The sequence below is a fragment of the Mytilus galloprovincialis genome, chromosome 7 (assembly GCF_965363235.1).
Source record: "Mytilus galloprovincialis chromosome 7, xbMytGall1.hap1.1, whole genome shotgun sequence".
Taxonomy (NCBI): Eukaryota; Metazoa; Mollusca; class Bivalvia; order Mytilida; family Mytilidae; genus Mytilus; species Mytilus galloprovincialis.
Genome location: NC_134844.1, coordinates 8,614,383 through 8,758,561, shown reverse-complemented (window position 1 = coordinate 8,758,561; position 144,179 = coordinate 8,614,383). Strand labels below are relative to the sequence as shown.

General features: G+C 33.3%; 2 protein-coding genes and 1 long non-coding RNA gene across 3 annotated transcripts; 2 read left to right on the top strand and 1 right to left on the bottom strand.

The window, feature by feature from the left end:
- Positions 1 to 62: 62 nt before the first annotated feature.
- On the top strand, positions 63 to 914 carry LOC143084109 (uncharacterized). Its single transcript, XM_076260516.1, has 3 exons — positions 63 to 85; positions 279 to 400; positions 736 to 914. The coding sequence occupies exons 1-3, from the start codon at positions 72 to 74 to the stop codon at positions 912 to 914; spliced, it is 315 nt and encodes a 104-aa protein (XP_076116631.1). The 5' UTR covers positions 63 to 71.
- Positions 915 to 48,417: 47,503 nt separating this feature from the next.
- On the bottom strand, positions 48,418 to 52,619 carry LOC143082258 (uncharacterized). The gene is made up of 3 exons (XR_012980330.1): positions 51,895 to 52,619; positions 49,350 to 49,562; positions 48,418 to 48,478 (listed from the first exon to the last, which is right to left on the bottom strand). It is a non-coding gene; the product is annotated as an uncharacterized LOC143082258 (long non-coding RNA).
- A 2,573-nt stretch (positions 52,620 to 55,192) lies between these two features.
- On the top strand, positions 55,193 to 121,359 carry LOC143084108 (uncharacterized). The gene is made up of 45 exons (XM_076260515.1): positions 55,193 to 55,270; positions 62,626 to 62,823; positions 64,483 to 64,489; positions 65,741 to 66,041; positions 66,584 to 66,707; positions 67,255 to 67,479; positions 68,365 to 68,574; positions 68,883 to 69,160; positions 73,613 to 73,766; positions 79,863 to 80,081; positions 80,860 to 81,013; positions 81,690 to 81,946; positions 83,651 to 83,848; positions 85,196 to 85,331; positions 86,028 to 86,053; positions 86,246 to 86,387; positions 87,640 to 87,875; positions 89,005 to 89,169; positions 89,790 to 89,979; positions 90,603 to 90,848; positions 91,060 to 91,277; positions 92,595 to 92,700; positions 93,096 to 93,212; positions 93,684 to 93,819; positions 96,892 to 97,075; positions 97,514 to 97,790; positions 98,231 to 98,417; positions 105,197 to 105,408; positions 106,048 to 106,277; positions 106,912 to 107,065; positions 107,360 to 107,544; positions 108,264 to 108,401; positions 108,626 to 108,800; positions 109,691 to 109,823; positions 110,682 to 110,803; positions 111,513 to 111,652; positions 112,325 to 112,457; positions 113,269 to 113,472; positions 113,880 to 114,104; positions 115,239 to 116,024; positions 116,400 to 116,612; positions 117,306 to 117,401; positions 118,320 to 118,645; positions 119,480 to 119,675; positions 120,125 to 121,359. The coding sequence occupies exons 1-45, from the start codon at positions 55,193 to 55,195 to the stop codon at positions 120,403 to 120,405; spliced, it is 8,718 nt and encodes a 2,905-aa protein (XP_076116630.1). The 3' UTR covers positions 120,406 to 121,359.
- The last annotated feature ends 22,820 nt before the right edge of the window (positions 121,360 to 144,179 follow it).

Below are 144,179 nucleotides of genomic sequence, written 5' to 3'. Positions count from 1 at the left end.
GGCATGAAACCCTTATGGAGAGTCAAGAGAGATAACTCCCTTGATTGTGGTGTGGATCCCAAGTACAAGGCATGAAACCTTTATGGTAGGTCAAGAGAGGTCACTCCAGAATAAGGTGTAATGGCATTGAATAATATTTTATGTGGAAGGAAAGTGGCTTGTTTAATTAGAACTAGACCTGAAACTTTTATGGTAGGTCAAGGTAGAGCTCCCCATGATTAATATTTAAAGGCATCTGATAATATGGCTCAAATCATGTTTTCTTTTGTTTGTTACAGGTATGAATGGAGTATTGGTTACACTCAGTTTGATTTTCCATCTGGTATTTATGATCCTGTGGAAGAAAAGGTTTGGCAGGATGGTGGTCAACTTAAAGACTGTGTTTTTTCTACAAAACCTGGTTAGTTTTGAAAATTATACATTTTTACAATTATTAAATAGTTGTTTAGGAATGTTGAAAAAACTAGAAGACATTTTAATGATTTAAGTTTACTAACTCAATATTGTATCATTATTTAGAAGCGAGAACCACCGTTGTTTACATCTTTTAAAATAATGATCCTTGATTTGTCTTTTAGAGGGATAAAGTTTCTATTATAAAAAAGGTTATCCTTTGACAAACTAAAACAAACCCAACAGCTTATGAAGGAAATGATACATGAAATTAAATGAATACCATTCTCTTAAACAAGTATTGAGATATCCAATATTTGACAATATATTTTTTTGTTTTAGGTGCCAAATTGGGGAATACTTTGACTTACTCTGTGTTTGTGAGAATATGGTATTCAGCAGACCAGTATGCTGTATTTAAATCCAACGGAATTGTTGTCATGGGACAAGCACCTGTGTTAGCTACTGTCAGAGGAAAAACTGTAAGTCTAATAGATACACAGAATATACATTTAGAATAAGAGGGTGGGGCACTTTGCTTGGAAGTGCAGATAATTAATGGTGTATAGTGGTGTTAAAACAGAAAACAGTGTTGACCACTGTCAGATTAACTTTTGTTTGTCATAAATTGTATATATTTTTGTTTGCCATACCATGTATATACTTAGAGATTTCCACCCTTTTTTGGAACATGATGGAAATTTTTTATTCATTCATTGGACAAATCAGAGATCCTGAACAATCATTTTGCTAATATAGCTAATATTGATACAGAACCAGAAATTCCTGATAATAATGAGCCTCCTCCATGTCATTTAAATAAATTTGTCATCACTGAGAAAGAAATTTTAGATCGGCTAAAAATCTTGAATGTTAACAAACCAGCTGGACCTGACGGTATCAGTCCTAGAATTTTAAAAGAGGTTGCTAGCTTTATTTCTAAACCATTAACTAAGTTATTTAATATGTCTCTATCAGTTAAACAGGTTCCACTGTTATGGAAAATTGCACATGTTAATCCTATTTTTAAAGGAAAAGGTAGTCCACATTCAGCTCTAAACTATCGTCCAATATCTGTTACTAGTATTGTTTGTAAGATTATGGAAAAAGTTCTATTTAAACATTTGTATAATTATATGAGAAGTAATAACCTTTTGTCAAAGTTTCAATCTGGTTTCCAGCCAGGTGACTCTACTGTTAATCAGTTAATTGAAATATATCATAAAATTATTAGTAATATGGATAATGGAAGGGATGTAAGGTTTGTATTTTGTGATGTATCTAGAGCTTTTGATAAAGTTTGGCTTAAAGGACTTTTATTTAAACTTAAGCAATCTGGCATAAATGATCAGCTCTTATCTTGGATAGAGAGTTATCTTTCAAATCGTCAACAAAAGGTCATTTCAGAAGGTTTTTCGTCAACTCTAAGAAGTATACATGCAGGTGTCCCTCAGGGATCAGTTTTAGGACCCTTTCTGTTTCTTATTTATATAAATGATATGGTAAATGACATTTCTAATGATATTAGACTTTTTGCAGATGACACCTCTTTATTTGTTATAGTAGATGACTTGGATGTTATCTCAAATAGGTCAAAATCATGGGCTGTTCAATTTAACTCTTAGAAAACTAAAAATATTGTATTTACTAGAAGGGAAAGGGAGCATCCACCTGTATTTTTTGGGATAAATGGGGAAGAGGTTGAAAAAATAAATATTCACTGTCATCTTGGGATAACATTTCAGTCATCAGCTTCATGGTACTTACATATTGATATTATTTATAAAAAAGCATGCTCTCGTCTATCTGTGCTTCGTCAAGTTAAACATTTATTAGATAGGAGTTCAATTATACATATTTATTAAGCTTTTATTAGACCTATATTAGAGTATGGTGATGTTGTATGGGGCAATTGCTCCCAGCACGAGTCTGAGCTTCATGAAAATATTTAGATAGAAGCCACTAGAATTATTACAGGTTTACAACGTAATTCCTCCAGACAAAAACTTTATATTGAATTAGGTTTAGAAACTCTGGAGAATAGACGTAATAAAAATAAGCTTATACTATTCTATAAAATATTGGGATGACACCTGCATTCTTATATGAGTTAGTCCAGCCATATCTTCCCAGACAAACCCCTTATAGTACTGCAACCAGAGTTCATTTTTTAAAACTTTAATGGTCCGGAAGAACACACACCTAAATTATATATCGATGGAAAGAGGACAACGTGTACAATAAGAAAAGTTGGGTCGTAAAAATCCAGAGTGGTCACAATTTTGTGAAATTGAGGTCAAAGGTCAGACCTAAAAATATCAATATTTCAAACACAAGAACAAAAAGGAGAAATATTCTGATATTTATTCAATAGAATGCTACAAAAACGATTCAACCATAAGCATACGCTATAAACGATGTTAAAACGGCAAGTTTGACTAATTATATGAAGAGCTGCCATTACAAAATGGCGTTGATTTGGAACCTTCTGATTTTTTTCCATTTAAGACATAGCAAAAGAAGAAGTGGCCTTGACCTTTTCACATCCATAAACTTTCATATTGTGTATAGTATTTCACTATAGTATATTACAGAATTATTTTCTAAAGTATAAAACACCAGTTTATCAAATTATTTCAATATTTTTTCTATCTTTGAAAAAAAAAAAAAATTCAAGCGCTGAAACAGTGTTTTTAATTTTGCATCTTAAAGGTTGTGTATTTTGTGAAAATTAGTATCTAGTTATAGATAAATACATATTGTGTATTTGTAAAGTCTGGACAGAGCAGTAATAACACAAAATATACTATAGTCACCTGAGGCGAATGCGAGGTTTAAAAAAAAATGAGTGTAAAACAAAGTCAGTTTGGTGCATGAACATTTTTTTAGTAGGATAATCCTGGTAAAAAAGTTAACTCATTGATTTTTTAAGGGAAGGATGAAAAATTATACAATGCAATGCCAATTTTCTAATGTTGTAATTCAAATTCAGTCATGATCCTTATATAACTTTTAAAAGCGACACACAATAGCTCAAGTATTCATAAAATAGGGACATGAATCAATCTCTTAGTCATCATATGCGGATTCAGTACGCGTATAAGCATTACAAGACACTTCCCTTTTTTATAAGAACAACTTCGGCACAGGACAGAGTTTGTTCAAAGCAAACACAGTTTTTTTAGTACAAATGCTATCTGGAGCGTAAATACCGTCATGATTTGGTCAAACTCGTCAGATATAGTCTTCCCTTTGTATAGGAAACACAAAAGAAATGTGAGTACAAAGTTTCGATCAATGTTCGTGACCCATATTCCAATATGCATATGCATGATGTATCTGCACTGCCAGTCCCAAATGTAAAGGGGCGAAATTGCTACAGAAACGATTTATTTTGTAATAGCCATACATTTACAAATTTTTGTTATCTTTAGGGACAATATACGGTTCAGAAGCGCCTTTGTGTTATTTTTCATCGATTAACTATCAAAGGAACTTTTGAGCCTAGGCTCTGTGTTGAAGACCGGACCGTGACCTATAATGGTTTACTTTTATAAATTGTGACTTTGATGGTGTGTTGTATCATTGGCACTCATACCACATCTTCCTATATCTATTAACAAGCTATGCGGGCATCATTTCCATAGAAATACCAAAACGAGGACATAGCTCATAAGACCACTGGTGGCAGGATGAAGTAATTGTTCTTCTTTTAATGTATCCTTGATATTTTCAGACACACCTTGGTGTAATTCTGAAAATCTTAATTTAGACTTCAATTTTCCTGCAGCAGATATGGCATCCCCTAAATTGAGTTCAGAGCTAAACTCTATAATTCATATCCCTTGGCCCCACTGTGTCTGAATTGTAAGGTGTCACAATATCTAGTTAGTTCTGAAGTTTGGCAGTTTGGTAAGCATCAGAGACAATCTTGGGTAAAATTGATCGGTATATATAGAGGATGTGCTACATGCATGAGAAAGGCTTTTTCTTATTGAAAAACAAATCACATCACTAACAATCGTTATTAATGAACTGACAGCAAGTTCAAATTCTATTTTTTCAGTGACTGTTTTACTTAATTGCACAGGTGTTGACTTCAATAAGTAAAGGTTTTTCTTTTACACAAAAACCCTGTTTTCATATCCAAACTACAAGAAAGAAACTGAGCGCGAGATCGTATAAAAGTGTCAGGTTGTGAGGTTACATGTCGATCAGTTTGATCACATATATGGATTTCTGTTGTTTCTAATTTAAAGTTCCCCAAGGGTGACTGGGGAAACGAAATATGGTCACTTGGTCTTCCCCCGACCTGCAGTAAAACGAAGTTTGGCGTCCGTTTGGCTGTGCGGGATGTATCAAGTTCGCAGTCACGTCCGGTCAGAATGGGGACGTTAAATCCACTGCCTCGTGTAAAGGGAGTGTCACGTTCTTTGCACATTAAAAACCTTTGAACCAACTCTTTAAGGTGGCATGTTGCAATGAAAAATTTCTGTCCCAATCCAATACCCCATTATTTTCCAGTGGCAGTCTAAATTTTTCCGATCATCATCCCGAATGGCCTCTATTATGACAAAACCTACATATTGTTTTTATTGTTAGCTTGTTCTCGTCCTGAACATGCATGAAATATTTGCCACTGGACTTTAAGCAACCAACAATCAATCAATCAATATAATTTAAAGACGCACCAATTTTGCCTTCTGGTGCAAGTCTCATAACATCACTGATGATTCGCCCACGGAAAGCAGAATATCAAGAGAAGTTGGTTTTAGCATTACCTTGTCACACACCAAATCTCTGCGAAACTTCAATAGTACTTTTCCCCCGACCACTTGCATGCATATTAATTGCTCTGAGGTTAAACATTGACATACAATGTATTTTCACACAATGTCAACTATAGTCATTATCCGGAAAAACCTCTTATCCGAAGGATTTGGTTAACTTTTATATAAAGTCAAAATTTTATTAACAAAAATATAACTTATTTACAGAAAATACACGAAAGAACTACTATATATATTCAAATCACTCAAAAATAAATTAACTTCTCCTACAAAATCTACATAATCACATCGAAACTATCAAATTGATTGTGAATGAAAAAATAAATGGTGGAGCTGATTGACGGATAGGATATTTCCGTAATTAAAAAAGGTACAAATGATGTTTTTATTTTTTGAGTTTTTGACAAAATTGTTTGGAATTTGCCCAACAAAATTTGCATGCAGTATCGCAATAATATGTTGTGTCCTCTCAAATGTCAAATACTGTTTTTGAATCATATGTTTTCTCGTTTTCAAAGAAAAACGCGTTAAATTTCTATCTAAAAAACAGCCAACTTTAAGTTTGAAAGTTTTACTTGGAGATGGTATAATATTTATGTCTTCATCATTCCGATGATCCTTGATGATATGTGCATAGAAAATATTTACGAAAAAAGCGGGAAATTTAACCAAAAAATATATTTTTGGATTTTAAGGTAACTACCCAAAACCGTAAATTGAGGGGTACTCCCATTAAAGGGATAAAATACAAAAATGTGACCATAGAAACTTTTTACGACCCGACGGAAATTAAAATATAGATATTATTCTATCATTTAAAACAATTTGCAGCCGTGTGTTATTTCGGACCATTAAACTCGTTAACTAAGCGTCTTTTTCGATGTCAGTTGCAGTACTATTATACTTTGAGGAATGAAAATAACACTTTTCATCCACCTCTTGCTAGAACTAGCTCTTATTTTAATAGTTTCATTCCTTCCACTATAAGACTTTGGAATAGTCTTCCTTTGAGTTTACAAAAATCACCAAGTTTGGGTATATTTAGAAGTGGACTGGAAAAGTTTTTTAGGACTGATGATATATTTAAACCTTTCAACTATGGGATAATGAAACTTAATATAAGTCATTGTCAACTCAGAAATAATGCTAGCAACCTAAAATCTCATCTGTTTAATCAGTTCTGATCCGAGAACACTTTTTGTGCAAACTGTAATCACCCTGTTGAGGACAACAAACATTTCTTTTTCATTTGCCCTTAGTTCAATGATGTAAGACAGATCCTTCTTGATTCCATTAACTCCATTGCTGATAATGTTGATATAAATATTGAATTATTACTTTTTGGAAACAGATTATTTTCATATGATATGAATATTGCTATTTTTAAATCTGTTCATAAATATATCAGTGACACTCAACGTTTTGATTGAAACTTACTTATTTTTTGTTTCATTTAGTTTTATTTTTTCTCCTCCACTTAAACATTAATTCATTTTATCCACTAAGCAAGCTTAGTGTCTCTTTCAAGCCATATATATACATTTCTAATGACTAATAAAGGATATTTGGATGTTTCAAGGTTCTTGAATACATGATGAGTAATTGCCTATATACTTAGATATACTTTGCATTTAGTGAGTAGCACTGTAAACATATGTTTGCCCGTGTGTGCTCATAAGTAGCATGCATGTTCTTTTATATTGCATTATTTTAAATACAGTTGTTATAATTGAATTATACCTTGAACATGTAATATGGAGAGAGCTTTTATAGGCTGTGCCTGTTGCTCAATCCTTTTCATATCTTCATGAATAAAATATGTTTGAAATCAAATTTATATACTTCTTGCAAATAAAGTACTCATTCATTCATTCATTCATACTTGACAAAAAATGAGGAACATAATTATGGTGCTTATATTTTGAATATTATTCCAAAAATAAATATCCTCTTTTGAAAGTTTAAATCATAATTAGATAAACTCAGCGTAAAAACTCAGACTTAAAAAAAGGTAGAACACCCAAAAATACAAGTATCAAGCATGGATTTGCTCAAATTTATGGAGTGACCTTTGCACTATTGTCATTTTGCTTAAATCAGAAATAGGCATGTGATTGATAATGTATATAAGGAAATTACATATTGATGTAACAGAAAAGCTTCTTTATCATTAGCATTTTTGTCACATCTTATTTTCATTGTAACAGGACAGTATCTCAAAAAGGCAATATGTTTAATATATAAGTTTATATCATAGACAAGTAATTATATATATAATGTTATAAATAATCTTGTTTTCTTTTGTTTTAGGTTATAGAAAAAATAAGAGGAACTACAGAAAAAGACACAGACTTCATGCAGATAGGCAGACCTATAACCTTTGACTGGAGCAGTAAATTCCTAGAGTATGAAACAACCATTGAGAAATACAGCATTTATCTCAGTACTTTCCCGGGAGGTAAGTTAAGACTCAAACAATCATTCTTGGAAAATTATTAAACTACAAAGAAATATAGAATTTATCTTTATAGTACTTTCCAAGGAGGAGAGCTGTAAATTGCTACAGTATGACAAATCTTAAATGTTTAATATGAAGAAATTCAGTTTCTTTTGTATGCTTATTATCAGAAACAACAGTAAGGCAGTTCCAGAAATTGTCTTGATGACCCTAAACATTAAACATGTCTTACATGAGAAAAAATATTAAATTGGCTAAAATTTTCTTTCAATAAAAAACAGAAAATGACAAGTTTTGGTGATTGTATCAATATTCTGAATCTAAATCAAATTTATTAAAGATTTTATATATAATCATTTTATAAAAATATCTTTGTTAGTCTCACTTTTGTCAAACATCTTTCAAGTATGTTTTAAAAGTCTATTTTTAACATTTCAGGACATGACATCCTTAGAGTAGCACATGACATCCCAGGAACAGACCAACAGTATAACATGACAGGTCTAAAACTGACCCCTGGTGTAATCCATTATACAAACGTTATAGCCTATAATTATGCTGGAGCCCACACAACAGCAACATCAGATGGTTTTGTTGTTGACTATACACTACCTAAGTCAGGAATTGTGTATGATGGATTAGGTAAAATAGAACAATTATTTTCATAACAGCTTGGTCTAATATATTGTAATTGATTAAACCTAACTGAAAGACAAATTTGGCTGGGTTGGAAAAACTCCAAAATTGGCTTATATTATGTTGATGTCAGGCCAATGGGCATACAGGGAAAAGTGCTTACTTTACAAGTTATATTTAATCAACATACTTTTTTCAACCCAAGTTCCTGATATTTCCCAGGCAGATTGCACTTTTATTATAGTTGTGCATCCGCTTTTAAGGATTTTTTTTTCAAATTTCTTCTCATTTTCCAGTCTTTGGAACTAAATTATTTTCAAGTAAAAGCTACAACCTCCATGTAATTTCAGCTACATTGTAAACATTCTATATTGATTAGTCATGAATAGTGCAACTCGGGCATTTGAGACTTTTATCCAATTTTTATTATGAAGGAGGCGTTATGTAAATATTGTTGCATTCAAATAATGAAATTACCTCCTTAGTCTGCAGGTTAATACTTAGATTATCATGTACCAATCCATCTCATTTATTTGAAAAATGCAAAATTGTCCATGCATTGATTGTATCTGATTTAAGCAATCATATTTTAATGTATTTATAATGATTACATACCTGTCAACAGTCACTATTTGTGGGGGATTTTCCCCATGGAGGCTCCCAAATTAAAATTAAAATTTTGAAAGAGCAATTTTGTCCACAATTTTAAACAAAGCAATTAATTTTACAATGACTGTATGCTTATAAAAGTATGGAGAAGCCAAAAAACAACATGAAAATGATTTTAAATGCCCCCCTTGAAGGGTTTTTATGACTATGACAGCCATCTTGCACGCTAAACCCCAATGGGCATTTTGAAAAGTTGGCAGGCATGTGATTATATCTGACTAATGTATGTATTGGTACTTTGCATTGATTAATTAAGTTTGTATTTGTACTTTCAGGAAGTACAGATTTAGAGTTTACAAACTCATCTGAATCTGTTTCTGCACACTGGCATGGCTTTACAGATACAGAATCTGGTATAGAGAAATACTATTGGTGTTTTGGGACAACCACTTTTGTAGACAACAGGAAACAAGACAAGACAGAATGTAGTGTACTGGGGTGGACAGATGCCGGTTTACATGTATCTGCTTCTAGTAATATATCTACCGAATTATCCCAAGGTAACACTTTATTGTTTGTATTATTTAAATTTTTGAACAGTGCCACACTCTCAGCATTAAGAAAAAACAGATCTTTGGTATAAATTTATAAGAAGCTTGCTGCTTCACAATTTTTTTATGATTTTTGATTAGACAATGACAGTATGTCTTGTAGTTTTAAGGAAAAACAGAATTTATCACTTAAATAGGGACTCCAACGTCACGACGTTATGCATTGGAACAGCCGTTTTTACGAGCTGACACTTGACTTTCATGTCTTAATTTCTATCTGATTGTGTGCTTAAATAAAATAAAAATTACAGTCTTAAATTTGTTATTCCCTACTGTTCTATTTTGTGTCCATTTGCTGATTTATTCTGTTTAATTATTGTGAACGTCGTCGCTAAACTCTAGCGTTCGTGATGCTGCACTTCCTGTGGAAGTGCAACGGTACCGAAATAATTTAGTACACGCGTGATCGCAATGAAAAGAAACGGTGAGCCAATCAAATTACGACTTTAAAATAACAACCAATGAACGGCGGATCTTCCCCTGGTTCTAAAAATATAATTTTCTTTCCAACCAGGGTTCAAGAACGAACCGGAAAAATAATTTTACTGATAACATCTTTGAAAAAAATATGTAAACAGTAAGTTAAAAATTTGAAAATCCAATCTGCATAAACTTTCAATGTTTTTTGTTGTTCCGGTAAAGTTTAAAGAAGAAATACCGCCTGGCTCACTGTTTTTTTGTCCAACAAGTTGATTGACCTCGTTGTCTATTTTTATCAAACAGCGTAATGGCGGCCCAAATCAACAACGTCATTCAGTGAATGTGATAGCGATTCTTTACGTTGATACATCTCGGTTTTACGTTATATTTCCAGTACACTGATTTCCAGACTTCTGATTCTTATTCAAAACTTGTTCATAGGTAATTTAATTTTTAGTAATATGTAAGTATAACATATTCTTTTGGAAGTAACGTGACCTTTGACTTTGTTTATCTCAACTTCACAGGTAATTACGGAAAATCTGAGATATTTATAGAAACGCAATGCAATGTAACGTAAAGTGATTGTGAAATCAATTCGGGATTACATTTTCTCATATTACCAAATAATTTAAAGGATTCATGAGATAAAAATAAAGAGCATCACCTTTAGTTGTAACAGTTGAGTGCCAGAATGATTTCATCTTCTTTACTTCGTTATTCAATATTGATTGTCCATTTTTTATGTAGGTCAAAATAAAAAATATATATGTGTCCTTTGGGGTTTACTTGTTTATTTTTTTTTCTTTTCTATTTTATATGACCACCCTAAATATTAATTGAAGTGGCTACTATAATGGGAGGGGGTAGCATAGGGTACCTAATATTACTTGCTTCAACATTTGAAACACTTGACACATATATTTATTTTATTAAGCCTTATATTTATTGATCTTTATTTATGCATTTATAAGTTGACATATATGTATTTTATCTAATTTAATATTTCAGTGGCTGGTTATTTGAAGTTATGTTTGTTGTTTGAAGTTTGTTCAGTTGTTATATCAGGGAAGTATATTTTTATATCTAATTTTTATATGATTTTTTTAAATTTTTTATGTGATTACAGAGATATGTAGAAGATATAAATTACACTAAAAATAAAGTTTTAACATGAGAATAACAATACTACATGTATGTGAATAAAGTAAAGGTTTTCAGTTTCATTAATATATGTAAAAATGTAAAAGCATACTCTGAACTACTACAGTACACAATGTTATTTAGGGGCCAGATACAGCCCCCTCTGGATTCAGGGTTTTCTCACTGCGTTGAAGATTTATTGGCGGCCTTCTTTTATTGTCTGTTATTTAGCTGAGTTGTCCATTTTGGCACATGCTCAATTTCCATTCTAAATGTTATAACTTAATTTGCTCCAACAAATTTTAATTTCAAGTTAATTTAGTTTAATGTACATGTATGTGTGAGGAAAAAAAAGATAAACAATTTGGGGTATTATTTTTTTTTTATATTCCGACTTCCAAGCCAATTTATCCTTTAAATGAGTTGACCGAAATTCAGATCAACACAACTATCCCAAATTAAAGTTTGACAATGTAGTACTTTGTGTGTTTTTTTTTTTTTTAGTGGACGATAGGGAGTCAGCAGTTCTCCATATACTTGACAACTTACACTGTGATTCGCCTTTACCAGCTCTTGATGTAACATACCATACATACAGTTTACTCGTTGATGGACTTGTAGCTAAGGGGGAAAATGTCCAACAAAATTTGCCGTTTATACTAAACAAAATTGATGATACTTTAATTATCCCAAAAAAAATTAGCAACCTAACTAGGAAAGTGAAAAAATATTTAGAAAGTGGTGGTGATAAATTAGCAACCCTCAAAGATTTGCAGAAGGATCCTGGTCTGGAATTGCCCTTGATATTCCCAAAATATGGCATTACTACTGAATGTCTTGTGGATAAAAATATATTGCCGATTGATCATCCACTTTCATTGTCTGTGCAAGATGTCCTCTTCTTGAGGAGATTATTGCATTACAAGAACCTGCCATGGACACATGCAGAATACTGGGTGAATACCCTTTTACACACATCTGTTTCCGTCAAATCTGTTCGTCTCCAATGGAACAACATTCACCAGAAGATCCATCATTATAGAACAAGTGGTTCTCCAGGTGCTGGTGATGATCTGTCCACTTTTATGAGTGACCAGTACCATCACCCAACTACTCATGGTAAATCAACAAAACCAAATTTGGAAACAGTGGTAATTTCTCAACAGCAGAAAATGAGAAAAATGAGAGTAGAGCTTGTTCAAACTTATGCCTCCCTAATAAACCCTACTGATGAAGTGGAGCAGCTGACATTGAACAATGCAACCTTAGAGGGCCAGATGGGAGACTATCAGAAACTGAAAAATGAAATTAGATATAAGTGTAATGCTATTAATGATTTAAAGAGAGAAATTGCCTCTTTAAACCCAAGAAATGTCAACAAAAGGTTTAAAAGGTGTAAAAAGCAAATTCAAAATTTACAAAATCAGGTTAAAACTCAAGGTGAAATTTTGAATGACAGAATTACAATGATGTTAAATGAAAATAATGAGTTGGAAAAGGAGTTGGGAGATTTAAGGGGTAAAATTTGTCATTCAAAAACAAAATACACACAAGCATTGAAAATGAAAAGCTATTTTAAAGGTAAGTATAAGTCAGTGAATAAAAAAGCAGAGGAGTCAAAAACTGACAGTAAAAAACATGAAAAAGAAATTAATATTTTACAGGCAATTTGCAGAGAAATCTGTCCAATGCTGAAACGTCAGTTGAAAGACCAGTTACCTGGTGGTGTATATTACATTCCTAAACAACATCTAATTGATGAATGTCAATCTGTTCCAAAAACAAACAGAATATCTGAAGCTGACTTCTCAGCATTGGACAGATTAGACAAGCAGGCACCTCAAAAAAGCACAGTAGCAAAATCTGGTATAATTAATTACTCAAATAACAAAACAAGCAACTTTTTAAAACAGTTGTCAAAAGAAAAAAGAGAGAAATATTTTGAAATTTCAAGAAAAGTTGCAGTCAGAAGAAGTAAAAACGAAAAAAGAAAAAAAAACAGAACTTAGACAAAAAAGATTGGCTTTACAACACAAAAGGATAGAACAAAAACAAAGAAAAAAAGAACGCAAACAATTGTATAGCACCAAACTTGAGACACAAGCAAAAAAAGAAGGAATATGGGTAAGCGTTGAAGAAGCAGCTGCAAAAACCTCAGGTTTAACTAATACCAAGAAAAGACAACTGATCAGAAATCAAATCTTGTTTCACTCCAAAGTTATTAACTCTAAAATTACATCTAAAGGATTGATTAAGTTTCAAGACAAAAAAAAACAGTTGTGCACAGACCAACTATTTGACAACTTGAAAAAAATTATTCAAAGCAATTTCACTGAAAAATATACCACCACAAGTAGTCACTTTGAATAATGCTACAGAAAATACAGTACATGTTAAGAAGGCAAATATAGCAAAAAAGAACAAAAAATCAAAGCGCACAAATGCTGACAAACAAAGTTATGTAATAAACAATGAACTGGCATTTCAAGTAAATAAATATTATGCTGTGGCCTTCACTGATCGTTGGTACCCAGGCAGGTGTTCTGAATTGGTAGATAAAGATACTGCTTTTTTTGAATTTTTACACCCATCAGGCAAAAATTACAAGTGGCCTGCAAAGGTAGATAATGAGAGAGTACATGTAGCAGGTGTTCTTTGTGAAATAAACATTGAACCTATATCAAATGGAAGGCTATGGGTAGTACCAGAACAACAACTGGTTGATAAAATGTTTAATGAATAAAACCTGTATTTTGTTTATTATCTTTAATGATCCCTGAAATTGAATGTACATGTGTTGTTATCGTTTAAGATTTTAAATATAATGACATATAATTGCAATCAAATATTTATTTATTTATTAAATTGTTTATAGACTTTGTTTTTTGTGTTCATTTTGTTTAAAAAATATGTTGGATTTCCATGGATTTTGATTTACTCTATGCATATGCTTATCACAATGCAAGAAAGAAATTTGGACGTCATAATTTCAAAGAATAAGTTCAATATTTTTTTTTCATTTGGATTATTGAAAACTGCCACCAGCATCCATCTTGGATGACCATATTGCATTTTGTATCAGGGTATACATCAATACTGTTCTGAACTTTCCCAATAATTACATGGATATAAACTTTTCATAAAGAGTTGTGGAAAATGTATCTATTATTTTGGTAAAAAACCATTTTGTAGTAAAAAAAAAATCATTTTGAGTGAAAACTGCCACCAGCAGCCATCTTGAACGGCCATATTGGATCTTGTATCATGATTTATATCAATGCTGTCCTCTAATTTCCTTATAATCACACATTTGTGCTGTTCCTGATGTTTTCTGGTAAATAAATCTTCAATTTTGGGAGAAAAAAAAAATTTTCAGTACACATGATCATTTTGAGGAATAAAAATTGCCCTCGTCGGCCATTTTGGATGGCCATTTTGGATTTTTTTAGCCAGAGAATGATTCCAAGATTTTTTAATTTTGTTTAATTCTATACATATATGTACTTCAACAAATTTCATGGATATTGGTTTTGTGGTTTGTTTTTATATTAGGTTTGAAAAGTGGGTTTTGTTCAATTTTTGACAAATTTCTTCGGTGCCACTGCAAAAATGACTAAGTCCACACTCTGTCACGCCCACTTTGCCACTTATGTTCAACTAAGTTGTACATGCAAAAGTATGATTTTTACACAAGTCTTCATAAAGTCAGTGAGTTGATGCAAGAAAACAACTATATATAGTCATATTTGAATACTAAAGTGGTAAGTAGCCATACATAATTACATTTCCTGACCAATGGGACGCAAAATTTTGTAAAATTTTCACATTTTCCAAAATAATAGCCAAAATCTGCAACTTAAAACTTGCGTAACTTTTTTATTTATTCTTTCCACGATGCAAGAGGACAAACACATGTTGGCAGAATAATTTTAACAAACATTTTCACAACAAAAACATTTATTTTTAATTTCTTTTTATAGTTTATTTACATACTTCCAATGAACTTTCACTTTCACTTTCAGTACGTTGCTATTAATAACGTTACTTACCATTGTAACATTGTGACGTTTAAATTTTAACAACCCGATTTTTTACTTCAACATGATTTTATGTATTGTTTTTATCCTGATGACGGTGCCCGAGGCACCAAAACATGTCGATCAATAAATTTTCTGCAGCAGTCCCTAAAGTGTTGTTGTTATAAGACTCTCTACATTTTATGTTTTTATCATAACGACCCTGCATACCCTCGGGTATCCACTTTATGGACTCTACCGTACTACAGACTCACCAGGCGTTGGTTCACTTTCGTTTGTAATTGATTTTTTATTTTTTGATCAATTTTCAAACTGTTTTTTTTGTTTTGTTCATGATTACAAGAGCTATCTAATTCAGTTATCATATGTGGTATGGCACACATACATAAATTTCTCCTGGAGTCCCTAACTTAAATAAAAAAAAAACATACTATCATATCATTGAATATCACTACATGTCATTCTCCATACCCAGAAACAAACAGATAATTCAGTTCAGTGTTGGGATATCACAGTATTGAATGAAAGGAACGCAGGAACATAAAAACTCTTAGCTGTAGTTGACATCATGGCATGACCTACATATTAAAATAAAGTTTTGTCACACTGTGGTAAATTTACATTTAGTTTGGATGAAAATACTTATTTGTCTTAAACTTCACATTTATGTTGAATCATCAAACTGAGTTTAATAAGTCTCAGTTTGTGTCTCAAGATTGGAGTGGATAATGACTCTACTATGTATATTATTGGTATTGTATACTGTACCACATTTTGTATATTTTTACTCTAATATCTAATACTGAACATGTCAATGTCAGGAAGATTTCACATGAACAGAATTTAAAATGTTTTTTGTTTTTTTGTTGCAGGAACAAGATTATATGCCAAAGTGTATTCTGTTGATAGCGCTGGGCTGAAGTCAGACATTGTTGTATCAGATAGTGCTGTTGTTGACAAAACTCCTCCTGTTTCTGAAAAATTCATTCATTCTATTGATAAGCTTGGCAACAATACATCATTTGAAAACACTGGTGGAGATGAAATTAATTTTGACAATGTTACTTCTGTTGATATTTGTATGGTTTCTACTAGTTACCACCCGTTGTCATGGACACCATCACCTTTTACTTGTATGGCTGTGGTATCTTCTGATGTAAATTTAGCCAGAGAAGGACGATCATTTTTGTTCATTAGAGGAAGTGTTCACCAAGAATTACCACAAGTTTTTGCTGGACGCCTTTACAGAGTTTCCTTTTTCAGTAGCCATTTGTCAATAACAGACTCTGTCGCTGCCAATAAAGAAGGATTTATACAATTTGGTGATGGAGAAAGACTGGTGTTCTTGATTTACACTAAAAGTTATCGTAAAGATGGACATGGAACCAGTCCAGACCGAGAAGAAGTTTCTTGGCATACACACCAATTCTATTTCAGACCGACAGAGGATGCTGTGAATATCACAATTGGAAGTATGGACATGACTACTGGGATATTCTTAGATGATATTTCTGTACAGGAAGTGAACTTAACAACAGGTGCCTCAAGTGACCATGTGCATGGTCATGTTGTTTATTTACATGAATGGAGTTCCATCCATGGATCCTGGAGTTTCTCTGATCCAGATAGTCCCATTATTGATTACACTTGGGCTATAGGTAAGTACTTGGTGTATAATGATCAGATACCATTATTGATTACACTTGGGATATAGGTAAGTACTTGGTGTATAATGATCAGATACCATTATTGATTACACTTGGGCTATAGGTAAGTATTTGGTGTATAATGATCAGATAGTCCCATTATTGATCACACTTGGACTATAGGTAAGTACTTGGTGTATAATGATCAGATAGTCCCATTATTGATTACACTTGGGCTATAGGTAAGTACTTGGTTTATAATGATCAGATAGTCCCATTATTGATTACACTTGGGCTATAGGTAAGTACTTGGTGTATAATGATCAGATACCATTATTGATTACACTTGGGCTATAGGTAAGTACTTGGTGTATAATGATCAGATACCATTATTGATTACACTTGGGCTATAGGTAAGTACTTGGTGTATAATGATCAGATACCATTATTGATTACACTTGGGCTATAGGTAAGTACTTGGTGTATAATGATCAGATACCATTATTGATTACACTTGGGCTATAGGTAAGTACTTGGTGTATAATGATCATAGTCCCATTATTGATTACACTTGGGCTAAAGTTAAGTACTTGGTGTATAATGATCATAGTCCCATTATTGATTACACTTGGGATATAGGTAAGTACTTGGTGTATAATGAACAGATAGTCCCATTATTGATTACACTTGGGCTATAGGTAAGTACTTGGGGTATAATGATCATAGTCCCATTATTGATTACACTTGGGCTAAAGGTAAGTACTTGGTGTATAATGATCATAGTCCCATTATTGATTACACTTGGGATATAGGTAAGTACTTGGTGTATAATGAACAGATAGTCCCATTATTGTTTACACTTGGGATATAGGAAAGTACTTGGTGTATAATGACCACAGTCCCATTATTGATTACACTTGGGCTATAGGTAAGTACTTGGTGTATAATAATCAGATAAATCTGTAGATACTCACAAATTGATGGCTGCTACTTTAAAAGTTGACAAAGGTAGTCAGAGGGTTTTGGTTTATTACAACATAATTATGCAGTTTTTGAGACTTAAATGTTAATGTTTGTTTTTTCTACATTGGCTAGAGGTATAGTGGAGGGTTGAGATTTCAAAAAACATGTTTAACTCTGCTGCATTCTTGCGCCTGTCCCAAGTCAGGAGCCTCTGGCCTTGGTTAGTCTTGTATGATTTTTAATTTTAGTTTCTTGTGTATATTTTGGAGTTTAGTATGATGTCCATTATCACTGAACTGGTATACATTTTTGTAAAGGGCCAACTGAAGCACAGCTCCAGGTGCAGGAGAATTTTGTTGCATTGAACACCCATTGGTAGCCTTTGGGCTGTTGTCTGCTCTTTGGTCGAGTTGTTGTCTCTGACACATTCCCAATATACATTCTCAATTTTATCATTTGAATAAACTATAATGTTCAATTTCATTTTTTAGAACCTGAGTTATAGAGAAGTACTGGTTACAGTACATTAATGTATAGTATAGGGATTAAACCATTTAGAACTGTTTAACTGATTTTAAACTATGTTTATGTTGTAGGTTATGCAGAGGGAGGCACACAGATCCAACCATTTAGAAGTGCTGGTTTAATGAACTTTGCCTTTAACAACAATGTAACACTGGTCCATAACACCTATATTTATGTGACGGCTATAGCTACTAATGCTGCAGGACTGAGGGGCGTGTCTTATTCTGATCCCATACTGGTAGATCTGACACCACCTGATATTAAATATATTTATGATGGTAGAGGTATGTATATATAAAAGATACAAAATATACATGGATCCTGGTCATACATGGTCGGGTTATTATTGTTGACTCATTCCCTATTTCCATTTTCAATTTTATACATTGGATGTCTGGTTTTATTAGACTATCACCAATAGTTATCTGCATCATTTTATAATATAAGTATGCGATTTTATCTGAATTTTTATGCCCCACCTAAGATAGTAGAGGGGCATTATGTTTTCTGGTCTGTGCATCCGTTCGTTCTTTCGTTTGTTCATTCTTCTTTCCAACTTCAGGTTAAAGCTTTTGGTTGAGGTAGTTTTTAAAACAATTGCTTTTATGCCATCACGTATGGCTATCTTTGTGACCAAAATCAGAGACTCCACCCAGATCAAGCCACAGTATTTTGTTAAACAGGCTCCTGGTCTGTCATTCTTAAACAACTTTGTATGTTTTCTAATGCAATACATAGCATCAATGCTCTTCAATTTTGTATTTGTTTGGCTTTTTAACTATTTTGATCTGAGCTTCACTGATGAGTCTTATGTAGACGAAACGCACGTCTGGCGTATAAAATTATAATCCTGGTACTTTTGATAACTATTGAAACTTTTAAAAATTGTTAGTGGATTTAAGAAGTTTCAGCATATGTTCTTGTGGATGTATTTTTGTGTTTAGGCAAAGTTTTAACACAGTTATTGAGATTTATAATTGTATATAATTTAGATCAGTAAACAAGACTATGTCACAAATTTTAAACAGAAAAAAGGGATTGCATTTTATAATGTCATTCATACATTATGTGCTTGCTGGAGTTCTTCTTTTGCCCATGAAATGATGAATATAAATTCATTAGTAAATAATGTATTTAATTCATGAGTTTGTCAATTTTACTTAATAAAAATGGAATTGCTGTGATTTAATTCATTTTAAAAGAAATAACTTGTTTTACACTCATCTTTTGAACATAAATGGCTGAACAGGAGACGTGAAATTTAATCCTATGCCATGTTACTCATTTTCTTTTCAAGAAATGGTTTAACATGAAGCATGAAACTCATTTCTATTCCACTAATCATATTTTGACATCTCCCTCAACAGTTTCCGACAGACAAATAATTGATATATATATATTTAACTGTACTAAACTTATGTTTTTCTTGTGACAGGTGCTGACGAGGATTCGTGGACGTTTAATGAAGTTGTTGCTAACTGGGCAGTGGAGGACTTGGAATCTGGTATCAAGTTCTGTAAATGGGCAATCGGTAAGATTTAGTCATCTCAAGTATGTAGAATCTGGCATCAAGTTCTGTAAATGGGCAATTGGTAAGATTTAGTCATCTCAAGTATGTAAAAAGGTTGAGTTAGTGCGTGGTTTTCACTAGAATTTACTTATGGAATTCAAAATGACACATTATAATGATGAAGTAGAAAGAAAAAAAACAGGAGTGTCCTCTTCTTGACAATCTGGTAGTGTTATGCTTCATCAGACTAATGCTGTGTATAATTGTATAATTTTAGGCTACAAACTAGGAAGCATCTGTACTGGCTAGTTTACATAGTAGTGTGAACTCCGACAGCCTGATGATGTGTTGTATAAGTTAAGGCATCACATCTAGGTACATATGTACTCACTAGTTTACACAGTACTGTGAACTCCATCACAGTAATGCTGTGTATAAAAACTCTGTCACAGTAATGCTGTGTATAAAAAACTCTGTCACAGTAATGCTGTGTATAAATGTATAATTTAAGTCTACACACCAGTAAACATATATGTACTTGCTAGTTTACACAGTAGTTCTGTAAACTCCATCAAGGTAATGTTGTATAAATATATAGTTTCAGTATACACACTAGAAAACATATGTTCTCACTATGTTACACTGTTTGTAAACATCAGGCTAATACCATGTGTGTTTATTTACAGGTTACGCCCCTGGTAAAACAGACTTGCTTGTTTACACTGATAGATCAGCTTCACCAGCGGCCATGGAATTTGATTACAGTGTTTTAGAAGGGTATACCATCTACACCACCCTCAGCTGTGAGAACAATGCTGGTCTGACGTACTCCTTGTCTACTGATGGAGTTAAAATATCCAACACACCACCATCGATATCCACAGTACAAATGGAAGTTCTGTCCCTGTCCTCTACAGAGTACAATCCTCGAGACTGGTACCTAGGTCTGACAGACACCATGAGAATAAAATGGTCAGGTTTTACAGATAGCATTGGTATAGAAACATACAAGGTAACTTCAGTGTGATCATCAGGGTTCATACAAAATCTTAGCTTTAACAAATACAATGAGAATAGCTGTTATTATGAGTTGATATATTCAATTTAATTCTTACTTTTTTTTAACAATACTTTAGTATGCACCAATATATATGATTTACAAGTTTTATAGTGTTATAAACAAACACAGAAATATCCGTCACATATTATACAGTTTTTAGTTCATCTGGTCCAAAGGGCTGAGTGGGATTTTCTCAACACTTGGCCTCCGTCGTTTTTGTCTGTTGTCCTTAGCTTTTACAAAATCTTCGCCTCTGAAACCACAAGGCCAAATTTAACTAAACTTGGCCTGGATAATCATCATTGGGGTATCATGTTTTAAAAATGTGTCTGATTACCAGGCCAACCAACCCAGATGGCCACCATGGCTAAAAATAGAACATGGGGGTAAAATGTAGATTTTGGTCTTCAGTGACTTTTTTTAACAATCTTTTGCATTTTTGTCTATTATGAAAAAATCCAATAATGTGAGATATCAACTTTGGAAAGAATTTTTTTTAGTGGGACAACCAAAAAATGTTATTATATAAAATATAACAATTTCCAACTGATGTATTTAGAAACTTATAATATTCACAATATTTCATGACTCCGAAAGTGGCATAAATGAATCACTTATAAAAATAAGCTTATAGTATTTCATTTTAATGCCTTTTAGAAGAGCACTGTAAAAACTTATCATTACATCATTATTACATTTCAGGTGAAATATCCCGGACAGCAGTCAGAGTCCATGTTTTTCCCAGCAAACCAGGAAGTTTTATACACACACTTCACAAAAATGTCACTAACCGATGATAATCATGATGTGTCTACACAAGCTATGAATAAACTTTTCCTAAGATCATTGTACTTTACCACTAATGTTACTGTCCAGACTGCAGCTCCCCTAGTGGATAGTAAGTTTAAACATATATTATCTGAGAAAGTTTTTTTATGCCCCATTAATGGGCATTATATTTTCTGATGTTATAGTTACTGTTTACAGCTGTTTACTATGTAGTTGTAACATCAATTTATACCTTGGTTTACATTATGTGAACATTATAATGTCTATACCAAACCAAGTTTAAGACCCTGATTTCAGGGTTCATTGAAAATAAAATTGCAATGGTATGCTAGGTTAGTGTCATTTTGTATCGTAAATAATATCTCTTAAACTTCTTTTTTAGATTCAAGCCTTGGATTGTCCTACCTAAACGATGAAGTAGTTGTGTCGTGGGGAGACATTTTCACCTCTGACTATAAACTCTACTATGAGGTATCGGCTGGATCATTCCAGTGTGGTGCTAACATTATACAGTGGCAGTATACTAACCAGACGAGTATCACATTTGGTATACCAGCATCAGTTAAGACAGAGACTGGTACAGATATATATGTTAATGTTAGGGCCCTTTCTGTAGGAGGCTACTATGCACAGAAAGATGGAAGTTTTAAACTGCCATAAATTGATCATGAGTAGAAGTACGCTGATAAAGTCTAACCTTTTAAGAGTCTCTATTTTGGATACATTTAAATTTCCAATTTTCAATCTACTTTTGTTTGAGTATCTATGTTTGATACTACCTAAATGTTGGGAATTATTTTCATAAATAATTAGCAAAAGACATATATGATACTATATTTTGTCTTTTCTCATATGTTTTGTTTCAACAGATTTTTTGATAACAGGTCAGTAGTGATAATAAAAACACTTCAAAAAGGATTTTTTTTGTGTGCATGAAACAACCAATTAAAAATACTACCTACCCAGGAAAAAAGGGACCCATTATAGATAGTAGAAAACATCCCTTTTACATAAAAATTTAAAGCTGGCCATGCCTTAGAGAGATTTTACTGTTTGTTCCTGGGATGCCTTATGATTATATATGATAGCCCTTACATTTTTTCATTTTTTTTTCATTTTCCTATTACATGTACCTTCTGTATGTGTTTTTTTGCGTTTTTTTTTTTTTTTTTTTGCATCTCTCTACATGTATATATTTCTTAGTAACTCAGTCAACCATGTTAATTAAGGACTGAAAGTATATATACATAATATTTATGTTATATGAATTACATAAGTATCCTGCCTACCAAAACCAATAACAACAACAACAACAATAACATTTTTATATGTTTCCATTGTATTTTTAAGATATTGGTTAAAAACTACAATTTATTACTTGGAGAAGATTAATATTTTATGAGGATTTTGAAGAATCTTTGTTATAAATAGATATACTTTCTTTTATTTTGTTATAGGAAGAGAGCTGTTATAAATCACATAATTACAATATATTTTTCTATAATGATGTGTGCCTCATATTGATAACAAAAGTGCCTAAGTAATATTATACTGGTAATTTGACAATCACTAAAAATTGTGTGAAGTAATCGGACAATCTGTATAAACAAGTCTTGTAATCATTTGATAAAAGTCCTTCTGAACGGTCCCTTTATTTGTATTATAAACCCAATTGTCCTGTACATTTATTGTTGGTATTATACTATATTTCTGATTTATATTACCCAATCTTTACCATATTGAAATGAGATTATAAATGTCTGTGATGTAAAGTGCTATGTTCAGTATTGTTTGTAAATAGCTCTGTTTTTGTTGAGCCTTCGACTTTAGTCAAAAAAGCGAGACTAAGAGATCCTACATTCCGTTGGCAGCTGTGGCGGTAGCGTCCACAAATATTCACTCTGTGGTTAAAGTTTTTTAAATTTTAATAACTTTCTTAAACTATACTGGATTTCTACCAAACTTGAACAGAATCTTGTTTATGATCATAAGAAAGTATCAAGAAGTAAATTTTGTAAAAACAAAATTCCATTTTTTCCGGACTTAGTTTTTTTTGCCAGAAACAAAACATTCCTTCTGTGGTTTAAGTTTTTAAAATTTTTATAATGTTCTTAAACTATCCTGGATTTCTACCAAACTTGGACAAAAGCTTGTTTGTGATCATAAGATATTATTCAGAAGAAATTTTTGTTGAAAAAAATTCCACTTTTTCCGTATTTTACTTATAAATGGACTTAGTTTTTCTTCAAGTTAACATTACATATACAGTCTGCAGTTAAAGTTTATAAAACATTTATTAGATTCATAAACTATCCTGAATTTGTACCAAACTTGGAAGCTTCTTTCAATCAAGACAGTATCGAGAGGGACATTTTTATTGATGTTTTTCCTCATTTTTGTTGAGTCTGCGATTAACAGCAAAAGTAGGCGAGACACTGGGTTCCGCAGAACCTTACGAATTTTTTTATATTAGTACATTGCCTTCGAAATATTATATATGTCTCTGTATTGTGATTGTGCAATTTAAATTATTGAAAATAAATATTGATATAAATATATCTATAGACATAATGGGAAAAAATTGAATATATCTTTTTGCTGTCCAAATACTCATATGTGTCTGTAGCCTTGACTGTGCAATTTGTATTCAAATTATTGAAAATAAATTTTAATATTACTGTATCGATGTAATGGTGAAAATTGAATATATCTTTTTTGAAGGTTTAGTGTATATTATTGAGAGCAGATATTGGGGTATACAGCTATAAAGAGTATGTCGACTGCATATTTTACTGTAAAGTACAGACTAACAGTGTCCTTTACAATCTGTTGTTCCATCAATACTTACAAATGTATTTTTATAGATTTAAACATAAATTATTTGTAATAAGAATCAACATTTGGTGACACATATTTTGTAACAAAAATCAAATTTGGCAATCAGTTTGATTAACCTGCAAAATCTTGTTGAAAAAGATTTCTTATGGTTTATTGCGTCATTTGGTTTCTGTATTATTGAATTAAACTCACCATCTGCTTTTAGTCGTACCTAATTTGACTTATTGTAGACCAAACCTACAAAATCATTATTACTTTCAAAATAGTAAAGTAATTACTAACGTGTATAACCTTATTTGATGAATTGGTATATGAACTTTAGCTGACCTAACTATTTTTTATACATTTTGACCTCTTTATAAGTATAATTTCAAAAGCTTTTCAATTATTTATTTCTATTAAGTGTTTTCCTATGTTTTAATTCATTTAGGGAATGACATAAAATCACCCTAACACAATATTTTTCACATTTGGAGATACCCCAAATTTTATTATTTTTTATTTTGATTATGAAACTATTATTATATGAATATAATGAGATATATACCCCGTATGCAGGTGCTGCTGGAATGTTGCTACTTAGAAATGGAAAGTTCACAATTGGAAAGCTGAAATCATCTCTTTTGTCGTAAAGTTTTGTTTTCAATCGACCCTCATTGTCAATTTCTAGATGTAAGTCAAGATATGAAGCCGACTTAACTGTATCTGTAGTATCCTTTATCTCTAGTTCGATGGGATAGATGCGTTCCACATAGTCACCAAATTTTGAATTGTTTAGTGAAAGAACATCATCTATATAGCGGAAAGTAGAGTTAAAGGATATTGCTAACTTCTTATCTTTCTTCCTAAGAAGTTCCTGCATGAAGTCAGCCTCATAATAATAAAGAAACAAGTCGGCAAGTAGAGGGGCACAGTTTGTTCCCATTGGAATGCCGACAGTCTGTTGAAAAACACGTCCTCCGAAAGTAACAAATATGTTGTCAATCAAGAAATCAAGCATCTTGATAATATCAGTTTCAGAGAATTTTTTGTTTGAATCAGAGTGATTCATTAAGTCATGCTAAATTACTGAAATCTTCACAATTTTAGCATTTTAGTAAACTTTTAGACGGTTTCCGTCTTAAAGGAAAGTGGCCGCATTCGTGTTCATTCATAACTTTGAAATGTAAGTTGTATTTGATGATAATACATAACATATATAAAGGTTGAGGATGAACACGGATGCGGCCACTTTCATTTTTGACAAAAACTACCTGAAAAGTGACGACTTTTTGCATATTTGATAGATTTTTCATATTCATTTCATATTGAATCGGAACGTTTTAAAATGACTTAATCAGTTCAAATCTTTCACATAAACTGATTGAATCAATTGAAATAGACACTTAAGTGTTTAAAAAGTGTCCAAAATATTTCGTTAGATGAACCTGAAATTTGAGGCCAAAATCGACCCTTACCGGACCTACTCCTTTTTGGCTCCTCAGAGGTGTACATCCTTAGAATTAATTAAATGATTTTTATGACACAAACATGGTATTCATCAAGACTCTGATTAATGATTGATATGATCGTGTTTCTTTTTATTATGAAGTGTCTGTAAATCATTGTATTTTATATTGTATACAGTTAAAACTGTTTTGATATAAATATACTCATCATAGATACTAGGATTATTTTTGTATTTACGCCAGACTCGCGTTTCGTCTACAAAACACTCACCAGCTACGCTCAAATCTAACAATGAGTTAAAAAGGCAAAATTAAGTTCGACGTTGAAAACCATCATGTGAATAGAAATAATTTGAAGAGAAATTGCTTAAGTTTATATATCTGTTAGTTAACTGTATGACCCTGCATTCTAGTTTACATATATCAATTATTATTTACTAATTGAAACCGATAAATTGGGTCCTTAAAAAGATTTTAAATTTTAACAATATAATGTAATTCATATATTGAACCTCATATTGTTGTTGAACTTTTTATAAGTATTGACATACATTATCCTTATCACATTAAATATGATTTTAAATATTGGACACTTTTAATAAAATAAACCAATTAAAATTTTATTCATTTTGAAATATAATGTTTTCAGCGTATGTCTGCTATATACAGTGTATATTTCGAAGTTTTTACCTTTTGACTCTATTTAACCCTATTATATAGTTAACATATCTTTATCTATTATTTGTTTTAAAAAGCATCACATTTTAATATAAATCAGTGATTTCCAACTTACAAATGACATGATTTATAAAGCATAAAAATCACTCTGCTACATATATTATATAAATCTTTGTTCAAAGGAAAAATCCTGAAAAAGGACTATATACTTTACTCTGATCTGATCTGACGGTAAATTTGAATGTTGTCTTAAAAATAATCTATTTGATTATTATTGGTCTATTTCGGCACATAATTAGGGTTGCAGACAGGATCTGTATGACTTTGTATAAAGTATGGAAGGTATTAAAATGGTTATGCGATTGGAAAAAGTAAAATCACATAAATACTGAACTCCGACGAAAATTCAAAACGGAAAGTCCCTAATCAATGGCTTTTTAATGTTATAGACCAAGTGGCCATGATTTCTATAAGCTAAGATTCCCTCAAATATGTAAAGTAAATACATTTTACACTTTTGACTTTTTAAAAATCTTTATATACAAAATATATCTAATATGGGATTTCCATACACTCACAACGCAATTTGTTTGTGATTGACAAAAAAGTTTTCAATATTTTTAAAACTAGTGACACTGTTGTTGTGGTTCTGACTTATCTAGTACATTTACCCGGGAAGCTTTCCAGAATCATTTTAACACGTTTTTTATTTCTTTGATGACAGGAAGAGAATTTTCTCGTGGAAATATTTTGAACATTACTGTCAGGATATCTGTACTCGGGTCTTCTTTGAGCAATATTTGTTCTGGTCACCACTGATAAAAACCCAGAGCTTCAGAGGAAGCTAAAGGAACTGACGGAACCAATTTAATAACCCTAAAGTATATCATTTTGAACAACAGTAGACAACTTGAAGTTCACCAAATTTGTTAAACATTTACCCTAAAATTCTGCTAATTATTTAAGAATTGAATATGTAAACTACTTGAGAAGTAAAAGCATTGACGAGGTATATTATGTATGAAGTCCTTCATTCTAAAACAATTTCGCACATTAAACGCTTTTACAACCCTATCGAATTACTAGAAAAAGCATTCAATACTTATGTATTTACATTTGTTGCTAGGACCACGAACAAATGATTTCTATCAAGTTTTTTCTTTTAATTACCTGTGCACTTTTTTGTGGGAGCTAGTGTCCTCATGTATGTTATATTTCATTATGAAATGGAGCTAGTGTCATCATGAATGTAACATTTCATTTTGAAATGGAGCTAGTGTCATCATGAATGTAACATTTCATTTTGAAATGATGTTTAAATTGATAATGACGTGAGATTGCTGTGAGCTAATCAAAATTTTGTATTATAATGCAAGTTACTTGCCAACCTACATGTTAAGAAATTAAATAAAAATATTCTGATCCCAAATTTGATGAAACATGTTATTTTGTTCAAGCAGATGAACAAAGAGATTCTGAATCCAGATTTGCCCTATACCTTAGCTTCTAGGGGTAAATTATGAACAAAAAATTGATTGATTGCTATGAAAAACTAAATTTAAAAAATATGACTTTATCAAAAAATCATAACCCCTCCCCTTTAAATGGCTTCTCCCTAATTGGTAATTGTTTTAACTGTGATAATTGGTATGATATTATTTCGTGACTTGTGATAACGAAACTGTGCTAGTTAAAAAAATAAGGGACACTTTTATGCATGTATATTTCTAAGTATACTATAAATGTTATTTTTCCAGCGCTATCGTACTTTGATTCACTTTCTTACTGGTTAGGTTATATGTATTGATATCCATGCATTAGAATACTTATTTTTTCAGTGAAATGAAATAAAAAAAATCCAGAGCATGCAATTGTTACCTATTCCCGCTGTGTGTCTAAAATACATGTTTTTAGATGGTAATTAACTTGAGCTTCGGTATACCGCGGTTAATTTACGCTTGCTAATTGGAACACATTTTCAGCAGATGGTCAGATTTAAAAGATTTTAACATGACAAAATATTAAGATTCAAACAGTTCAAAAGAGGAAAACAGCAGGATGATTGGTGATGAAAACAATAAACGAGAACAATTTGGCAGAACACATATTATAAAGAAGACGATAATGAGACAACCCTCCATCGAAGTCACAATGTGTGAAAAGTAAACAATTATAGGTCAAAGTATTCCTTCATATAATAACCAATTATAACTGATTGCAACAATTAAGTTCAACAGCTCAATTGTATATATAAAAAAAATCAATCTGGATAAAATACACCTTCGTTGAAATATATCATATAATAAACTTTCATATATTTGCTGAGGTAAAGAATTCCTAATTATACAGTTTGTATTTACGTACACCTTTTAAAAAGAAACGATGGTTTACTTCGTCTTCAGAATTAATGGAATAAGGTACTTTATTTGATTAGTACAGTCCGTGTTGACATTTCATTGTTTTGAAACAGCATGTTATTAAACAAAATCATCGACTACTCTATGTGTTTTATTTATTCACTGGCACTTTTAATATTTTTATAACATTATTAAATACTAGGTTGCCTCGATTTTTACCAAAACCTTACTCGAAGGTGAGAAAAAGGACATAGATCTGTGACTTCTATGACGTATAGAAAACAGCTCTGAGCATATGACAGAGATTTGTTACTTCTTTGACGCATAGGAAACAGCTCTGAGCAAAGCGCACATATTTGATACTGGACATAGATTTGGTGATCACAGATATTTTTTTGATTACACGTATATTTGTATGACAGAAGATGGTCACATACCAATGGCTTATGCTGACAATATTTGTTTCTCTGGGGGAAGCTTCTAATGGTAAGTTAACAAATGGTTAATTTTCATTTCATATTAGAAATACTTACTTAGGAAATAAACCATACATTTGCATACTGTCGATTAGATAATATATTTGTCTAAAGCCTTTTTGCATTCATTTTGATCATAAACTTTGATATCAAGCAAAACTTCGTTAAAATATAGAAAAACAAATACTGAATTTATAGAAAACTTAAAAAGGTTGAAAAGCCTGTCTGTTCATTTATCTAAAGATATAGAAAAAAGAACTTTTTTTATTTTCAATATACTCATACATATAAATTATGGTACTGATTTCATAGATACATATTTATTTTCTGGAGGAGGTTCTGTGGCCGAATTGTGTAAGTAGTCGAATAAAGGTATGAGGAAGGTGCAGTCGACTCTAATCTTAAAATACTAGAATTATTCGTTTTCCTATCGAAGATCGGTGGTTCTGTTCGGGCGGCTTCCTCCACCATAAGATCTAAATGTGGTGATAAACACCAATTAATCAATCTATCAATTATTTTCTGGAATAGAAAGTTCAGGGATATTTTTTTTGTACACACATTGATATCATGATCCGTCCTGATACAAAAGTATTCATGTTTGAGAAAATACATGATATTACCTTTTTAAAGAGTCCGAAATTGGAGGAGAATTTATATTTTTTAAGTTCTGAAATCATTGGACTTTAATCATTCACAAGTTTTAAGACCGAAGAAATGACTCCTTCCATAATCCAAATGGAAAAGTGCTCTTTTATTACCAACAATTAAGTAGGAGTAGAAAAGTATTCAATAGGCATTGCTTCAAGGCAAGGAAGATCAATAGCAGGGCGACAATCTCAAAACAAGACAGCATAAAAACACTTTAAAAACTATTGTTGTGTCAAACTTCTGTTACAACACTCTTTACTATGTTTTGTAAATAACCAAATTGTATTGAAAATAATAATTTCTCATTGTAGGTATTTAATTTAATAGGCAAATGCATAAAAGTAGAATTCAATTGAAAAGAAAAGTTATGAGACACTTACTGACTTAGGATATATACTTAAAATATTTTTATATATTTTTCTTTCGGTTTTTTTTGCTATTGAAAATACTCTTAATTTTAAAAATAGTATTTTAAAGTATCATTTGATTTTTAAGAACATATATATATATATATATATTGTACAATGTCCTTCATAAGCCAACATAATATGGCTAAGTATTGATTGTTCTATGTATGTTACAATCAATATTTGACTTACATAAAGTATATACAATATCATACTTCTTCTATGACCTATCTTAAACATTAAACCATATTTCAAATACACTAAATAAGATATTTTTGTAAACTGTTTAATAAAGTATCTTATCTAATAATGTATTAGATACATTTGTAACTTGGATACAATATTGACTATTATATTTTTTATAAAATATCTTATTAATTTCATTAGATATCTAAATGACTTACTTAACTTTATGAAAAATCTTAAAAAAGAAGAATGTATATATTAAAACATCTTGCCATAACTATTCATAAAACATAAAAGTAGAGTCGAGTTGCTTTCAATGAAGTGTAATCCTTGTAATTAAGTATGCTGATACATATGCTGATGTTCACAAGTTTTCGTTTGTTGATGTGGTTCTTACGTGTTCTCGTTTCTCTTTTTTTAATATAGATTAGACCGTTGGTTTTCCCGTTTGAATGGTTTTACACTAGTTGTTTTTATGGGCCCTTTATAGCTTTTGTTCCAAGGCCCTTTATAACTTTTGTGCTAAAGCTCAGCGTTGAAGACCATACCTTGACCTATAACGGTTTATTTTTATAACTTGTGACTTGGATGAAGAGTTGTCTCTTTGGCACTCATACCAAATCTTCCTATATCTATTATACGTCTGAATATTCGCATTGTGGAAACTGCCTTCCTGTCTGGCCTTCAGATACTATTGTAAGAAAGTCCGTACGACGATTTCATTCTGTAGTACAATACTGTAAACATACAGTTTGACGTTGAATCATTTATATAACCTTCACATGCAAATAAACTTATCATAGATACCAGGATCAAAATTTTATAAAACCATTTTAGATGATAATGAAACCTTGAAGCAGAGCTTTAAAAGACCACATGATTCTGGAATAATAGTGAAGAAAAAAGAAGCGTTAGGTTTCCTTCATCACAGGGTAAAGAGAGGACTGGGTGAAGAGTGTCGTGAGGGATGTTCCTGGGAGGAAATAGCGGAAATCTATGAACCAAACGCAGCCAGTTCCGTACGTATAATGGAAGGGCTTGATTAGTCTATTATTTTGTAAAAGATTTGTCATTTTTTCGATTATTTCTAGTTTTGTTTGGGCTCATTTTTATCAAGTCTTCATATTTTAGAACCCCACCCCTATTTTTCGTTCTTTATAGGTTTGACTCATATGCATTTTTTTCTGTTTTTTTTTCACCCTTTATTTTCTTTATTTCTTGCTAATTTTAAACAGAATACTGGCATTTATGTTCTTGATACTGACTTTATCGCCCAAATACCAAGCAGGCTCGTAGTAGGGCGGGCCGATATTCGAGCTTATGAAGTCGATTTAAAAAACAAAATGCCATTATTCTTTTTATCGGCAATTTGTCATAGCTGTTTGTTATTTTGTTGCGAATATTCAGTAAAATAAACTAGTAAGTAAAACTACTTTTAAATCGTTGTATAGCTGTTCAGATTGATGAATGAAGTCGCGTGTATTTCATTGTTAAATTGAAGGCGGATAGACCTGAGCACGTTACGTTGCTGCACTAATTCATGAAGTCATGGTTTTATGTATTTGAGTATCCAGTCCTGGCCATGATCTTAAAAATATTAAGCAGTACGATCAGAGGGGATTTGTACAAATGCCGATAGTCTCTTATTTTTTTAGATGTCTTTTAACTCATATATATTCTCAAAGTTTGTAGCATCTTTATAGTTTTGTGAAGGTACATATTTGTAGATAACAACAATATTAAGTATTTCTTTAATTAACTGCACAAATATTCAAACAAATACAAACAATGTTTAAATATTTAATTACCATATTGAATCTGTAACCTTTTATAATAACTTTGGGAAAAAGTAAAATCACAAAAATACTGAACTCAGAGGAAAATCAAATCAGAAAGTCATGGCCAAATCAAACGACAAAACACATCAAAAACGAATGGACAACAACTGTCATATTCCTGACTTGGTACAGGCCTTTTCAAATGTAGAAAATGGTGGATTAAACCTGGGTTTATAGCGCTATACCTCTCACTTTGTACGACAGTGTCATCAAATTCCGTTATATTTACAATGATGCGTGAACTAAACTGACACAATAAATTAAATAGTCAAAATATGGGTACAGCAGTCATCATCGAGTTACAATTTTAAAAGAAACAATTTAACAGAACACAAAAGCATCTATCAAATTAAAAACACATTTATTGCTGTGTCTGACATATGGGTACAGCAGTCATCATCGTGTTTCAATTTTAAAAGGAACAATTTAATAGAACACAAAAGCATCTATCAAAAATTAAAAAAAAACACATTCATTGCTGTGTCTGACGTCAGAAAATTTATACGTCACATATTTTTGTCGTTCAATGTTAATACAAACAATTTTAAATTTTCACATGGGGAATGTTAGCATACAGGGTTAAAACATCAAAAGTATGTAAGAATTAATTTAAGAAATAGTCCTAGATTTAAAATAGTCCAAAAGTTCTATAGAATTTATAAGAATCCACTAATGGTTCATTCCACTGCGTGATTGAATAATTTTGACCTTAGTGGTTCAACGTTTTTTCCCCTAATTTATAATAGAAATATAATAATAACATTTTATAGAGCAATAACATACTGACGGGATCTTTTAAAGTACAGAGTCACGTTATAAGAACCAAAGAAACACAAAAAGTCGCATTTACAAAAATGAGTGCTTAGTTTATCTTGATTTGAAATTCCAGTTCGATTAACATCATCACCGTTTAAAATTTAAGATGTGAGGAACATCCACACTTTCAACCGGTAACCTAAGAAATTCAAAACCATATTGTATCAACATTTAGGTAAACACAACCATACTATTAAATTTATAAGATTTCAACAGCGCGAAACGATCCAGAAACAACAATTAGGGGCAATCGCATAAACAATTATCGAACTGTTTTGCATTAAACGACTTCAAACAGCTTATCCCCTGGGTCTAAATGACAATATACGTGGACAAGGGAACATGTCTACTACTTCTTTTATTGATATCATGAATATTTTGGATAACAGACACCGAAATAAAGGTCTCATGGCAAACATATATAGCAATCGAAATCAACGAATTCAAAATCATTTAAATTATATAGTATTACTTGGTAATCTCCTATTTATATTTTAAAACAATGGTAGTCATCAATTATTATGTAAACCGGGTAAAATATCAATGAGTAAATTACATGATATTTTCAAAGAGTGTGACACAATCTCTTTCTTCGACAAACTTGAAGATCAAACTCAGTAAATACCCGTCTAAATTGCATTTAATTGATAAATTCAACAACACTAACCGTTATCTTGATGATATTTTTGTTATAGAATCAAGAATTTTCTGAATATACTGTCGAAATATACTCTAAATAATGCAAATTTAAACGATAGTAACGGTCCTTTCTAGATTAAAAATTTCGGTTTTACACGGGAAACTCCACACTAAAATTCACGACAAAAGGGAAGATCCTCAAATGTTGTTTACCTTGCCCAGAAATCAAGAAGCGATCCTGGTAAACTTATCGACCCTTGAGATAAACGTATTCTAAAGGTTACCAATTGATCACTATAATTAAATCATTGAATATGTTTTTATTTGTCTTAATATTGATTTTATTATCATTAAATTAAAAGCAAACTAAACATTACTGTCATATACATATTCAATTTCACGGACCTACAATCTGTCGTTACCTGTATCTTGGCATTGCACAAGGTCATATTTATCACTGACTATTTATGACGTCTAATGGATGTTGGATGTTGGATGTGTAATAAATGATAATTTAGTCTTAGATGCATGATTTTTTTTATAAGTTGTTAGGGGCTTTAAATTAGCTGTCAGTAACTGCGAGTACTCTCAGTACTTATCGTTTTCTTGTAGTGGGGATATACAAGTAACCGGCAATGTTCACTCTGTGTTTTTGTTAGATGTATTTCTATGTGAGTCCATCTGATGAGTTAAGACTTTTTCTACTGATTTTTTAGTTTGTTCTTATGTTGTAAAGTTAAACCACTATCTCAGGAAAGGGGACAGGTTGGGATCCCACTAACATGTTTAAATTCGCCACATTCTGTATATACGTGCCTGTCACAAGTAAGAAGCTCGTAATTCAGTGGTTTGTACATAAACTATGCCGTTAGTTTTCTCGTTTGAATTGTTTAACTTTGTCATTTCTGGGCCTTTTATAGCTGACTATGCGGTATAGCTTTGCTTATTTTTGAAGGCCGTACTGTGACCTATAGCTGTTAATTTCTGTGTGATTTGGTCTGTTGTGGAGAGTTGTCTCATTGGTAATCATAACACATCTTTTTTTTTATTATATAATTGGTAAAACTGTCATAATAGGGGTACAACAGTCATTATTGTATTATTATATTAATCACTATTTAAAAACAAAATATGTCAACAAAGAAAAAAAAATTGCATATAGACAAAGAACAATAGCAAAAACGAAAGAAAAAAATACAACAAACAAAAAATGACAACATCACAATAACACAATGACAGGATGTGTAAGTACCGAACCACAACGATTAATTTTCACTTCTTTTTTCGTACTTTGAACAACAAATGTATTTATTTTGAAAAAAAAACCAATAAAAATAATACAGTTCTCCTTAACAGAATTATTTTTAATTTCCTGTGTACTTTATTTCCTTTTTACGGCATTGTGTGAAGGTTATAGTTGTCTTTTCTGATATTGTTTACATCTCACCACTTTTTGTGAACTTATTTTAGATTTACATTGTGGCATATATCAAATTTACTCGTTCAGTGAGTATTAACTTGTCTTTGTTAATATGTATTTTGAGTGGGATAAGTCATTTCAATTGATATTGTATAGTGTATACATCTATGTTGTGATGTAACACTATTATTTCAGGTTGGTGTAGGTTGGCGCCTGTTAAAACGTTTGAACTCGCTACATATGTTTGCACCTCACCTCAGGAACATGTTGTTTTGTGGTTGTTCTTTGTTGATGTGGTACATAAGTATTTCTTGTTTGTTTCTTTTTTTTGTCTGCTGTAGATTATACCGTTGGTTTTCTCTTTTTCAATATTTTTCCACTAGTCATTTCGGACCCTTTATAGGTTGCTGTTCGGTGTGAACCAAGGCTCCGTGTTGAGGGCCGAATTATGACCTATGATGGTTTATTTTTACAGATTGTGAGTTGAATGGAGAGTTGTCTCTTTGGCACTTAAACCACTTTTTATATCCAATTACCTACGATAGACTAAACAGTAAAAGTAATAATTTACAAGCAAAAAAACAAAGTAGTTAATGTTAATATTTGAACAATCTAGAGAATGAAATAGTTAAATGACAAATAAATTCAAACCAACAATCATATACCAAGTATGTGAACTAATGAGTCAAGCTAATTTATATATTTCTTAGATGGACCTTTCAATGTATTTACAGAAATCGTATTTATTGAACTGGAAATGTGGTCCTTTAAGTTGTCCTGCTGGATGCTATTCGACAAATAACGACTACTCCCACAGCAATAATCTGGCTGTCGCATGTTATGGTAAGTACCAAATTATAAAATACATCACGACTTCTCTCACAATGATACTCTGACTGTGGTGGAATGAAATCGTAAGTATCAAATTGTAGAATACAACAAGTACCAGGTATAAAATTCTGAGGCTAACTTCGGATATCACTATCGAATATTGTAGAAAACTAAACTTTTACACTTACCAAAACGTCTTGTTTCCACAATATATTACTATATAAAGAATAAGCTTTAAGCTTTGAGATTCCAAGATAATTTTTCAAAAATTGGAAGTAAATATAAATTTTGAATAAACAACACTATGTGCTCTGCTCCGTTATTTTAAATTGACAGTATTTTATCAAAAAAATATGTATGTAAAACTGTTTACGGAGACACTTCTAAACAATTAAACCCTAATTCTCTTTTATACTGTCCAAGGAGACACTTCTAAACTAACGAACCCTAATTCTCTTTTATACTGTCTAAGGAGACAGATCTAAACAAACGAACCCTAATTCTCCTTTATACTATTTAAGGAGACAGATCTAAACAAACGAACCCTAATTCTCCTTTATACTTTCTAAGGAGACACTTCTAAACTAACGAACCCTAATTCTCTTTTATACTGTCTAAGGAGACAGTTCTAAACAATGAAACCCCAATTCTCTTTTATACTGTCTAAGGAGACACTTCTAAACAAACAAACCCTAATTCTCTTTTATTGTGTCTAAGGAGACACTTTTAAACAATTAAACCCTAATTCTCCTTTATACTGTCTAAGGAGACAGTTCTAAACAAACGAACCCTAATTCTCCTTTATACTGTCTAATGAGACACTTTTAAACAATTAAACCCTAATTCTCTTTTATACTGTCTAAGGAGACACTTTTAAACAATTAAACCCTAATTCTCTTTTATACTGTCTAAGGAGACAGATCTAAACAAACGAACCCTAACTCTCCTTTATACTGTCTAATGAGACACTTTTAAACAATTAAACCCTAATTCTCTTTTATACTGTCTAAGGAGACACTTTTAAACAATTAAACCCTAATTCTCTTTTATACTGTCTAAGGAGACAGATCTAAAATAACGAACCCTAATTCTCCTTTATACTGTCTAAGGAGACACTTCTAAAATAACGAACCCTTATTATCTTTTATACTGTCTAAGGAGACAGTTCTAAACAATTAAACCCTAATTCTCTTTTATACTGTCTAAGAAGACACTTCTAAACAAACAAACCCTAATTCTCCTTTATACTGTCTAAGGATACACTTTTAAACAATTAAACCCTAATTCTCTTTTATACTGTCTAAGGAGACACTTCTAAAGAAACGAACCCCAGTTATTTAAACTGTCTAAGGAGACACTTCTAAACAAACAAACCCTAATTCTCTTTTATACTGTCAAAGGAGACACTTCTAAACAAACAAACCCTAATTCTCTTTTATACTGTCTAAGGAGACACTTCTAAACAAACGAACCCTAATTATCTTTTATACTGTCTAAGGAGACAGTTCTAAACAAACGAACCCTAATTCTCTTTTATACTGTCTAAGGAGACACTTCTGAAATAACGAACCCTTATTATCTTTTATACTGTCTAAGGAGACACTTTTAAACAATTAAACCCTAATTCTCCTTTTTACTGTCTGAGGAGACACTTTTAAACAAACACACCCTAATTCTCTTTTATTGTGTCTAAGGAGACACTTTTAAACAATTAAACCCTAATTCTCTTTTATACTGTCTAAGGAGACACTTTTAAACAATTAAACCCTAATTCTCTTTTATATTGTCTAAGGAGACACTTCTAAACAATTAAACCCTAATTATCTTTTATACTGTCTAAGGAGACAGTTCTAAACAAACGAACCCTAATTCTCTTTTATACTGTTTAAGGAGACACTTCTAAAATAACGAACCCTAATTATCTTTTATACTGTCTAAGGAGACAGTTCTAAACAAAGGAACCCTAATTCTCTTTTATACTGTCTAAGAAGACAGTTCTAAACAATTAAACCCTAATTATCTTTTATACTGTCTAAGGAGACACTTCTAAACAAACGAACCCCAGTTATTTAAACTGTCTAAGGAGACACTTCTAAACAAACAAACCCTAATTCTCTTTTATTGTGTCTAAGGAGACACTTCTAAACAAACAAACCCTAATTCTCTTTTATACTGTCTAAGGAGACAGTTCTAAACAATTAAACCCTAATTATCTTTTATACTGTCTAAGGAGACACTTCTAAACTAACGAACCCTAATTCTTGTTAATACTGTCTAAAAAGACACTTCTAAACAATTGAACCCTAATTCTCTTTTATACTGTCTAAGGAGACACTTCTAAACTAACGAACCCTAATTCTTGTTAATACTGTCTAAAAAGACACTTCTAAACAGACGAACCCCAATTCTCATTTATACTGTCGAAGGAGACACTTCTAAACACACATACCCTAATTCTCTTTTATACTGTCTAAGGAGACACTTTTAAACAAACGAACCCTAATTCTCTTTTATACTGTCTAAGGAGACACTTCTAAACAAACGAACCTCATTTTGTTATACTGTCTAAGGAGACACTTTTAAACTAACGAACCCTAATTCTCGTTTATACTGTTTAAGTAGACACTTCTTAACAAACAAACCCTAATTCTCTTTTATACTGTTTAAGGAGACACTTCTAAACAAAGGAACCCATATTTATACTGTCTAAGGAGATACTTCTAAACTAACGAACCCTAATTCTTGTTTATACTGTCTAAGGAGACAGTTATAAACAAATGAACCCTAATTCTCTTTTATATGGCTTAAGAAGACACTTCTAAACAAACGAACCCCGGTTATTTATACTGTTTAAGGAGACACTTCTAAACAAACAAACCCTAATTCTCGTTTATACTGTCTAAGGGGACACTTCTAAACAAACAAACCCTTATTTTCGTTCATACAGTCAAAGGAGACACTTCTAAATAAACGAATCCCATTTTGTATACTGTCTAAGAAGACACTTAATTCAGGTGGATAGTGCAACAGTTTGAAACTATAAGACAAGTAAGGTCTATCTTGACCGGAGGCTTACATTTTAAGCAGATCCTGCTCTACATATGACACCGTTCGTGTTGCTCATGTGAGCACAAATCCGGTAATAAGTCTAAAATGATATGTCACATTCGTGAAAAGTGGACGGATTGTAGTTAAATAAAGAAGATAAATGAATAAATATATATTTTATTTTAGTGTCACATATTGATTGATACAGTACATATATACAAACAAATTAAAGTAATATCTTTAAAATTCAATCAATGCCCAGTTGACTTATGAGACACTTTAAAACCATACATATATACAATAAAATGCATGTTAATTTGTAAAATATTTCTAGAGTTAAAAATCTAATAAATTAATTTTCCAAATCGCTTTCAAAAATACAATTATATATAATTTTTAATAATAATTACATGAAATACACAATAAGGGTTCTTTTGAAAAAGAAGTTATCAGTTGTCTTCTAAAATAGAAATAAATATAAAAAAAATGTAAATCTCAATAAATAAAAATATGCTTAGTGTTTAAAACTTAGACAAAAACTAGGCTATCAAAATAAAACATTGTATGTCTTCAATCAAATGTGAATAATTTCCTTCTCATAAAACATTTCTGTAAAATTTTACAAAGACATTTCTGAATGTGTTCGGATCGCATTATACATTTAAACATATCCGCTTTCATTTTCGTAACGGTTATCAAAACTACTAGCAATGGCGTCCATAAAATTTAAGAAGGGATGATTTCAACTTCATCATTTGGAACTTTTGATAAAATATCTTCCTTGTGATTGACAGCCTTATCTATGCTAAAGTTATAAAGTTTTGATGATTGTTACATAAACAGTGTTTATAGATAAGCAGTATTTATGAATAAATTTGCATAGATGATATGATTGAATTGGAGTATAAGGTAATTTTTTAGTACAATGTACTTGATATCATAATCAATTGCTACATTTTAATTACAGTTATAAGTTAAAATGTTATCCATATATACATGTATAAATAGATAGATACATTTTATTTCCAATAGTGGACCCATTATAGGCATAATCAGTACATTGATTTTTTATCACACAATTTGTAATACAATACACAATACATTTGACAAAAACATGAAATATAAATTGAGTTAATAATACATGTAGTCACATACACATGTTTGTTTAGTGTTTATTGACCATGACCAGAAGCAGCACCACATCCATTATAGTAAAGGTTTTGAGTTAAATAGTATTGTTGTTCATATGCAGGATTCACCAAGGGCAGGTGCTTAAAAGACATTCTAGCCAATACACAGAAGTGTGAAAAGTTAAACACTTTACATTACAAGCATAAACTAATACTTAAAAAGAATTACTATATTATAGTCCCCCTTGTGGCTACTGCACATACAATAGAAATTAGTCATTCGTGTATTTTTATATTTATATATTTCACTTTTAGTTCACTGTGATCTGAAAGGAAACCCAGAGGCATGCGATAAATCATACGATTTTGATAAACAGACCATACGAAATCTCGACGACCCACCAATTCCAAAAACCAAAGATGTACAAAAGAGTACTGGTACATGTACTTCTATTGACGTTTGTAGTGACTGTACCGATGGTTTCTATGGTGGAGGCAAATACTGTTATAGTAAGTACAAAAGAAATATAAAGTTATTATGACATTGTTGGTCGTCTATGAACACTCTAGAAACAAGGAAGCATTGTGCAAACTTGTGCAATTGACAAAGACAAGGACGGCCATGAGATAGCATATAGAAATAATAAAATATGGTATGAATACCAATGAGACAACTATCCACCAGAGACCAAATGAATAGACTATAAGCGATGATAGAGCACTGTGTAGTCCTTCAACTATGTTTGTAGTGTCTGTACCGATGACTTCTATGGTGGAGGCAAATACTATTAAAGTAAGTACAAAAGACATGGTAAGAACAAAAGAAAAAAACAACACCACTCTCAGAATTTTCCTTATTGAGATAAAAACACAAAAACACATTAAGCTCATATATTCAGAATAGAAGCATTTTCGAAATCCTTTTCTATGACGATGTCACTAAAATATGTATTAAATATATTGTCAATGAGACAAATAGAATATTGTAAATATATACATAACCCTGTTCTATTGTTTCGCTAACAATTAATTTAAACAAAATAAAAAAAAACATATTGTTTTAATAATATGATTATATATTTTTTTCTATTTTTCTACTTTTATCTCTTATATATTACTTGTATACATAGTTGAATATGCGACTTCAGTGATTTTCCATTCAATGTGAGGGACGGAGCAGTCACGAAATATCAGTATGTCTTTGGAATGTTATTCGGAATGAAATACAGAAACGTTATGGAAAAGGAAGGGCAAAAAACTCCCAAATCTTGAATAAAATCGATATTGTCACGATTCTTTAAAAGTTGAATAGATTGTTAAACATGTTAAATGAAACGACCAACTCCTTGACGATTTGTAAAGACTAAATACGATCGATACGATCGTGACCCTTGAAAACATGAATAGACAATTGAATGCATTGATCAACTCTTAAACGATTGAAACGATTGCAAACGATACATTCGATGGTGACCCTTGAAAACCAGATAGTTGATTTAATTTGATAACATCTTAAATGATCTTTAGTTCAATCAATTTTGAGAATAAATGTATTGAATTGATTACATATACTAGTAAAAATCCTACAATAATTGATTTTTCTTAACAATATGTAGTAATATATCTAAATGAAGGCAACATCAGTATTCCGGTGTTCAAAAGTCATAAATCGAATAAAACTAAGGGAATCACATCATCTATTAGAGGAAAACAAAGTAACAGAATGAACACCGAAGTTAACAAAAGCTAACGCCAACACAGATAGAAACGAACTTTTTGAAACAGACTGCCATATTTCTGACTTTATACAGGACATTTTAAGACAAAAAGGTGGATTGAACATGGTTTAATGATTTGTGACAATATTCCACAATATCATTAAACCACTACGAAATATAGCACAAACACACACAAGATCATCTATTAAATCGATTGTTGAATATTGTACCTCCGTTCCATGCATTCTACTTTTAGTATGTGGAAAGATTGATAACTGTTTGCATAGAGATTGTGGTGATAACAACGCAGATCTAATTTGTGTTTGGTGTGAAGGAGAGATAGCTGAAATGCCATACTGGAAAGCATATAATGGAGCGTTAGATGGCAGAAAATCTTGTAAAAGTAAGAGATGAAATATATCTTAAATTTATATGACATGTATACCATTTATGTACATGGCATTATTTATTCGAGCGTCACTGGAGTGTCTATAATATTGAAGATTGTCTGACAAAATTTAAAGCCTGGTATCAATGTTGAGTTTATATACTTTTACTTCTACAAAAAAACCTATGAATTGAAAAAGAGAATGTTTAAATGGTCTGCACTTGTCAACAATAGAACGGAGATGTGTTTGAGGTACTGCATATTCTACGCTACATTTTATTTGGCAGAGTCCTGTTCTTGGAGAGAAGATAGTACCAGGTGTTTCCCAGGGACATGTGCTGATGGATTAGCTGCTAATTGTCAGTGTGCAGCCAATTTCTCCGGTACACATTGTGAAAAAAGTAAGTGAATATATATTACTCAAAATAGATTTTTTTAGAAGTTATTTAGGATTTTGCTCCAAGGCACAGTTTCATGAAATCTATTAACAGACTGAAAAGTCAGGTATTCTGTCATTATTTTTTTTCAACACAGGGAGCACAATATTTTAGTACAATGTAGTTGTATGTAAATGAAGTTCTGGTTTCTTGGTAATGCAATAAAGTACCTTTGTCTGACACAAAATCTTGAAAGTTTTTACTTTTCATTCAATATTTATTGCAATTTGAGGAAAAGCGGCATACAGATAAATGTGTTTATGTATCAGATATCAAAAGGCGATTTCTTTTTATTGCGATACTTACACTGTCGAATATTTGCAATAATAAAAACCTCGCAATGATTTCTGAATTTACAGAAATTTAAACAGTAATGATAAAATTCATAAAATGAAAATGTAACTAACAATATCATGACTTTACTTTATTTTGTTAAATTCAAAGAACTAAAAGCATCTATAATTAACATTGAAAGTATAACCCCTTTTCATAACATATCAGGCTGATATGAATAATTCAAATTAGAGTTTTCGGTAGAACTTTCCATAGAAGAGGGGCGAAAGATACCAGAAGGACATTCAAATTCATAGTTAGAAAATAAACTGACAACGACATGGCTAAAAATTAAAAACACAAACAGACAATTAAAACTACACATGACACAGATGAGCCCCAAGTCAATCACCATGTTTAGTCAGCCATTAACCTGGAAATTAAATGTACCAATCAATATCATAAGTTTGTTCTTGTAAATTCAAATGAGTGTTGTTATCTGGTCGCAAACATCATATTTTGCAGTCCTCAATATTCAGAGGAACCATAAATTTATGTTGCAACATCATAGCGGCTACATTCGTACAATAGACCTAACTAACTGTCGTTCCAACCTTTTACAGTTGATGAAGCACCCTATATATTGTTTAATCATGGTCAATTTTACGAGAGCCATCAACATTTGATAAAGATGGAAAATAACCCAAACTATATCACAGATGGACATCCGATTATCTGGACCAACGAAATCAGGTTTAGTGTGGTTGAGACTGTGATGTCAGCTAAATATTTCGGACCAAGTATAACGCCTGATAGTAACCATTATGTCAGGGATTTCAAAGTCGGTTTAGTAGAGATGAAGACAACGCTTATATTATATACAGGTATAGTAACTTATTTTCACTGCATTTCTCCATCACTACAGTCTTAAAAATGTACAGTTGTATTTTCTGCAATTAACAATTGATTTATGTTTAAAAAACATTAACAAACTTTTATAAATACCTCGAAGTTGTTTTAAACCCTTTCATATTTTCCTAAAACTACTGAAGGGTTTACAATTCTGCATTTCAATATTTCTTGAATTAAGAGAGTTTCTTGAATATTCTGATTCGTATCGATATAATGATTTTTTTTTAACTGTTTTGAAATCACATTATGTGCGATAATAACTGGTTTAACATCAGATGTATTAGAGCCATGCAGTAGCGTAAGATATACTATTAACACATATCAAAATTTCCACTTTATCTTCTGATACTACATGCTGAAAAATGAAATACCAAACAACTTGTTCATTCAGATCTATAATATAAAATATGTTTTTTGTCTTTTTTAGGGAGTTTAACTTACATGGAAGAACAGTTATGCGAACCAATGTATGCACGCGAACAAGGCCAATTAGATCCAAGTGATCAACTGGTGTGTAATCAGTCATTTGGTATAGGTTCATGGCCACCTTTTAAACATGATGATAAGTAAGTTATCAAAATATAAAATTAATTAATTGCTTCAAACAATAATTGTCTTGTAGAAACTTTTTCAAAGATATACAAACAGATGAAATATAGTAAAATTTGCCAGAAAAGGCAACTGAACATTAATGTCTTATTCTTTGGAAAAGCCTCTCCGGGGTGTTCTAATTTCTAATTTCTAATTTTCGATTTGTTTTGTCTTTCTCAGGAATGCTTGAAATTATTACATAAAAAGCGTCCCAAAAGTTACTAGTGTAAAATCATTGAAACAGGAAAACCTATAGAAAAAAGAGAAACGAAATACAATTATGAACCACATACAAAAAAGTAAAATCACAAAAATACTGAACTCCGAGGAAAATTCAAAACGGAAAGTCCATAATCAGATGGCAAAATCAAAATTAAAAAAAAAAAAAACACCAAACATTTGGATTACAATCTTCATATTTCTGACATGGTACAGACATTTTCTTATGTAGAAAATGGTGGATTTAACCTGGTTTTAAATCTAGTTAAACCTTTCATTTGTATAAGTTGTAAGACAGTTGCATCTAATTCCATTATGTTGACCACGATGTGTGAACAAAACAAAGAGACACAATAGGTACAAAAATCACACATAAGGGTACAACAGTAACGTAAAACTAATATCCTGCTCCACATGTGGCACTCGTCGTGTTGAAATACTCTTTATCAATCGTCTACTGTCTACATGTATATCACTATGCTAAACTCATATCACTGCTTTTTGGCATCAATTATATTGACACGGCTTTAATATATTTGACTCAGACATATCACCGACTTCAAAATATCGAAACGACTTTTGGAAATTTGACTAAAACTTATCAAGTCATATTCCGGTTTGCTGGTAAGGAAATTCCTAAGTGACACAAATACAGTCTGATAAATCGATTACATCTCGATAAATCGACACAATATGAAGGCTTGTTGATTTCGATTGCTGCGATCACTCGATAAAAAGCTTCAGGACATGGCACAGACATTTTCAAATGTAGAAGACGGTGGATTGAACCGGGTTTTATAGCGATAAATCTCTCAAGTGTACGACAGTCTCATCAAATTCCGTTATATTTACAACGATGCAGGAATAAAACACACACAATAAATGAAATAGTTAAAATATGGGTTTAGTTTAAACATATTTTATTAACTCAAAGTAAAATGGATTGGACACATTTAAGCCATACTTATAAAGTCCGCTCCGAATGACAATAATTTACAATACAATATTAATATGAGCATGCAATATCAAAATAAACAATATTTTATGAGTCTATCAATTGAGAAAAAAAAATGATACAGAAATAAATGTAAACATTGAAAACGATGATGATGATAATGATGACGTGGATGTACCGTAAATACGTTTTCTACATAACAAGAAATCTCTCAGACCTTTTGATAAATTCGAATAAGTGTTTGAATATATTCCCGTTTTGTTCATACAAGATTCTAATTACCAGATGTAAGTAACATAACATTTAGTATAATGTCATCAGGAAGCCATCTTAGATTGTTCATCAGAATATCTCTCTGGGTACAGCCAATTGATTGAGATTAATGCAATATGATTTTGATCTCATATTATCAGGACATTGCTCCTGTATATGTCTTTCTGCTGTCATCACATATTTAGTATTCCTATACTGTAAGTTCTGAACCTATTATTGTTGGGTAAGTAATTGACGTAGGGAAGCGATTCGAAGTAATTTGTTAAATATATATTATACAACATTTGACCTCATGTGTATGGAGAAAACACTTTATAAATTGAGTGATGGTAATATTCTTTACACACTTCCTATCCACACCCAACTTATGAATGCATATAAGTATGAAGCGGTCAGTTTGATTTTTACATCATCTGAAATGTCTGAACAATAAATTATTCAGTAATGGTCTGTCGTTGATTTTTCAACTGCAATGAAGTAATACTGTTCAAACAATTTCCTTGCTGGCAATTTAGCACTGTTAAGTAGCTTTTCAGATGATTTATTATACTGATGTGTACAGGTTAATAATACAACTGAATTATCTCAACATATTAAGTATGAACATATCTTACTTGACTGCAAACACGTTCTCTGAACAGTACTGAATTAACTGCAGTAGACAAGCCTTTGAACTATCAGAAAAACTTTAAATGAATGTACTTATATAAATATTCAAATTAAAATCACCGTTTCGGATCGAACATTCAAGTAATTAATAAGCCATATCAAGTAATCAATAACAATCTATATATACTGGGCTAACCATTTAGTTACAGGGAAAATGACTTCTCACAGACAGGCTTTACAGTAAAATCATTGGAATAAAAAAAAAACAGGCTGCAGAAAATAAGAAAATGTTGTCCCTACACCTTGTTGCATTTAGGTAACCAACGATGATTTTGAGCTTTATGCGTTCCTAGTAGATTCCACCCCGTACCAAATTCCGCAACCAACAAACCAATTTGTTTCCTGTACGCACGCATCAGAAAATCGTGAATTTCGACTCCGGTAGACCTGGCTCTGCCGTCGATAAATTTCTAAATTAAATGTTGATTCATTGTTAAAACGAACCCGTCTCCATGTTTGCCTATTCAGTCGAATCTGTTCCCGAGTCCATTGAAGTCGCACCATCCTGTGACGCTTCGTAAGGATAGGTCTTTCAACGGACGACGAGCTCTTAGACCAACTTTACACAATCTATATATAAAAGATATTCTGTTGTTATATGTTCGTGGGTTTGTCTGCAGTTTGTGGAGCGTTTACAAATCGATTCCGGAGATGAGTGATGAGGGTGTGCTTGTCTTGAAGTAACGTCGTTTCAAGTCGTGGTGATCATTTGTCGTGCCAGTATCTCTTAGACGAGTCATAAGCCTTGCAATAGTCTTTCTAGAGACATTAAAATGATTTGCACTTGAACATTCCAACATTACAATAGCTCGTTCTCTCTTATTCTGGCGTATACGGGGCATTGACTTACGTTTAACTTTTTCATTTTTTGCTGACCTGGCTTATCACTTTGTGTCCGTCGTGCGCCTTCGTCGTCGTCGTCGTCCAGCGTCGTCTGTTAACTTTTACAACAATCATCTCCTCTTAAACCAAATGAAACAAAAAGGAGTAATACACTTGTATCTTTTAAAACAAAATGTTACACATTTTTCATCAATTGTGCAAATTAAAATGCTTTTTCATTATTATTTAAATACAATTGTATATTGTGTATAATATAACTTTATAATACTCTATGTACTTATAAATATGTTATTATTATTTTGAGGACTCTCAGGAAGGTTAGTTTTAACTAATGGGATCATCCTCTTGAAATAAAGATTATTTATTTATTTATTTACAAGATTGATCGTTTATATAAATATACAGTGTTAATTTCCATTGTTTAACCCAAGCGTACATTTTAGATAAATAAATTGAATGAAATCTACGGTTCCTAATTTGTGCATTGGAATTAAAAATTCGATATGCATCATTACTTTCTTTTGTTTACAACTCTGTCTTGTATTGTTCTGGTCGTACTATTTCAAATATTCAATTTCATGACTGTATCATGTGTATCCATTAGTTTACGATAGTACTATCATATGGTTGGGTTAAAAATTAATGGTAAAGCCTTAGGCTAGTTTTTACTGTTTTAATGTTTAATCTTACCGTTTTAATTTCTTGACATAACTGCACGACTCGATTCTCAATTATATGTGTTAAGATAATCGTTGCAAAGAATCCTGCTCAAACTTTAGTAAAAGACGGGGTTAATCTTGCTTTGTTGCGAGAGTTTATATTCTTTGTTGAAGGCAATTGTAGTGACCTGCAATACAAGTTCCATTCAATTGAGTTTAGTTATTATATGTCTTGTGTTTCTGTCTCTGCCCTAGGTTTTCTATATGAGTCTATTGGCACGAGAAACTTCATGTGAGCTTGACCTTTGTCCTCAATGTAAAACTTGTATATTTTGTTTGAATTAAATGGAGAATTAACTGTATGATTGGCATTCGTACCACATCTTCTAAGATATATTAGATACATAAGATATATTGTTAGTTTAGTGTACCACAATGACCCTTTTATCAAAATCCTTTTTTTTTCACAAGAATCTCTTGACCAGACTATGACTTTTTGACTCTTGACCTTTGCATATTGGATGTGTCTCTTGGTATGATTACCTTGACGTCAAGTCAGGAGTCTCTGGTTTTTGTTAGTCTTGTATATTTTTAATTGTAAGTTGATTTTATAATTTGAAGTTTGAACTGGTACACATTTTGTTAAGGGCCATCTGAAGCCCGCCTCTGGAAGAGGGATTTTCTCGCTTTGTTGAAGATATAAAAAAGAAGATGTGGTATGGTTGCCAATGAGACAACTATCCACAAAAGACTAAAATGACACAGACTTTAACAACTATAGGTCCCCGTACGGCCTTCAACAATGAGCAAAGCCCATGCAGCATAGTCAGCTATGAGGACTCATAAATGAATGGCCTTTGACTGCTTTCTGCTCTTTTGACATTGTTACTGTCTCTTTTACACATTCCACATTTCCATTCTCAATTTTTTAGAATGTTTGGTTCAGATGAAACTAAATCCTTTAATTTCCGTGAATATCAAGTAAGAAAATTTACTGCTTCAGTAGCATCATGTTCTGCCAGCTGTGATAGATAATGCAAAATGTTTAAATCATTTTACCTTAGATTTCATTTCATGGACATGTAGGTATGAATAGTCTGCTTTTACATCATAAAAATTCACACAGAAGGTATACGCATATCAATAAACTGAACTCAATGCTAAGAACCATTAAAGTACACTTAGACAGAGAGCTCAATCTAGTGAAACACTTTGTTAAGTTGGTCACATTTAACTTGATATCACTGTCTGTTACCAAACTGCACCGAGATCCTGAAAAAAAAATGTGCAAGTTTAGTTTATTTAAAAAAGAATTCAATGGAAGAAAATAAGCTGATTACTGAAGTAAATGTAGAATATGTCTATTAATCACAGATGCCCCTGCTTGTGAAAAAAATGAGTAAACTTCCACATATAGATGCAGGATTCGCGTAATTTTGACCGTTTTGTGACCATAAGCATTGTGAATAAGTTTCAAAACATTTGGCTGAGGCAAATTAAAGTTAAAGAACAGAAACAATAGATTTAGCAGTTTTCCTATCTCAAGGCTCCGGGTTGACATTTGTATCATTGGTAATCGTACCACAACTTTTTACATATAAAAAAAACATGAACAGTGACGCCATCGTGACCCAATATTGAGCTTCACAGATCTGTGTTATGGGGTAATGTGAATCGCGTATAAGGTTCATAACATTTGATTGAGTCAGACTTATTGAGGGCCCTCATGGGGTTTTTGATTATGTGATTACTTGGCCGTTTTTTTAATGATTATTTGATTATTAAGCCAAATATTTCATGATTATTTGATTACCTAGGACTGTATTTTTAGTTTATGATAATTTGATTACTAAAGATAAGCAAATATTTAATGATTATGTGATTATATTGGCAAAAAAATGGTGATTATGTGATTACTAGGACCCCCCCCCATGAGGGGCCTCCTTATTTAAGACAAAGGAAACGAAATAGTCAGCACTTCTTATATTTTTTAAAGGGACATGATAACTCTTGAACGGTAAAAGTGACACTTAAAAATTTCAAATTTGATATTGTGTTGAGGTGGGGATCCCGCTTACATGTTCAACCCCGCCTTATTCGGTATGTATGTGCTTGTGGTAAGTCAGGAGCCTGTAATTCAATGAATGTCGTTTTTTATGTGTTACATACTTGTTTTTCGTTCATTTTTTTTACATAAATTTGTTCGTTTATTTTCTCGTTTGAATATTGTTTTACAATGTCATTTCAGTGCCTTTTATTGATAACTATATGCGGTATTGACTTTGCTCATTGTTGAAAGCTGTATATGACCCATAGTTTTTAGTGTTTGTGTGATCTGGTCTTTTGTGGAGAGTTCTTATTGGCACTCATGCCACATACGGGGGAGGGTTGGGATCCCGCTAACATGTTTAACCCCGCCTTATTTTATATGCACGTGCCTATTTTGTTTTTCGTTTATTTTTTGTACATAACTTATACCGTTTGTTTTCTCGTTTGAATTGTTTTACATTGTCATGTCGGTGCCTTTAAAAGCTGACTTTGCGGTATGAACCTTGCCCATTGTTGAAGACCGTGTTGGTGACCTAGGCTACATTGTATAATTGTTAATTTCTGTGTCATTTAGTCTCTTGTGGAGAGTTCTCATTGGCACTCATGCATCAGCTCCTTTTATATATTGTGTTTAGGTTTTGAAGTATTTGATGGCAAACTAAAGTAAGAAGAGCAGAACCCGTTTTTATGGGACATTCGGGACAGACGGACTAGTGTAACTCTTTATGTTCCTAAATCATGGCGCCAACACAGAAGTTCTTACTATTGTGCTGGTGATACATATCCCACTAGCACTGTCATTAACACATGTACAATTAATTTTATTATAAAAATAATATTCAATCTTAATCTTGATTTCTTTATTTTTGGCCGAATGATTATATGCATGCCCTTCACAACGACTGCATGAGTATCAAATTTGCCAATTTATTGTACATAATTATACATTTTATTATATTTATAACTTTTTTCCCAACTAATTAAAGCTTACCAACTTATTGATCATAACTTTCCTTTATATGTCTTTTAACATTCTGTTTTGAACAAAAAGATTTCTAACATATACTTCACATGTATTTCTTTCAAATCTGACATTATTAAAAATCCATTAAATAAATTCAGTCGAACTTGATAATAAATGTGCAATCAAATATATATGCAAGTCGTCAACTGGTCAAGTGGCTAGATGCACATATCGTTAGCCATATAAACAACATGTCCTAATTGGTTGGTTTTAAAACTTCTAGCATAGGTGGATCCAGGGGGCGCCCCCCCCCCCCAAACCCTTTGTGGGGGAAATTTGGTTGATTATATAGGGAATCATTGAAGCATGAATGAAGCGGGCCCCCTTAGGAAAAGTTCTGGATCCGCCACTGTCTAGACATATTTACGTAAATAAGGGATGAGTAAAGGAAAAAAAAAGAAAACAGCATGACTGAATTAAATAAAAAGATGTTCGATGTACTGTATACTTCGGTTTGTTTTAAAAATATATACGATGCTTTATTTTTATCTAGTTTTCTTATCAAAATAATTAAAATGAGAAAATAAATACCTTATAGCTTCCTTTACCGTCGATGCTAAAATGTTTAATGTTATAAAATAATTTTAGCGTCTTTGACCTACTTTACCTTTTTATTCGGAGACTTGCGGTTATTTTCTGTTACGTTCAACGGGAACATTAGAATGATCTAGAATAGAACCAAGATGGAACCAAGAGCGGAACCAGGGGGGGGGGGGGTCCTTCGTGGGAAAAATTTGGTTAATTATATAGGGAATCATTGAAGCATGACTGAAGCGGGCCCCCCTTAGGAAAAGTTCTGGATCCACCACTGTCTAGACATATTTACGTAAATAAGGGATGAGTAAAGGGAAAAAAAAGAAAACAAAATGACTGAATTAAATAAAAGGATGTTCGATATACTGTATACTTCGGTTTGTTTTAAAAATCTATACGATGCTTTATTTTTATCTAGTTTCCTTATCAAAATAATTAAAATGAGAAGATAAATACCTTATAGCTTCCTTTACCGTCGATGCTAAAATGTTTAATGTTATAAAATAATTTTAGCGTCTTTGACCTACTTTACCTTTTTATTCGGAGACTTGCGGTTATTTTCTGTTATGTTCAACGGGAACATTAGAATCTTCTAGAATAGAACCCAGATGGAACCAAGAAGTTGGGTTGCCTTAACCAAACAACCCGGATGTTGAACCAGTTACCATGGTTTCGAACCAAAGAACCAAGGTTCAGAACCAGAAAACCCAGATGGAACCAAGGTTTAGAATCAAAGTGCCCGGATATAACCTAATTGCATTCGGAATTCTCATGACATTTTATACCTTCAATGTATTTTCCAAATCATTTATTTATTTAGTATATTTATATATAATTTTATTTAAACTACTGGGCCAAATTTAACCAAACCTGGTCTAAATCATCATTCATAAAATCTATTTAAAAAAATATGTCCTGTGATCCGGCCAGCCAACCAAGATGGCCGACATGGCTAAAAATAAAACAAAGGGGTAAAATGTAGATTTTGGCTTATAACTCTGAAACCAAAGCATATAGAGCAAATCTGACATGGGGGTAAAATTGTTTATCAAGTCAAGATATATATGCCCTGAAATTTTTAGATGAATTGAACAACTGGTTGTTGGGTTGCTGCCCCTGAATTGGTAATTTTAAGGAAATTTTGCTGTTTTAAGTTATTATCTCCAATATTATTATACATTTGTAGATAGCGATAAACTGTGAACAGCAATAATGTTCAGGAATCACCAAAATACAAAGCAAACCAACCACTAACACTAGTAAGAGACTCCTTCAGATGAAAATGAAAATATGTTACATTTAGTAACTGTGCACATTCAATAATGGAGAATGAATCATTGACGTATGCTTTATTAGAAAGGAGAGTTGTCCTATGATGATATGCTCCATAAATTGCATTTGTATGCCCCACCTACGATAATAGAGGGGTTTTTATGTTTTCCGGTCTGTGCGTCCGTTCGTCCGTTCGTTCGTCCGTCTGTCCCGCTTCATGTTAAAGTTTTTGGTCAAGATAGTTTTTGATGAATTTGAAGTCCGAACAACTTGAAACTTAGTACACATGTTCCCTATGACAATATCTTTCTAATTGTAATGCCACATCAGATATTTATTCCAATTTCACGGTCCATTGAACATAAAACATGATAGTGCGATTTGGGCATCCGTGAACCATTGACACATTCTTGTTTGAAGTAAATAAATGAAATAATCACAGATACCAGGATTCAATTTTGTTTTTATGCCATAACACTTACCATTTACTCATTTAATGGTATAGTGTCGTCATTTAAAGAGCAGACATTTTTAGGACTAGTATAATATAACGTTACCTTTTTTGACTCGAGGGATTTAAAAGTTTTTAAATATGGTTTAAGCACCTGTTTTTTTTTAACACATTTTGTTTTTTTTTAATTACAGAGTTATATACACTGTATCTGCAACAAATGGAGGGTTTGTTGAGGTACAAGATCGTGATGTATTTTTCGAAACAGAGATAAATGAAACAAACATATTCTATTATCAAGGAAAGACAACCACTAGAGAATTTGAGTACCATTGGGATTTAGAACTACCATACCACTGCTCTGTAACTTCCGGAACAGCATGTGCTCCTTTTGTTTCTATACAATCAGATATAACAAATAACGTAAGTATTTGACGGTTATTACTTACTTGGTTTACTATGGATATTAACATCAATCAAACACTTTTAATAACATTAACGATACAAATTTTTCTGCACCAGATGCGCATTTCGACAAATAATGTCTCTTCAGTGATGCTCGTGGCCAAAATATGTAAAATCCAAAGCTTATATAAAAGATGTAGAGCTATAATCCAAAAGTTCCAAATTTTAGCCAAATCCGTGACAGGAATCAGAGCTTTGCATGAGGGAGATACATTCCTTAATTTATAATATTTTTTAACATTTTGTAACAGCAAATTTGATAACACAAAAAATCCGTATTTTCATGCCAGTACCGGAGTACTGGCTACTGGGCTGGTGATACCCTCGCGGACTAACAGTCCACCAGCAGAGGCATCGACCCAGTGGTAGTAATAACATTAACGGTACAAATTTTTCTTCACCAGATGCGCATTTCGACAAATAATGTCTCTTCAGTGATGCTCGTGGCCAAAATATGTAAAATCCAAAGCTTATATAAAAGATGTAGACCTATAATCCAAAAGTTCGAAAAAGTATAGCCAAATCCGTGAAAGGAATCAGAGCTTTGCATGAGGGAGATACATTCCTTAATTTATAATAATTTTTAACATTTTGTAACTGCAAATTTAATAACACAAAAAAATCCGTATTTTCATGCCAGTACCGGAGTACTGGCTACTGGGCTGGTGATACCCTCGGGGACTAAAAGTCCACCAGCAGAGGCATTTAATATGCAATTGGAAAATGTTAAAATTCCAGTGCAGTATAAAGACAAGGACATGGTTAAGATTCAATTGTATTTAAACAGTTCATTCATTGGCGAAGAAAAAGACAAATCATTGCATAATATATTCTTAATATTACACTCGATTCAAACAATAAACAAAAGTGATTTGCTATAACAAGACATACGATAATTATTGGGTCGCATGAAGAATCAAATGCATTTTAAATCTCTGAATCTTCAGGATTATTTAACTTAAAATTGAGTCTATTTACATAATGTGATAAATAAATGTTTAATGTATAAATACTATCATACAATTTCAGCCAGTTATAACCTTTTCCTGGGGCGGATGGTCCGATGACATGTCAGGGATATCACAATACCAATATCAGCTGTTTGACATGGGTAAAGGTGACGGAGGATTGATGGATGGTGCTAATAGTGCAGGAAGTGGTACTCTACCAGATGGTACAACGTCTGTAAGTCTTAACTTTGGCAGCTTTGATATATATAAGTACAGATTGTAGCCTCGGTCGCCAGGAAGTGAAGTATAGGGTCTACTCTGACATCGCTAGGTTGATTTTCTTGACACTCAATAAATATTCTTACGCCTTGTATTTCTTACTTACATTTTTAAACTGAAGGGTTGGTGGGAGAATTTTTTTTTTTAAATGTTTAATTTTCAATACAACAGTTTGGGGGCATAGAATAATTTTCACAAAGTTTGAGAAGTTTTGTATTTAAACACGCAAAAATATAGCTAATTTAATGAATACTATAAATCAGTATCTGGTTATTGATATTGCCTAATAATTGAATCAGATGTCATAAATTTATCTTTAGTGGGTCGTCAAACTACATTTCAATATTTTATTCATACGAATCATGACCATCTTCGGTTTGTTTGTTGGACATGCAGTAGGACAGAAGCGAATAATAGTTTGACGTTTTTAGCTCACCTGGCCCGAAGGGCCAAGTGAGCTTTTCTCATCACTTGGCGTCCGGCGTCCGTCGTCGTCTGTCTTCCGTCGTCCGTCGTCCGTCGTCGTTAACTTTTACAAAAATCTTCTCCTCTGAAACTACTGGGCCAAATTTAACCAAACTTGGTCACAATAATCATTGGGGTATCTAGTTTAAAAAATGTGTTCGGTTACCCGGCCAACCAACCAAGATGGCCGCCATGGCTAAAAATAGAACATAGGGGTCAAATGCAGTTTTTGGCTTATAACTCTGAAACCGAAGCATGTAGAGCAAATCTGGCTTGGTTAAATTGTTTATTAAGTCAAGATCTATCTGCCCTGAAATTTTCAGACGAATCGGACAACCCGTTGTTGGGTTGCTGCCCCTGAATTGGCAATTTAAAGGAAATTTTGCCGTTATATGGTTATTATCTTGAATATTATTATAGATAGAGATAAACTGTACACAGCCATTATGTTCAGCAAAGTTAGATTTACAAATAAGTCAACATGACCGAAATGGTCAGTTGACCCATATAGGAGTTATTGCCCTTTATAGTCAATTTTTAACCATTTTTCGTAAATCTTAGTAATCTTTTACAAAAATCTTCTCCTCTGAAACTACTGGGCCAAATTTATCCAAACTTGGCCACAATTATCTTTAGGGTATCTAGTTTAAAAAATGTGTCCGGTGACCCGGCCAACTAACCAAGATGGCCGCCACAGCTAAAAATAGAACATAAGGGTAAAATGCAGTTTTTTGCTTATAACTTAAAAACCAAAGCATTTAGAGCAAGTCTGACATTGGTAAAATTGTTTATCAGGTGAAGATCTATCTACCCTGAAATTTTCAGATGAATCTGACAACCTGTTGTTGGGTTGCTGCCCCTGAATTAGTAATTTTAAGTAAATTTTGCTGTTTTTGGTTATTATCTTGTATATTATTATAGATAGAGATAAACTGTAAACAGCCATTATGTTCAGCAAAGTAAGATTTACAAATAAGTCAACATGACCGAAATGGCCAGTTGATCCCTTTAGGAGTTATTGCCCTTTATAGTCAATTTTTAACCATTTTTCGTAAATCTTAGTAATCTTTTACAAAAATCTTCTCCTCTGAAACTACTGGGCCAAATTAATCCAAACTTATCTACAATCATCTTTGGGGTATCTAGTTTAAAAAATGTGTTTGATGACCCGGCCATCCAACCAAGATGGCCGCCATGGCTAAAAATAGAACATAGGGGTAAAATGCAGTTTTTGGCTTATAACTCAAAAACCAAAGCGTTTAGAGCAAATCTGACATGGGGTTAAATTGTTTATCAGGTCAAGATCTATCTGCCCCGAAATTTTCAGATGAATCGGACAACCCGTTGTTGGGTTGCTGCCCCTGAATTGGTAATTTTAAGGAAATTTTGCTGTTTTTGGTTATTGTCTTGAATATTATTATAGATAGAGATAAACTGTAAACAGCAATAATGTTCAGCAAAGTAAGATTTACAAATAAGTCAACATGACCGAAATGGTCAATTGACCCCCTAAGGAGTTATTGTCCTTTACAGTCAATTTTCAACAATTTTTATAAAATTTGTAAATTTTTACTAACATTTTCCACTGAAACTACTGGGCCAAGTTCATTATAGATAGAGATAATTGTAAGCAGCAAGGATGTTCAGTAAAGTAAGATGTTCAAACACACCACCATCACCAAAATACAATTTTGTCATGAATCCATCTGCTTCTTTTGTTTAATAGTCACATAGACCAAGGTGAGCGACACAGGCTCTTTAGAGCCTCTAGTTCATGTTTTCTATATATATATATTTTAAATAACATATCCCTTAACATATGATTTCAAACACAGCTAATACATGCATTAATAATTGTTTAATTACATAATAAATCATAAAACTCTACATTGAGGATATAGTTCAATACCAATATCCTGGGGTCAAGTATGAAAGTATCTATATGTTTTTGTATGAACTATTTTCCGTTTATGACCTGGATATGTGGTAAAAGCAGGCGACCCAAACCCAATACTTTCACTTCATATATAGAAAAAGTGATATTGTTGGCAAAGAAGACATACCCGGCCACCTCCACTTGTATTCTTGTTCATCTGATGAGTTAAACCTTTTTCAACTTATTTTGATAGTTCGTTCTTATGTTATACTGTTATACCACTGTCCCAGGTTAGGGGGAGGGTTTGGATCCCACTAACATGTTTAACCCCGCCATATTATGTATGTATGTGCCTGTCATAAGTCAGGAGCCTGAAATTCAGTGGTTGTTGTTTGTTTTTGTGTTACCTATTTGTTTTCGTTCATTTTGTTATATAAATAAGGCCGTTTGTTTTCTCGTTTTAATTGTTTTACATTGTCATTTCGGGGCCTTTTATAGCTGAATATGCGGTATGGGATTTGCTCATTGTTGAAGGCCTTATGGTAACTTATAGTTGTTAATTTATGTGTCATTTTGGTCTCATGTGGACGGTTGTCTCATTGGCAATCATACCACATCTTCTTTTTTATATATCAATTTTGTTTTTGTTTCGCTCTGTCAGATCTATGAGTTACTAACTTCTTTTATATAAAGAATAAGGACAATGAGTTAAAAAATGAACTGAAGTGTGAAAAATGTCCATCACATCATAGCAGAAATGTAAATAAAGTTGCATAACGTCACAAACAAAAAAGTGGTGAAAAATACCAAACTAGATTGAATGTAAACAATCGACGCCATGGCAAACAAATAAAAAGACAAACAGAAAAATTATAGTACATAAGAAATAACATAGAAAACTAAAGACAAAGCAACTCGAACCCAAACAACTTTCACACTTGGAGCTCAATGCCCATGCACTACTGACACATACCATGAGTTTTATAAAGTAATAATAATATAGATAATAAGCACATGTCATGATCTAAATCTCTTTGTTTTTCTAGATATTGCACAGTAATGGTGTGCATTTACCTTCTCATACAGTTCAAATGAACTCCAACATTTATATCTGGATTATTTTTTTAAATGGGTGTTATTCCATATTAAAAAGGTTGACTATTTTGTTTTAAACAATTTAGTAAAAAATATATTCCAAAAAAAGTGAGTTTTACGTCCTCTGCCCCCCTCCAATCATCCTGCAATAACAGCACAGTTCATCAATCAACAACTTAATTTGAATAAAAAATTTAATATAAAAAATATGCAATTAAAACCGTACAATGGAACAATTAGGAAGAAAGCCTGAACACAAATAAATGTTCGTCACTTCTATATTGAACTCCAGCCTTTCCATTGCTTCTTAAACACGTGTACGTATACTCGTTCATCTTGTCGTCAGATATACACTTCAGGCTCATTAATTATGTATAGAACCTTACTTCCCAAACATTGAGTTGTCCATCTCTTCTATTCACTATAATATGATTGCCAAACTTGACAACAACTGTTTGCTGTCCACTCCCCGAAGAAATCCATGATTCCACAAACATTGTCGTACAGTACGATTAAACACTTGAGCATGTTTTCCTTTTTTCATCAAACTTTGCAGTTATGTCAGCAAGTGATGTTTTCCGATCTTGTTTAAAAATCTTTTCTAGCTGCCGGTTAAACTACTTTATTTACAATATTTGAAGCTGTACATTTTATAAAAATGAAAATTTTTTATATAGATTTTCAGATACTTTAAAACTATGCAATCGACACAACATCTATGAAAAAGCAAGATTGAATACACTTTAGATAAATAAAGGCAACAGTAGTATACCGCTGTTCAAATTCATAAATCCATGGACAAAAAACAAAATCGGGGTAACAAACTAAAACTGAGGGAAACGCATTAAATATAAGAGGAGAACAGCGACACAACACTACAATGTAAATCACACAGAAACGGACCAAGCATCAGACAAAATCCCACGAGAAAAACAAATATAACATCAAAACCAAATACATGAATTTGGGATAGACAAGTACCGTGACTTATAAACTAAAGCCAATGAATAGAGAAACCCATAATCATTGCTTCATGTTTGTATTATAATGATATGACAACAAAGATATCTATACTATTAAACGAGAAGACCTCTTTTTGTGTGTCGCTTCTCTTCCTTCCACGATAAATTAATCAGCATGCCTCTGTGTTCTATAGGTAAGATGCATAGTCGCATTTGTCACTATTCTTATGATTAGTCAGATTGAGTTAGTTTTGGAGAAAGGAGTCCGGATATTGATTCCGTCATCAGACTGACTATAAGACACACACACATATATATATATATAAAACGTCTGAATAGTAGTCAACGATTTTTCCCACAAGGGTGCTGGATCGTTACGAGTAACGATACATGTACACAATAAATAAATTATATAAACGCCTAAAAAAAGTGTACACAACAACTCCAAAATACAAAAACGATAACTATAAATGTAATTATTTATAAATATTTCTGATAACAGATATCCTTCCTCAGTGAGATTATGATGTTAAATGAATCATCTTTAATATATAGAGTCTATAAGATTCTACCAACCAGTAAACTTAATAGGTATTGGATCATTAAAATTGACAATTCTACACAAACAGGAAGAAGTATATGAATCTAAAAGATTGTGTAACAATACCGAGAAATAGATGGAAAACAAAACACTAAAAAGTATTGAATATCATCGCACAAAGATGAAAAAACTGAACAGATGATATAAATTATACAATAATTGCAAATATTTCGGCTCAACAAATGGCCTTCCTCAGTATCAAAAGTTTTAAAAATACTGATATATAATGTATAAGATGTAAACATACATCAGTAATAATACAGGTAAGATTTGGTCGATTGATTTTAATCCAAAATCCTAAATATCATAATATAAACACTGAATCCGCCAATGGAACGCACGGATGCACTGACATCAGTAATGCCCATAAATGGGGCATAAACATTTATTGTTGAAGTGAAAGTAGTGATTTGGCAAAAGAGGGCAAAAATGAAAGAAGGGTAGAGATTAGAGGACCTTTTCCGGACGTCGGGATCGGCTGATTGTAAGCTCACATTTGGGGATTGATCCTTACGGGTACCGGGGATATATTTTTTCGATTTCGGGATTTCGGGATATGAATTTCTTTAAATTCTGCATCTCGGGATTTCATGATTTTAAGCCGGGGATTTCGGGATCAGGACCCCTCCGACCACCCCTTAAATTAGCCTTTGTCGGTCTTAGTCATTTATACAAGATTCATATCCTACCATTGGCATGTTAATAAGGCTCTCAAAAGAGAAGGCACTGATTAATTGTCCTAGAAGCATATTTTATAATGGTCTATATATAAACAGTTACCGTGATTTATTTCATGTTTCAAGCGGTGCAAATTTTTAATTTAATTTGACTTTTACCAAAAGATGCATTGTAGCAAAGGAGAAGGAGAATAATTGTAGTCTGAGGCCAGACGAAAATAATCGAATTTAACAGAAAGGAAAAAAATATCTGAGTTTGGAAAAAGGGAGAGGGCTTTTGATACCTTTTATGAAATTCTCCATACATAATATCTTTTACAAACAATTATTCTACAACTGTTCACAAGCTGTACACGCTGTATATGCCCGCGATTTCGCGGGTGTGTTCTAGAATAGTTGACTTTGATAGATGCATGTAAAAGGTGCTGGTAAATGTTCAGCGATATAGTTGATAAAGAACAAAATTATTGTGGATGACATAAATTGGGAGACCTGCTATGCATGATTCCGACAATACATTTAGGAGTTTTATGCACCATTGCGTAGACAAATCAATTTGGATTTACTAGAACGTGATAACAAGTTTGAGTGGGATATACATAACGGAAGTTCACTACTATGTGACATTTTTCAAAAAAATACCTTGCGAGATATCAAAGTATATAGGAATGTTTTTTTCTGAGACAAGTGCTGTGATGCAACAATCCAGAAAAGATTGTCATTCAGATACTTTTAACATAGAAATTACCTGACAGAAATACAACGCAAGAACATTCATCACAGAGAAACGCACACACAAATAATGTAATACGCGACATAACATTTAAACTGCAGAACAACTGCGAACATATTATATATATGAACGACAAAATGAGAAATACTCAAACTGCATTGCCACCTATAAAATAATGAGACATGAGACATGTGACAAAGTTCAAGCACAATTATCTATGTATGAAACAATTATTAACGTGAATCAGATGTTTTACACAGTAACAACTAATATCCAATGTAATTCAGGCTCATGACTTTTATATGATACCAAATTGATGCTAAAAAAAAAATTCAAGAACTCAAAAATGATTTGAAAAATCATGACGAAAAAGTATACAGACATTAAGCATAACTTAACTTACAAGTTTTATGCAATAATCATAAATAGTTTCTGAGATACGGCATAGTTTCTGAGATGCGACATGTGAAAACCCCCTCTTTTTTTCATAAACTGAAAATTTTTGAATCATCATCAAAAAGTATGCAGATCTTCAGATTTATATAACTAAGAAGTGTGTAAAGTTTTAAGCAATAATTATAAATTGTTTTTGAGATGCAGCGCGAAATGTGTAAAAAAACATTTTCAAAATTTTCATATGTTCAAAATTTTCTTTAAATGATGTATACTGTGCGTAAACACCAGTGGTTCAAAGGTATCCGATACAGTTTCAAGGGAGTTGACGCGATGTAAAGCCTTTGAATTCGTCACTAAAAACGTAAAACGTCACTTTCTGCGGGACGTAATGCATGTAATTTTCCGTAATAAGAGACGTAATGTGGATTCTCGATGCTCCAATTACTGTTTCTCTCGCATGCTCTCTTCTTTACCATTGAAATAAGTGCATTTTCATTATTTTACAGTCTACAGTCACACTTACAGAGCCAGGAATGTATACTATTCATCTCTCAGCTTTTGATAATGCAAATAATTCCAAAACTGGTAGAGGAATATTTTTATTTGATAATGAATCAGTGGTAACATTACATGGTGACGATATGAAATGCCCAACAGCTTCAAAAGATACATCTTACCTGTGGGTTGTTGAGGACACACCTTCGGTAAAAATAATTTGGCCTGGAAGATTTCAAAATACACGACATAGTGCGCTTTGGTGGCTGAAGTCTGTTCTACCATTGGCTGCCGGAACTGACCCAATATATGAAGATCTCTATGGAAACAGAACTAAGACAGCAATTCACCATGTGGAAGGTAAATATGAAAGAATGAAATATAGTTGAGAATATAAGGATTTTAACAAAAGTTAAAGTGACATATTTTATTTCAATTATGTCAACGTTTATAATAAAAGCAAAATATTTAAATAACAATCAACATTGAGCAGCATTTATGTTCCAGTTTTGCTTTGGTAAGCTCAGAAACATCGCTAACACAATCAGTGTCTTGCATGCTAATAATTTGACTGCCTTTGAATCAGTATACAAATATACTTCAGTTTTACTTTCGTTGGAGATGGGTTGCACATGTAAATATCCTGACAGTGTTCAATTTTTAACTGGACAAGAATGTTAGAGCCACCAGAACGATCATATATAGTGACTGTTTGGTCAACAAAATATAAAACATAAAAATTGTAATCTACATAGTTTAGTCTCGCCTACGAGAAAATTAGAGTGCAAGAAATGGAAATTACAATCCGGCCGCAAAGATGGCGTACACTATTTGTATTAAGCTTTATATGTCAGAGAAGAAAAGACCTGGAGGCTTTGAACCTTGTATGCAGATTTCCTAACCACATATGTCAATTATCATTGACCTCATGTTCAATGGTCCAGTGACAGATTGACAAGTGTTTTGTTTTAACATTTGAATTTCTCAACAATTATCAGTAATAAGACAATTATATGTGGTATATGGATTCCTTGCAAGGTCTGCGGCCTCATGTTAGGTATCAATGATCAAGGTTAAAGGTACATGTTTTGATCCATTTCTCCTAATTGTAAGCAGAAGGGCATCAATGTGTTATGCATTGAATGATCGTAAGGGGAACATGCTAGCCTGATATGTTTCATTTCACTTATACCTCATTTGCCCTGTTATTTGGTCAATTCTAAGGTTTTTTGTTCTGTTTGATCCCCGCAGTTTGTCTCCTTGGTTGATTTTATGGCGTCTATTCATACATTCCATACTTATTTTTATAAATTCAAGCAGCAATTACTTAACTTTTATAATTTAAATACTTTTTGAATATATTATAAATAGTTTTAAAAAACTAAAGTGAACAAGGTGGTCATGAATTTAATAATCCATGCGCCTGTAAAATTTTTGTTACTTTTATAAAAGGAAATAACACCTAAATGCATAATCTTGTAAACATGTGTTAATGCACATTTAAAAAGAACGGTAAAAAATACCAAAGAAACATCCAAACACATCAATCAAAAATAAACTGACAACGCCATGGCTAAAAAAGAAAAAAACAAAAAAAAACAATATTCCATAAACACAACATGGAAAACTAAGACTAAGCAACACGAACCACACCAAAAACTGGGGCTGATCACAGGTGCTTCATAAGGGTAAGCTGCTCCTGCTCAACAAGTGGCAACAGTCGTGTTGTTCATGTTAGACATGATGAATAGATCCACTATCAACTATGAAAGGGATATTCCATAATAGTAAATAAATTTTTCATGGCATACGTAAAATTTACGAAGGGATGATTGCAACTTTACCATTTATTACTCTTCGTTGAATAGCCTACTTGTGAGTAGCAACCCTTTATCAAGAAAATACTGATTTCCTATCAATTTGGAGTTATATTCTCCGTGTGCAGGTGTTGTTGGAATGTTGACAAAAATTAAAAGTTCACAATTGGAAAGCCGAAAACATATTTTTTGTTGTACAAATTTGTTATTAACCGTCCCTTATTGTCATTTTCTAGATGTAAGTCAAGTTGTGAGACAGACTTAACTGTATCTGTTGTAACCTCCATCGCAAGTTCTTTGGGATATATGGATTCATCATAGTCAACAAACTGTTTATTGTTTATAATTAGTGAGAGAACATTATATAGCGGAAAGTAAAGTTAAGGATTTCGCTAACATTTTTTTTTCTTCTTAGAAGTGTATGAACGACGTCAGCTACTAAAGAATAAAAAAAAAAACAAGTGGACAAATAGTGCCAATAGTTCGTCCTCTAAATGTAACAAGTGTGTTGTCAATCAAAAAACCAAGCATGTTGATAATGTCAGTTTCACAGAATTTTTTGTTCGGATCGGAGAGATTTGTTTACAAAGTAGGATTAATCCCTCCTTTCGACAAGATACTTGGTTCTAAGTAAGACATTCTTTTTTTATAAGAAAAGCAATACCACCTCTTTCAATTTGTCTTTTAGTTTCATGTGCCCTTCTATGCAATGTTCACGGAAGAAGACTTTCCGTAATTGTTTAAATAGTTTATGGTTGTTTTCGTGGAATAGTCCAGATGTATCTGGTCTAATTGATAACCTTTAAGATTTCCAACAATGTCCTCTTCTCTTGTCTGAGGTATGTTTCACAGGTTGTATTCTTATTTGAGACAACGATAGCGAATTAACAGTTGTAAAGTTGTAACATCAATCAAGTTTTTTTCAGAACTTAAATGTAAAACATTATGTATATACAATATTAGGTCAATGAAAAATATATACTTTTTTGTATGAGGCTGAGAAATTGGAGAAGAGCGAGGTTCTATCCAGAGCCCTTGCCCAGTTTTGTGCCGAGTATAAAAAAGTTTATATTTTTACGACATTGACCTAATATTGTTTTTATACTGCAACTTAAACTAATACATTGATATCTTTTTTAATCGTAACACAAATGTCAAACCTATTTTCATCCCTTAATGAACCCTTGAATGTGGAGAAAGCGTTCCATGATGAAATTGACATTATACAAAATATAGCTGTGTTACTATATTTAGGAAATAAACACAACTAGTTGCAATATAAATATTTATATTAAGCCATTTATTTCAGGTATTGTTGACTTCCAAGTAGCTTATGAAGTTCACGATCCTACATTAAAGGATTTCCAGATATTTACATCCCTCCCTGCTAATCAGTTGGATGACGAGTTTGTCAGTCTATCAGTAGACTGGGGGGATGGGGATAGATTAAATGTAACAGTACAAGCTTTTGATGTCCTAAGAGAATCCAATATGGAATCTCTGGTGGTGTATAGAGATGTCAGTCCTCCAATTATAGAAAATTTATGGTTGACCAGAGGTGACAGAGTCAATATAAGTGTTCATAGTGTTGAGGACTTTACTGAAATGACGTAAGTATAACAGTTGATAAACTGAGATGATTATAAAAGTATCCAATAAAGAACAGCTGTATTGCTTCTAAATACTGCATGAGAAGTTCAGGTAGATTAATTCTGTACCACCATTTTAGATAATAAAATAGCGGTTATCAGTTGGTCTAGTTGCTTGCTTCAATCTACAAGTTTTACAAAATTTGACAGGTGAAGTATCAAAATGTGTATTGAAATACAAAGAGAATTTTCAATTGTGTCAATTATATAAAAATTTGTCCATAAAAACCCCAAGTTCAATGCGATAATTTTGTCTATGTATTTGCTATATCTTGACACACAATACTATTTCATCTTTGGCCGCATATGGTCTCATTGCGGTATGTACGGTTCTAACAATTCAGGACTGATTTTAACAACTGTATGATGTTTTTATTTTGTATTGTAATTTTTTTAAATACTCTCAATTTCTTTGGGTATCTTTACTCTATCAATAAATATTTTCTGTCTAGTCTGAGAAACAGCTTATTTGTATTAGTTGATATTAAAGATTATTTTTACAGGATAGAGTGGGAAGCATATGATGATCATAGTGGGTTAGATACTGTTTACTGGAAACTCTATGATAGCTATGGAACTTTTGTAGAGCACGGCCATGAAGATCTCCCAGCACAAGGCAAAGCTGATGTAACATGATAAACACACAATTTCATAACCTCATAGTATATTCTCCTAAATATTTGTATACGTTCTATACTATTTATATACAAAGAATTTTATAAGAATCTCAGATATGTGTGAAGATGTTATCTTGTTGTCTGTTTTTAAACTATCATATTGTAGTATATGAAGAGCGTCTACTATTATCAAACCATTATGATTCTTTTTCACTAACAATCAAAAAGAGGACGTATTTTTCAAAATGATATGTAAAAAAGAAGATGTGGTATGATTGCCAATGAGACAACTATCCACAAAAGACCAAAATGACACAGACATTAACAACTATAGGTCACCGTACGGCCTTCAACAATGAGCAAAGATATATTTAGAATGAAGTTGACATTTTGCCTCGAAACCTTTAATGAGTTCAATTATCAGTCAAATCTAAAGCGGGTATTAATGCTTTGGAGCTCATCTTTATTGATGTTCGAGAGCTGAATTATAAAGTTTCTTTCATTAGAACGTTATACTAATATTTGGAGTTTATAGAGTCTTGTTATCTAACTTTTAGAACCTAACAGAATGTCAAACCAAATATTTAGCCGAGCCTAGAGGACCTAATTGTTACTGTACACCATTTATGGGATGTTTTCATCGTCACTTCCAAGTGAAACCAGAAATCAAATTACATGGGGGATTGAAAGCCGGTCTTGACAGAGGAAATCATGACTCAGATTACTACATTGAAATTGCAGTGAAAAATAAAGCTCTTGTGCAAACAATCGTAACAAAAAAGGTGGGTTTGGACACATGCATAGTAATATATGCTAAGTTATTTGTCCAAATTTAGTTTAAGTACTTTGTCACCTGTAGGTGTGTATTTTTGCTAGACTGTTGTAGCAACCAGTGGCTAGCTTACCTCATATCATTCTATCTGCGTGCACGTTACCTTGCCAATTCCTGGAAAAATAAGTAAAAATGAAAGTAATAGATACTGTCAGTAATAGGAAAGATACACGTTCTGTTTTACATGTGTTCTATGAATTTTCTATCAATAAAAAAGTTAGTATATCATTCAGGTTTACTTAATGAAAAATGCTCAAGTATTCCCACTTTATATTGATGTTCACATACTTAATGATAAAACATAATTCAGGACCCTTTATGAAGTAAATAATAACACAGTCGTACTATCACATGTATATAGTTGAAATAAAACCAGTCAAATCTAAATAAGAATTTACTGTTAACAGGCATGCTGTTTTATTGCATAATACTAGAAACTTATGTGAAAATATGCATTAAAACACGACTTATCTGTCACTGCCGAGTTGATACAATAACTTAAAATTCCAGAGTTCAGCTTAATAGGAGTATGTCTAGACTACATTTCCCTTCCTAATTACGTTTTTTTTTCAATTTTGCCCCTTTAACAATTTTACTGTTATAACTAGATGAAAATCATTATACTGGCATCTGCAGGAGGAAGGATTTCTCCAAGGGCAATCAGTAGATTGGCAGTTATCAGTAAACATATAAATTAGTAAGAAAGAAATAAAAGAAAGGGAATTGTAGCAAGTTTAGAATATGTTATGAAATGCTCAGATTCAATGACTTATTTTTATTAATATAATCATTTGTTAACACAATGACTCAGTGAAATGTGTATTCTCACTTTCAGATAACTGTTGATACAAGTCCACCACATCAAGGTGTTGTTCATGATGGATTACCTGGAAACCCAGAAATAGACTACCAACAAGGAATGGACCTAAATGCTTACTGGGACCAGTTCTTTGACAGAGAGAGTGGGGTGTTTTTCTACCAGTTTTTAATTGATACAAGCTGTGCTGATAAAAGTGCCTTTAATCTTGATATAAATAATACAAATGTAGGTTGACTCTTGTTATAAGGGATTTGTTTTCTCAGCCATAAAAATTGGATGTAAAAACATCAAAAGCGGTTAAATTTCCTGAAACTCTTTTCTATATATATACAAACAAGGAAAGCAAATAAAGAAGATCAGTAGATTGCTATTGGACAATTTCAAATGTAATTATTAGCAGAAAATCCGTATTGCGATGGTTTCTAGAGTGCAATTTAGGTTATGAATAACCTAGTGCATAAACACTTAATCAAAGAAGCTTATAAATGAATTGTATAGAATTTAAACTAAATTAAATGTAAATAATGTTTCAGATTGTTGAGACATACAATAACTTTGGTAGCCACACAGTCAGTGTTGATGGCACTTATTATTTTACTGTTGTGGCCTATAACCGTGCTCTGGACCCCTCAGAACCAGTGTGTTCAGACGGTGTTACTATAGACAGTTCTGTACCAGGAGTAAAAGAGGTGATTGTCAACGATGCAGTCATTACTGGTGGGCTAGTCACAGATGTCAATCAGACCAGTTACTATATTCTTGGGTCAGATCGTGTACGGAGGTTGATTCAAAATCCCACTGCTGAATGTGTGTAAGTATAAATTATGTATGTCAGATTTGACCCTTACAATCAGAAATATAAATATAAAAATAGAGGTTTCAAAACTTCTGACGTGAAATGGTATTTTCCTCTATATCAATAATTCCTACTGCTCTGCCATCTGTCCATGTTTAGGGTTTCAATTAGATAAGCGTAGTTTGTCATGAAGACATCTTTTGAATTTTAATTTGTTGTTACGAACCTCTAAACGCATGTAAAGCTTGAACATTGCATGTTTTCTTCACATACTTAGATAGATAAAATATATAATTTGTAATTATGAACAAACTATGGTTCGATCTTCTTTAGTCAATATCAATTTTAGTCTATCTGACAAATTCTTTTCTGTGTTTTTACAATTAAGCTGACAAATTCTATTTTATAGTCAACATCATATTTGCTGCAGATTATATGTAACCTATAGATAATTAAACTAGTATTGGTGATTACATCTTATATTTGTTTTAAAAACTACACATAATCACTGTGTCTAAACCACACCGGCAAAAATTGTTCGGACTCGATGGTATCTACCATCCGGCACAATGACGGAACATCAATAGACAGAAGAAAGGTAGGTTTCTCCTTTTTTTCTTATGTTTTTTTTATGATATCGAAGAATATATATACATATACAACCATTTTCTATTGTGAGATGCAATATTTTCTACAACCGTTCTATATTAACGGAGAAATAAGTAAAATGCACGTCAAAATGACGAATTGAGTGAACCTTGCCTCGTAATTGTTTAATTTCTCTTTAAATTGTTCACATTGTACGGAAAGAAAGGAACGGGAAGATAGATACTGAAACTTGTCATTATGAGCATCTCAATACTTGTATTTCTGTGTACGGAACGAAAGAAATGGATCATGTCAAATTAAAATACACCGGTTTTGTCAATGTTGTTTACTACACAATCACCCGGTTTCGTCTATATATATCACCCGGTTTTTTTATATTTTAAAACCAACAATTTATGAAAAGCAACGTTTACACGGATCTGAACAATGTCTTTCGAAATAATTTGAATATATATTTATTGTTAAGTGAACTTTGCGTGTTTAAATTTATTTTAAACGGGCACTTTTGGACATAGGTAACTATAGTAATACACATTTTCCTAATGAATGGCGTATCCCTTATTTCACTTATCTTCAAACTAATTGTAAATTGAATATAAATACTCAACAGCAAACGCTGATATCTAATTATTTTATAACATTATGATATTATTTTAATATAGCTTTTGAGATACATCGCAATATGTTCCCCCCCCCTTTTTTGTTTTTTACAAAAAAACTAAATAACGCTTAAACAAAATTTAAAACGTCACCAAAAAGTATGCAGAAGTTAAGTTTTATATAACTAAGAAGTGTGTAAAGTTTGATGCAATAATGATAATTCGTTTTTGACATATGGCGCGACATTTTTAAAAAACCTCACTCCTGTTTTACTTAACGAAGTCCTGTAACTCTAAAAGATTTAATTTGATTTTCACTAAAAAGTTTACAGATCTTTGACCATTATAAGAAATAACTATGTTAAGATTCATGAAAATTAGATAAGCTGTTCTCAAGTTACGGTGCGACATGTTTACGCTGGACGGAAGGATAGACGGATAGATGAACGGACGGACGGACAGCATGACTGATAGATGGAGGAACGGACGGATGGAAGGAAGGAAGTACAGACAGATGGACGGATGTATCCATAATAATACGTCCTGTCAAAATTGTGACGGGCGTGTAAAAATGCAAAGAAATGGAAAAAAAACTCTTAATTAAAGGTCAATAAGTTTTATAAGGATATTGGCCAAGTCGACTTATTTGTATATCTTGTCGTCTCTTCTATATCATTTTTGCTATATTACTTTTATATGTTTGAAAATAATAGATAGAAATTGATAAAAAAGAGACCTTCAAATTTGTCATTTAAGGGCAATGCAATAACTCCTTTAAGAAGTAATGTGAGAATTTTGAAGTAAATAGATAAATGGTAGAGCTCAAGATTTTAAAGATAATCATTATGACCCTTTCGAATTTTCTGTCTACGGCTGTTTTTAAATAATTGATATCATGCACTTGCATGTCCCCCTATGTTTATTTTTTAGTCATGACGGCCATCTTGGTTGACAAACGGGGTCACAGCAAACTTTTTAAACCCCCGACCCCATCTGTGATTGCCAAAACTATATTGATTCATATATTTAACAAATATAGCAAATAAAATAGTGAAAATATTGTTCGACTCGCTACGCTCGGCGGTATGTAAAAGTTGTTCGTTCGAATTACGTCTATTTTGAAATAAACTGAGTCCGTCTGTCCGTATATATTGTCAAAATATATTGACCAACGTCAGTGTACGATAATCATAACACAATGGCGACAGTACAGACCCGTTTTTTATAGTAAGGTTAACCATGGAAGTAATATTTTAATATTACTTCCATGGGTTAACAAAATAATTATTTTTGAATTTTGTCGATGACCGGAGACTATTATACTAATTTATACATAGTAGCATAGTTAGAATTAGTGATACATATATTTTATTTTAACTGCATGGTAGTTGTAATCCTTTTCTCCCTATAAACATTCATTTTCTATGTCGATTATGCATGCATATACATTTGTCTTATTATCAACGTTTATCCTTAAGAAGATTTATTTTTAACGATCATAGAAAAGATTACATACATAGAATGATTAGATTACTTATAAATGTGGCCACACTATTGTGCGAGATAATTTTCCATAATTCATATATAGAAAACGCATATTTGAGAGCCTTAACCTCAATGTGCGTTATAACCTTCATTTCTATCTATTCTGCTGTTAAAAATTTTTGAATGCAAAGTAACATTAAAATTATTTGTGTTCTATAAGAGTAGGGATTTCAGTGTTTGCTTATTATTTATTTGAATCTGAGACTTATATAAATAATAAGCCGTTGTCCTATGAAAGAACTTGTTTTCCAACGACCCAATAAACTCCTTTTTTAAGCTGAAGTTAAATTATCAATTAAATGTAAGGCGATTATGATTTTGTTTTATTTGACCAAACCGGGTTATGCATTGTGAAATCTATGACGAAACCGGGTGGTGAACATTGACGAAACCGGCCAGTTCCATTTTGACATGACCCATTTCTTTCGTTCCATACACAGAGATACAAGTATTTAAATGCTCATAATGACAAGTTTTGCAATCTCCGTGTCAGTATCTATCTTCCCGTACCTATCTTTCCGTACAATGTGAACAATTTAACGAGAAATTCAACAATTTCGAGGCAAGGTTCACTCAATTCGTCATTTTGAAGTGAATTTTTACTTATTTCTCCGTTAATATAGAACGGTTGTTGAAAATATTGCATCTCACAATAGAAAATAGTTATATATATATATATATATATATATATATATATATATACAACTCGTCTAAACATCAACCCCACAATGTTAGATCTCTAAATTTGCTTTCGCAAATTTTTGGTTCTTCCCTCGCCGGGATTCGAACCCATGCTACTGTGATATCGTGACACCAAATCGCCTGCACTGCAGCCGTCCCGCTAGACCACACGACCACCTGGGCTCTCAAAAAAAGAGCTTTCGGTGGGCATGTGTTACCTTTCCACGTCAGTTTTAATCTAGCGGCGTACTACAGTACATGATATATAAGGCATGAAGATGTTATTGTTACAGATCAGCTAAATTATCTATAGTAAAGGATCCTACAAATTAATGTAAGATACAGTCACAGAAAATAATTATATTCATAAGTACGCCTGAGTCAGTGACAACCCTACAACAGATGTATCCATCGGATCGCCATCAATGATGGTGATACATGGCTGTGTACATAATGTATATACAACTCGTCTAAACATCAACCCCACAATGTTAGATCTGTAAATTTGCTTTCGCAAATTTTTGGTTCTTCCCTCGCCGGGATTCGAACCCATGCTACTGTGATATCGTGACACCAAATCGCCTGCACTGCAGTTGTCCCGCTAGACCACACGACCACCTGGGCTCTCAATTCTTCGATATCATAAAAAAAAGAAAATAAGGAGAAACCTATCTTTCTTCTGTGTACTAATGTTTCGTCATTGTGCTGGATGTTAGATACCATCGAGTCCGAACAATTTTTGCCGGTGTGGTTTAGACACAGTGATAACGAACCTTTAAAAAAATAACATTTTAATTAAATACTATCCTCAAAATTTGATCTTTTAGGCTTAATTTTAATGCATACAACTTTGATTTAAATACTTTAAAACAGTATGTAACAGTTCAACTTTAATTTATGAACATGCATATGCATTCAATCTTTTATGTAGTTGTGAAGGAGTTTTATTGCTTTATTGTTTTATTGTTGTTGTTTTTTCAATTATAAAACATGCATACTTAATAATACTTAAACAGAAAAATATTATTGACAGGAGTAAAGCTACAACCTTGAGTGATGTTGACCTTTACCCTCTACAGAGATTTGACAAAAATGACAGCTTGGTAGAAGTAGATGGCAATATATTCTGCAGTAATTCATCAAGTGCTCCCACCAGTATTGGTTTAAGTTTGTATAAAGCTTCTCTGGTACGTAGACATGTGAACCAACTAGTATTGGTTTAAATAAAGGCAACAGTAGTAAATCGCTGTTAAAAACTCGTAAATCTAAGGACAAAAAACAAAGTCGGGGTAACAAACTAAAACTGAGGGAAACGCATTAAATATAAGAGGAGAACAACGACACAACATTAAAATGTAACACACACAGAAACGGATTTAGGATTAGACAAAATCCGATGAGAATAACAAATTCTTAAGTTTGTCTAAAGCTTCTCTGGTACGTAGACATGTGAACAAACTAGCATTGGTTTAAGTTTAACTAAAGATTCTCTGGTTTGTAGTCAGGTGTACGCAGCAGTATTGTAAGAATTCTGTCTCAAGCTATCTCTGATATGTGATAAAGTGAACTTCCAACTATTGGTCTAAGTTTGTCTAAAGCTTCTCTGGTATATAATCAAGTGTTCCTATTGATAGAGGTATAAGTGACCATGATGGAACATATGTTACAATTGGTTGTGGTTTTAGTAAAAGTTGAACATATATTAGATCTATATGGGATTATAAAAGAGGGGATTATGACTTGATGAAACAAAACATATTTGATACTAATTGGGAAAATCTGATTTCTGATGCAAGTGATGTTCATGTTGCTGCTTCAAATTTCACTAAAATTTTTATTAATATAGCATTTGCGTGTTAGGATGAGACAAAATCCGATGAGAATAACAAATTCTTAAGTTTGTCTAAAGCTTCTCTGGTACGTAGACATGTGAACAAACTAGCATTGGTTTAAGTTTAACTAAAGATTCTCTGGTTTGTAGTCAGGTGTACGCAGCAGTATTGTAAGAATTCTGTCTCAAGCTATCTCTAGATAACATTTTTGTTCGCTTTGGGGATTCCGTATATCGTCAGATTATCGGAATTCCAATGGGGACTAAATGTGCACCACTTATTGCGGACCTGTTTTTGTATTGTTATGAGTTACAATTTATGACAAAAATAAGCAAAGACCCATCGAAACAACATCTGATAAACAAATTTAATAATACTTTTAGATATTTGGATGATATTTTGGTTCTCAATAATGACGACTTCAGTATGTATATTAATGAAATTTATCCTGTTGAAATTACTTTAAATAAAGCTAATACTAACAATGACCACTGCCCTTTTCTCGATCTTGATATCTATATCACTAATGGAAAGCTGAATACTAAAATTTATGATAAAAGGGATGATTTTTCATTTCCTATCGTTAATTATCCGTTTTTAGATGGTGACGTTCCCTTGTCACCATCTTACGGTGTTTATATATCTCAACTTGTACGATTCGCTCGTGTATGTAACAATGTTTTAGATTTTAACGAGAGAAATTTATGTATTACTGAAAAATTATTACACCAGGGTTTTCGATATCACAAACTAGTCAAAACATTTACTAAATTTTATCATCGATATAAAGACATCATTCGTAAATATAGCTCAACATGCAGACTTCTAATACGTTCAGGTATTTCACATCCAATTTTTTATGGTAATATTCTTTATAAAGCACAAAGGTGTCAGTATTCACCTCAGAAACTTTGAATAGACTTATTAAGAAGGGATATAATTACGATACTGTTGTCAAGTCATTAAAGATTGCATATTTTGGCGTTAATATTGAGTCACTGATAAGGTCTTTGCATCGGAACTAAACACATTTATTCTAAAAACAGTTGTTGGCATGACACGGGTTATGTTCTTCTCATATATGTTATGATGGTATGATACTAAACCCCTAACGGGAAGGATTGTGACTGATGTTCATATGATGAAATCATAATCTTTCAGTCAGTTTAGTTGAAGTCTGGAACTGGCATGTCAGTTAACTGCTAGTAGTCTGTTGTTATTTATGTATTATTGTCATTTTGTTTATTTTCTTTGGTTACATCTTCTGACATCAGACTCGGATTTCTCTTGAACTGAATTTTAATGTGCGTATTGTTATGCGTTTACTTTACTACATTGGTTAGAGGTATAGGGGGAGGGTTGAGATCTCACAAACATGTTTAACCCCGCCGCATTTTTGCGCCTGTCCCAAGTCAGGAGCCTCTGGCCTTTGCTAGTCTTGTATTATTTTAATTTTAGTTTCTTGTGTACAATTTGGAAATTAGTATGGCGTTCATTATCACTTGACTAGTATATATTTGTTTAGGGGCCAGCTGAAGGACGCCTCCGGGTGCGGGAATTTTTCGCTACATTGAAGACCTGTTGGTGACCCTCTGCTGTTGTTTTTTATTTGGGCGGGTTGTTGTCTCTTTGACACATTCCCCATTTCCATTCTCAATTTTATACCTACAAGGGAAGTAACGATAAGATGTGATAATAAAGTCTGGTTTGATTCAAATTTGAGACGGGAAACGAGAAAAGGGACAGACTTCGGAAAAATTTTATGCGTTCAAATAGTACATCTGCTGAACATAAATATAAGCAACAAAGGAACAAAGTTTATAATTTAAAACAGCAAGCTGAAAAGCATTTTTACGCGACTATGAACGAGAATTTGGATGAACTAAAAGTTGCAAACTGTAAACAGTATTGGAAGACCATCAAAATTCTAATTAAAAGCGACAGACTAACTCACGATATTCCTCCGCTAAGAGACCCGGATCATAACTTAACCTTGCGTATGAAGGAATAGAAAAGTCTGAAATTTTAAATAAATATTTTTGTTCTATTTCTAATATAGATGATGCTAATAAAGATTTACCGGAATTTGACGATCGCTGTCATGATTTTCTTTCGCAAATAATTGTTAGTGAACAAGATGTACTTGCTATTATTTCCACGCTTGATCCAAATAAAGCGGTGGGACCAGATATTGTTAGCAACAGAATGTTACTTGCAATTAGAAATGAAATTTCAAAACCATTATGTGTACTTTTTAATAAATGACTTCATGATAGAGTATTTCCTTTTCAATGGAAAATTGCATATGTTATTCCATTATTCAAAAGTGGTGACAAATCACTACCTTCTAACTACAGGTATGTCTCCTTATTGTCATGTGTGAGTAAATTATTAGAAAAAAATGTTTTCAAAAATATTTTTAACCGTTTACATGAAAATAAACTGTTGTATAAGTATAAATCTGGATTTATTCCAGGATATTCCACTACGCATCAATTAATTGAAATTAACAACAAAATGTTATTGGCGCTAAATGATAAGCTAGTAACTAGCATTACAATTGCTGATTTAAGTAAAGCTTTTGATACGGTTTGGATTAAGGCTTTACTATACAAACTTGAAAAATATGGTATAAAGGGAGGCTGTGTTGGTTAAAAAACTACCTATGTAGCAGATCTCAGAAAGTTGTCTTAAAAGATTCACATTCAAAATTTGGAAAATTAGACGCCGGTGTGCCTCAGGGTTCGGTATTTGGACCGTTATTGTTTTTGATATATATCAATGATATAGCTGATGGTTTTTCTGTATTTGGGAGGCTTTTTGCAGATGACACTTCAATAGGTCATACTGCTCCTAATGAATCCATTTTAAGAAATTTGATCACCACAGTTCTTGTTTATTTAAATGCGTGGTAAAAAAAGATGGATAGTGATGTTTAACCCATATAAAACAGATATTATGATATTCAGTATGAAAACAATACAAAGTAATTTTTCTTTTGATTTTAATGGCACTACATTAAAGCCAGATCATACGCATAAACATCTTGGTGTCATATTTAGTAGTGATTGTAAATGGAGTAAGCATGTTGATAAGCTGATAGAAAAAACTTCGAAGCAGTTTAATGTTTTACGAAAACTAAAATTTAGACTTAATAGGGAATATTTGGAAAAAATTTATATGACTTTTATTCGGCCAATTTTTGAGTATTCGTCAGAAGTATGGGATAACTGTGGACAAGCAATTCTGATTGGTTGGAAAATACCCAAATCGAGGCTGCTCGAATAGTTACGGGATTAACAAGTTACTCTAGCCGGAACAGTATCTATTTAGAGACGGGATGGGAAAAATTAAGCGTCAGACGGGAGGTTAAAAAATTATCTATGTTTTATAAGATTATAAATAACCAAACGCCAGACCGTTTACACGATTTGGTTCCGGATTTAGTATCAGATATTTATAATTATAATTTGCGTAACAGGCAAAACATTACTATTCCCGTAAGTCGTTTATCAGCTTATCAACAGTCTTATTTTCCGTCATCTATTGCACTGTGGAACTCTTTAGACTTAAGCATGTTAAGTATAAGACATATTCCTGCATTTTCCCTTTTTAAATTAAACTTGCACAAACTATACTATAGAAATAATAAATCTCCGAGATTTGGTTCTTAAGAAGATCGTTTGTATTCTGTTATACACATTAAGCTGCGTAACAGATGTTCAAAGCAAATTTGATACAAAATCCAAATTGTTCATGTAGTTTTATTAATGAAAATGTTGAACAATATCTATTATATTGTATTAATTTTTCAGCTATGAGAAATCTGATGTTTAACGAAATTAATGTCTTTAATGTCAATATTACTATCGATTTATTATTATTTGGTGATGATGCTTCAAGTACTGAAGAAAATGATAATATTTGTTTATCTGTTCAAAGGTATATAACAAATACCAAACGTTTTTCTCTGCATTGACAACCTTAATTCTGTTTACAACACATGTGATTAAAAATATTTCTCTATACATGTAATGACAATAATCGAATGATCTTGATGAATATTTACTGTTATGTTTTTGTTAGCAATAACGATCCAATGGATTTTAACGAAAGAATATAAGAATAAGTTTCAAATCTATACTTACCATTGTGCAGCTGACATTCTTTTCGTAAAATTGGATAATATATTAAGATCCCACGCTTTATTATGATAAAAACTATACACACTAATTTAAGTAATGTCCACAAGAACAAAACTTGCGCATAGGTAATTCCACTAACTATTCGGTGTGTTTGTGTCTTATTTATACTGTAAAAAATGCACTCGATAAAAATCCATTGATTCGCTTCAAAAAGTTTCCTTTTGTTTTCATGTCTATATTCTTAAATTATTTGTTAGTATGAAATATTTGATGTGTTCATTAATGAATGTATATATTTTGTTTTTGTTTTGGAGAAGACGTTACTAAGTTGTAAGACTTGTGTCTGATCCTTTTGTCATTTTGAACAATAAAATATGTTTAAACTAACAACTATTGGCAAACGTGTGTCGCTAGTAGGTAGTCATGTGTACCCAACAGCATTGTTTGAATGTTGTCTAAAGATTCTCTAGTATGTGATCAAGAACGCCTACAACTATTGGTCTAAGTTTGTCTAAAGCTTCTCTGCTATGTTATCGCGTATTTCTACAACTATTGGTCTAAGTTTTTCTCAATTATGTCTGGTATGTAATCAAGTGTCCCTACAACTTTTGGCCTAATTTGTCTAAAGCTTTTATCTGGTATATAATCAAGTGTTCCTACAACTATTGGTCTAAGTTTTTCTCAAGTAGTTTGGTATGTAATCAAGTGTTGATTCCCACAAATATTGGTCAAAGTTTGTCGAAAGCTTCTCTTTGGGATGTAATCAAGTGTTCCTACAACTATTGGTCTAAGTTTGTCAAAAGCTTCTGAGTGTTCCTACACTTACTTGTATACGTTTTTCTTAAGCTATTATGGTATGTAAACAAGTGTATTCAGCAGTTATGACAACACGAAACGTAAGACTGTTTCAATCAACAGAAAGAATAAAAAGCAGCTGGCATTTGATTGACTTGATACAGGCATTTTCCGAAGAACAAAGTGTTAAAACTGGCTAGCTTAACCATTTGTATGAGAGTATTGTATAATGCTGTCATATTGAAAACTGTGGAGAAAAATCCAATAAGTCAAAAACGTAGTTATGACATGTTAATCATTTCATCAATAAATAATTAAAATTGTTTATCCCTTTTTGTTTGGATGAGGACCATGTAAATCCGTTTACCTTTCTGAGTAATATGTTTATGTGATTAACCTTAAGCTGCTTCGTTTTTATAATTACACTCGAATATCTATGGATTCTATACGTCATTCTTCTTTCCTTTCCCGACTATATTGTTATTGTATATATGACGCTTTTGTATTATAGCTAGAGATGTCATGGAAGCCTTTAGATATACCAGGCAAAATATTTGATTATGAAGTTGGTTTCTCCTCGACAGCAGGAAGTACAGCACCTGATATTATGGCGTTTGAGTCGACTAAACAACATGCTCATGTCAGGATAACTCATGCAAACATACCTGATGCCACTGAAATTTACATCATTTTAAAAACTATCAGTAAATCTAATGTAGAAGGACTGACAGTGAGACTTTGTTATATTTCATAAGTATTGTTATAGTAGATATATTACATAGTTGTTAACCTCTTAACATACATCATTTGATGGACTACGCCAGTCATTGTGTTCGTCCAAAAGACGGGTATGATATTATTCTATTCTTTAAAAAGAAATGCTTTGATATTAAGTGGCCAGCTTGATAATGCTGAGTTGAAGGATTTAAGTATTTTCTAGTTTGCCATGCAACCACTTCCTGTAGATAGTTTGACATGTCAATCAAGTCTACACAGTAACACAGGTCCATATCAGGTATTGGACATTTTTAATTGAAAGAGCTCGTATATTTAGCCAAACAGTTGTACATAGCGATGCAGGTCAAATACGGGATTGGTCTTTGTGAATTTAGAGAAGCTGTATATTGAACTTGAAACAGGAGACACAAATAATTGACAGTGATGGTTATAATTGAATGAAAATAAATACAGAAAATATCACTAAAAATAAATGTATGTACTCTATACTAGACTTAAAAGTAAAATATACATAACTACATGTAATACAAAAACACAAACGCAATACATGTACACGCAATTCAAACTGATATTAACTGGTTTTCAAACGCATTCCAAGTCTTTCAAATTATTTCTTTTAGTTTTGTTTTTAACTGTATCATGAATATAATTTCACAGTTTATTTAATTTCATGTCTATTATTTTAATGTCTGTTTATGTATAAATATTTCCCATTTGATGCTGGGCAAACAACAATCAATATTTGTTCGTGTTAAATATTTTTTTTCCAGACATTGGGACCATGTTTCATGGATACAACTCCACCAGATTTTGCTGGTTCTATAACTGTATCCCTGTCCGGAGAATATCTGGTAGCCTCCTGGGCATTAAATGCCTTCTCAGATAGTGAAGAATTGTTTGATATGGATTACCAGTTTGCTATAGGTAAATAGTAAATTAACAAATCATATTTATTATTTTTCTTCTTCAATTATATGCCCGTTGACGGTAAATTGTTATCAAAGGTACCAGGATTATAATTAAATACGCCAGACGCGCATTTCGTCTACATAATTAAGACTCACCAGTGACGTTCATATCAAAATAGTTATAAAGCCAAACCAGTACAAAGTTGAAGAGCATTGAGGAACCACAATTCAAAACAGTTGTGCCACATACGGCGAAGGTCATCTACTCCTGAGATAAGAAAATCCTTAGTTTTTCGAAAAATGCAAAAGTTTTGTAAACAGGAAATTTATAAAAATTACCATATAATTGATATTCATGTCAACACCGAAGTGCTGACTACTGGGCTGGTGATACCCTCGAGGACGAAACGTCCATCAGCAGTGGCATCGACCCAGTGGTTTAATTAAGGTACAAGGTTTATAATTTAATACGCCAGACGCTGTTTCGTCTACATAAGACTCATCAGTAACGCTGAGATTAAGATAATTATAAAGCCAAACAAGTACAAAGTTGAAGAGCATTGCGGACCAAAAATTCATAATTCAGCTTTCATTAACAATATCACTTAAATTCCTAAAATTAGAATAGACACATTGACAATGCTTTTGTTAAGGTTGTTTCGGATAAACAATGTTGTTAATTTATTCTCTAGGTCAGACACCATATGGAACAGAGATACAAAACTTTAAACCTGTAGAGGGCAGTTCAACATGTGTGTTGACCACATCCCCAACTTGTACAGCTGTTAATATAACAGATCTTGAATGGAATATGCATGGACATCATACATACTATATATCCATTAAAGTGACCAATTCAGCTGGACTGGTCAATATTCAGACATCTACTCCGTACATTCATAATGTCCAGTTACCTGCAGAGGGCGTTGTTCTTGATATTGACACTGAGGTATATAAAAATCTATATTTTAAAGCTCAAATATTGAATATGAACAATAAAATTGAGAATGGAAATGGTGAATAAGTCATAGAGATCAAAACCCGAACGAAGAGCAGATATCAACCGAAGGCCGCCAATGGATCTTCAGCGGAGCAAGACAATCCTTCACCCGGAGTCGAATCTCAGCTGGCCTCTAAATCAAAATGCGTACAAGTTCAGTTAAAATCTAATCAAAGCTGTTTTGAAATGGTCATGTTTAAAATTGATGATTTGTATTTTTAACATTCAGAAGTTAAAGTCATAAAAAGATTGAAAATTGGCACTTTTAATATGCTGTAACTGACGACAAAATGGTAGTCATATTGAATATTGACGAATTGTTTTGACGATTTTCTAATTTGCTTTTCAGAAGAAGTTGTCTTTAGAAGATTAGAAAATAGGCATAGCATGTGCCAGGTCAATCTTTAAAAGGCACATAAATGTACCATTCGTAATACAGAAATTTCAATACGACACCAATTCCTTGTTTAGTTTACTTTAGTCTCAAAAACAGGAATCAGGTAAATGTTATTTCACTAAATAATTCAAAATTTGGTGACTATGTGGAACGCATATATCCAATAGAGCTAGAGATAAAGGATACTACTGATACAGTTAAGTCGGCCTCATATCTGGACTTACATCTAGAAATTGACAATGAGGGTCGGTTGAAATCAAAACTTTACGACAAAAGAGATGATTTCAGCTTTCCAATTGTGAACTTTCCATTTCTAAGTAGCAACATTCCAGCAGCACCTTTTATACGGGGAATATATCTCCCAATTGATACGATATTCCCGTGCTTGCATTTCCTATTATGATTTTCTTGATAGAGGGTTGCTGCTCACAAGGAAGCTATTAAACCAAGAGTTCCAAATGGTGAAGTTGAAATCATCCCCTTTGTAAATTTTACGGACGCCATCACGAGTTGGTTGACCGTTATGGAAAAACCGTTTCACAAATGATATCGGATATGTTCCTTACGTTTTAACTACAATCCCCTTCCCTTTCATGAATGTGACCTACCGAATTAGACTATTTACCGGATTTGATATCACATAAGCAACACGACGGGTGCCACATGTGGAGCAGGATCTGCTAACCCTTCCGGAGCACCTGAGATCACCCCTAGTTTTTTGGTGGGGTTCGTGTTGTTTATTCTTTAGTTTTCTATGTTGTGTCGTGTGTGCTGTTGTTTGTTTATCTTTTTCATTTTCATTTTTAGCCATGGCGTTGTCAGTTTGTTTTAGATTTATGAGTTTGACTGTCCCTTTGGTATCTTTCGTCTCTCTTTTATGACGCATTTACACGATTTGATTTAGAATGTCTGTTTATGTGAAAAAAAGTAGCCGTACTCATTGTTATTATTAGATAATGTAATACATTCATTTATTAATTTCTTGTTTGTTTTTTTATATATATTTTGCAGTCTTTCTCAACAGACATTCCTTTAAAGGTATGTATACAATCTAACCTTACGTTATATATTGGAATTATCTAAAATAATTATAAAAGGATTTATTGGTGTTTTTCAATAATAAAATAAAAAAATTAAACAGTAACAATGAACAAAAGATTAATCTGTTCTATAGTTTATGAGAAGAAAGCTTCTTTTAAACCTTTTTTTAGACAGATTATCTGTTTATCACTGGCGTTAATACCTTTTCTATTTAGGACATAGAAGATACAGACTTTCAGAAAATTACAAGTAGTATGACTGCCCGCTGGTCAGGATTTGCACATCCTCATTTGGATGTAACCTACAGTATAAGTATTGGTACTACCATGGGAGGAAGTGATGTTGTGTCTCTGAAGGATGTTGGTACCAGTCTAGCTTACCAGGAAACAGGACTTTCTCTGACACCTTATCAGGTAATATTATGTATTAGTCAGTATAAGTATTGGTACTACCGTGGAAGGAATTGATGTTTTGTCTCTGAAGGATGTGGGTACCAGTTTAGCCCACCAGGAAACAGGACTGTCTCTGACACCCTGCCAGGTAATATTATGTTTTAGTCAGTATAAGTATTGGTACTACCGTGGGAGGAAGTGATGTTTTGTCTCTGAAGGATGTGTGTACCAGTCTAGCCCACCAGGAAACAGGACTGTCTCTGACACATTATCAGGTAATATATGTTTTAGTCAGTATAAGTATTGGTACAACCGTTGGAGAAAGTGATGTTATGTCTCTGAAGGATGAGGGTACCAGTCTAGCCCACCAGGAAACAGGACTGTTTCTGACACCTTATCAGGTAATATTATGTTTTAGTCAGTATAAGTATGGTACTACAATGGGAGGAAGTGATGTTGTATCTCTGAAGGATGTGGGTACCAGTTTAGCTCACCAGGAAACATGACTGTCTCTGACACCTTATCAGGTAATATAATGTTTAAGTCGGTATAAGTATTGGTACTACAATGGGAGGAAGAAAGTGATGTTGTATCTCTGAAGGATGTGGGTACCAGTCTAGCTCATCAGGAAACAGGACGGTCTCTGACACCTTATCAGGTAATATTATGTTTTAGTCAGTATAAGTTTTGGTACTACCGTTGGAGGAAGTGATGATGTATCTCTGAAGGATGTGGGTACCATTCTAGATCACCTGGCCTTGAAGGCATAAAACTTTGCTCAGTGCTCGGAGCACAAAAATCATGCTCGAAACATGAAATCCACCAATTTGATTGGTTGATTTTCGAGTTTAAGTACAAAAATCATGCTCGAAAGTTATATGACAGTTAGGCCAGGAAACAGGACTGTCTCTGACACCTTTAAGGTAATATTATGTTTTAGTCAGTATAAGTTTTGGTACCACAATTGGAGGGAGTATTGTTGTATCTCTGAAGGATGTGGGTACCAGTCTAGCTCACAAGGAAACAGGACTTTCTCTGACAACTTACTTGTAGTCAGCTAAACAAGGCTTCGAAATGACAAATGCAAAACTATTCATAACGTGAAAAAAAACCAAGCACTAAATTACATAATTTTTTTTTCAAAGTGATTCTAATGTATATAATTTTTTTAACTTTTTTTAACATACAGTGTCAACATACAGTGTCAAAGTTAAACATATTCAGGAAAAAAACGTGATAAGGTGATATGAAAAAAAAACTTGTTGTGTACTATGCCAAAACTATGAGATAGATATTTTACAAGGTAACAGCGGTAGTTCATCTTATTTGAGGTATATTCTTATCATGTTTGTTTCTGTATTTTTGTAGACATATTACTTCACTGTAACAGCTATTAGTTCTGCAGGTAACACAAATGTATCTTCTGATGGTGTTACCATGGTAACAGAAGGCGATGTCCTGTCAGGAGTTGTTATTAGTGATGGAGTTCCCTGTAATATGACTGGTGAGTAGTTTTCTTGATTAGTGATACTTAAAGATAAACAAGACTCTTTGACTTTGAGGAATGCACACGAAAAGAGTTTACATAACAATAATGACTATAGACCAATCTAGAGTTGTATTAATGAATGATTTACACCGGTTGACCCTATGATATGTAATCGGCATAAATGATATCGTTGAGAAAATAGACCTTACAGTGACTTATTTTAAACATGCACATTGTGACATGTGACGTGAACAAGAAAGTGCACGAATTAAAAGTTGTTTTAGGTTCAGAGTTTAGGTATACGTATACATGAGATTTCTATGAGTAATAAAACAAAACGTCAATGATACATCAGTCAATGCTGTTTTCAACAACGTCTAAGTTCTTTACTCCTGCATTTTCCACTCTATGAAATGTATTTTGTACAGGCATTGTCGAGTTTTCCTGTCAGATACATCATACTTCAAAAGTGTTCGTTCTTAAAACTCATTTGGTTGATTTTAAAATAGGTCAAGTGGTCAAAATCTTGGATTATTTTGTTGTGGTTGACTGGTATATATACATATATATATAGGGTAAAAATTATTTGTTCGAAAAAAAGCTTGGAAAAAATATTCAAAGAAAAATATATGATAATAATTCAACTTTTATTTTATTTTGTCATTGTTTTTTTTAATCTTCAGTAGTTAACATGTTTGTTGTCTTTTGTAGATCTAATTGTCGACCATCATGAAGAGGTATGTCATTTAGTTAACATTAACGATCAATTAGTGGAAGCTATGATATTTAGTTATTTCCTTCCTATATAAGTAAATTTATTAAAAGACACAAATTTAATTGTTCAATTGCATTCTTTTGTGCTAAGACATCCCTACCCTTATAACTTATAGTTTAGTAGTTCTTTTTTTATGGTATTATGTGTTTAACAGGATAACAGAATAAACTGTGCAGATGAACCAGATGTCCAGTTGTCACTGAATTCCCTGAAGGCCTACTGGTCAGTACCAGACAATATAAAACCTTACACAACAGATGCCTTTATTGCTGTGGAACAAAGATCACCAGTTGGAAGTAGGTTCATTTATAGTTGATAACCGTATAACTGATTTACAAAAGTTTTCTCTCATCATTACTAGTTGTGGAATCCAAATTGGAATACTTTAAACTTAGTTTGCCGGTAATTTATGTTGTTAGTCAGAACTAACGTGTTCATTAGATTATGATTGCCAATAAATACTATGCTATTGAAGATCAATGAACTAAATTGACCTTTTCAATTTCTAATTAATAAGAAGTTAATCATGAGCTCTGTAAAGTAAGAGAAATAGTTGATATTTACAATGAATCATAGATCAAATTCATTCTTCCAGAGTATGTTCATTTGTGTGTATATGTCTTTTGATGGCGTTAAGACATTTCAATTGATATTTTATAGTGTGTCCTTCTATTTTGGGAGTTTACACAATTGTTTTATGTAAGGGTGAATGTTGATACCTACTAAAACGTTTAAACCTATGCATTTGTTTGCATCTGTCCGAAGTCAGTAACCTGATGTTCAGTAGGTGTCGTTTGTCGATGTGGTTGATAGATGTTTGTTGTTTCTTGTTTTTATGCTCCAACTACGATAGTAGAAGGACATTATGTTTTCTGGTCTGTGCGTCCGGCCGTCTGTTCGTCCGTCCGTTCGTCCCGCTTCAGGTTAAAGTTTTTGGTCAAGGTAGTTTTTGATGAAGTTGAAGTCCAATCAACTTGAAACTTAGTACACATGTTCCCTATGATACTATCTTTCTAACTTTAATGCCAAATTAAATTTTTTTCCCAATTATATGGTTCACTGAACATAGAAAATGATGGTGCAAGTTTCAGGTTAAAGGTTTTGGTCCAGGTAGTTTTGGATGAATTTGAAGTCCAATCAAGTTGAAACATAGTATACATATTCCCTATGATAAGATCTTTTTTACCCTCATTTCATGGTCCATTAAACATAGAAAATGATAGTGCAATTTGGGCATCCGTGTACTATGGATAACATTCTTGTTATAAACATTAGACCGTTGGTTTTTCCGTATGAATGGTTTTACACCAGTCAATTTTTGGGGGCCCTTAATAGCTAGCTGTTCGAGCTAATACCCCGTGTTAAAGACCTATAATGGTTGATATTTTACAAATTGTGTCTTAGATGGAGAATTGTCTCATACCACATCTTTTCATATATATGTAAAAATAAGGCAACACCATATCACTTTCTTGTTATATGGAAAAAACCTTTGGAAACAAAATGTATACCATTATTTCAATATTTACCAAGGCTCATCTATTTCAGACATATGGACAATTTTTCGTGATTATATACATGTATCAACAGTTCTTGACATCAGCATAGACGATTTGGTACTGAGTCCAGGTATGAAGTATCGTTTATCTCTGAAACTATGTGCCAGGACATTCTGTTTCTCTCCAGTCAGTACAGATGGTGTCATGGTGATGGCTAATCCTCCAGTCACAGGGGACATAACTGTGGAACATCAAAACACCACAGTAACTGGTGTGGCGGAGAAGGTTTGTATACAGAAAAAAATATTTTCTATAATTTTGAAATTTAAGAAAGTAAATCAAGTATTTTATTTGGCTGTTGATTTTTTTTAACTTAAATTTTATGCAGATTAAATATTTACCCTTCCTGAGCGGAATATATTTCTTAATCCTGTGGAAGAAAATATGATTGTATGAGAGAATCAATTTCTGACCCAGCATTATATTTTCTGACTTTGGACTAGTTCATGTAGCTTTTACCTCTGCTTATAACAAAAAGGTACATTGTTTTACTATGGTCAAAAACGCATTCATTCAGGAATTTCAAAAACTAATTTCGGACATCTAAAGCTAAACGATGAAAATATTTGCAGTTGTTGGTAAGCAAAAAGGTAACACATTCAGATTTTTATTTATTTTTTAAGTAGTTTGTTCTTACATTGTAAGCAACATAACGATTATAAACACTTCTTTTTTTTCTGTGTTCATATAATGTTCATTATTGGCATATTTTTTCCGGTTATTTACACTTTTAAGAGTTGATAAACATATATTAAGTCTTGAAAGTTTAGTAACAGGCTATAAAATTGAAGATGAAGCTTATTTTGGTAAGAACTATCTCTTAACTTATCTTTAATTTTCTTTTAAATTCTCCCTCGCCCTGCTCGTCCGAATTTAAAGCATTTAATTTCTAATTCAATAGGCTATAAACAAGACAAACACAGATATAGGATTAGTTGCTCGCAGTAACATCTTATTTTCTCTTGCGATACAATATTTTATTTTACTGAATTGTACATATTTCTTCAATCGAAACATTATATAAACACATGACATATAACATTGTTCCTCTTTCGCATCGTTTCTTTTCCCCCGGCTAATGCCTCCAACGCCTGTACGTACAATAAACATAGCAGCAACTGCACATATACCTATGTGACCAACTTCAATCCGACGTAACTGCGAGCACCTTCGATACTAATACATTTAAATCCCAAACTTTATATAGTACCTTTAAACCCCACCCATAAAAACCGCCAAAACTTTCCTCGTGCCTCCTGCACTTGTTACTCTACGTTAAGTTAATCAATGAATTTGTTTGGTTTAAAAAAGTTTAATATTTTCCCTGGAGAAAATAACATTATTTTTACTTCAGTTGATAGTATCGTTTGATAAGTTTTATGATCCTGATATTGAGGACACAACAGAGAAATATAGCGCCATCTGGAAATATGAGTATGCAGTAACAGACAACTCTGTCAAAGGGAAGACATATACCACATGGACTAACTTAAACACATTTACAACAAATGGAAATAGGGTAAGGCAATATAACAGCAAGTCCATACAAGATAACTACATGCATGGAAAAGTCCATATTACAAATAGTTTATCAAAAGTAATGCCGGAAATAAACACTTCAGAGTAAAAATTTACTTTAAATAACAAGTATTTATTTTTTTTAATAATTTTTGCCCTAGTAAGTTACCCTGCAGAAAAACTCATCCGAGATACCAGGCTTATAATGTGTTGCACCTGACTTTCAGCATAGCATAAATAAAACAAAAAATATATAATTAATTCGGCTTAGGCACCATATTCTTCCGGAAAGAAAAAAGCAACTTTTCAAATAACTTAACACAAGTAATATTTTAAAACAGTAAATTTACGGAAAATGAACATAGTACCTCTTCAAATTTAAATATAAATGGTATTTTATGTCAACAAAGTGTTGCTCTGGGCTGTTGATACCCTTTGGTACGAAATGTCCGTTTTCGGGCGTCAAACCCAGTCTCAGTATACAAATTATCTTAGTCCCATCTTTATATTTATTTCAGGTTTGAAATGAATAGGAAAAATCAAAAAAAGAAGTAGATGTTTGCTTATTGTAAAATAGTCTACATCAATAAAAATGACTGGAAAACAAGTTTTGAATTTCAGATTAATTTTGAAATGGTATTAACAGGAGAGATGGACTTTTCTCGTTGTAAAAGGTTTTCTATCAGAGGATACGACCAAGTTAGACTGCACTCCATTGTATCCACAGAAATCAAAGATTGCAAAGCATTTAATCCAGTCCTTATCAACCCCTATATTGTGATAGATGCTGTAGGAGCTGCCAGTGCAACAGGTCAGTTTATCTTTATTACTTTAATTGTAAAAAAATATCTTGGCGTATTTGAAATCAGTGCATTTTGATGCTTTATTTCACTCATTCTACGGCTTTTAAATACATATGCATGTATACAAATGTTATGTTTTCTAATAGAAATATTTGAATACTGTTTACATTCACAAAAACATTTCTTGCATGTTCTTGAAAATAAACATTTACTAAAAAAAAAAATCGTTGGATAGTTTATTGTCCACCTTATTTTTGAAGACCCAGTAGTTGGCAGTTTTTTTTTTTTTTTTATCAAAATATCATTTATGATGATATTGTCAGGTAATGATATTTTGATTTAATGTAGGACCATTTCAAAAACAAATTAGGAAATGAAATATGTTGTTTATACAAAAATGGATGAATATACCACAGGGATTAGGTCGAAAACAAACTGCAGTGCCCTGGTGAAAACTACAAACAAACTTGTTTACATACAAACAAAAATTAGAGAAACACAACACAGAAAAAATAAAGTCTGAACAACATGAGGGTGTTGATGCAGCGCTCTCTTGACACAAAGAATTAAGAAATAACTTTGTATGAGCTGAATTATTGTTAACATAACTTCTGTCTTATTTACTTTTTAGAGGGAATAGGCATGCCAATTTATCTGGAAGAGAATGATAGGTGGAAGCCAGCAGACGAGGATTATACACCATACAAGAATCTTATTTCAGCCGTGTGGCCTACGCTGCGTCACGGAAAGAACACCAATTACAAATACGCCATCATAGATGCCAGGAACGTGGATGTTACAACGTACTACAAAAAAGTTGGTCAGCTGAACTTGGTAGATCCATGTATACCTGATGCTATCAGATGTGGGGAAACTCGTAAGTGGTGCCTCTCTTTGTACCATGTTTTAACTAGAACAAAGTTATAGGAGATACTTCTAAATTTTCGGTCTTTGGGTAAGTCTCTCTGATATATTTGTTTTATTTTTATAAATTCAAACCGGTTCGAAAATCAATGAATAAAATAGATTCATGAATATTATGAATTTAACTGAACAGTTTGTTAATATCACCACTAATTTCAATATAGATAGAGAATTTATGAATGAGGAGTTCACACACAATGAACTGGTCCATGGTACAAGATACACAGTGTGTATATATGCTCCACAGACTGCTATCGTGAATGAAGACTGGATACTACAATTACCAGCTGTCAGTGCATGTAGTGATGGAATCATCGTAGATCTAACTCCCCCTACCGCTGGAAGGTTGTGGATTGGTCATAATATAAATACAATCTACCAGGTATGCATTCATCCTCCTAAACCTTTTATTTCTTCTTGTTCCAATAAGATGCATTACTGGACAATAATTTTAAATTTCTCTTCACAACTTGTGTTTTGAAATGGCTTTGATAATAAATCACTCCTCAATTGCAGTTGTTACCAAGAAAAACGTAATTTCTCAATTTACAGCAATACTTGAAAATCTTTTTAATTTTATCATCGTAACATTTGTTTATTTAAGTATGATAGACTGAATCAACTTTGCTTAAATCAATATATGCATAAAAAGTAAATTCACAAAAATACTGAACTCCAAGGGAAATTCAAAACGAAAAGTTCCTATTCAAATAGCAAAATCGAATGATAAAACACATCAAACGAATGGACAAAAACTGTCATATTCCTAACTTGGTACAGGCATTTTAAAATGTAGAAAATGGTGGATTGAACCTGGTTTTATGGCGCTAAACCTGTCACATGTATGATAGTTGCATCAGATTCCACTATATGTACAACGATGCGTGAACAAAACAGACGTAATAGGTAAAATAGTCACAATATTGGTACAGCAGTCATCACTGTGTCACTATCTCAAATCAAACAAATATTTAACAAAAAAGAACAAACAGCATCTATCAAATTTAAAGACCACATGCATTGCTACGCGAGTTTGCCGTCATTAAATGTAAACGTCATATATGAAGAAATATAAAATATTTTTATCGTTCAATGTTTTTTCAAAAACAATTTACCAGTAAGATCCGAGAAACAATTTTAAAAAAAATAAAAAAAATGAATGATCATTCTATGTGTGATATAATATATTTTATCTGTCAGAATCGGTACTCAATATTACAATTTCTAAAGCAAAGCCTGTTGTTTGAAACATTTCTCCATATTTATATGTAATTAACGGAAAAAAGTGCCTATGAAAGGCAAAAGCCCTGTAAAAGATCCTGAAACATCAATACATTAACTAAACTATATCATAATGGCAACCACTCATTCTTTGACCGCCGCATCTGTTCACAAGCTTGATACAGGTTTAATTTTGTCTGTCATGATCTGAAAATACCACATGGAAAACCACCTCTACTTGACCTTTGAATACACTTGGGTCTTTTCAAGTAAACTGATAAATGGATAGTTTTGAAACTTTTTCAAGCTGATACCAAGTGTCTAAGAATAAATTTTTCTATGCTAACTAACAAAAACAAAGCCGTCATAAATTTGACATGATCAACAATTATTCACACTACACTCTTCTCACCACCGTATCAAGTAGTCAATTGTGGTTTAGGTTTTGCAAATTTGAGTAAGACTGGTTTTATTTTAGACATCTGATTCAGACATGTATGTAAACTGGGACAATTTCCAAGATGTGGAAGAATTTAACAATGGACCACATCCATCTGGAATTAAAGAATATATTCTAGGAATTGGTGAGAAAAGCACATTACCTGAATAATCTGATTTTGTTTACAATGCAGTAAATGTAATACGTTTCAGTGCGTATAAAAGTATTAAGTGAATGATTTTTTTTATTTAAACCATTAAGTATAGGTACAAATACATAGGGAGTGAATTATGAAACATTTTTTTGTTTTTTTCATTCTTTACATTGTGAATTAGTGCACGTTTGAAAATAACCATCCTATTTTTCCACCAATCATTTCTAAAATTTGTGGAATTATATTTCCATGAGAATATCTAGTTTTCCTTATTTTGTGTCCCTATTATGTATATACCAAGTATTTCAAGCAGGTTTATAATGTGTTGCCTGATTTATTGTTACGTTACACATCTCGTTTTGTATAATGTATATGTGTTTTACCAGGTTCGTCTAGTGGGGGTAACGATGTTGTTGCTTTTGAGAATGTTGGAGTGTTACAACATAAAGCCTTACACCAACTGATTTTGCAGAACGGTTACAAGTATTATGCTACTCTAAAAGGTTAGTAGAATGTAAACGGCTTCAAAGTTTATACTGAAATATTAATAACTAAAGCTGAGCCATTTTGTGCTAAACAAAGATATAAAATTATGAAATTATATTTCTAGTGCTAAAACATATTTAATTAAAAAACTTTAACACTGGCTAATCAACTAAAACGTTATTTTGACCTGTAAATGCATTTCCATTGTTGTGTTCTTTGTTTTCTGTTTCATAATTGTTATTTCGATAGCCAAAATATAAACCTCAATTCTGTTTTTAATATGCTTAAATTTTGGATGTATTGATGCTAACCATTAGGATAATTGCTTAAAAGTTTAATCCAACAATATTGCTTTGACTATGTAGTTTTTTGCTTCTCTTCTATAGTTAAACTTTGCAAAATTTTATATTCATGTGTATTGAAGGCAAGCAGATTTTATCCATAATTTTTATCATTGATAGAATATTATGTTGTTTCTGATATTGTAGCTGTTGATTTTGCTAACAGAGAAACAGAAGTTGTTTCAGAGCCAGTTCTCATAGATACAACTCCACCAGTAACTAGTAATAATCCGATAATTATAACCAACAGACATATTACATCAACAACAGAAATAGATCCATGGTAAATTTAGTTAATTAAAGTCAAATATTTAATTATTACATGCAGGAATGTAACATATATCAGTGGTTAATTAAGATAGGATAAAAGGTTAATTATAAAGAGCTGCTATATTAAAAAGATCCGTGGTAAATATATTTAGGGTCAAAGCTGACTAAACCAGTATAATCTACAAATTTCTACATAAAGAAATGACTGAATCACATCAGAAAATAAAAGTTGTTTACGGAATTTGATGCGACTGTCATATTTCTTATCCCAGGCATAGATTACCTCAGTCGTATTTGGCACTACGTTTTGGAATTTTGGATCCTCAATGTTCTTTAATTTTGTACTTGTTTGGCTTTATTAATGTTTTGATATGAGCATCACTGATGAGTCTTATGTAGACGAAACGCGCGTCTGGCGTACTAAGTTATAATCCTGTTACCTTTGATAACTATATAAGTGAGAGGTTTAGCGCTATAAAAGCAGATGCAATTCAATTGAAAATACCTGTAACAAGACCGGAATATGACAGTTGTTGTCCATTCATTTGAAATGGTTTGTTATTGATCTTGCCATTTGACTAGGGAGTTTACGTTTGAATTTTTCTCGACTTCAGTATTTTTGTGATTTTCCTTTTTTTCATTCCTCGGATGTGTTTTTGCGATTTGATACAAGAATTTCCTTTTAAAAACTTATTGGAGTTTTGTGATTTTATTTTTCATAAAAAGCAGGCATTTTAGATAGATCTGTTAAAAGTTTAGCTATAGTCTAAGTTTATTTATAACAATCAGACATATGACATAGATCCTTAGTTATTTCGAGTAAATGAATGTTTGCCTTATTACAATCACAACATAAATAGATCTGTTCTTAGTCCAGGTAGTGTCATAGATTAATTATTATCAACACGTATGTGACGCGAAAAACAGAACTAAATATGGTGAATTTAGTAAAGGTTAAAGTATCAATGTTTTGTTAAACCTTTGATATACAAATGTATCTATCAAAAATACTTTTACAAATCTCCTATTAAGTCAAACCATCATAAATAATGTTTCTATACTTTGTTATTGTTAGCAAATAGTTCTTTTCTATGTATGTGGACGTTTGGTTTTGTAGCAGTTCGGTGTTCTCTCATACCAATGTATCAATACGTCATTTATCATGTCTTACAATGGCAGTTGTTATTAAATAGTTCGTTTCTATGTTTGTTTTTGTGGCAGTTCGGTGTTCTCTCATACCAATGTATCAATACGTCATTTATCATGTCTTACAATGGCAGTTGTTATTAAATATTTCGTTTCTATGTTTGTTTTTGTGGCAGTTCGGTGTTCTCTCATACCAATGTATCAATACGTCATTTATCATGTCTTACAATGGCAGTTGTTATTAAATATTTCGTTTCTATGTTTGTTTTTGTGGCAGTTCGGTGTTCTCTCATACCAATGTATCAATACGTCATTTATCATGTCTTACAATGGCAGTTGTTATTAAATAGTTCGTTTCTATGTTTGTTTTTGTGGCAGTTCGGTGTTCTCTCATACCAATGTATCAATACGTCATTTATCATGTCTTACAATGGCAGTTGTTATTAAATAGTTCGTTTCTATGTTTGTTTTTGTGGCAGTTCGGTGTTCTCTCATACCAATGTATCAATACGTCATTTATCATGTCTTACAATGGCAGTTGTTATTAAATAGTTCGTTTCTATGTTTGTTTTTGTGGCAGTTCGGTGTTCTCTCATACCAATGTATCAATACGTCATTTATCATGTCTTACAATGGCAGTTGTTATTAAATAGTTCGTTTCTATGTTTGTTTTTGTGGCAGTTCGGTGTTCTCTCATACCAATGTATCAATACGTCATTTATCATGTCTTACAATGGCAGTTGTTATTAAATAGTTCGTTTCTATGTTTGTTTTTGTGGCAGTTCGGTGTTCTCTCATACCAATGTATCAATACGTCATTTATCATGTCTTACAATGGCAGTTGTTATTTAATAGTTCGTTTCTATGTTTGTTTTTGTGGCAGTTCGGTGTTCTCTCATACCAATGTATCAATACGTCATTTATCATGTCTTACAATGGCAGTTGTTATTAAATAGTTCGTTTCTATGTTTGTTTTTGTGGCAGTTCGGTGTTCTCTCATACCAATGTATCAATACGTCATTTATCATGTCTTACAATGGCAGTTGTTATTTAATAGTTCGTTTCTATGTTTGTTTTTGTGGCAGTTCGGTGTTCTCTCATACCAATGTATCAATACGTCATTTATCATGTCTTACAATGGCAGTTGTTATTAAATATTTCGTTTCTATGTTTGTTTTTGTGGCAGTTCGGTGTTCTCTCATACCAATGTATCAATACGTCATTTATCATGTCTTACAATGGCAGTTGTTATTAAATAGTTCGTTTCTATGTTTGTTTTTGTGGCAGTTCGGTGTTCTCTCATACCAATGTATCAATACGTCATTTATCATGTCTTACAATGGCAGTTGTTATTAAATAGTTCGTTTCTATGTTTGTTTTTGTGGCAGTTCGGTGTTCTCTCATACCAATGTATCAATACGTCATTTATCATGTCTTACAATGGCAGTTGTTATTAAATATTTCGTTTCTATGTTTGTTTTTGTGGCAGTTCGGTGTTCTCTCATACCAATGTATCAATACGTCATTTATCATGTCTTACAATGGCAGTTGTTATTAAATAGTTCGTTTCTATGTTTGTTTTTGTGGCAGTTCGGTGTTCTCTCATACCAATGTATCAATACGTCATTTATCATGTCTTACAATGGCAGTTGTTATTAAATATTTCGTTTCTATGTTTGTTTTTGTGGCAGTTCGGTGTTCTCTCATACCAATGTATCAATACGTCATTTATCATGTCTTACAATGGCAGTTGTTATTAAATATTTCGTTTATATGTTTGTTTTTGTAGCAGTTCAGTGTTTCTGCTGTTCCGTTGTTTTCCTCGTATAGTTGATGTATTTCCCTCGGTTTTTGGTTTGTGACCCAGATTTGTGTTTGCTTAATCAATGTATGACTATTGAACAGCGATATACTACTGTCTCATTTATTTGCACTTTAGTTGGAAGAATGTGTTTCTTGACTTGGAGTCTGGTATAGATTATTACATGTGGTCAGTTGGATCAGAGCCAGGATATACAGATATGAAGTCTTACTTGAAAGTTGTTGATGAGGAATGTGGAAGGACAGATAAAAATAAACCTTTAGATCTCAAGGATGGACATTTTTACTATATTAATGTCAGAGTAAGTCAGATAGAGAGACAAACATAATCCTTTCGATATCAAGGATATTCACTTTTGCTATATGGGAAATGTGTCAAAGAGACAACAACCCGACCATGCATAGAACAGACAACAACAGAAGGTCACAAAGTAACTTTACTTATAGTCTACACAGAAATTTTATTTTCCAGAGAAAATGTGTAAACTTCAACCATTCGAAAGTTGTTAAATAGATGAAAATGGATCTGGTTTGAAATGAGTGCATGAACAATTTTTAGAATTTCTAAATTAAATTTCATTTACGATTCAGTAAAGGTTTGAATAAAATATTTTTAAAAAGAAATATTGGGATTTAATAAGTTCACTTGTTAGTTCCTATACTTGTCATTAAACATAATTTGTATATATAAGAAATTCAATCTGTATAGCTATTTTAAACTATTATGTATATTTATCTAGGCTTTCAACAAGGCAGGATTATCATCATTAGCTACATCCTGGGCTTTTCAAGTGGACACAACTCCCCCTACACCTGGTCATGTGTATGATGGAGATAAAAGTCAGCTGACAGGAAGTGTCAAGGACATTGACTACCAGACAGAGACCAAAGTTCTACATGCGTACTGGGAAGGTTTCCATGAGTCTCACTCTACCATTAAAGATTACTATGTTTCTATTGGGACCTGTCAACAGTGTGAAGATATTTTACAGGCACAGGCTATAGGAATTACTTATGGTATATTAAGGCCTTCATTCAATTCACCATAGCTTTATACGAGTTGTAGGTTCAATAAGAACAAATCATCTACGTGAAGAATATTTATTGCAATTAAAGTTTAAATTAAATAGTGTTATATTAATATTAATGATAAACATATTATAAGTTGCAAGGAATTTTGTTCTATAGAAGGATTCAATTGTTATATTACAAATAGATAAACAGCATTTATCACATTTCCACACCAAAGCATTTGCTTATATAAAAGAAGATACATGAATACAAAGAGAACACAATGAAAAGGAAATAAAATGATTAAAGTATAAATTATTAAGCAAAATGTACTGATTTATGTTATTGCATTTAAAAACATCTACTTCGATACCGAAGCGATACAGTACACGATATTTATTATGTGTACCATTTCATATGTCTAACTCATATACATTTTACTTCAGAATTTACATTAGAAAATATCCACCTTGGTACAGGACTGAGATACTACACCACAGTGACGGCATGTAACACAGCAGACATGTGTACCACCGTAACATCAGATGGTGTTATCATAGACAACAGTGCCCCTGTAGCTGGTAAAGTTCAGGATGGAACTGGATTCATTGACACAGAATACCAGTCTATGTCGTAAGATTGATGCTATTCGATAAAGCTGCTAATAATATTATTATTGTTTGACGTAAATTTTACATAGAGGTTCTGAAAAAAGAAATCACCAATTCACCAACATTCCAACTGACTCCATGATCAGAAAACGACATCTGTAACAAACATAAACTTTTAGCTACCGCTTTACAAGCAGAACCAAATAAAATGAAAGTCCCAACTATGTATTGGCTTTCGAAGCTACACAAAACACCTTACAAATATAGATTTATTTCGTCTTCAAGCCATTGTTCCACTACTAAAGTGTCTATTCTTCTTACCAGCACAAACCTAATAATAAATTGTTCGAATAAGGCATTCGAAAAAAGTGGAATTAATTACTTTTGGAGTGTCAAGAACTCGTTGGAAGTACTTGATAAATTGCATGCTTATATTGGTGATTGTGAATCTGTTCAAAGTTTTGATTTTTCTACCCTGTATACCACATTGCCTCACATTCTCATTAAGAAAAAATTCACACACCTAATTAAATGGACATTTAAAAAGTCAGAATGTGAATATATATGTTCAAACTCTTTTAGGTCATTTTATAGTAGCAATAAACAAAAAAACTATGTCAATTGGACATGCTTTGATACTATATATGCCCTTGAATTTTTACTAGATAACATTTGTGTTCGCTTTGTGGATTCCGTATATCGTCAGATTATCGGAATTCCTATGGGGACTAACTGTGCACCACTTATTGCGGACCTGTTTTTGTATTGCTATGAGTAACAATTTATGACAAAAATAAGGAAAGACCCATCGAAACAACATCTGATAAACAAATTTAATAATACTTTTAGATATTTGGATGATATTTTGGCTCTCAATAATGACGACTTCAGTATGTATATTAAAGAAATTTATCCTGTTGAACTTACTTTAAATAAATCTAATGCTAACAATGACCACTGCCCTTTCCTCGATCTCCATATCTATATCACTAACGGAAAGCTGAATACTAAAATTTATGATAAAAGGGATGATTTTTCATTTCCTATCGTTAATTATCCATTTTTAGATGGTGACGTTCCCTTGTCACCATCTTACGGTGTTTATATATCTCAACTTGTACGATTCGCTCGTGTATGTAACAATGTTTTAGATTTTAACGAGAGAAATTTATGTATTACTGAAAAATTATTACACCAGGGTTTTCGATATCACAAACTAGTCAAAACAATTACTAAATTTTATCATCGGTATAAGGACATCATTCGTAAATATAGCTCAACATGCAGACTTCTTATACGTTCAGGTATTTCTCATCCGATTTTTTATGGAAATATTCTTTATAAAGCACAAAAGTGTCAGTATTCACCTCCAAAAATAATCAAACCTTTGAATAGACTTATTAAGAAGGGATATAGTTACGATACTCAGTGTATGTAAAGTGCGGATCCTAAAATATCATTTTCACTGTATATGCCAGAAATTTTTGATGTAGAATGATAAATAAACAGACGACTTTTTTTTTTATTTTTGAAGAAAATGAAGAAAATGAGTTAAAAAGTATATGTTAAGAAACACATAATACTAATAAAACAAAGTAAGAGATGCGAACGGGTTTTTTTCGCGCCTAAATCCAAATAGCTGTGAAATATATACCAAAATAGGTGAATATTTAGGACATTTCACGAACAGATCGTGCAGGTGTTTTATAACTAACAGGTAAGATGTTGTTGCAGAAAAAATATTCATTTCAACACAATTATTAAAGTTGTATAACGTAGAATAGGTTTTGTTATTCAATTTCTTCATATTGAACTGAATTCCACTATGATGCTTTCTTTATGCGAGTCATGTTTACTGTCGAATAATGATACTATTCTTTCATTTTCACTGTAGAGCGATTCATTAGTATTGTATATGCGGCGCATTTTCACTGTATGATATATTCATTTTTTTTATCTATTACGGCGTATCTTTTTAAGCATGTAAAGCAAGACTTTAGTTAGCGTGTTTGCTTTGTTTTTTTTTGTACAATCATTATGATAACACCCAATTTAATTCAAATGTAATAATTATATAAATACAGGTTAAACTATGCCGATACATATTGTTTAAAGATGTCAATCTTATTTACAAAGTTTGTATAAACAATTATACAAACTAAGCAATCAAGTCAACCAAAGTTTTGCTTTATATGCATTAGGAAATTAGCTGTAAAGCCTTAATTTAGCCGACTTGCTCAAACAATAGATAAAGTAAGAGACAGATTTGATAAAATTTAACTTACGGAGGAAAGTTTGGTTTTAAAACACTCAAAATAAATTCAATAGAAATAACATTATTTTCAAATGTATTCCATTTTTAAAATTTCTTATGAATCGTATAGGGATCTTTATCCTTGTTTTTTTATCCATTTCCATATCCTTGTTTTTTTTATCCATTTCCATGACACTTCACCACTAATTACGTACATCTTGATAAAGATTGAATCGTTGGTTTTCCCGTTTAAAAGGTTTTACACTGGGGCCCTTTATAACTTGCTGTTCGGTATGAGCCAAGACTCCATGTTGAAGACCGTATTTTGACGTATAAAGGTATACTTTTATAAATTGTGACTCGTTTTGAGAGTTGTCTCATTGTCACATATGACATCTTATCTATCTGTGGCTCAACCCGAAACGAGACGGGATAAAAAGGGATAAAAAACACACTTTTTTTATATATTTATAATGGGCTTAATATGAGTCAGAAAAGAGTAGAATAGTGGGTCGCGTTGGGATATAAGTGTGACGCGGAATTGCCGATTTTTTTGTAAGCGTGACACGTGATAGTCAAATGATTGTGTCGTGAAAACGAGAAATAAAGTATAGCGGGACACGGAAAATTAAAAAAAATGAGAACTGCATAGTATAAGCGGGATACGGGAATCTGATAAAGCAGTAAGCTGGATCAGGGATCAGACCCCCCCCCATGAGACCCCAGAATAAGATATTTTTTTTATCTTCATTCTATTGTTACAGTCATGCCTTCAATAACAAATGTATCCCATGCATGCATTTTTATAGACAAAAGACCTTATGGATATTTGGGGTTCTTTGACATGCTGAATCTAACCTTGTATCCAGTTTGGGGATTTTTACCAAGTTACCGAAATAGCCCACATAGAGGTCCAAAGGGTCTAAGATCATCAAACATGAATTGTAGCATGCATGTTGTGTACAATTACCCAAATGTGCATTGTTTGACCTCTGTGGTAGTATCCACTCGCGGAACTAGAAATTTTTATAAGTAGGGGTCCAATGACTACCTAAGAGGAGCCCGCTCCAGTGATTCCATATAAAAGTAACAAAATGTTTTCCCAAAAAGGGGGCAACCGCCTGTCCCCCTAAATCCTCCTCTGGTATCGAGCTGTTCATTACGGATAATTTTTTTTGTATCAAGGGTGCTCTACTTCACGTACCAATGCAAACAAAAAAGTTCGCCCACACCTTACATTTCATGTTTTAATGACTGTGGATAATTTATGTCACATACCGTTTCACCTTATACAGTTAAAATCATGCAAGCAACAATCGAGTCAAGAACATTTGTTCTACCAAAACTGTCTTTTTCAGAATATGGAAATTGAAGCAGTTGAGGGTACAACTGGGGAAAGTTAATCTTTTATAAGCTTTTCTGTCACCATTGCGTTTCAAGATGCATATTTCTCTGTTCGCAAGTGTATTTATTGCGTGGAAGATAACGTCCTCAAATGTACTCGTCTCTATTTTACACAGACTGCACTTAAACTCCGCAATATCAATCTTTGACTTAAAAAAATACAGAAATATCTTTTAATTTTTTTTTTAAATCAAGGAAACACGTAATTTGAAGAATACAATATGACATTTTGAGAAGCGTTTTTGTTACAAGTTTGAAAAACTATATATTTGATAAAGAATGAATGAGGAGTTTGTATTTCAATTTGAAAATACATTTATCATAAATTCTAAAGTCATCAACTAAGTTTTTTCATTTGTTTCAAGTGCATTTATCACATAATTCTACAATAAAAATTCCACGCATCCTCGAAAATTCCACATCAGAAATGACTGCACCAACAGTGATAATTCATCGCATCTATAGTTAAAATGGATCGCTTTCAAAAATCGATATGCTATATTATGTTGCTTTTATAACACTTATTTGAACTTTAATGCTATGTTTGTACATAATAAAGACATATCACAATGAAAATATGTAAAAACTTTCCTTCAAATCAATTAATTTGGTATTTTCAAAACGTAAACAAATACAGTTTTCCCATGATCCTTTATTCTACAATAGACATACCCGCATATGACAGTGAAAATGAACTAGCTGGATTCCCACTTTATATACACTGATACTGTTGTCAGGTCATTAAAGATTGCATATTTTGGCGTTCATATTGATTCACTTATAGGGTCTTTGCATCGGAACTAAACACATTTATTCAAAAACCAGTTGTTGGCATGACACGGGTTATGTTCTTCTCATATATGTTATGATGGTATGATACTAAACCCCTAACGGGAAGGATTGTGCCTGATGTTCATATGATGAAATCATAATCTTTCAGTCAGTTTAATTGAAGTCTGGAGCTGGCATGTCAGTTAACTGCTAGTAGTCTGTTGTTATTTATGTATTATTGTCATTTTGTTTATTTTCCTTGGTTACATCTTCTGACATCAGACTCGGATTTCTCTTGAACTGAATTTTAATTTGCGTATTGTTATGCGTTTACTTTTCTACATTGGCTAGAGGTATAGGGGGAGGGTTGAGATCTCACAAACATTTTAACCCCGCTGCATTTTTGCACCTTTCCCAAGTCAGGAGCCTCTGGCCTTTGTTAGTCTTGTGTTATTTTAATTATAGTTTCTTATGTACAACTTGGAAATTAGTATGGCGTTCATTATCACTGAACTAGTATATATTTGTTTAGGGGCCAGCTGAAGGACGCCTCCGGTGCGGGAATGTCTCGCTACATCGAAGACCTGTTGGTGACCTTCTACTGTTGTTTTTTTCTATGGTCGGGTTGTTGTCTTTTTGGCACATTCCCCATTTCCATTCTCAATTTTATTATTCAGAACTTTTGTTTTACGAAACGAGTAGTGTCAGAAACAGAATAATGTGAATGAAGGATTTACACGTTATTTCTTATTGTGTATTATCTTCAGTCTGGTTTGGTCGGGAGAAGTATGCTCCATTCATACCTGACATACATATATTTCAATGTAACATCTCTAAAATATGTAAACACATGTTTCAGAAATAATATGATGATTGTCTTGCTTTATTGAAACAGCTTTTAATAACTTTGAATATTTTGAAAGGTCTGCTTAGCCTTTATGGTTTGACGATACAAATATGATTTGATTTTTCCCTTGATATCTGACAAGTTAAGATAAATCATCTATAAATCTATATAAATACTGTCCATACTTATATCTTTGCTAAGATGTTTTGGTTTGATGATACACATTATTGTTTGGGTTGTCCTTTAATACATTACATGTTTCAATTAAACAGCAATACATATATGTAAATATTTTATATGACCTATATCTTTGCTATAAGGTTTGGGCTTGATGATATATATTCTTGTTTGGGTTGTTCTTCAATCAATTAAATGTCTCAATAAAACAACAAGACATATAGATGTAAATATCTTACGTGACCTATATCTCTGCTTAGTGGTTTGGATGATACACAGTCTTGTTTGGATTCTTTCTTATTACCTGACATGTGTTAATGAAACCGTTATGAATACATGTAAACAATAAATATGACCTTTTTCTCTGCTAGGTGGTTTTGGGTTTGATGATACACAGTCTTGTTTGGGATGCTCCTTAAAATCTGACATGTATCAATGAAATAGCTTTAGATATATGTAAATAAGTAATAAAACTTTTATCTCTTCTTAGTGGTTTGGGTTTGATATTTCCAAATCTTGTTTGAGTTTACTGTTGATACCCGATATGATTCATTAAATTAACTTATCATAGATACTAGGAATAAATTTTGTATTTTGTATATTATGTGACGCACATTTGTTCTACAAAAGACGCGTCATTGACGCTCGAATTTTAAAAAAGTATAAAAGGCCAAATAAAGTACGAAGTTGAAGAGATTGAGGACCAAAATTCCAAAACGTTTTGCCAAATACAGCTAATGTAATCTTTTCCTCAGGTAGAAAAGTTTTGTGAACAGTTAGTTTATAGATATAAACATATCAATGATAACAATAAAACGACTGTTAACATGTGTATATATTTTACACTGCTTAAAAAGTCTGATTTTATCGTAAATAGTCTTGTTTGAGTATCCTATGATATCCGACCTGATTCAAGGAACCATGTTAGGGAGCTTATATCTGTGCTACCGATTTGATAATCCTGAGTCTTTTCTATTTTTTTTGGGGGGTAATACATGCCTTAAAACAGCAGTAGAATGACTTCAAATATTCAACAGGACCTGTATCTAGTTGATTTATGGTACAAATGTTGGTCTGGGTTTTTCCTTGATACCTGACACGTCTAAAAACGTAAACAGCTGTAAATATGTGTAAATTTGTTATTGGACGTATATCTGTACAAAATATAATAGGTTTCATGATCTTCAATCTTGTCGTTGTTCTTTCCATTGATACCTGACCTGCTAAAATAAAACAGCTGTAGTTAACAATACATATTAAGTTACGGGTTTAATTAATTTTGATTGTTTTTTTTAATACCTGACTTTCTTCAATTAAAAAGCTATAATTAACGAAGACTATTTTACAGGACCTATATCTCGGCCAAGTGGTATGGGTTTGATGATCCTCAGTCTGGTCTTGAGAAGTATGTATGGATGGCAGGAACCACCAAAGGAGGCACTGATATTATTCCTGCGACCGTATTGCATCTGACAGAGACTGCTGCTATCTATAATACATCCCTAGGACTGCCATTACACCAGAGAATCTTTGTTACTGTTAGAGCTTACAACAAAGTTGGTAAGACACAGTTTTATTATGTATCGATTTTATCTACTCTCTGTAAAATTAAATGAAAAACTAAAGCACTTTGCATGTCATGATTTATATTTTTACACAATTCAAACTGCTATGATGCAATTTTAATATTCTTGTATCGATTACATCATAGTAAGTTCGTTTATTCTATTAGAAACGTATTGTTTTTTTAAATAGAGGAAATAGATATTTTTGTCATTATTTTATTTTTTTGATTTGCAGGGCCGGATTACTATATAGGCAAATTAATACTTAATGAACATTTTTTTTAATTCTTCAAATATACTTTAAAATTCAATAAGTAATAATAAATCTACAGTCACGTGGTTGATATCTGAATGAAAGATTGAAAAAAGTATTTTTCAGCTCATGTCCGCTTTCTTGTGATGATGTGTTTAGAGAAAATAAATGAAATTACCCAGCCATAAGTTTATCAAAATATAAAAGGATTGGATTGCACAAAATCCTGAATCAGTATATCAAAATGAAGTACAAGCTTAATTAATTAGCAAATTTAAATCAGGGAAAGTTGACGGTTTACATAAATATACAGGAACATTATCTGTAACTTAATATTGTACATTTGTCAGAATAAATAACTAAATAAAAATATGTTTACAGGTTTATGGTCAGAATCAACATCCAACGGATTTCTAGTCGACACATCAGCTCCTGTGATAACAAAAACACCTACATTCTCAGCTGACTTTGGAATTAAAGAACTGACACAGGTTTATAGAACATCTATGAAGGTGGAATGGACCGTTGATGATGATGAGTCGTTTATAAAACGACAGTTTCTATCCGTCAAATCTCATATTGGAGGAGAATTCATGTTATCGTCTCAGTCAGTAAGTTATTGTCATAATCTTAGACCAGGGGCGATAGTTTATTTTGTCATAATAGAAAGTATCTATTTGTCAAATACAGTCTGTCCAATCACATATTGAAGTAGAATTCATGATGTTTTCACGGTCAGTAATTATATATAAGTTGCCATTACAATCTCACATTAGTGGAATAAATTCCTGTTGTCATAACAGATGACTTGCATTGCCTGCATGTTTCTGTAAATATTTGGGATTATAGAATAAGTCACTGACTGTTTGTAGGTGTGACTGCATACAATAACGGGCAGTGGAGTGAATACACATTTCCCTAGCCATGTCAACATATATGTATTTTATTAAGATACATCCTTTTAAGATATTGATTTTGCCACATGCAACTTAGTGCAGTGTTGAGTGTTAGGTAACCATCCAATATATTTTGATCTACCGAACACACAACAAAAGAGAAAAGTCATATTGTCCTCACAGCAAGTTCACTTTATCATGTCAATATGATTTCAAATAGATATTTAAATTTATTGTGTGGCGACCGACATTTATAATTTACTTTTTTCGATCTATATGAAATATTTTATGATTATAGTTCTCAAGTTAATGATACAGCTAATGTTTCATTTTATTGTACCTTTTCTAGGTCAATGGTATAGCAAGGTCATACGTTTTTTCTGGACTAGATTTACATGATGGAGTGACCTATTATGTGACCTTAATTTCCTGTAACAGTGCTGAGATATGTGTTACTTCTACCTCTCCTGGAATGTTTGTAGACAGTACACCACCATCTAGAGGTACGTTTGTGTATACATTTAGGATTCTGAGGTGGAACTGTACTAGTTCGAAATATCTTTCAAGTGTATGAAAATATAGTAGATCACAAATACAAAGAACTCCAAGGAAAACTCAATTCGGAAAACCCCTTATCAAATGGCCAAATCAAAAGCTGAAACACATCAAATGAATGGAAAACTACAGTCATACTCCTAACTTGGCACAGGCATTTCCAGATGTACAAATAAGACATACCAGACTGCATAAATATCTCTTTAATATTTTCCTTTTAACAGTCATTTCCTGTTGATTAGGTATGTTTGCTATAACAACTGACCATGCTGCTGATCCTGAACTCCTAAGACATGCCACAGGATGGATGTTCTGGTCACAGAGAGCTGTAAATCTGGCCTGGTTAGGCTTCAGTGACCTACATTCTGATATAGACCATTATAAGGTAGCTGTTGGATCGATTTATATGGGCCAGGATTTGAGTGAGGTATGTAGAACAGACATGAGGGTGTAAAATGGACCCATTATGAAATGAATGTACAATCATTCTCTAAATTAATAGACGACTGAAATATCGATACTTGTTTCCTGGTATTAGGGGAGTGCATTATGATGTGGTTGATTAATCTATTTATTGGCCGTCCCACTGTCTATATGACTCTTCACAGCTCTTCCTAACAATGCATATCACAGGTTAGTGATGTTAAATGCTATGACCCGGCCTTAATAACTTCTGGACATATCACCAACGTCATAATATATGAACTGACGTTTATAAGTTTGACCCAAACTTATCACGTCATTACCGGTAAACTGTTGTAACAAATGAAATACTTATTTCTATCATGCCAAAAACACAAATACAACACGATAAATCGATTATTTAGTTGTGTGCATATTCATTTTGTAAAATATCCACTGCTCGAATCAATATGAAGGGTTTTATTTTACTTCTCGTTTGCTGTGTTCAGCCGACAAAAGAATTCATATTGTCACTCGCAGCTGAGAGTTTACGATATCAATATGAACACAAGGTGATAATCGGTACCTGTATGGAAGGGGACACTAAAACAACCCGATTGTATATAAAGACCAGTTGAACTAAGCTGTTTTTAAATACTGGTTTTACATGTAAGCTCTGTGGGTTGTTTTCTTTAAGGGAATAGTATTTCATACATCTTGTACATGCATATTTTGTTTATCTAGAATACTGATGATAAATATTACCATACAAATACCAACACAGATCATGGCGATGAAGGAAAAGTTCAACTGTTTAAAGTGGAAACCAAAACTTTGACCAACTATGATACACTGTACATATCTGTGTGGGCTGTCAATGGGGTTAGTATGTTCTTATGAATGGGACAAGAATAACTCCTAACGTCTGCTTAGATATTGAAAGTTTGAGTATGGAAACGAACACTAATATTATTTAAAGCGATATTTTTGTGAACAAACATGTCATACATTTGTTAAATGTGTTCTTTAAAGTAACATAACTGGAAATATTTGAAACTCTTGTAAAATTTGCATAACAAATCTGATTTTGTATATTTGTTTTTCAGGTTGGGATAAGAAGTAAACTTGTCCACTCAGCTTTTTCAAAAGTACCTGGGGGACCTCTAGATCTTATCAGGAGATGTGATGCTATGTCATGTGATGGACATTGTGTATGTGCTCCACAGGACCAAAAATGTCCTTTAAATCCAAGTCTTGGTAGCTGTAATGATGTATCAACAAGTAAGTATATCAAGGACATGTGATGGAAATTGTGTATGTGCTCCACAGGACCAAAAATGTCCTTTAAATCCAAGTCTTGGTAGCTGTTATGATGTATCAACAAGTAAGTATATCAAGGTCATGTGATGGACATTGTGTATGTGCTCCACAGGACCAAAAATGTCCTTTAAATCCAAACCTTGTTAGTTGTTATGATGTGTCAGACAGTAAGTATGTCAAGGTCATGAGATGGACATTGTGAAAGTATCCCATGTGCCCAAACATGTCCTTCACTATCCGACAGTGATATTTAAAGGTCATCTGATAGATATTTTGGTATAAAGACGACCTTAAATCCAAACCTTGATTAGTATGAAAGATTTTGAGAACAGATAAAAAAACAAATGTACAGCACTATTCTTATGGTCAAACAAGTCAAAATGCTGAGAAATTCACAACAGCATGAACATGCCTTTCTTAAATGAACAAAAATAAACAGGAATATGTTGCTTTGGAACAGGCAACTAAGGCAAGTTAAGTACAGGTTAACCAAGAGTCAGAGAACGATACATTCCATTTGTATAATTATGATTTATCTGATCTATAACTTCTGATACATGCAAAACAAAAAAAATAAATTTGCTATGTTGGAGGAAACTTATCGAGTTGTTTTTCATTCTATGTGAAAATATCATAGAAATACAATGGAATGATAGATAATCAAAAATTAAAAAAATCCAAGTTTGATGAAATCAAGTGTGACAATAAATGAGAAATGCGTATGTATAAACACTGCATACCATCCAAGAAGAAAGAAACTTAATTTAGGATTGTTTATTTAAAATCAGCTTAGTTAATAGACAATCTTTAGTGTTTCTATTATAAAAGATATTTGTTTATTTTTCATTTAGACAATAACAACAATCTTCTACTGGTAAGAGATAGTAATGGATATTCCAGTAGTGATCAAGCCGTAACAGCTTCAGATAATATATTACGTGGAATATGGCTCGTGTCACAAGTACAAGGCATGAAACCTTTATGGTAAGTCAAGGGAGAACACCCCATGATTAAGCTATTACAGCATCAGATAATATATTGCATGAAATACAGCTTGTGTACCAAGTACAAGTTATGAGAACTTTATGATAAATCAAGGGAGCATTAGCTAATACATTAAATGGAATGTGAATTACCACTTAAGTAATAATACCTTTGTAATAAGTTTTGATATACATTATCAAGTTCTACTGGATCCATGCTTTGTCCTAGTGAATAGTATTATCACAATAATATCATGATAATTGTTTTCCTCAAGTACAAAGCTAGAAATCTTCATAAAATTCATGAGAGAAATCCTGATTGACAGATGTGAGATATTGTTCGTTAAAAAAGTTGAAGTTGTTAGTAACAAAGGTTTCAACACTTTCAGGCAAAGTGGGCCTTTGACGAATTTGTCTATTTTCATGTCCTTTGTTGGTTATATAACTCTTTGTTTACGTTCTTCTAATTCTTGGCTTTCTAATATTCGGCCTGGAGCATTCAAACTGAAAATTCTAGAAAAACAGGTCGGTTTGGGTACAATCAACGATTAAGCCTTTTGTTCTTTAACAGATAAATTGGGTCACTACCTTTAATAACTGAATATCAACATGTTTATTCTAGAACTGCGATGAGGGTTACTTCAGATGACTACACTCAGTTTGACTCCTACAGCATAAATGGCTTCCTTTTACCAGTTTATTTTGGTAAATTCAGTTTGATTCTGCTACAGGTATTCATGACGTACGATCTGAACACAGTTTTACTCGATTTTAGACTTTATTACAGTCCTTACTAAATTCTGTTTTTATTGCAAGTTCAAATATGACGTTGGGTTTTTTGGGGTTTTTTTTTTTACAGGTATGAATGGAGTGTTGGTTACACTCAGTTTGATTTTCCATCTGGGATATATGACCCTGTGGAAGAAAAAGTTTGGCAGGATGGTGGTCAACTTAAGGACTGTATTTTTTCTACTAAACCTGGTTAGTTGTAGATGTTTTATTTTTATACCGTATCTATCATTTGATAGCTGTTTATACTTTTTTTTACTGATATTAAAAATGTTCTTAACTCTTTATAATCTCTTTATTTTTAAACTAGAACCACCAATTTTTAGATGATGATAAAATAATTGGAATAAACAAATATTCTAAAAAGGAATAATTTAGGATTTTTATGATATTGTTAAGAAACTTAACAATCAAAATGGCAAAATCAAACGCTAATACACATCAAACGAATGGATAAAAAAAGTTGTATTCCCGACTTGGTACAGGCATTTTCTCATGTAAAACATATGGATTAAACCTGGTTTTATAGCTGGTAAAATCTCTCGCTTGTATGATAGTCGCATTAAAAGTCCTTTATTGCGACAACAATGTTTGACCAAAACAACAGACATAAGAGGTATACATGTCAACATACGGGTACAACAGTCATTATTGTATTATCATCTTAACCACAATAAAAACAAAGAAATATGTAAGAAGGAAACACAAAAAGGCATATTGAAAAATTATAGCACATAGACAAAAATGAGAGACAAGAATACAAACATTTACCATATTGATAAACACACTGAACACCTACATATTTTTTGAAAAAAATTCAAAGATTTAAATATTACTTTTCTTTTAAACATGTCTCATGATATCAAACGTGTTCAGTAGGTGAAAATATATTTTCTTTTAGGTGACAAATTGGGGAATACTTTGACATACTCTGTGTTTGTAAGAATATGGTATTCAGCAAACCAGTATGCTGTGTTTAAATCCAATGGAATCGTTGTCATGGGACAAGCTCCTGTGTTAGCTTCTGTTAGAGGAAAAACTGTGAGTTTGATAGATACACATATTATACATGCAGATTATTTGAAAGGGTTCTTTAAACGGTAGTTAGATATGGGGTTATAGTTGAATGAGGGACAGGGTTATTATCGTTAAATATGATGACAACAGACAGTGCTGATTACTGGTTGGAACAATGTTTAACTGATTTATACAAAATAAGTAGTAATATGTTGTTGAGGATTTTCAAACACATGATTATTGTCTTTTGAATGACGTAGAATTAATTGGATGAAAACTGCGCTACATTCGACGAAATGTTCAAGGCTTACACTCAAAATTAAACTTATACACTATATATGGATTAAGAATATTATTTCCGTATCAATCATGCACTTGCATTTACCGAAATTGTAAACGAATGGCGAAAGATACAACAGGGACAGTCAAACTCATAGATCGAAAATAAACTGACAACGCTATGGCTAATTATAAAAAAAGAAACAGATAAACAGACAAATAATAGTACACAAGACACAACACAGAAAACTAAAGACTTAGCAACACTAACTACAGTTGATCAAGAACATGAGCTTTTGTGGCAAATGCACATCCTTTTATTGTGAATACATAAAGAATATGCATGTCAGTGATAAAAGAACGAAATAATTGTCAATATGTTTATATCATAGACCTAAAAAATCTTGGTTCTTAAAGGTTATAGAAAAAATAAGAGGAACTACAGTAAAAGACACAGACTTCATGCAGATAGGCAGACCCATAACCTTTGACTGGAGCAGTAAATTCCTGGAGTATGAAACAACTATTGAGAAATACAACATTTATCTCAGTACTTTTCCAGGAGGCGAGTTTATGCTTCAGGAGTAAATTCCTGGATTACTATTAACTACGGGAAAATGTAGTATTTATCTTAGAACTTTCAAAGGAAGTGATTCAAATATCGAGCAGTTTATTCCTAGTCTATGATGAATATATGTATATTCTAACTGTGATATATGCGATATCAAATAGCATTGACCGTATATTCATTTGTGATAAACAGTCACGAACCGTTAATTATAATTGAGAATGGAAATGGGAAATGTGTCAAAAAGATAACAACCCGACCAAAGAGCAGAGAACAGAGGCTCCTGACTTGGGACTGGCGCAAATATGAAGTGGGGTTAAACTTGTTTTTGAGATCTCAACCCTCCCCCGACACCTGCTTTTTATCATTTGGGTTTAAATCGTCAATAAGGAAAACAGATTCACAATTTTCTAAGCCTTTCACTTTAAATACAAATTGATGTTTTCCCAAAATATCTTATATTTGATATATGTTAAAGTTTCAGTATAAAAAGAAAACCCGTATATTGTCTTGAAATATCAGAGTATTTGTACATGTATTCAGCTACATATAGGATAGAAATTGTAACTTTAGACAATGCAATTAAATTCAGACATTATTAAAAATGAAATCATATTTATTATAGAACTGTCAAATACATGTAATACTGTGTAGGCAACCTGAAAGCTAATTCATATTTAATCCAAATTCCAATATAATATTTTTTTAAGTATCATTTGTAAATATATAAGACAGCCTGACTTGTCTGACAGATTTTCAGTTTGTTTTGAGAGGTAAATTTTTGTACATATAGGACATGATATCCTTAGAGTAGCACATGATATTCCTGGAACAGACCAACAGTTTAACATGACGGGTCTACAACTTACCCCTGGTGTAGTCCATTACACAAACGTTATAGCCTACAATTATGCTGGAGCCCACACAACAGCAACATCAGATGGTTTTGTTGTTGATTCTATACTACCTAAATCTGGAATTGTTTATGATGGACTCGGTAAGTTATGGAACTCTTTATAACTGATTTGTCCTATATACTGTAGTTTACTGAATCCAGACCAAAAGCACTTTTTTTTATTATAAATGGGATGTTTCTTTTATGTTGTTGCATACACATAATTTGTTGGAAATATGTTCTGTTATTGCAAAGGGTTATTTCTTTTAATAATCTAATTATCACCGTTGTTTACAGCGTGATTTGGGCGATCTGAACGTAACTGATGAGCCTTCTTATGTAGACGAAACGCACGTCTGGCGTATCAAATTATAAGCCTGATACCTTTGATAACTATTTGCACATTCAAAGGGATTCTAGTTAGTTAATCTTATGTAACGTATGTCTTTGATGCTTTGTATCTGATATAAGCAATTGTTAGTCTATTTAAACGCATTTGTCCTTTATAGGAAGTAGAGATTTAGAGTTTATGAATTCCTCTGATTCTGTGTCTGCGCATTGGCATGGCTTTACAGATACAGAATCTGGTATAGCGACATACTATTGGTGCTTCGGGACAAGAACATATGTAAACAACAGGAAACGAGACAAGACAGAATGTAGTGTAATAGGGTGGAGAAATGCCGGTTTACACGTATCTGCTTCCAGTAATATATCTACTGAAATACCCCAAGGTAACAGTTTGTACCTTCTAGTAATTTACATACTAAAATACCCAAATGTAAAGTGTATACCAATTAGTAGAATGTCTACCGAAATATTCGAAGGTAACAACAATTCATACATTCAAGTGTTACATATACTGAATACCCATAGGTAAGAGTTTATACCTTGAAGTTATAAATCTACTGACATTTTTCAGTATTAAATCAAGGAAAAAAAACCAAACATTTCAACAGCTCATTTTGAAATTTCAAAAGTATATCATCATAAAATTGACATGAAGAACAGATGTCAGAGTATTTGTAGCTGCTGGCAACTAAATCAATACCAACAACAACTGATACAGAAAGTATGCACCTAAAACTTAAAAATCAATTAGTGCACATTCAACAACGAATGTATAAAGTGTGAGTAGTGCATTAACAAAAAGAGAATACACGACCTTGTACAATGCCAAGATGCAGGTATCAACAGATTCAACCGTTGAGGTGCACATGTGTAGAATAATATTATTTACTGATAACAACATCAATATTTTTATCAATGAAACAATATTCAAAGATTTGAATACAGTGCTGATTTGGTAACGTTTAGGAATTTCGAGTTCTCAATGCTCTTAAACTTTTTACTTGTTTGGTTTATAAATATTTTGATCTGAGACTCACTGATGAGTCTTATGTAGACGAAACGATTAAATTATAATCCTGGTACCTTTGATAACCAATTAAGAATAAGTTTATCGAAGAGATGGATAGATAGATGCATCTTATCTCATTTTCTTGACTCTGTAAAAAACATCACCGTGAATATAAGAATGGCCTATTCTGCTCTAAATAGATCGTAAACAGGTTCGACCAACGTTCAAATCATATCTTTGTCTCATGGAAGAATTTATTTTAACGAATTAAGCAGTTTTGCAAAGATACGGTCATTTAAATCCAAAAGTAACTTAAGGCAGGGATCAAGCGAACGGGTTGGAATAGATAAACACAGTGAGACGACGCAATTGGGACATACCCGTTGTCTAAAAAAGGGAAAATTAACAATAGGGAATGATTGGTTTGTATGCTGTAATATTTGTACTGAATATTTCTTAAGCCAAGAAGATTTCATAAGTTTAAAAGTGTTTTTCTTTTGTTTTACAGGAACAAGATTATATGCCAAAGTCTATTCTGTTGATAACGCTGGGCTGAAGTCGGACATTATTGTTTCAGATGGTGCCATCATTGACAAAACTCCTCCCGTTCCTGAAAAATTCATTCATGTTATCGAAAAACTTGGCAATAATACATCATTTGAAAACACAAGTGGAGACGTTATTATGTTTGGAAATGTTACTTCGTTTGATATTTGTATGGTTTCTACTAGTTACCACCCATTGTCATGGATACCGTCACCATTTACTTGTATGGCTGTGGTATCTTCTGATGTTAATTTAGCCAGAGACGGACGATCTTTTCTGTTAATTAGAGGAAGTGTGCACCAAGAATTACCACAAGTTATTGCTGGACGCCTGTACAGAGTTTCCTTCTTCAGTATTCATTTGTCAATAACAGACTCTGTCGCTGCCAATAAAGAAGGATTTATACAATTTGGTTATGGAGAAAAACTGGTGTTTTTAATTAACACTAAAAGTTATCGTAAAGATGGGCATGGAATTAGTTCAGACCGTGAAGAAGTTTCTTGGCATACACACCATTTCTATTTTAGACCGACAGAGAATGCTGTGAATATTACAATCGGAAGTATGGACATGACTACAGGGATATTCTTAGATGATATTTCTGTACAGGAAGTGAACTTAACAACAGGTGCCTCAAGTAAACATGTTCTAGGTCATGTTGTTTATTTACATGAATGGAGTTCTATCCATGGATCCTGGAGTTTCTCTGATCCAGATTCTCCTATCATTGATTACACATGGGCTATAGGTAAGTACTTGTGAGTTGATTGACGTTGTTTATGTTGTAGGTTTTGCAGAGGGGGGTTCACAGATCCAACCAATCAGAAGTGTTGAACAAGTTAACTTTGTATATGTTGTATGTTATACAGAGAGTAGAATACATATTCAACCATTCAGACGTCTGAAACTGATTACATTTGTTTATGTTGTATGTTATACAGAGGGAGGTATACAGATCCAACCATTGAGAAGGGTTGAACTGATTACTTTGTTTATTTATTGAATTTTATGCAGGTGGAGGTACATATATCCAACCATTTAAAATAGTGGAACTAATTTACTGTGCTTATGTTATACATAGGGATATACACAGATCTAAATTTCAACTTTGTTTATGCTGTAGGTTATGCAGAGGGAGGTACACAGATCCAACCATTTAGAAGCGTGGGACTTATGAACTTTGCTTTTAACAACAATGTAACTCTGGTCCATAACACCTTTATCTATGTGACAGCTATAGCTACTAATGCTGCAGGATTGAGGGGCGTGTCATTTTCTGATCCCATACTGGTAGATCTAACACCACCTGATATCAAATATATTTATGATGGTAGAGGTATGTTACTTTATTAAAGGCAACAGTAGCATACCGCTGTTTCGAAAATCATAAATCGATTGAGAGAAAACGAATCCAGGTTACAAACTAAAACCGAAGGAAACGCATCAACTATAAGAGAAAAGCAACAGAAACACTAAATTGCAACAAAAAACACAGAAACGAACTATAAGATAACTAATGCCATTTTCCTGGCTTGGTAAAGAACATTTAAATAAAAAAAAATGGTGGGTTGAACCAGGTTGTTTGGCTAGCCAAACTTTGCACTTTAATGGCAATGTTAAATATAACACTAAAATGACAAAATTACATGCCAGGACTACAGTACAAATAAAGAGAAATACACAAGTTAACAAAAAATAATACATTTAGACATAATAATAGTAATCAAAGGTACCAAAATATGCCATAATTTGCTTGTAAAATTGATTATCACCAAAAGTTATCTTCATTTATTTATGCTCAACATAACGTCTTATCTCTGCTGGTAGACAATTTTCACTAAAGGATTCTACCAGTTAGGTAGCCAAACAGCATGACTCGATTTATGAGTTTCGAACAGCGGTATACTACTGTTGCCTTTATTTACCTGTTTTTTCTTATGACAGGTTATGACGAGGATTTTTGGACTTTTAATTAAGTTGCTGTTTGTCTTTGCTTTGTGACATACCTCCTTTGTTTTTCGTGTTACAGGTGCTGACGAGGATTCCTGGACATTTAATGAAGTTGTTGCAAACTGGGAAGTAGAAGACTATGAATCTGGCATCAAGTTCTGTAAATGGGCAATTGGTAAGATTTTGTCATTTGATATTTGTAAAACGGTTAATCACTCAGCATGCTCAGTAAAACAAAACAATTTTAACTTGAAGTAACTTTAAAAAAGATGGCTTGAAGAAACTAATTAAGCCAAGTTGACTTACATTTGCACTAAATTTGTATATTTCAGTTCAAAATTACACATTATTATGATATATTACGATTATAAAACATACTGCTAGTTAAGGATTACAATGAATTTATGATCTCATGATACAATAGACATCTTTCGAGTTCGTACATTTCCATGAAAAACTTTGGTTTTAGTGAACACCATTCGTGCGTTTAGGGGATTCGTCAATTTCGTATCTATGTTGAGCGAGTGGTTGGAAAACTATATTGCACGAACTATTCGACAAATTGAATTCTAAAAATTGACAATCAGCCTTGCCATCATTAGGAAATTGGGATTGAGTTTATCCGGAACAAACATTGTTTCTAGTTTATTCTGCACAATGACGATCAATAAGACGCTTGATGTACGTAAAAAGTGCAGGGATACAGGCGATCTCTCACTATCTGGTAAATGACGTCATAAAAGCGAGCACAATTGTCGACTTTTTCCCGGTGAAGGAAAGTCTCAAAAATAGTCTATTACTTAGATTGTAGTATACAGGTTTTTTAGTTTCCAAACATCTTGTAATGTTTTGAGTGTACTCTTCACTTGACTCAGCAGTTTGAACCTCGTCAGGCTTTTTGTACTAGCTATTTACACTGCAGTGTAAACTTCATCAGGCTTTTTGTACTAGGTACTTTACACTGGTATAAACTTCATCTGGATAATGCTGCGTTTGCAAATTTACATGTTACACACCGGGAAACATATATTTTAGCTACTTTACACTGCATCGTGAACTTCATAAGGCTTATCCTGCTTTTGCATACTTACAGGTTACATGCCAGGTAAAACAGACTTGCTTGTTTACACGGACATATCATCTTCACCAGCCGTGATGGAATTTGATTACAGTGTTTTAGAAGGGTATACCATCTACACCACTCTCAATTGTGAGAACAATGCTGGTCTGACGTACTCCTTGTCTACTGATGGAGTTAAAATATCCAACACACCACCATCGATATCCTCAGTACAAATGGAAGTTCTGTCCCTGTCCTCTACAGAGTACAACCCTCGAGACTGGTACCTAGGTCTGACGGATACAATGAGAATAAAGTGGTCTGGATTTACAGATAGTATTGGTGTGGAAACATACAAGGTAATGTCTTATGACGATTAGGGTTTGCATACATGGACACAAAGTCTAAATCTTATAAAATAGTTAAACGTTTTAATGTACGTATTGTTGAAAGTTCAACTTCAAGTTTTCGTACTTTATTTGGTCTTTTAACATTTTTTGCTTCGAGCGTCACTGAAGAGTCTTTTGTAGACGAAACGCACGTCTGACGATAACATAAAATTTAATCCTGATATCTATGATGAGTTTATTTGCAATGTAAATATTTTTGATATTTTCAAGGTAAATACTGTTAATGTTTTCAATATTAATAATAATATAACATGATCTTATATGCTAAACTACTCTCTCCACCACTAACAGTTATATATATAATGTTATAGAAATATATGTGAATAATTCCCTAGCCATCTCTATTTCACTGAAAACATCATTAAGGGATAATTAGTACATCATTTATATCTTAAAAGACTGGTTGTAGACATATAAAAAACGAAGCAAAATTGGGTAAATGTTGGGAGAGATGCTAGATCAAGTCCATGGTAACAGTATAATAAACACTGTCTACCGATGTTGCATGTTCACATTTTTTTTAAGTAATGTGTCTTGTCAGCATATTTTAGTGTTTATGTCAAGCCTTTTATTCATGTCATGTTTTCACTCAGTTTTGATGCTAACGTTGTGATTATTTCTAATTGAAAACCAACTTATCGTTTGTCGGAACGTCTTTCATATAAGCCCTTAAACTTTATGTTAGTTTTTTTGCATGACGTTTCCTCTTGTTAATAGTTAAAGGTATATTTCATTCTACCTCACGTTAGAATATGACTATCATACAACATTACTATATTTCAGGTGAAATATCCCAAACAGCAGTCAGAGTCCATGTTTTTCCCAGCAAACCAGGAAGTTTTATTCACACACTTCACAAAGATGTCACTAACGAATGATAAACATGATGTGTCTACACAAGCTATGAATAAACTTTTCCTTAGATCACTGTTCGTAACTACAAATATAACTGTTCAGACTGCAGCTCCCCTAGTGGATAGTAAGTTTAGATATTTTTGTATCGGAAATGTTTTTTAATTTTTATTTGAAAGAATAATTGAAATGATACTTAAAGTTAATGCAGAACATCCATACATCTAAATATAGCAAGTGATGTACATGTATGTTCCAAATAATATTGTCAAAGAATTATCATGGCTTTGGGATAAACTGGAAACAAGAAGGTTTTATGAAATTTGCTTTATTTTAATCCCAATATATGCCAACATTCTGGTTTAGTAAGCACTTGAAATTTTTATAATATGCTGAGAGTTAGGAGGCAATTATATTTTTCGGCTGTGTCTGTCCATACATATCCGTCCTGTTTTTTTTACCAAGATTGCATGGTTCTCTGATCATGGAATCTTATATGGTGATCTGAACTTATTTTTCTACTGACACGTTGTCCTTTGCAAATTATGTTATCTCTTAAACTTGATTGTTTTGCAGATTCCAAGAGCCTTGGTTTATCCTATCTTAACAACGAAATAGTTGTGTCGTGGGGAGACGTTTTTACCTCAGACTATTCACTTTACTATGAGGTATCAGCTGGATCATTCCAGAGTGGTGTTAACATTATACAGTGGCAGTTTACAAACCAGACGAGTATCACATTTGGTATACCAGCAACAGTTAAAACAGAGACTGGTACAGCTATATATGTTAATGTTAGGGCCATTTCTGTAGGAGGATATTATGCACAGAAAACAGGAAATTTTAAACTGCCATAAATTGGTCAGGCTTGGAAATATAAAATTAAATAATTATGACCGTTTAACATACTGAATATTTAGAAAAAGTCTAGAATAATTTAAGACTATTTTATCTTCTTAACTATGGATTCATTATTATCAATGGGGTATCATTTCAAGGCATTTCAAGGTTAAGGGTCACCCATGAATTAAAGTGTAACACAATTTAAATTTTCCTATGGTCTGTGTCTTTAATCCTCAAAAATACATGTTTTTCTCAATCAAAGAAAATAGAAACTTACGAAAATCAAGGATCAAGCAAACTGTACATGACGTTACATGTCTTAGTGTGAATCGGCTTTTGTTTTTAATGCCTTTTATTTGTATTTCTTAAATGTTGAAGTGTTCAGAAGTAATTATCATCAAAGGATACATAATATGTTTTTTGCTGTTTATAGTTATTTTTTATGGCCCTTCAACAAAGTTGTCGGTGCCATATAGTTTTACCCTTGTCCAAAATTCCGAAACTCCGTCATTCCGTCATTCCGCAACATACCATTATACGGAGTTTTTTTCTTAACGCCTTCAGATATTGGGCTGATTTTTGGTATGTGAGTTGACCATGATGAGTCACAGATTAAGTTGAAGTTTCGTTCTGCTCCGCTCATTTTTGCCGAAATTACGGGCTTTGGACTTTCATTTATTGTTGAAAATCACAGTTATACGGACTATTTTTCTAAACTCTTTCAGATATTGGGCTGAATTTTGGTATGTGCGTTACTCATGATAAGTTACAGATCAAGTTAAAGTTTCGTTCAGCTCCGCTAATTTTTGCCAAAATTAAGCGTTTACAACTTTGAAAATTGTTGAAAATCACAGTTATACAGACTTTTTTTCTATACGCCTCCAGATTTTGAGCTGACTTATGATATGTGAGACTACCATCAGATTGTGTCCACAAGTATTATAGAAACTGCAAATTTTCCAACTTTTTGAGACGGGGCCATTCGTGTCGCTTTGACACATCTAGTATTATTCAGATTTGTTTGACATTACAGTGGTGATGATAATGTACACATCTCAAAAGATTTTTTCCCCATTTCGCATTACAATTCACTTATTTTACATAACTAACTCCTGCGGAGGAAAGAGGGACACATTATTGATTGCCAACCAGTAGAACGTATATATTTTAACGTCATAGGAGCTATGATTATATGTTATAGCCCTTATATTTTTATATTTTTTATGTATCCTTAAGATATTGGTTAAAACTGTAAAAAATTTTGTTTGCTATGTTTGCTTTAATTATTATTTCAGTGGTGTTCAAGAATCTTAATTTTGATAAATATATAATTCGACATTCACTAAAAACTCTGTGAGATAGTTGATATCCTATATAAATTGGTCTTGTAATCACCTGAGAACAGTCCCTCTGAGTGTCAACACTATTGTGATTATAAATACATTTGTCATGTATTTTTGTGGTCGGCAGTTTAATAAATTTGATTCATTGTCATTTTGAGGAAATACAAAAGGTCAACCGATATCGGTTTTTGTTGAAAATTAAGGATCTATTTGACCATGTTCTGTTTTTCAATGACTAAAAACTTCAGATGGATAAAGAAATTTAAAGATTGCTGTATATTAAGTTCTTGCAATGTTATGTTAAAAATACTATGTTTGTGATATTTTGAATTACTTACATTTTTCCCAATTACAAAATGATTTTAAAGTGTTTTGTTTGAAATAATGGAACTTCCCAATTTTGATTTACACAATGAAGTGATTTTAATGTGCTTTGTTAGTACATGTACAATTGTAATATTTTGTATTTCCCAATTTCAATTCTCCCTATGAAATGAATTTGAAGTGTTTTGCTGGTAATATTTTGAATTTTCCAAATTCAATTTCCCCTTTAAAACGACTCTGAAGTGCTTTGTTAATATATATTTAATATTGAATTTCCCTTTTTTTATTCTCCCTGTGATATGATTTTATAGATGTCTGTGATAATTCAAAGTGCTATGTTCAGTATTGTTTGTAAATAGTTTTTTTTTATTATTATGTCTTATTCTATTTATTTATATTGGATGGTCGCCCAAATGCACTACCTGTTTCTGTAGTCTGATTTATAAATAACTGTAAAATGTTCTGATATTATTGTAAAACTACATGGGATAAATATCTCATAATTTGGTATTTTTTTTTGTCTGAAGTGCCTTCAGGTGTTGAAGCCTTTTTTTTTTATCAATGACTGCAACCTAACTTGTCTCTTATCAGACTTATTTGCACCACATGCTTAATATTAATGCCACATAAACCAACGTGTGCCCTCTTATATATCGATTAAGTTCCTCACAGTCTCATTTCACTATTATCAACTAACATTTTCAGACTAAGTTCATTTGGTAATTGATAATTTAGGGTCGTTTCAAAAGTCGTGTTTGCTACAGAATTTTATGGTGTGTATTTTTGAACAAAATCTTTTTCATATTTTTATATTTTTATACTCACATTTAATCTGACAGAAGACAGTTACACGAGGATAGGTGAATCATATGCTTAAGTTGATGCTGTTAATGTGTTGATATTCAATATAAACTACTTACATTGTATATCAGTATGCATGCTGAAATCATTTATCTGTTTTTCTGTTTCTGATATTATTCACAACCTACTCAATGATAAACTTGTTGAAAGTTTGAAATAAATTATGTTTATTATTGTTCTATAATTTATTGCATTTCATATTCAATTTCGTTAACCAACATAAAAATGTTTTTAGTAACAACTCACTGCTGCACAAGAATATGTCTTTGTAAAGACATGTATATTTAAATAATCCAATCAGTTATGTATGTTGTTATGATTTCTGTTTTAATAATGGTGTATTGTCGTTTTAATAAACCAACTGTCTTATTCCTGACTTGGTACAGTCATTTCCTTATGTAGAAACTAGTGGATTAAAGGTGGTTTTATAGCTAGCTAAACCACTCACTTGTATTACGCAAAAAACTGACATTTACTTGACAACACCAAAGCAAACGAACAGAGCCTTGGTTGTGTTTTCTACCTCAAATATGGTGAAGTTGAATTTATCCCTTCGAACATTTTACATTTACCATCACAAGTTGGTTGATCGCTATTGAATATTTGTTTTACAGAGGACGACAGATATTTGTTCTAGTTGTTGTAATCAAAATCCCGTCCTTTCTTCCTTGGAAGTGACCTACTGAATTCGATATATCATCATTGTAGCACCGTAACTGGTGCTACATGTGAAGCAGAATCTACTTACCGTCCTGGACCATCCTATATCTACTCGGTTTTTGTCGACTGGTGTTTGATATTTGGAGTGTGTTAGTTTTTTGGCATTTTATTATCATTTTGTTATAATAATACTTTAATTTCTCCCCTACTCTTTTCTATCACATTGCCGCCTTCAGCTTAAAGTACTGATTACTCATACTTCACTGCAAGAAGATCTAGAAAGCCACTACCACGTACAAGTTTAAGAAGAATCTTCGGTAAATGTTTGTAGTTCAGCTGAAATTAATTGATATCCATGCATAAAATACTTCTTAAATGATCAGTGAAAGAAAACAATTTATTGAGCAAATAGTTGTTGCCTATTTCGTCGGTGTGTCCAAAACCCATTATTGTGTTGATTTAAACTATCCTTGCTAATTAGAACGAAATGTAAATAGATGGAAGACATAAGGGAGCATATTATTTATTGTCTATGTCACAAAGTTCAAGGTCATTTTAAAAAAAAAAGAAGATAGCGAGAAGACATAAAACATCATTAATCGAGGGAAACTGATGAAAGATAAAGAGACGGGCAGAATTCAATCGATTTTGTAGGCACACCTCTTCTATGTAGTTTCGTATTCCATTGAACAAAAAAACTCTTCCACTAATATTACTGTACCAAATCTATATCGAATTGTTGATAAAATTAGGTTTGAAGTCAGTAAAAACTGTTCCAACACTAAATATTCAAAACGATATGTAGCATATTAAAAGAAATCGCTGTTTCTGTGTGATAACACCTATCACTTTAGGTTATAAACATATAATATCTACATTTGTTATGACGAGATATTGTGTCAGTAAATCCGGAACATGTTTGGTGATATGTATAGATTATCGGGTTTTCTACACATCGATATCGTCCGCGAGCCACAATGTGAACCTTTTTGGTGATATTTTACGATATTTATACGAAGAAAACCCTTCTGGTCTTTTCCTCCTTCCTTAGACAGTTTTACGCTTGTCAAAAGCAATCTTGATAACGTCTTCTCTCGCATTGTGACGTCGCTGATAACTTCTTCTCTCACATGACGTCGCTGACAATGCCTACGTAGCTGCTATCAATATCTATGTAACAACTAGTATATAGCTACACGTTCAAAAGTCAAAATCTACGCAGCGCTACGTAGCAGCTACGATATTGAACGCAGCCCTGGTCTCGTTTTAAAGTCTTGACACGAGAATTACGGAACGACAGAGCAGGGTAATATAGGCGTAGGGAAGGACGACAAATAAAGATAATGTATCTCACTCACTTTGATATGATCATGTACTTTTCTACTAGAGTATATGATACTATCGAGGCATGAAGTTAACTTTTGTTGTTGCAATATGAGATCTTATTTGTTTGAAAGAAAAGGGCATACAATACAGATACAGGGAAGGGAGGTAATGACATTGCTAAATGACCTCTTGTATACGTTTGTGTCTGAGGAAATAAAATATTTTGTGTATTTTTTGTCTTGTTTTGCTAACATAAAATGTTATTTTCGCGACGTCATACTGTGACATATAGGGAAAAGATGCATTTTTCGAGTGATTGTTATCATTTAAACTGATTTAACTTGTAAACGAGTTCATGGGCCCCTTATTTTTTAAAATGACATTCGGTTTGATTACGCATGAAGATTATTTGTACCAATTTTCATGAAAAAGGCAATAATGCAATGTTTTTAAACTTTGATTTAAAGCATAAAATGACGGGTTTTTTTCAATAGTCACGAACATTTGATAAAGTTTAGTTAGTTCTAAACAAAACAAAAAAGCAAATGTCTGAAATTTCGACCTCATTTTACTCAAAAAGTAACACATGAAGGTAGATTTTTTTTTATATATGTAATTTAAGCAGGTAAAAAATAGTCTCTGCAAATTTTCATCAAAATTTCAATATGGGATCAAAACTGTATCGTATGCCCTTAACCATGAACAGAAATAAAATAAATCAATCAACCATACATTGTATATTAAATACAGTACGATTCTAGTGGTCCTAGCATCATTTTGGCTGGTGTATTCACGATTGTGGATATTATATTGTAATTGTAAATTACGACAGAGCTTACTAAATGATTTAAGGTTTATGACCCCTTCTGTAGCCATTTTTGTGCGAACTTTTCAAACCTCAAACCTCCTGATTGCACTTGTGCTAGTTCCAAATTCACATATAATCCTGCTGGCCACGTTATTACAAGTGACCTTAACATTGTTAATAACACTTCTCTACGAAATGTGTTATCAAAAGGTCCCAAATATCTTGAGCCAAAATCCATCAATTGGAAATACAACTTTAAAATTTTGATGGATTCAGTCGAGGATTATGCCAGGCAATGGGCTAAGCGCGAGAAGGAAGACGTAGACACTCTTTCCGAATGGATTAAGGCAGTGAGGTCGTTGATACAAATCAGAATTAAGAAACTGAATGGGTCCATCAATGCCCATGCTACGTCAATCTTTAAAGACCCAAATGTTGCAAAACACCTATCCGACCTCCATGACAAATATGTTGTTGTCCCCGCAGATAAAGCCCCAAATAAAATCGTTTTTGTGTGTAAAAGTCACTACATCAACTGCTTGATAAACGAATTAGGTATTGACAATTCACCTGGAAACTCAACATATACCCTCACGACACTTACCAAAGAGGAAATCCTGGATAATCATAGGTCTGTTCTCATTCCTTTGGAATTTCAACCAAAGATGAAGAACTGGATCTTCCATCACTGTATTGGATACCTAAACTACATAAGTGTCCTTACAAACAACGGTATATTGCTGGTTCTTCCAAGTGCTCCACGAAACCTCTTTCTAAATTATTAACATCTATTTTATCAGCAATCAAAGACGGGCTTCAAAGTTATTGTGAAACTGCCTATTCTAGAGGTGGCGTGAATCAGATGTGGATACTTAAAAATTCAAAAGATCTTTTAGAATGCATACAATCTAACTCTCTTTCATCTTGTAACAGTATTAAAACATTTGACTTTTCTACCCTGTACACAAGTATTCCACATTCCAAACTAAAAGACAAATTAAAAGAGTTGGTATTACTTTGCTTCATAAAAAAGAATGGCCAACGTAGATACAAGTATCTTGTCTTAGGGAGGGATAAATCCTACTTTGTAAAGAATCACTCTGATTCAAACAAAAAATTCTCTGATATTATCAAGATGCTTGATTTCTTGATTGACAACATATTTGTTACGTTCGGAGGACGTGTTTTTCAACAGACTGTCGGCATTCCAATGGGAACAAACTGTGCCCCTCTACTCGCCGACTTGTTTCTTTATTATTATGAGGCTGACTTCATGCAGGAACTTCTTAGGAAGAAAGATAAGAAGTTAGCAATATCCTTTAACTCTACTTTCCGCTATATAGATGATGTTCTTTCACTAAACAATTCAAAATTTGGTGACTATGTGGAACGCATCTATCCAATCGAACTAGAGATAAAGGATACTACAGATACAGTTAAGTCGGCTTCATATCTTGACTTACATCTAGAAATTGACAATGAGGGTCGGTTGAAAACAAGACTTTACGACAAAAGAGATGATTTCAGCTTTCCAATTGTGAACTTTCCATTTCTAAGTAGCAACATTCCAGCAGCACCTGCATACGGGGTATATATCTCCCAAGTGATACGATATTCCCGTGCTTGCATTTCCTATCATGATTTTCTTGATAGAGGTTTGCTGCTCACAAGGAAGCTATTAAACCAAGAATTCCAAATGGTGAAGTTGAAATCATCCCTTCGTAAATTTTACGGACGCCATCACGAGTTGGTTGACCGTTATGGAATAACCGTTTCACAAATGATATCGGATATGTTCCTTACGTCGTAACTACTATCCCCTTCCCTTTCATGAATATGACCTACCGAATTAGACTATTTACCGGATTTGTAATCACATAAGTAACACGACGGGTGCCACATGTGGAGCAGGATCTGCTTACCCTTCCGGAGCACCTGAGATCACCCCTAGTTTTTGGTGGGGTTCGTGTTGTTTATTCTTTAGTTTTCTATGTTGTGTCGTGTGTACTATTGTTTTTCTGTTTGTCTTTTTTTTATTTTTAGCCATGGCGTTGTCAGTTTATTTTAGATTTATGAGTTTGACTGTCCCTTTGGTATCTTTCGTTCCTCTTTTTGTATCAAAACTACAGTTATAATGGCCAGTTTGTACATATACCAATGGGAAACTTGAAGCAAAAAGTAAAAACACAAAAATACTGAACTCCGAGGAAAATTCAAAAAGGAAAATCAAAAATCAAAAGGCAAAATCAAAAGTCCAAACACATCAAACGAATGGATAACAACTGTCATATTCCTGACTTGGTACAGGCATTTTCTAATGTAGAAAATGGTGGATTGAACCTGGTTTTATAGCTAGCTAAACCTCTCACTTGTATGACAGTCGCATCAAATTCCATTACATTGTCAACGATGCATGAACAAAACAAACATACTCAAAGAGTAAAAATGTCAAAAATAGGGGTACAACAGTCAATATTGTGTTATCATCTTAATATCACTACATAAACAACAAATGTAACAAAGTAGGCATACATCAAATTTAACATTCTCATTTTGCTTTTCTTATACGGCTGAATTTATCTATGTAAAGTCTACCCATAAATGAAAGAAGGTTTTCATTACTGGTGTAAATTTGCGCGTTTGAAATTCGCACAGGTAGACCTAAAAATAATTTTGTCATATGACGGCATACATAAATGCAGACTCACGTAAAGTAGATATAACAAAAAACAGACTTACAGTAAAAATAATAAATAAAATAATTGGTGTGGTTCAAAGTATGACGGGACACATAAGTACAGTTTCACGTCAAATACGGCTGAATTTATCTATGTATTACTATTTACTGTTTCAATTCATTTAATAGAAAAAGAGGACTTTGTGGCAAATAACCCAAGATTTTTATAGAAAATCACTAGCCTTTAATGCAGAGATTAATGTTATAAAATTTGAAACATAGATTACTCACTTTCTTTTCTATGATGTGCTAGCGTTTAAATTTTACAGAAAGTTCTAACCAACCTGTAATTTCCAAAATACCTCGTGCTAAGTCACTAAAGTCGAGCGCGACCTAAAATGTGTACTTGATTTGGTCCATATTTTTTATTTGTTTTAACCAATAGCGGCATTAATATACTTGAGGAAATCAATGCATGCAATAATCCTATATCTATCAGTCATTAAATTGCCAAATATGAGAGTACAAAGATAAAGGCTGTGGATTTTATATAAAATGTCCATATGTTTAGCATTGAATCAACACAAGGGTACATAATCCTTAACACTGATCCGCTTGCATTTTAAGGGTAGTTGCAATGGTTCTTAAAAAGCAAATAGCGTGACACTCTGTACACGAGGCGTCAGATATAACATCCAAATTCTGAGCAGACGATGTTGCGAATTTATACATCCAACACAATCAAATTTACGCCACACTTTGATAAGCGTTTTGCAGCAAGTCGGAATAAGACCTATAAGGCATGACTGACATTTTGTATAACCTAGTCAACCCTTTTTTTTTTACACGTGCGTTATAATTTACAAAATGATTGTTTGGCTTGTTTACATTTTTGTTTTTCAAATATCACAATGAAAAAATAAAAAATGGGAAAAAATTTTGTAATTTTTTGTTTTTCAAATATCACAATGAAAAATAAGAAATGGGAAAGAAAAATAACAAATGGGAAAGAATTTTGTTAACAAATTCTTTCCCATTTCTTATTTTTTTATAGTGATAAGTTACCACTTTGTTTGGTACCTACTTCTGACCTTGATTATCAATAAAAAATAAATTAAACGTTTTGAAAGTTCGTATTGGTGACAGCCCGTGGTAAAATATCTGGACCCGCCCTTATTACATGTTCTATATATTTTATAAATAAAACATCTATAGCATTTCGTTCATCAAATCGTAATAAAGAAAAAATGTTGTTCATCAATGAGATTAACATGTTTATTGAAAGTTATAGGTCAATCAACTGTATTAATGGTGTTTATCTAGATAAAATACTACCTTGTCAGACACACGAGTAAAATACATGTTATTTATAAATACAAGGATCTTGTAATTCCAACTGAAGTTGTAAGTAAGTAAATGTATACAGCAGTTCTTATCTTGTCAGACAGATGAAAAACAAAACAAAAGAATAAAAGTGAAAGGGACTTGTATCATCAGCTCCTGTGATTAGGGATGTATGTCAGATTTACATGGACATAGTTAGGATGATTTAAAACCTTATTTGTTGTAAAGTTTAATGTAGATTATGTTGTATCACTAAGTAATAGACTACTCGGTATCAATTTCCTCTTGAAGAAGAACAGCAATATATTATTTAGCACGTCTGATGTTACAATGACTCAAAAATGATGATCAAAATTCAGATCTTTTATGTATGCCAAGTTTACTGTTATAAGCATTAGGAAATCTCAGATGTAAGTTTTATTTAAAAATTGTATTATATTCATAAAAATACAGTGAAATGTTTACCAACAGATGTGTATCCCGTTAATATTCAATAAAAATAAAACATGAAAGAATAACTACTGTTCATGATGAAAATGAAACAGGCACGCAATTGTGTTGAATAATTCTACTTTGTAAAGAAAATTTGTGCTTGGATGAGACTATTTGATGTTTCTAGGGATCTGCATGATCAGTTGTAACATTATTCAAAATTAAGTCATAATTGTGCTAATTTTCATACAGTTACACCAGTAAATACTTTACTATGTAAATTAATGGAAATGAAGGCTTAGTTAGCTATAGGTAATTTGTAGAATATGTAAAGGTCCGTTTGGAAGGTGGATATTGGCGGTTGTCGTTGTCGTTTTCTTTATTTTTATTTCATTTTATTTAAACAAAATTTTTTGGGGGGATTATATACCCTCAGCAAGTCCGCGTCTTATTCCTAATAAATGTAATTTAGTTTGCTCAGCCCAAGAAAGACGATGTGAAATTTTGTCAAATAAAGTCAGTCATCAGTTGTCTGTTCACTTTTACAAAAATATTCACTAAATCTATTAAGCAAAGTTGAACAAAATGTGTCATAATTATCCTGGATGGTATCCGATTATACGATTATCTCGCCCGCCAACCAACATTACCGCCAAAATTATTCAGGACACAGAATATATTTGAAATCAAATACAGACAGTGAAAATCTGACAGGACCAAAATGATTCAAATGTTCTTACAATTGTAATGATGAATTAGAAAAACCTCAAATATCAACTAAGATAAGATAGGATTATTTTTTTTCCAATTAAAGGGCCAATGAAGAGCAAAGTAATGTATTACAATGATGTTGATAATTGAAACTGTCTGCTGTGACAATAATGACAATTACTATTTAAAGAACATATTTAAAAATTAAAAACTATGGCTTAAATCGCCAGTCGACTGATTTCTTACATTACGATATGTTTTTTTTTTTATTCAGATCATTTTTTTTTTTAATATCGGCCAAAACTATAGTACAAGGTTCTGCAAATAAACAAAATAGATAAAATTGATCAAAGGCTTCTTACAGGAATTATTGCAATTTAAAGCTATTAATTATTTTTGGTTGCAAAAGAATGAGAATCAAAGTGTGTATAAATATCACTGCAAAATTAATATACAATCGGCATATACATTCTAGTTTGCATTAATAGTGTTTTGTTCATACATAATTATTTGGTGAATTTTCAAACAGTAATTGTAGACCAACTGTTGAATGTGCGTCCTCACTGAAGGAAAATGTCGTACTTCGCCTCGGACCAGCACATTTGTAAGTACGGTAAATATTTTTATAGAAACTATAGAATATATGATAGACCATCGGTTCTTAATAAACTATTGCATTAGAACATCCTACTCGAGGCGTTCAGTTCAATAAAGTCCCGCCACCATTTCACCTACAGGTCTAGATATGTAATCGCATTCGTCAAGCTGCTGAACAAATATAATCAAACAGTGAAAAATCCAATTAACTTTTGTATACCATAACAAATTCCGTGTAGTTAACTGATGAGGGCATTATTATTAATCCTTTGGTAGATTTTACATACATTATAAAAGTCCAATAGTACAAATTCTACAGAAGAGTATAAGCCCCATAAAGACTTTTTTATATTCTTTCCTGTATTTAAATGTTATAAGTTAGCACAGACCCTTGCGAGATAACACAAACGTTTTTATTTTTTTTTGTCGATTGAGTTTTGTATATTTTATAACAAAACAAATGTTGAATTTACATTAAACATTTTTATTAACCAACTAAGTACATTATTGCCAAAAGTGACTGGTTATTAAAAATAACATATTTTCTGTAATGGCCCTGTTTTTCTGTAATGGCCTTGTTTTTTTCTGTAATGGCCCAGTTTTTCTGTAATGGCCCTGTTTTTCTGTAATGGCCCTGTATTTTCTGTAATGGCCCTGTTTTTCTGTAATGGCCCTGTATTAATGCCCGGTTTGTCTGTATAAAGCACAGTTAGGGTTTTTAATAAAGTTAATAAAATTAAGTTGTAAAGAGTATATTTTTTTTTGTATTTTATTTAATTTAGTAACCAACAATCAACATTAAAGAACCATATATAGGGATTACTGTTCCTCCTGTTTTTCAACACATAACTTCTGTCAACTTAATATCTTGGATATATGGTATATTAACACATACACTTTTATTTAGTTGGTTAATTAATGTATTAAGAAATGAGTGTTTTTATAATGACTCTGTTATATGTCCTCGGTCAGTAATAATGGCCTCGGATGTCTGTAATGGCCCTCGGCGTTGCCTCGGGCCATTGCAGACTTCCTCGACCATTATAACAGACCTTGGACATATAACAGGGCCATTATAAAAACACCCATTCATTAATACTATAATAATGTATTGTAATATAACTAGAGGCTCTAAAGAGTCTGTGTTGCACAACTTGGTCAATGTGCATAATAAACAAAGGACACACATAAATTCATGAACAAATTGTAATTTGGTGATTTGTTTTTAAATCTTACTTTACTGGATATTCTTGCTGCTTACAATTATCTTTTTCTATAATAAACTTGGCCTGGTATTTTCAGAGGAAGCATTTTACAAAAATTTACAAAATTTACGAAAATTGTTAAAAATTATAAAAGGCAATAACTCCTCAAGGTGTCAATTGACCATTTCGGTCATGTTGACTTATTTGTAGATCTTACTTTGCTGTAAATTATTGCTGTTTACAATGTATTTCAATCGGTAATAATATTGAAGATGATTACTAAAAACTGCAAACTTTCCTTAAATTACTAATTCAGGGGACTAGTGTGGATCTAGCCGTCGATAGCAGCCGGCGTTAATATTCATGAGGCCAGCCTTCAATAATATTCATGAGCCGGCAATAATATTCATGAGATGACTTGCGTTCGAAGAAGTGTTGTTAGAAACTATGAACGATAACTATGATTAAATAACGTTCCTATTTATATGTGATATTACTTCAAACAGGCATGTCAATGGGTGTCTTCTTCGAGGTCCGCGTTTACTAAATTAACTTTTGGTCTTCTTCAAGGACTTCTAGGTCTGCGTCTTTAAATAACATTGTAAATGTAATAAAAACAATGCAAATGCTTCCATAAATATAAACCAAAGTAATGGTCTTTTAACATTCTGTGATAAGAGAAATAATGTAAACTGAAGCAATAACAAGTTGAAATCAATATAATTAAATATAGAAATTTAATGGGACATTACAACAAACAAATAAAGTAAAGAACAGTTCTTATTAAAATTTTGTGATTATTGAATTAATGTAAGCTACAATAAATAAATAAAAATGATTGAATACTAGTATAGAAATTTAGGAATTACAGAGAATTGATGGTCATATGGGCATTCCATAATTTGTTCGTTGTTCGTTGTCTACAAATATAGTCCAATCATGAAACTAAAACATACAATACAGACAGTATTTTCTATTTAAACAGATCAGAAAAAATAGAACGAAGTTAATTGCAGAAATAAAAACAACAGAAAAATAAAAACTGTCAAGTACTATTTCAATGACATATAATTCTTCAAAATTACGGAGACCAATCTCAGTCATTAATCTTAACATTAACAATTTATATTATTGCCTTTAAAATGGCCCATAGCACTTATGCCCTAAACCCGTACGAGTTAGTCAGGAAAGGATAAGGGGGGGGGGGGTACCCTGGTATATCACAAATTCGAAAATGAACTTTTGCCGGCTGGCCAAACGAAGAGATTCTCAACGTGGGCAATAATACCAGAGGAAGAGGTACTTATTGCCTTTAAAATGGCTCTTAGCACTTGTACCCTAGACCCTTACGAGTTTGTCAGTAGAGGGTTAAAAGGGGGGATATGGTATTCCGGTTTACAACGAATTCGAACTGAACTATTGCCGGCTGGCCAAACTAAGAGATTCTCCACATCGACCATCATACCAGAGGTAGAGGTTGGTATTGCCTATAAAATGGCCCAGAGCACTTATGCCCTAGACCCGTACGAGTTAGTCTGGAAAGGATAAGGGGGGTACCCTGGTATATCACAAATTCTAAAATGAACTATTGCCGGCTGGCCAAATAAAGAGATTCTCCACGTGGGCAATGATACCAGAGGAAGAGGTACTTATTGCCTTTAAAATGGCCCATAGCACTTGTACCCTAGACCCGTACGAGTTTGTCAGTAGAGGGTTAAAAGGGGGGATATGGTATTCCGGTTTACAACGAATTCGAACTGAACTATTGCCGGCTGGTCAAGCTAAGAGATTCTCCATATCAACCATCATACCAGAGGTAGAGGTTGGTATTGCCTATAAAATGGCTCATAGCACTTATGCCCTAGACCCGTACGAGTTAGTCAGGAAAGGATAAGGGGGTACCCTGGTATATCACAAATTCTAAAATGAACTATTGCCGGCTGGCCAAACGAAGAGATTCTCCACGTGGGCAATAATACCAGAGGAAGATGTACTTATTGCCTTTAAAATGGCCCATAGCACTTGTACCCTAGACCCATACGAGTTTGTCAGTAGAAGATTAAAAGGGGGGATATGGTATTCCGGTTTACAACGAATTCGAACTGAACTTTTGCCGGCTGGCCAAACTAAGAGATTCTCCACATCGACCCTCATACCAGAGGTAGAGGTTGGTATTGCCTATAAAATGGCCCAGAACACTTATGCCCTAGACCCGTACGAGTTAGTCTGGAAAGAATAAGGGGGGTACCCTGGTATATCACAAATTCTAAAATGAACTATTGCAGGCTGGCCAAACGAAGAGATTCCCCACGTGGGCAATGATACCAGAGGAAGATGTACTTATTGCCTTTAAAATGTCCTATAGCACTTGTACCCTAGACCCGTACGACTTTGTCAGTAGAGGGTTAAAAGGGGGGATATGGTATTCCGGTTTACAACGAATTCGAACTGAACTATTGCCGGCTGGCCAAACTAAGAGATTCTCCACATCAACCATCATACCAGAGGTAGAGGTTGGTATTGCCTATAAAATGGCTCATAGCACTTATGCCCTATACCCGTACGAGTTAGTCAGGAAAGGATAAGGGGGTACCCTGGTTTATCACAAATTCGAAAATGAACTATTGCCGGCTGGCCAAACGAAGAGATTCTTCACGTGGGCAATGATACCAGAGGAAGAGGTACTTATTGCCTTTAAAATGGTCTATAGCACTGGTACCCTAGACCCGTACGAGTTTGTCAGTAGAGGGTTAAAAGGGGGGATATGGTATTCCGGTTTACAACGAATTCGAACTGAACTATTGTCGGCTGGCCAAAATAGAGATTCACCACATCGACCATCATACCAGAGGTAGAGGTTGGTATGGCCTATAAAATGGCTCATATCACTTATGCCCTAGACCCGTACGAGTTAGTCAGGAAAGGATAAGGGGGGTACCCTGGTATATCACAAATTCGAAAATGAACTTTGCCGGCTGGCAAAACGAAGAGATTCTCCGCGTGGGCAATGATACCAGAGGAAGAGGTACTTATTGCCTTTAAAATGGCTCATAGCACTGGTACCCTAGACCCGTACGAGTTTGTCAGTAGAAGGCTAAAAGGGGGGGGGGGGCCAAACTAAGAGATTCTCCACATCGACCATCATACCAGAGGAAGAGGTTGGTATTGCCTATAAAATGGCCCAGAGCACTTATGCCCTAGACCCGTACGAATTAGTCTGGAAAGGATAAGGGGGGTACCCTGGTATATCACAAATTCTAAAATGAACTATTGCCGGCTGGCCAAACGAAGAGATTCTCCACGTGGGCAATGATACCAGAGGAAGAAGTACTTATTGCCTTTAAAATGGTCTATAGCACTTGTACCCTAGACCCGTACGAGTTTGTCAGTAGAGGGTTAAAAGGGGGGATATGGTATTCCGGTTTACAACGAATTCGAACTGAACTATTGCCGGCTGGCCAAACTAAGAGATTCTCCACATCAACCATCATACCAGATCTAGGTAGAGGTTGGTATTGCCTATAAAATGGCTCATAGCACTTATGCCCTAGACCCGTAAGAGTTAGTCAGGAAAGGATAAGGTGGGTACCCTGGTATATCACAAATTCGAAAATGAACTATTGCCGGCTGGCCAAACGAAGAGATTCTCCACGTGGGCAATGATACCAGAGGAAGAGGTACTTATTGCCTTTAAAATGGCTCATAGCACTTGTACCCTAGACCCGTACGAGTTTGTCAGTTGAGGGTTAGAAGGGGGGAGATGGTATTCCGGTTTACAACAAATTCGAACTGAACTATTGCCGGCTGACCAAACTAAGAGATTCTCCACATCAACCATCATACCAGAGGTAGAGGTTGGTATTGCCTATAAAATGGCTCATAGCACTTATGCCCTAGACCCGTACGAGTTAGTCAGGAAAGGATAAGGGGGGTACCCTGGTATATCACAAATTCGAAAATGAACTATTGCCGGCTGGCCAAACGAAGAGATTCTCCACGTGGGCAATGATACCAGAGGAAGAGGTACTTATTGCCTTTAAAATGGCTCATAGCACTGGTACCCTAGACCCGTACGAGTTTGTCAGTAGAAGGCTAAAAGGGGGGACAAACTAAGAGATTCTCCACATCGACCATCATACCAGAAGTAGAGTTTGGTATTGCCTATAAAATGGCCCAGAGCACTTATGGCCTAGACCCGTACGAATTAGTCTGGAAAGGATAAGGGGGGTACCCTGGTATATCACAAATTCTAAAATGAACTATTGCCGGCTGGCCAAACGATAAGATTCTCCACGTGGGCAATGATACAGAGGAAGAAGTACTTATTGCCTTTAAAATGGTCTATAGCACTTGTACCCTAGACCCGTACGAGTTTGTCAGTAGAGGGTTAAAAGGGGGGATATGGTACTCCGGTTTACAACGAATTCGAACTGAACTATTGCCGGCTGGCCAAACAAAGAGATTCTCCACATCAACCATCATACCAGAGGTAGAGGTTGGTATTGCCTATAAAATGGCTCATAGCACTTATGCCCTAGACCCGTACGAGTTAGTCAGGAAAGGATAAGGGGGGTACCCTGGTATATCACAAATTCGAAAATGAACTATTGCCGGCTGGCCAAACGAAGAGATTCTCCACGTGGGCAATGATACCAGAGGAAGAGGTACTTATTGCCTTTAAAATGGCTCATAGCACTTGTACCCTAGACCCGTACGAGTTTGTCAGTAGAAGGCTAAAAGGGGGGCCAAACTAAGAGATTCTCCACATCGACCATCATACCAGAGGTAGAGGTTGGTATTGCCTATAAAATGGCCCAGAGCACTTATGCCCTAGACCCGTACGAATAAGTCTGCAAAGGATAAGGGGGGTACCCGGGTATATCACAAATTCTAAAATGAACTATTGCCGGCTGGCCAAACAAAGAGATTCTCCACGTGGGCAATGATACCAAAGGAAGAAGTACTCATTGCCTTGAAAATGGTCTATAGCACTTGTACCCTAGACCCGTACGAGTTTGTCAGTAGAGGGTTAAAAGGGGGGATATGGTATTTCGGTTTACAACGAATTCGAACTGAACTATTGCCGGCTGGCCAAACTAAGAGATTCTCCACATCAACCATCATACCAGAGGTAGAGGTTATTATTGCCTATAAAATGGCCGATAGCACTTATGCCCTAGACCCGTACGAGTTAGTCTGGAAAGGATAAGGGGGTACCCTGGTATATCACAAATTCGAAAATGAACCATTGCCGGCTGGCCAAACGAAGAGATTCTCCACGTGGGCAATAATACCAGAGGAAGAGGTACTTATTGCCTTTAAAATGGCTCTGAGCACTTGTACCCTAGACCCGTACGAGTTTGTCAGTAGAAGGTTAAAAGGGGGGATATGGTATTCCGGTTTACAACGAATTCGAACTGAACTATTGCCGGCTGGCCAAACTAAGAGATTCTCCATATCGATCATCATACCAGAGGTAGAGGTTGGTATGGCCTATAAAATGGCCCATATCACTTATGCCCTAGACCCGTACGAGTTAGTCAGGAAAGGATAAGGGGGGTACCCTGGTATATCACAAATTCGAAAATGAACTATTGCCGGCTGGCCAAACGAAGAGATTCTCCACATGGGAAATGATACCAGAGGAAGAGGTACTTATTGCCTTTAAAATGGCCGATAGCACTTGTACCCTAGACCCGTACGAGTTTGTCAGTACAAGGTTAAAAGGGGGGATATGGTATTCTGGTTTACAACGAATTCGAAATGAACTATTGCCGGCTGGCCAAACTAAAAGATTCTCCACATCGACCATCATACCAGAGGTAGAGGTTGGTATTGCCTATAAAATGGCCCAGAGCACTTATGCCCTAGACCCGTACGAGTTAGTCTGGAAAGGATAAGGGGGGTACCCTGGTATATCACAAATTCTAAAATGAACTATTGCCGGCTGACCAAACTAAGATATTCTCCACATCGACCATCATACCAGAGGTAAAGGTTGGTATTGCCTATAAAATGGCCCAGAGCACTTATGCCCTAGACCCGTACGAGTTAGTCTGGAAAGGATAAGGGGGGTACCCTGGTTTATCACAAATTCGAAAATGAACTATAGCTGGCTGGCCAAACGAAGAGATTCCCCACGTGGGCAATGATACCAGAGGAAGAGGTACTTATTGCCTTTAAAATGGCCCATAGCACTTGTACCCTAGACCCGTACGAGTTTGTCAGTAGAGGGTTCAAAGGGGGAATATGGTATTCCGGTTTACAACGAATTCGAACTGAACTATTGCCGGCTGGCCAAACTAAGAGATTCTCCACATCAACCGTCATACCAGAGGTAGAGGTTGGTATTGCCTATAAAATGGCCGACAGCACTTATGCCCTAGACCCGTACCAATTAGTCTGGAAAGGATAAGGTGGGTACCCTGGTATATCACAAATTCGAAAATGAACTATTGCCGGCTGGCCAAACGAAGAGATTCTCCACGTGGGTAATTATACCAGAGGAAGAAGTACTTATTGCCTCTAAAATGGCCCATAGCACTTGTACCCTAGACCCGTACGGGTTTATCAGTAGAGGGTTAAAAGGGGGGATATGGTATTCCGGTTTACAACGAATTCGAACTGAACTATCGCCGGCTGGCCAAACTAAGAGATTCTCCAAATCAACCATCATACTAGAGGTAGAGGTTGGTATTGCCTATAAAATGGCCCAGAGCACATATGCCCTAGACCCGTACGAGTTAGTCTGGAAAGGATAAGGGGGGTACCCTGGTATATCACAAATTCTAAAATGAACTATTGCCGGCTGACCAAACTAAGATATTCTCGACATCGACCATCATACCAGAGGTAGAAGTTGGTATTGCCTATAAAATGGCCCAGAGCACTTATGCCCTAGACCCGTACGAGTAAGTCTGGAAAGGATGAGGGGGGTACCCTGGTATATCACAAATTCTAAAATGAACTATTGCCGGCTGGCCAAACTAAGAGATTCTCCACGTGGGCAATGATACCAGAGGAAGAGGTACTTATTGCCTTTAAAATGGCCCATAGCACTTGTACCCTAGACCCGTACGAGTTGGTCAGTAGAGGGTTAAAAGGGGGGATATGGTATTCCGGTTTACAACGAATTCGAACTGAACTATTGCCGGCTGGCCAAACTAAGAGATTCTCCAAATCAACCATTATACCAGAGGTAGAGGTTGGCATTGCCTATAAAATGGCTCAGAGCACTTATGCCCTAGACCCGTACGAGTTAGTCAGGAAAGGATAAGGGGGGACCTTGGTATATCACAAATTCGAAAATGAACTATTGCCGGCTGGCCAAACGAAGAAATTCTCCCAGTAGGCAATGATACCAGAGGAAGAGGTACTTATTGACTTTAAAATGACCCAACGCACTTATACCCTAGACCCGTATGAGTAAGTAAGTAGAGGGTTAAAAGTGGGGATATGGGATACCGGTTTACAACAAATTCGAACTGAACTATTGCCGGCTGGCCAAACGAAGAGATTCTCCACGAAGGCAATGATACCAGAGGAAGAGGTACTTATTGCCTTTAAAATGGCCCAGAGCACTTGTACCCTAGACCCTTACGAGTTTGTCAGTAGAGGGTTAAAAGGGGGGATATGGTATTCCGGTTAACAACGAATTCGAACTGAACTATTGCCGGCTGGCCAAACTAAGAGATTGTCCACATCGATCTTCATACCAGAGGTAGAGGTTTGTATTGCCTATAAAATGGCTCATAGCACTTATGCCCTAGACCCGTACGAGTTAGTCAGGAAAGGATAAGGAGGGGGTACCAAAGTATATCACAAATTCGAAATGAATTATTGCCGCTGGCCAAACGAAGAGATTGTCCCCGTAGGCAATGATACCAGAGGAAGAGGTACTTATTGACTTTAAAATGACCCATAGCACTTATACCCTAGACCCGTATGAGTAAGTAAGTAGAGGGTTAAAAGTGGGGATATGGGATACCGGTTTACAACAAATTCGAACTGAACTATTGCCGGCTGGCCAAGCTAAGAGATTCTCCACATCAACCGTCATACCAGAGGTAGAGGTTGGTATTGCCTATAAAATGGCCGACAGCACTTATGCCCTAGACCCGTACCAATTAGTCTGGAAAGGATAAGGTGGGTACCCTGGTATATCACAAATTCGAAAATGAACTATTGCCGGCTGGCCAAACGAAGAGATTCTCCACGTGGGTAATTATACCAGAGGAAGAAGTACTTATTGCCTCTAAAATGGCCCATAGCACTTGTACCCTAGACCCGTACGGGTTTATCAGTAGAGGGTTAAAAGGGGGGATATGGTATTCCGGTTTACAACGAATTCGAACTGAACTATCGCCGGCTGGCCAAACTAAGAGATTCTCCAAATCAACCATCATACTAGAGGTAGAGGTTGGTATTGCCTATAAAATGGCCCAGAGCACATATGCCCTAGACCCGTACGAGTTAGTCTGGAAAGGATAAGGGGGGTACCCTGGTATATCACAAATTCTAAAATGAACTATTGCCGGCTGACCAAACTAAGATATTCTCGACATCGACCATCATACCAGAGGTAGAAGTTGGTATTGCCTATAAAATGGCCCAGAGCACTTATGCCCTAGACCCGTACCAATTAGTCTGGAAAGGATAAGGTGGGTACCCTGGTATATCACAAATTCGAAAATGAACTATTGCCGGCTGGCCAAACTAAGAGATTCTCCACGTGGGCAATGATACCAGAGGAAGAGGTACTTATTGCCTTTAAAATGGCCCATAGCACTTGTACCCTAGACCCGTACGAGTTGGTCAGTAGAGGGTTAAAAGGGGGGATATGGTATTCCGGTTTACAACGAATTCGAACTGAACTATTGCCGGCTGGCCAAACTAAGAGATTCTCCAAATCAACCATTATACCAGAGGTAGAGGTTGGCATTGCCTATAAAATGGCTCAGAGCACTTATGCCCTAGACCCGTACGAGTTAGTCAGGAAAGGATAAGGGGGGACCTTGGTATATCACAAATTCGAAAATGAACTATTGCCGGCTGGCCAAACGAAGAAATTCTCCCAGTAGGCAATGATACCAGAGGAAGAGGTACTTATTGACTTTAAAATGACCCAACGCACTTATACCCTAGACCCGTATGAGTAAGTAAGTAGAGGGTTAAAAGTGGGGATATGGGATACCGGTTTACAACAAATTCGAACTGAACTATTGCCGGCTGGCCAAACGAAGAGATTCTCCACGAAGGCAATGATACCAGAGGAAGAGGTACTTATTGCCTTTAAAATGGCCCAGAGCACTTGTACCCTAGACCCTTACGAGTTTGTCAGTAGAGGGTTAAAAGGGGGGATATGGTATTCCGGTTAACAACGAATTCGAACTGAACTATTGCCGGCTGGCCAAACTAAGAGATTGTCCACATCGATCTTCATACCAGAGGTAGAGGTTTGTATTGCCTATAAAATGGCTCATAGCACTTATGCCCTAGACCCGTACGAGTTAGTCAGGAAAGGATAAGGAGGGGGTACCAAAGTATATCACAAATTCGAAATGAATTATTGCCGCTGGCCAAACGAAGAGATTGTCCCCGTAGGCAATGATACCAGAGGAAGAGGTACTTATTGACTTTAAAATGACCCATAGCACTTATACCCTAGACCCGTATGAGTAAGTAAGTAGAGGGTTAAAAGTGGGGATATGGGATACCGGTTTACAACAAATTCGAACTGAACTATTGCCGGCTGGCCAAGCTAAGAGATTCTCCACATCGACAATTATACCAGAGGTAGAAGTTGATATTGACTCTAAAATGACCCATAACACTTATGCCCTAGACCCGTACGAGTCAGTCAGCAAAGGGAAAGGGGTTTATTGAACTGTTGCCGACTAGCAAAACTAAAAGATTCTCCACTAGGGCCACGATTACAGGGACAAAGGTAGTTATTACCTTTAAAATGGATAAAAGCACTGATGCCTTTGACCCGTAAGATTTTTCAGAAGAGGGTTAAAAATGGAAATTAACTATTGTTGACTGGCCATACTAAGAGATTCTCCACGTTAGCCATTATTGGTTAACCTATCGCGGGAGCATAACGTCCGATTTATTGTACTTGTCCATTGTCGACGTCGTACTGTCAGTGACTTCGCCTTGGAATACGAATATGTATATTTAATGTACTGGCTGAACAGTTGTTGTAGTACATATTGCCTTAACTATCATCTTTATTTATGATACCGTGACCCGGATATCGAAAAAATGAAATCAGTCAGATCGGAGAACAGAAGACAGAAGCGCTGTTACCAGACTATTCCGAAATAGAATTACCGGAGAAATAATATCTCGGAAATACGTTGTGTGTCGCTTTCTCAAAGTCGCTTGCTACAGTAATCCTTAGAGTTTTCCGAAACGTGTTTATCCCAATTCAATCCACTTTTCCATAGATCCTGTATTAGCTTCTTTGTTCGTATTGTGACCGGGCTAAGTATTCTAAGTGGATCGTATTTTTTCGGAGAATTTTCAAAATCTCACTTTTTGTTACAATGTCTAGTATTGGAATATCACATTTAGTCCGGCGGCCACAAGAATATTTCAGACGAGTTGTGCACATCCTGATATAAGCATGAACATTGGCATAGACCTTCCTGAAATATTACTCTTTTATTTCAGATAAGAAGGCATTTGAAAAAAATGTCTCACTGCCGGTTAAATAAAAAATGGCGGACATCATACTTTAATCGGCCCAATATAGAAGGCTAGTACTGTGGATTCATTTATTTTCGTGGGTACCAATTTTCGTGGATTCAGGGAAACTTACATATTCGTGGATATTTAATTTCGTGGTTTTACCGAAGTCTGCATACTAGTACAAGCCTTTGTAAAATTTGTCATTCGTTGAACGTCAAATTTCGTGGTTTGCCTGTACCAACGAAATCCACGAAAAATTGGTATCCCACGAATAATAATGAATCCACAGTATGTGAAAAGGATCTATCAGCATACTGCTATAATAATAGTTGGTACAAACCTTTGTTATGTAATACTTTTGGATATATTATATAGATAAAATGTCTCTAAAAGCCCTACTTTCGGTAGAATCCAATATGGCGGACATTGACTAAAATAAGCTTATTTTTTAGGGAGGGGATTGAAATGTGTTTTAACGTATTGTTATTATCATTAAATTGTACAGGAACATTTCTTTGATGCTTCCAAGGGATACAATGTATAAGATATATGTCTTAAAAATCCTTTCTTCCGGTAATATTCAAAATGGAGGACATAAATATGTCATTTTTTTATTTTGATATTTATTTTTTTTTCAAAATGTGAAGAAAGTGGTTTTTTTTTGTGGTGGTCATCAACTTTAGGCTTTAATTTATCCTCTAAACCACTTATCATATTCTGTAGTTAATGTTTAAATTCAAAGTTAACACTTCCGGTAAAAAAAAAAGTCCTCACTCCATATGTTCGATGTAGAGCTTTGGATAGA

Excerpts from the sequence above, each read along its gene's own strand:
- LOC143084108 (XM_076260515.1), top strand. The coding sequence starts at position 55,193 with ATGGGTAAAGGTGACGGAGGATTGATGGATGGTGCTAATAGTGCAGGA. Across the intron at positions 68,575-68,882 it reads TTGATATAAATAATACAAAT|ATTGTTGAGACATACAATAA; the intron begins GTAGGTTGACTC and ends ATAATGTTTCAG. Across the intron at positions 107,066-107,359 it reads CAGTACACCACCATCTAGAG|GTATGTTTGCTATAACAACT; the intron begins GTACGTTTGTGT and ends CCTGTTGATTAG.
- LOC143084109 (XM_076260516.1), top strand. Across the intron at positions 401-735 it reads TGTTTTTTCTACAAAACCTG|GTGCCAAATTGGGGAATACT; the intron begins GTTAGTTTTGAA and ends TTTTTGTTTTAG.